General features: G+C 35.1%; 1 protein-coding gene and 2 long non-coding RNA genes across 3 annotated transcripts; 2 read left to right on the forward strand and 1 right to left on the reverse strand.

Annotated features, from left to right (window-relative positions):
* Positions 1–16598: 16598 nt before the first annotated feature.
* Positions 16599–85207, reverse strand: LOC103557831 (serum response factor-binding protein 1). Its single transcript, XM_008530535.2, has 8 exons — positions 85018–85207; positions 71065–71153; positions 69617–69689; positions 38552–38623; positions 24133–24214; positions 22343–23054; positions 21091–21128; positions 16599–17298 (listed from the first exon to the last, which is right to left on the reverse strand). Exons 1-8 carry the CDS (start codon positions 85051–85053, stop codon positions 17114–17116), a joined length of 1287 nt encoding a protein of 428 aa, XP_008528757.2. The 5' UTR covers positions 85054–85207; the 3' UTR covers positions 16599–17113.
* A 32-nt stretch (positions 85208–85239) lies between these two features.
* Positions 85240–105285, forward strand: LOC139075115 (uncharacterized). Its single transcript, XR_011525175.1, has 5 exons — positions 85240–85374; positions 101557–101823; positions 101932–102045; positions 103600–103674; positions 104861–105285. It is a non-coding gene; the product is annotated as an uncharacterized lncRNA (long non-coding RNA).
* A 32642-nt stretch (positions 105286–137927) lies between these two features.
* Positions 137928–139751, forward strand: LOC139075116 (uncharacterized). Its single transcript, XR_011525176.1, has 2 exons — positions 137928–138105; positions 138944–139751. It is a non-coding gene; the product is annotated as an uncharacterized lncRNA (long non-coding RNA).
* The last annotated feature ends 4428 nt before the right edge of the window (positions 139752–144179 follow it).

Genomic DNA, 144179 nt, shown 5'->3' on the forward strand with positions numbered 1-144179 from the left:
ATTAGTGGTTTCTCTACTCCCAGTTCATATTCACTCAGAAACAAAGATTCAAAAAACCCTTAGCCCTGAAGTGCCAGATGAGTACTTAGAGGCATCCTTGTAGGGCTGTTTTCTGTGCCCTCAAAAGGACAAATACAACTGGAACTGGAAAAAGAGAGAGAGGGAATGTAGAATAGGAAGTCAAACTGGAGAGGGAGATGGTCAGACAGGGGGAGGACAAGAACTTTCAGAGGTTCAGGGAGCACTGGGAAAGGTTTTCTGATATTTCACCTATTGATAACCTGCCATTCAACAGTCCAGGACACTTATGGGTCCTCCTGAAGAAAGGGGTAAGGGAACTTGGATGCCTTATATAAAGACAAGAGCATAAACAAGCAAACAAACACATTTACCTTACTGTAACCACAATCACATTGGAACTGAACAAAATCAATGGGGAATTCCTCTATAAATGAGGCAGTGGTAGAACCAAAGTTAATTTCATTTCTTCCTTTCCAGTTAGCTATACCTATCACATTTCTTTTAAACTGCACTGGCTTCGACTTTCAGAATGATGTTAAGTGAAAATGTAATAACAGTATAATAACAGCCAACTATGTCATGTTTCTAACTTCTAATATTTCTCCATTAAATGCAATATTGGCTATTAGTCTAAGATACCCATTTTCATGTTGAGAAATTATCCTTTTATTCATAGATTTTTAAGTGCTTTGCTCAGAAATAGATAGATTAATGAATGTCTTGGTTTTTTATTGGGATGAAAAATATATTTTATTGGTCTTACTGGAGAGATATATTTAATCAAATTCAGTTTCTAAAATTTAATTAACCACGGTAATGCTAGACAACTTTAAAAAATATAGAGAATTTAATTTGCAGTATTGACATTTTCACATCTACGTTTATAAATGATTTGGCCCCTCCCACTCCTCATAGTTATTGTTAGGTTTAGTATCAAGATAATCCAAGCTTCAGAAAAATATGGCAGCATGATATAGTCATTAACAACACAAGCCATCTAAGTTCACATCCCAGCTTCACTGCTTAATGGCTGTGTGACCTTCAACAAGTCACCTGACCGACAGAGATTCGGATGATAGAACAGAATGTAAATTCTATAAACCTTCTTAGGGTAGAAATGGCATCAGTGACAAACATTGAGAAGAGGAGGAAAAGAAAAGCTAAGTTTGCTCCTTCATATTTTTATAGCCTGGGTTAAAATATGCAATTTAAAGCAGATAAATATATCCATCTGCTTATTCTTAGATTTATTAATATAAAGATAAACTCTAAGACAGATAATACTACAAACTAATATTCAGCAGTAAGAGAAAGGATGCTAAGAGGAAAAAGAAATATGTTAATTTAATCATTACCCAGAATATACTGTCTAAAGCAGAGATTTACAAATATAGACCATTGGCTAAATAAAGCATACCAACTATTTATGTAGATAAAGTTTATAGAAATACACCTATTCCCACTTGTTTACATATTGTCTATGGCTGCTTTTGTGCTACAACACCAGAGTCAAGTAGCTGCCAGAGAACCTATGGGCTGTAAAGCCTAGAATATTTACTGTCTTGTTTGTTACATAAAATGTTTGCTGATCTTGTTCTAAAGCAATACAGTATTAAGTATAGTGTATAAAATTACAATTATAAAGATAGACTCTATTAGAAAACACAAATATTTCATATAATAAAAGAATCACTGGCATACACAGAAGTTGTCTAAAAAGAATGACAATGTGACTGACACTTGCCTTCTTATTAGAAACGAAGTCAGAAAACAATGAGATATTTTCATTACTAGTAATGGAAGAAAATAATTATTAGCCAAGACCAGTTACCCTACTTGACTGTCATTTGAGAAGAAGACTAAAATAAAGACATTATTCTGAGAGACAAAAACTAAGAGGGCTTACCACTAACAGATCGTCACTATGCAATGTTGAAAAATATGTACTTAAGAAAGTAGGAAAATGATACCAGAAAGAAGGTTGAAGACAAAGAAACTGGTAAACATGTGAGCAAATCCATGTAAACATTGATTGTATAAAGCAATAATGATAATGCATAATTTGAAGGTAAAATTAAAAGACTGAAATAAAATATTTGGTACAAATGCATGTAAGTTAAAAAAGTGATCAAAAAATTACAAAGTCTATGTATTGTTTGGTAGACTGGTAGAGTTACTGAGAGTAATTTAGATTTTTGTGGGGGGAGGTGAGGAAGATTGGTCCTGAGCTAACAAGTGTTGCCAATTTTCCTCTTTTTGCTTGAGGAAGACTGTCCCTGAGCTAACATCTGTGGTAATCTTCCTCTATTTTGTATACGGGATGCCACCACAGCATGGCTTGATGAGTGGTGTGTAGGTCTGTGCCTGGGATCCAAACCCACAAAACCCAGGCTGCCAAAGTGGACTCCATGAACTTAAACCACTATGCCACTGGGTCAGCCCCAAGATTAATTTAGATTTTAAGAGAATATTCACTTTAAAATTTAAAGGCTAATTACCAAAAGAAGTTCCAAAATAGCAGAAAAGGAAAATTGGGAAAACGTTTGAAACCCAATTGAAAAAAGGTGGAAAAGAAAACCAGTAGCCTAGAAGTCACAATGTATCAGAATGTATGGGGCATGGCTAAAAGAGAGCAGAAAGAAAAAACTGTGTATCTTACTTGGGCAAACCATTAACTAACTAATCCAGAAAGAAAGTATGAAACACAAATACACAAAATAAGACAAAAAGTGAACTAACCTAAATTGGCAGAGATAATTTTAAAAATCAAGAGATTATATTATTTAGCTTTGTAAATAAAACATATCATGGCTAAAATGGTTACTTTTTAAGAAAAATATAAATTGAGTTCAGGTGAAAATGTAAACAGATAATTTAGTATAAAAAAATAGAGAAAGTTGTCAAAATGCATCAGGCAGAAATGTTTTTTCAGAGTTATTACACTAAATCTTTAAAGAACAAAAGAGAAATATCACATAGTCATTTTCATAAATGCTTAAAAGGCATTTGATAAAACTTAGAATCCATTCTTGATTTTTAAAAAAATATACCTCAGTAAGAGGAATAGATCTTAACATAAAACATTTCTATCTAAATCTGAAAGTCACCTTCATACCTAAGGGGGTACTAGAAGCATTCCCACTAACGTCAGGAACAGACAAGGAGATCTACTTTCAGGGCTGTTATTTTACATTGTACTGGAGGTACTAGCCATTCCCATTAGGTAAGAGAAATAGAGTTACAAAAATTGGGAGCAAGCTAAATGATTATTATCTTAAGATGATATAATTTTGAACCTGGAAAAAATGCAAGAAAAACAACAGAGTAAGTATTAAAAGCAGTGAGAATTTTGTGAAGTGGCTGAGAAAATCGTCAGTGGAAGTTCATGGCCTTCACATACCCAACAATAAGCAGTTAGAGGGTTAAAGATCAGACATCACTTATAACATGAACAAAATCAACTATTCTGTTTGGGAAAAAAATCAAACAAAGTTAAAAGACAAATGATAAAATGGAAAACCTTTGCAAATTATGGTAGGCAAAGGGCTTATTTCTGTAACATATGAAGAGCTCCTACAAACCAATAACAAAAAGAGTAAGAGCCCCAAATAAACATGGTCAAAAAACAGGTCATAGAAATGAAAATACAAATGGTTGTGCTGATTGCTCTCACTTTAAATTACAGACAGTAAATTTCAAATGGGCTCCTAATGCTGCCCAGTAATCATACTGTTTCTTATTCCAATTAATCTCATACATTTCCTAGAGGATTAATTCATACCTTCTCCACTATAATCAAACATTGCCTTCTCTCCCATTCTCATTCTTCACTGGTACCACCCAAGTCTAAGCCATCCTATCTCTCACCTGGATTCTTCTATTAGCTTCCTAACTAGTAGCTGCAGTTATTCAACTATATGAGTCATTGATATGATTATTTATTAAAAAAATAACATTTATTCAGTTATTTATAGAATATCTATTCAGAAAGCAAATATTTGAGCACCTCCTGTATACTAAGCACTGTTCAAATTTGGGACATGGTAGAGAAGAAGACAAAGTCTTTGCACTCACAAAGCTTATCTTCCAGATGGGGAAACTGACAACTATATAAACATATATGTCAGGTGATGGAATCATAGTAGAAAAGTCAAGCAAAGAGGGAGGAATAACCAGTTGATGTTTTCTAAGAAGATCAGAGAAACTCTCCTTAGTAAGATGACATGTGAGCAGAGATTTTCAAAACTGAGGGAGGGAGCCTTGCAGTTATTAAAGTGGAGAACACGAATTCAAGCAGTAAAGAAAATAAATTCTAGGCATTAATAATGCAAATTATAGAGCTTACAACTCTTTAAAGATTTGATAGGGCCTGAAACTCTCTCCTTTATCACAGGTGGTGCCCATGATAAAAAGATAAATCAGAGCTAGTTCACACCTATTTCAAACATGAGCTAAACTGGTGGTTGTTGGTATATGTGAAGACCATGAACTTCTGTCCATGACAGAGGAAGCTAAGCTAAACACTGAATATTCATACCATGTTTAGTTTGAAAATAAACACAAATAACCCTCTTCCCTTCATTGACCCTCTAAGTTTTGGCTGACTTTACTGAAAAACATCCTTTTAATTTTATCCTGAAAACAACATGGAGAATGATTTTCTTCCAAAACAAGTTTTCCCTTGAAGAGAAACACATGTTCAAAGTACAAACAACATTCCAGTATCCGACTTAAGGCTACTTAGTTTTTACATGATGATATCATACTTAGGCTACTGAATGTGTTCCTGTACATATAATTTCTTCTACAATTCTGTAATTTAGGTCAGTCATGGAAGCAGACCCATCATTTCATGCAACTAGAAAACAACAAAGAGAACATGTTTCAAATACAAATACCTGCCAGGTTACAAATAATATCTAAGAGTAATCAAAATTAATATCCCAAGATAATATTTAAAAATAAAATTTACATGCTGAATTAGAAAATTTGTTTGTAAAGAAAATACATAAGAATAGCCAAGTAAATTTTAAGAAAAAAAAGACATGAATAAACCAGCTTACTGGGTATCTAAATAAAATACAAAGCTATAATAATTTAAAATGTAATATTGCATCAGAGAAATTGATAAGCGGAAAAGAGACAGAGCCTAGGAACATTCCTGTGATTATATGGTGACATTTCAAATCATTAGAAAAAGGATGACCCAATGACTCAAAAATAGCAGTAGAGCAATATTCATTTTGGAAAAAATAGAATAATTAGATCCCAACCACATATCACAAATGTATTAGAATAGTCCTAGCTGCAGTAACAGATAAACACCCTCAATCTCAGTGACTTAACCAAATACTCATTTCTCGCTTATGTAAATTCAGTAAGTGGTGGGGCAGAGTTCGAGGATCTGCTTCATGAAATCATGCAGACACCCTGGCTGACAGAAACTGCACCATCTTCGAAACCTATCTTGCAAGGTTGCCCAGGGTATTAATATCCAGCTGGAAAACAAGGGCGAAAATGTGGAAGACTGCCTGTAAGTTTTGTGGGGCAGGTGAAAATCAGACAATCATTTTTAGCCATATTCCATTGGCCATTATTTGCCAAATTCAAGGATGCTGGAAAATGTAATTTAGCCAGATACCTAAAGAAAAGAAGAAATAGATTTAGTGAACAGTTAGCCAGTTTTTAACACAATATGTCCTTCTGTTTACCAAGTATCCCACCACACCTAGAGCATACTCCCTCCTTGCCCAGGTGAGACAATCCAAATTCCATCCAGTTATTGCAACCAGCTCGAAGTCCAAGCTCTGAATGATGCGTGGTTCTTTCCATCAGTTCTGAATGTGGTTTCTAGAGGTTCAGTGACACTTGCACTAATAACACAAGTTATGGAAATCTCTCTACTGTCACCAGGCCCAACAGACTATGGTGAAGCAAAGACAGGAGATTTGTAATAAAAATTGCCAACTGGTAAAGGGAAGATGGGAGACACACAGAAGGCACTGGTTTATAGTAGTTATGATGTCCTTCTGGCAGGCACTTGAGGTCCCTCTGATTTGGCAGTGGGGATATTTCCTTGACTTCAGTTTTGCTATCTGGAATGAACTGCTTATTCAATGTTCTTCATAGCTGTGGATCTACCCTTTTGAAGGTTCTCTTTTGTCCATTATCACATTTGAAATAAACGATAGGGATTGTGTCCTTCTTGGGGTCCTTTACAGTTTTTGCAACCCATCTCTTCCCTGAGCAAGTTTCAGAACCCCGACTTTAATGACAGAACATTTCAAGAATGCTGAAGTCCAGCCTTGCAATTTCTTTGGCATTACAAATAAGCAGACTCTTGTTTTTGAAGGAAAGGTATTTACTCAGTTACATATGCTAGCAGCATCTCCAAAATTCTTTCCTAAATATAAGTCTGAAGCCTGCTTTATTTTGTCCCTCCTTTGCCCCTATGCCTTAAAGTTATCATATTTAGGAGGAAATGCCTCATCTTTACCCAAGTCTGTGCTGGAGCCAGAAGCTTAGTGGATCTTTGCACATAATCTCTCATCATTTGGAACTAGAAGATGTGGCTTTTCCATCCTTTTACTTTTTATTTTTTTTCTGCTTGCAAACTAACAAATTATTGCCACATCCCATCTCTTTTTTTCTATCACTTTTATAAATGGAGACAGTAACAATCAACACTCACTACCAACATTCCATTTTCCAACCTCTTTCCCTAGAGCTATATGATCAGTAAGGCTGTGGTCCACCCTCTAAGAACCGCAAATGGCCATTTAAAAAATTGTTTTGTCACTGCATAATATAAATTTCCAGTTTTCTAGCCCTGGATATTAGTTTTCATCTTGATTGTCTGCTGGACCAATGCCAAGTATTTTGGATTTTTGTTACAATAGCTCCTTCTTCTAGCACCAATTTCTGCATCAAAGTAATGATACCTCTTCTATGAAAAAAATCTTAAATTCTCATTGGTTTAACACAATAGACGTTTGTTTGTTGATAAAACTTTAAGTCCAGTTAGCTTAAGTGGAGAAAAGGGTGGATGACTATGGTTCTCAAAGTTATTTAGGTTCCCAGGCTAATGGTTGTTCCTTCAGTTTAAAAAGGGGGTATTCTAATGTCTCCCTGGGAATTGACATCCAGCTGAGGGACAAAAGAAGAGTGGAGGATAGAACAGAATTTTATGGGCCAAACCTGGAAGTGGTTTACATAATTTTTGCCCATATTCCACTAAGCAATTTTTAACTCACATGACCCCAACCTGACTATGAGGTTGAGAAATGTAGATTAAGCTGTGTACTAATTGGTTTGATTAAGCAATTTGCCAATCTCTGCCAGAATACACAGGGGTAAGTTCCAGATAGATTAAAGGCTAAAGGTAAACCTAAACCTATAACGGTACTAGAGGAGACTATAGCAGAATTATTTAGAGATGTCAAGAAATCTACAGGGTATGGGAGTTCCATGGGTCTACATTGGGCACTCAGGAGAAAGACGTAGGACAGAGCAGAGATAAGAGAAAACTTTCCTTGATGGCGCAGGCCTGAAAGAGGAGAGACTACTGATGCAGGGAAGACACAAATACCCACCAGGATCTTTCTTCTTTACTGAGAAAAAAATGCCTTAAGCCAGCGCAAGGTCACTAAACACTGTCAACCAAAGCACAGGTGAAAACTCACTGTGACTTAAGGGAGGGTAAAAGGAAAAAAACCCTTTGCATCCTTGGGAAGGGTCAGGAAGTTATCCTGTGCCCAGACTATTATACAGATCTCCTAACTTGGGGAGGGACAAGAAACTCTCCTAAACGAAATTCACTAAGGGTACAAAAAAGTTTAGCTGCTACAAGCAAGAGCAGCAGGATCACCGAGAAAGCCACAATCCCATGATACAGCCATAGTCCTGTAAGTATGAAAACCACAGAAAGCACGTTAAACATCAAGAGTTCAAAGAATTCTTTCCATGAGTTCTTTTTTGAGGAATCTACTAGAAAACGAACTTCATCAAAACAAAAGATGACTGGGATAACTTTAGCAATTTAGCTTTAATATACTTAATTGCAAATCTAAGATTAAAATTAAGGTGGAGGGGCTGGCCCTGTGGCCGAGAGCTTAAGTTCATGTGCTCCACGTTGGCAGACCAGGTTTCATTGGTTCGGATCCTGGGTGCGGACATGGCTTCGCTCATCAGGCCATGCTGAAGCAGTGTCCTACATAGCACAACCAGAGGCACTCACCACTAGAATCTACAACTATGTAGTGGAGGGCTCTGGGGAGAAGAAGAAGAAGAAGAAGAAGAAGAAAAGAAGATTGGCAATCTTCTTCTCCAATCTCCTCCACCTGCTCAGGTGCCAATCTTTAAAAAAAAAATTAAGGTGGAGACAAGGGTAGAAGAATAATACGTTGTATAACAATGCTCTATGTTATGTGTTGCGTTCCAATAAAGTAAAATAAAGCAACTAAAAATGGGAGGAGAAAGGAGGTGGAGCGAGGAAAGTAGTATAAATTAATTAACTGTGATTTAGGCAACAAATAAATGTTAAGGGATGCCATTAAAAATGGACAATATAGATGTGAATAAAAAAATAAGGGACTAAGGGCATTAAAATATGTACAAGCACAAAGATAATCACTAGAACAGAAATATTAACCTTCCTAAATATCAAACTTAGGAATATCTTTTAAAAAAAGAAAGCACAGCAAACACATTATGAAGAGAAACAGAAAATATAAAAGATATAATAATTACAGCACAAGGTAATCTGACAGAATTGAAAGAAAAACGATTCATCTTATCAAGAAATCTTGAAGGACTTAATTTGCCTATTAAATGGAAGATTTTCAACTTGGCTCATAAAGACCCAACAATATGCTATATTCAAGAGAAACACCTAAAACAGAATGGTTCATAAAGGCTAAAAATTAATGAGATAGTCAAAGGTATTCCAGGCAAATGGAGACACTAAGAAAGCAGACACAGCAACACTGATATCAGATAAAGTAGAAAGCAAACAATAGTAGGGAAATATTTTCTAACTGACTCCAAAGCCATACGCAAAAAGAAAATAAAAGGAAATAAAAAGAACAACTGATACATCAGATTACATACAATAAGCGGCAAACAACATGATAAAAAAGTAAACAACATAAATAAAATCAAAAGACAATGACAAATTGGGAAAAAATATTTGCAATACATATAAAAGATAGAGGGCTAGTATCCTTAATACATAAGTAAATCTTAAAAATTAGGGGAAAAAGACAAAAACAAAAAAACAACTTATCAATAGAAAAGTGGACAAGATGAAAAAAAATTCACAAAATTTGACATAAAAATAGTCCTTAAAAATCAAAAAAAGTACTCAACTATATCCACAAGAGAAATGCATAATAAAACTACATTGAGGTAACATTTCTCACCTATCATTTTGGCAAAACTCAAAATGTAAAACACCATATTCTATTGGAGAGGTTGTGGGGAAATAGGCCTCTCTCATACACTGCAGGTGAAAATACAAATTATTACAACCTTCATGAAGGAAAATTTGGCAGTTTTTAACAAAACTACACATGCATTTACCTTCTGACGTAACATTACTACCTCTAGGAATTGATCCCAAAGACATTCCTCCAACAATATAAACATACATACTGTTGGTTCATATTTTCTTTGCAACATTGTTTGTAGCTGGAAAATAACCTATATGCCCATACACAGATAAATGGTTGAATAAATTGATAGATTTACCCAATGGGGTACTATAAAGGTTTTTTGTTTGTTTTGTTTTAAATGAGGAAGATCTTTACGGACAAATTTTCAGTGACTTCCAGCATAGGTATATATATTTTTTTCTCTAATTTATTTTTATTGTAGTCATAATAGCTTATAACATAGTGAGCTTTCAGTTGTACATTACTGTTTGTCATACACCGTATATATTTTTAAATGAAAAAAACAATGTTCATAAAAGCATCTAGGGAATGCTAATTTTTATGGAAGAAAGAAAATGAGATAAGAAAATATACATATATTTGTTCTGTGCAAATATAAGTACAGGAAGGAGAAACCAGGGACTAGTGAGATTATCTGTTGCAGATGGATGGGAATGAGGTGAAAAAAAAGAAACATTGGAAGGGAGGAGTAGCCATTTCTCAGAGTGTACCATTTTGTGCAGCTCTGACTTATGGAACAATGTTAATGTTTCACATGCATAAAGAAAAAGAAAGAAATAAAATTAGCAAGGATGGAGGAAAAAATCCTTAAAATAAAATACCATCAGAAACATATGAACTAAACTGCATTTCAAATGAAGTACTACATGGACAAGAGAGAAAAAAGCACTAACTTGGGTAACCTTTTTTTTTGTGAGGAAGATTGGCCCTGAGCTAACATCCATTACCAATCTTCCTCTTTTTGCTTGAGGAAGATTGTCCCTGAGCTAACATCTGTGCTAACCTTCTTCTATTTTGTATATGGGATGCCACCACAGCATGGTTTGATGAGTGGTGTGTAGGCCCATGCCCGGGATTCAAACCCGCATATCCCAGGCTGCCAAAGTGGAGTATGCAAACCTAACCACCAAAGCATTGGGCTGGCCTCTAACTCAGGTAAATTTTTATTATTATTTTTAAAATTGAGATAGAATTCACACACAATAATACTCTTTTAAAGTACACAAGTGGATTTTTGTATATTCACAGTTGTGGAACCAACACCGTCATCCAATTCTAGAATACATTCATGAATCCAAAAAGAAATGCCATACTCATTAGCAGTCATTCACTAATACTACCTCTCCCAGTCCCTAGCAATTACTAATGTACTTTTGGTCTCTACAGATTTATCTATTCTGGATATTTCATATGAGTGGGACGATATTTTGTGTTTGGCTTCTTTCTTAGCATGATGTTGTCAAAGTTTATCCATGTTATAGTGTGTTTCGATGCTTCATTCCTTTTTATGATTGAATAATATTCCATTGCATGTATATACCACTTCTGTTTATCTGGTCATTAGTTGATATTTGGGTTGTTTCCTCTTTTTAGCTATTATGTATAATGCTATTATGGGCATTCATGTTCAAGTTTTTGTTGAAACACGTTTGCAATTGTCTTGGAGTATACAGATATGATGGGACATGTGGGGTCATATGAGACTCCCATTATGCCTGTTGGTGCACTTGATGGTACCCACAAATCTTTGAGGATCTGTTAATTTTCCTTCATTCTTTTTTTCCTGTTCCTCAGAGTGGATAATCTCAATTGACCTATCTTTAGGTTCACCAAATCTTTCTTCTGCTTGCTTGAATCTGATGTTGAGCCCTTCTGTTGAAATTTTTGTTTCAAATTTGTACTTTTCAACTCCTAAATTTCTTTTGGTTTCCTCTTTATAATTTCTATCTCATTATTGATATTCTCTATTTGGTGAGACAGTGTTCTCAGACTTTTAGTTCTTTAGGTGTGGTTTCCTTTGGTTCTTTGAACATATTTAAAATATCCTATTTAATGTCTTTGTCAAATAAATCCAAAACCTGGGCCTCCTTGGGAGAGTTTCTATTGATTGCTTTTTTCTTTCTGTCTATGGGTCATAATTTTTCTGTGTATGCTGTATGTTTTGTTGAAAAGTAGACATTTAAAATAATATAATGTTGCAACTCTGGAAATCAAATATTCAGTTGTTCCCAGGGCTTGTTCTTGCTATTTTTGTTGTTGTTGTTTAGTGACTTTTTCAAACTATTTTTGTGAAGCCTTTATTTTTTGTTGTGTATCGCCTTTAAAATCTCTGCTTCATTAGCTTAGTGGTGCACTAATAACTGGACAGTTATTTCATTAAATACCTGAAATAAATATTTCTCTGATTTCACTGATAGGCTATGTGTGTGTGTTGGAGTACACCTTCAACACTTAGTCAGGAAGTTGACAACTCCACCTTAGCCTTCACTTCCTGCTTGTGCAGTCTCAGGATCAGCCAGAGTTGAGTTTAGGGCCTTCTCAGCTCTTTCCTGAACATGTGCCCCTATGCATGTGTGTGACTTCCTCAATCCCCCAAAATATGCCAGAACTTATCAAAGTCCCTAAGGATATTGAATTCTCCAAATTTCCTTTCAAGTTTTTTGATTAACTTCTTGTTTGTCCCAACTGTTATTCATTGCCTCAGGCAGCCATGACGTTAAACAATTACCTCTAATTGTTCTCAAAAAGTGATCTCAGGAAAATGGCTTTGCATACCAGGCAAACTCTTAGTTAAGTCAAATGAAGACAGACCTGCAAGAGGGGTCCTTCCAGTGAACTACCAAACTGGTCAAATAATTACAATTCTCAAGGAAGGTGTCTTTGAAGAAGCTCCAATCCTGTTTGGCTTTCTCCAGTGGCTGTCAAGTTGCTGGTTTTCATAGTGATTGTGGGCTGGATCTGGAGAATGGCGGATCTGGAGAATGGCGGATAATAGGGCAAGTTAAAATGTCACAAAGGTAACTGTTCTTATCAAGATTCAGCCATTTTTCTTGGATAATACTCCCTAGATTGTTGTAAGCCTTTGGTTAATTCCATAGTTCTGAAAAAGGTGATTCTGACAATATGGACACTTTTCTCTTGGTCTTTTCTGGTGAGGATTTCTGGATGTCCTTACTCCATCATTTTTGCTGACATTATCCAAGGTAACTTTCAAACTTAGTTTTAAGACCATAATGCCCTCAAGCTAAAAAAAAAAAAAAAAGACCTCCAAGGATATATTGAAGTTTGGTTCTGTTTTACAGAGGCAGCAGTAAGCAATTCTGAAACTAACTTCTGTGTATTCTAGGGTTGTGAAAATAAGTAAATATACCGTGAATAATGGGAACCATCTTTCTCACTGTTAGAGAAAGGACTTAGATGTCAGAAGGACAGAGAAGACAGCTTGAGGAGGCTCCCACTAGTCAAATTAAGGATAATTTGAATACCAAAATAAACAAGAGACTTGTATTTATGACCATTATAGAATAACAGGGACTAGCTTTGCTCTTCTACATTAAACAACTAGAAAACTGGATAAGATACATGAAGCAATGTTTTCAGACAATGAACAAAAAGCAGTACAGGACAGTAACATCTGAGAAAAAAACAAAGGAGTTGAGTGCTACAAGTGCACCAGTTCACTGCCTGAGGAATTTATGAACTATAATGCAGGGGGAAGGAACCCCAAAATAGCCCAGTGGCCTTATTGAAGAGACAGAGTTCAGAATGTAGATAGGTTAATGTGACTAGAATTTGTGAAGCAAAATACTGGAGGACAGAGGTAGACAGAATAGAATGTGCTCTGGAAATCTAGAGGAGGGTCCCCTCAAGTCTGTGGTAATAGACTGACCTGTGCAATGCATATAAAGAATCTCACAAGGCCAGGGGAAAAAAGTCACTAGAAAGGAGTTAATGGAACAACCCCAAGAGCTTACACAGGCCCAGGTATAGTGTGTGTTCTCATCAGACACAACAGAAAAATTTCCTAGTAAACAAAGCATTAGGTAGAGTTCTTAGAAGGCTAATCCCTCAGTAGTGGGGCCAAATGGGCCCTAGACCAAGGTTCCTCAACCTTAGCACTGTTGACATTTTAGACTTGATAATTCTTTGTTGCATATACTATAGAAGGTTTAGCAGCATCCTTGATCTATATACACTAGATGTAGCATCCCTCTCCCCAGTTGTGACACCCAAAATACCTCCAGACTTTGCCAAATGTCTCCTAGGGGTAAAAAGTGCCCCAAGCTGAGAACCACTGAAGACAAGATCATTACAACAACCATTAATGTTCCATATGTTCAAGGAATTAGAGAAAAATATGAATATGATGAAGAGACAAAGTATTACAACAAAAACAATAAAAATGTTTTGGAGGGTTATGTATAGAAGCAAAATGTATACAAACAATAATAGAAAGGCTGGGAGGAAGGAAATTGAAGTGTACTGTAGTCAGGTACTTACACCATATGTAAAGTGGTATACTACTACTTGAGGTTAGACTTTGATAAATTAAAAATGTGTATTATAAAACTTATAAGCCAATAATAGACAAAATGAAGTAATAAAAAATACTCAATTAATAAAAAATACAAAATAAAAGAGCAATCCATGAGATCATCCCGAAACAAACTTAAAAACTAAATAAATAGGAAAGAAAGGGAAACTCTTCCTCATTATAAAAAGCCAGCTAATAAATGCAGAAACAAGAAGAAATTTTTTTAAAAAGTCACCAGTTACAACTATTATCACAGTAACTGTTTCAGAGAAGCATCATGAATGAATGTTAAAACTAGTCAATGGGGATGGTTAAGTTTACGTGCTTCACTTCGGCGGCCCAGGATTTCACTGGTTCAGGTCCTGGGGGTGGACATGGCACCACTCATCAAGCCACGTTGAGGCAGCACCCCACATAGCACAACCAGAAGGACCTACAACTAGAATATACAACTTTGTACTGGGGGGCTTTAGGGAGAAGAGGAAGAAAGAAGATTGGCAACAGGTGTTAGCTCAGGTGCCAATCTTTAAAAAAAAACAAACAAACCAGTACATGAAAGTTTCAGAACAAGATATTTACATAATCTCAAAGTATCTCTCCACAAGATAATGATTAATTACAAAGAGAAAAACAGTAACTTTCCAGTGGAGAAACTTCATAGCTACCACTTAAAACAAGTAAGCAAAGTTAACATTGCCAGTAATGGGCCATATCAACATCATTTGCCTCCTGATAGTATGCACTGGGATGAATACAACATCCCTTCTGTGACATTCCTACCAAAAGTGCGTAACTTGAATTTAGTAATGGGAACATTAGACAAACCCAGATAAAGGGACAATGCAAAATAAACTGGCCTGTACTTCTGAAAAATATCAGTGTCATAAAATACTCAGACAGACTCAGGAAATTTCCCAACTAAAGGAACATGACAATTGAATATAAGGTGACAACTGAATGCTGCTGAATATTCTGTTGCTGTAAAACGACATTAGGACAACTGAAAAAATCTGAATATTTGATAACTGGATTGTGGTAATACAAGAGAATAGCGAATTACTTTATTTTAAATGAGAGAATATAAACAGGGGAGAGGAGAAAGAAGAAAGAAATGGGGAGAGAAAAGGGTGAGAGGAAGAGAGCAAATGGAGAGGGGGAGGAGAAAGAGGGACAAAGAGAAGAAAAGGAAGAAGAGGAGGAGAAAGACAATGAGGAGGGGAAGGGAGGGAGGATTAAAGCAAAGGATAAAGCAAATGGAGTAAAATGTTAATATTTGGGGAATTTGGGTGAAGGGTATTGTGTACTAAAGATCTTGGCCTTGTCCAAAGCCCTTGGCTTTTTAGAGGCAATCTATGTCATACCTGAAAAAAAGTGTCTTTGTTTAGGGTAGGAGCTGGCTACACTAACAAAGACCAACCATGTGATTTAAAATGGGAGGTTTGAGTCATGTGGTACCATCCATCTGGTGCAATCATGCAGGCAATCCAACAATCATGCTTACATATTGAAGTCACAATAAAAATTCTGGACACTAAAGTTTGAGTGAGCTTGTTAGATTGGCAATACTCTGTGCATACTCATGCCAGGATAGAAACGTGTCCTGAGGACAACAGAAGCTTTGCGTTTAGAACCCTCATAGACTTTGCCCCATGCATCTCTTCCTTTGGCTGGTTGTAATTTGTACCCTTTCCCCAGAATAAACTATAACTGTGAATATAATAGGTTTCAGTGAGTTCTGGGAGTTTTTCTAGCATATTTTTGAACCTGACGGTATCTGGGGAACCCTCCTCCCTTTCCCTCCCCCCTTTCCCTTCCTCCAAACCTGCAGTTACTGTCAGACGTCTTCACTTTTCTTGTAATAATTTTTCATAATTAAAATTAATATAAGTTAATTTCAATTTGACATAACTGAAATTATATCAATAAAAATTTAAAAGAAAAAAGAGGTAGAAAAAAAAAATTTGTACTCAACACAGAAAAAATAATTTTCTTTCTGCATAATCTCTTGAATTTCATTGCTCTAGTTATCTAAATTCTTAAGCTCTTGTAAAAGAAATGATTCTCCAGAGCTTGTGAGTTCCTTCTAACCAGAGGTGTTCCCTGCCATTAACAGCACCAATGCATAGAAAACACGGAATTTAGTTAGAATGATTTAGTTAACTAACAACCTTTAATTTCTCACGGAATAGCGAAAAGTGAAGCACGTGAAAGGGTTTTAAAATCTTGTTTTCCTTTTGAATAACAGTACTAAGTATAAGGTAGTCCTTTCCTCAGCGAGTCATCTCATAACCTCTCTGCTCAGCTCTCAGTGGAATTGCTCTTTCAATCATACCTCCTTCAGAATTGGTTCTTATAAATTCCAAACTATCATTCCTCAAAAAACCTTTCCATAAGAACACGTGGCCAAATAAAGAGATGTTACACATTCTTGATTCAACAGAAATATTTACACGCAGTGAAATAGAGAACGAATTTTTGGTTGTGTTGCTATATTTAAAACAGTATGTTGTCTAAATAACTGAAGTATATTTCAGAAATCCAAAACTGTCCTGGGAAACTAAAACAGTCAAAAAGTACAAGATCACAAATAATTAAAACTATAATAAAAATTAATATTTATTTGTATAATTTACTACTTGTATACCCATAATAAAAGTTAGAATTTTTGTTTTGCTAACAAGAATGACAGCAAATATGATCTATTTTAAACAGCTATTATTTCCTCATATTTTTCCATTATTATTTTAAATATACCTTGGCATTTATTTTCAAGGCAAAGAAATATAGACATAAACCAGTGAAACACACTTCATGATAAGCACAAATAAGAAAATCTGAGATAGCTGTAATTCCAAAATTCTTTTAGAGATAAAGAGAATAGCCTGGCCATATTATTAAAAATCAATTTAAGAATGTATTTGATTTATGGAAGGCTTATACAAGCATAACTTGAACACACTTAAAAAGCAAAATAAAGACGAAAACAAACTTGTTTCTATGACCCTTCCAAAGAGACTTATTCAAATACAAGTTTAAATAATGAGCTGGTTAAAAAAAAATAAAGAAAATAATTTTTAGATGGAAAAGTTCACAAAAATGGTACTAATCAATCATCAAATGTAATTTTTTTCCCCTGAAACACAGCAATTTTAGATTGCTGTTCTTTCCGCCTCCTGCTTGCTTCCCATGAAGGATGAAGAGGCAGCTGTGACTGTTGTTTTGTATTTTGAAGTCCTCTTTGTGTACTCTTATTAAACTGATTCTTGATCTGAGGCTCATGTTGCTGAAAACCTGGGAGGAGAAAGAAAAAAAACAAACTATATACCTAAATAGCATACAAGGGAAATACACTTCATCTTCTGAAATCAGTATTTAAGAAAGAAATTTAGTCTTACTTAAATAGAATACCTCACAATTTAAAATTTACGTCCAACAGGGAACAGTGTGAAGTTGAAATGTACGTGAGACGGCAATTATGGGACACATGCTTTCTAATCCTTGTAAACAGATGTTTTATTGTGTGCCTCCTAATATATGCTACGCTGTCTTACTTACATTGACATTAAGAAAGGCAAAACAACCCAGACAACATGGAAGGCCAAAAAAAAAAAACGCATCTTGTATTTTCAAAGGAATATCATTAGCTGATGACATCTATGAGTGGAGCAGACGTAGCCAGAAAATTCACGTTTTACCAAGACATTGGATCTGACAATGTGGATGGGACAGATTTATTTTTAAAGAGCTATTAACTGATTCCATTCCTTTTTGTTATTGATTGCAAGGTAAATTACTTGTAATGTGTAAGTTGTGATTACAAGGTAAATTACTAAATCTATTCAAATATAAGACAAAGTGCTTTTTAATCATACAGTTACCCACCAGATAGGAGGGTGGCAACTTGCATTTTAGTCCCTACCAGCCTCTTACAGCATGAGGAACCTCAATTGCCTTATTGTGAACAAACTACTATTTGGGGGTGGCATACCAGTCTGAAAAGACATGAATCAATGCATATTTACAGAATTAGAAAGAACAAGGGAGGCAAAAAATTTAATATAGATTTATTAATCAGTCCTAGGGGTGGATAATTTCTCTACTGCAAGTTAGACATCATAGTCAAAAGCCTTTTAAAGATCTCCTTAAAAACCAAATATCATAATGTTAAACAAGTGCACGCAGTTTGGGATAACATTTCCAAAACATCACTGTACACAGATTCAAAATGTCCTGTATTTTGTACAAATCACATGTGCCCTACAAAGCTGTTATAATACTCAGCATGGCTCTAGTAATGAAGGATGAGGAGTTTAAACGGTAAGTGACACTGTTTCATGAAAATTGAGATTTAAATAAGGCTGTATTTCTAAATGAACATGTTTTATATAATTAAGCAAAGTAAACTTGTATCATCAATAAATTGATAAATGAAATATATAAATATATAAGCTGAGCAAAACCAAACAAAAACCTTTTTACTTGGTTAAGTTTACAGTTATCCTATGTTTATGAATATATGGTAAATGAGGCAGATGGTCACGTGTTTGCCAAATCTAGTTTTCTTTTACTGCTAGGTGCAGAATCAGAATGTATTTCTCATCTTGCTACTGTTAGATGAGGCCATGTAACTGAGTTACAGAAAATGGAATGTGAAAAAAAGGTGTGACCATACAAACCTCACATTCAGTCCTCTAGTCTCTCTCTTTCCTAACGAGCAAAGAGAAACAGACCTCCTAGAGGCATAAGATGGAAGGGGACTGCAAGGAGCAGACATACTGTGATGAATGAGAAATACATCACCGAATTTTGGTAGTTATTTGTTACAGCAGATAGTCTACTATGAATAATACTGAAGTGGTACTCTGAAGGCCATTAAATTTGGCATTGGCGGGGCCGGCCGAGTGGTTAAGTTCGCACATTTCGCTTCAGTGGCCCAGGGTTTTGCCAGTTCAGATCGTGGGCGCAGACTTGGCACTGCTCATCAGGCCATGCTGAGGTGGTGTCCCACATGCCACAAACAGAAGGATCCGCAACTAAAAACATACGACTATGTACCAGGGGGCTTTGGGGAGAAAAAGGAAAAATAAAAAAATCTTTAAAAAAAAAAAAATTTTGGCATTGGCTTAGCAGTTTAGTGGCAGGTGGTAAGGAAATGAATATCTGAGGCTGAAAAGTGAGCAATCCTATGTGCTACAGAAACAGGTCAAACTGCTGCCAGTGAAAACTTGGGAAGCAGGCTGCACACCTCTGGAGTCTGCAGCATCAGGTTAAGTGATTGGAAAGAATAAAAAGATTAGTGTACTGATAGGTCTTTGGCAATGTACTACAAAAAAGAGAAGAGTTTAGGGAAAAATCGGCCAGCGCATGGGCAGAAGCTAAAGGGAAGAGAGAGTCCAGATATTTGGGAACCTAAGACTTAGAAAGCCTTTGGATTCCAAACAGTAAGAGATAAGACTGAGACAGATTTTAAGCAGTAAAGGCCCACAGAATTCAGCCCTGGAGCAGAGGAAAGAGTAAAGGTATGGCGTTCTCAACCAAACCCGAGAGTTTCAATGCAGCAGACACTGAATGACAGTGGGGGTGGGAAAAAAACCCATGTAAGGGCTTCTTACATAAAATAAACATAAATAAGACAATTGTGAGAACCAGCTCTAGGAAAGACGTTTTGGTGTGGTAACAAGCTCATGGATGAACTGAGTGAAAACAAAGAGGTCAGAAATCCACTAAGCTTTGGAGGGAATTATATTGTGAAGGGAATCACAAGACTGGGCTGGAAAAAAACCTCTGACTGTTAAGACTTTAAACCATCCTCAGGACCATATAGGTTTATCAGTCACTTGGGGCAATCCCCAAGGAGATCGTACTAAATGTATGCTTCAGATGTGGCCAAGGCACAAAGACCCCCCCAGAGGACAGTCAGGGACCACGGAGAAGAACAATGGGTAAGGAAGTTCCTTTCAGATCCTTCACAATTTTCGCTCAGACATGTTGTGTGCCTCCTATTTTCCCCTTAACTGACTGAGAGTTTTTACTGTGGGTACCTCGTCCCCGCTCTGCCACTAAATACTCGGTATGAGTTGGAGGCAGGCAGTTTGTCTTTTTAGTGCATAAGCCCAAACTCTGAGTAATCACATCCATCAGATCTGATGGAAAGCACTGCATTGTCACTCTGTGATCCTGGGCTTTCAGCTGGATGCAGTGACTGGATGTGACTTTGGGTTGGCTTCCTTGGGAAGGAGGTAAGTGTGTTCTATGTGTGGGAGGAAAAGTGAAATAGGCATCTGGTGACCGACAGGATGGTCAGTGGCAGATGGTTATGTGTTCAAGAAATTCCACTTTCTTTTTCCTTCTAGCCACAGTTAGGCTGCATTTCTTAGCTCTTCTGTGGCTAGATAACATCATGTAATTGAATTCTGGCTAATGAAATGTGATTCAGAACTGATTCCTGCTACTTTCAGGCCTGGCCCACGAACACCTCTTGCAAAATTCTCCATGTACTCTATTTCCTTCTGTTGGTCAAATGGAGAATACTTGGGAACTGGAGGAAGGAGTCAAAAGATGGTAGGAGCCCGATCCTTGAAGGACTGTGAAACATAGGCCCTCGGCCGATTCACAGTGAACTGTGATATGAGTCAGAAATACATTTTTATTATTTTAAGTCAGTGAGAGTATGGGATTATATACAGAGGTGAGCCTACCCAAATATATTAAACTTAATTTGTTACAAATTAATCTGAAAATACTTTTACTACTAACCCAGAAAGTAACATACTTGTTTTGTTACTTAATGTTTAACGGCATGGCATTGACTAAGATAAAACTTACATAATTTACTTAAAGAATGTGTTGATTTAGTTCAAGATAAATTAAATAGACCCAGTATTTCCTGATAAGTTTTGTCTATATCTTTCCCACTGGCAGGACATACGGGAAAAAAAAATTATACTGATAAAAGCTGCTCTGTTTCCATTTCCTCAGTACATAATTCATTCATGCTATTAAGCAACCAGAATTTTTCATCCTTCCACTTTGGCAAAGCGTTACTCAACTGCATATGGAGATCAAGCAGTCAGTAATACGTACCTGGGGTTTTGATTTTCGGAGCCTGTTCTCTATAATTCCTAAAATAAAAACACCATTAGGACTTTTAAAAGATAAATCATCTAACCTTAAGAACGTAGTATAATAAAACTCACTCAAAAGATTATCATACTCCCTCATCCCACCAGCAATCAATAAAAAAAATTATGAAAATCCCAGGTTTTAGCTAAATCAAAGGTTTGTTAGACTCCAATACAGAAGCATGTAGGAATTTTCCTCTCACCATCCTTATAGGACTTCTGGTCATAAAATATCCTATCTTGATTCCCTTGTACCTACTCTTGAGAACTATCTAGACAAAGAATTTCAAAAGTCTTCTCACAGCTGTAATAAGTCACATACAACTCAAGTTAAGATTTATATTTTGTGGGAGAAGGAAGGGATAGTGGTGTTATTTTCAAGAGACAAAAATTGTAGCCTTTTGAGGCAGGTTTAGGAGATATAAGTAATAATTTAATTGTTTTCAAGGTTGAAAGATGGTTGTGTGTCTTTTCTATGCTCTGACTTCTTTGAAAAATTTCAACATAACATTTCTCAAATCTATTAAAAATTATCCCCGGCCTATAAATTACAGAAAAGTAATTTACTGAAGAAAATAGCTGTTAATGAAATTAGCTAACCACGATCTTTACCCTAAAATGTGAAGATATCCCCTTCCAGATTAGAATTACAAATGAAATTAAATTTATCGATTTACAGCAGAACAGCTGTGAAAAGCGGTGGTCCACAGCAGGGAATGAGACAGCAGCATCATCAAATATAAAGCAGTGTGGAGAAACTCAGTATTAGGGCAAGCAGCCTTATAGACTGCAACAAAAAGAATACAATGTTTACAATAACGGCCCTGGGTCATCAAGGAAAAAAACCACTATATTCTTTTCAGAAAGTTCTCTTTAAAGAGTGAGGTCTGTGAGACATTTCTAAAAGCTTTTCATCAAAAGCTAACTCAAAGTTTCAAAACTTTGATAACTGAAGGGATAAAGTTAAATTAGCTAGACAAATTATTTGGCTATAACATCTCATTTTCTGACACTGGATAAGTGTGGCACTACTATACGAGTATTATATTATCTCAATGTAAATGTGAAGAGGGCCAAGTCTAAACACAGGATGTATTATATAAACTAGAGTTATGTATAGGAGATAGTATGCCATTGTTAGGATGTGTAGATATTTCAAATCTCTAAAAAAAGTAAGAACTAATAACTACTTCAGAATAGAAAAATACTCTTACCTTCTAGAGCTTTTAGATCCAGATAAAGAATGGAAAAACACTGATTCAAACTTTCTGGCTTCTGTACTTGGCTTGTTTTTGTCATTTCTTATATCTTGATGAGTTTCAAGTATATCTTCTTCAGGTAACAATTTTTGGGGTTTTTTTTGTTCCTTAACTGAAGAATGACAACCACTTTCCTTCTTTCTTGTCCGTCTGACTTTCCCAATGAAGAAGTCGTCACCACTATCACTATCCTCAGACATGGAAGATTGTTTGTAAAACCTTTCTTCTGTGCTATCATCAAAATCCTCTTTCTCTTCTTCATGTAAATCTTCTCCATCACTGTCACTACCAAGTGAGCTATCAAACTCTTTCTTTTTTTCGGTTTGACTTAACGTGTTCATTTTGGGGTCAGTAGATGTCTTCTGGGGTTCAGAGGGAACGACAGAATCCTTTTCAGAAGGTTTTGATGGGGAATTTGGAATATCCACTACTTTGGGTTCATGTTTCATCTTGACTATTTTTTCTTTTGAATTATTTATTGGTTTCTTTGCCAATATTTTGGCTTCTTTCTCTTTTTGCTCACTGATAATAGTTCCTTTATGCTGTAACTTACTGGCATCATCACTTGAACACAAAGTGTCCTTGGAATGATTTTCTTCTGAAACATTCTTTGATGACTTAACTTCAGCAATATTTTGTCTTGCATCTTTAAAGGCTTTGACAGCAGCTGCAAGAGAAATAGAATATGACTTATTTTAGTATTAAAACAAATACTATAAAATACCACTGTTTCATTACAGTATTTCTAAAATTACTTGAAAATACTTAAGAGGAAAATTGGAATTTATACTAAATATGTATAATGAGTGTGAAGGTACAAAGAAATCTATTGACTTTTTACAAACTAAACTTATAAGAAATGCTCAGAGGTATCCATTTTAAATCTCTAAAATTAAAAGAAAATCTTCCTTTCACATCTTGGCATTATGAAGAATATTAAAAACTTCACTGAATACAAATAAATGAAATGGCAACTTTAATTTCTATAGGAATAATGCATTGATATGATTGTAGGATATTATAAATTGTGTTTTCAGACACAAAAATAAATATCTTCTAATCTGTTACAAAATCATATAATTCTTTCAATACATTTTATAATACACTCATAAAAACTATGTGATTAAGTGGCAACATCAAAAGTAATAATATGAATTATATCAATATTTAGAAAATCAATTGTACTCAATATCACCATAAATATATATGAATATATAACATATATATTCATATATTAAAATTAAGGAAAAAGTACAGATTTAGTTTTTCTTCAGACATCAGATACTTTCCATATTTTCAGGCACCTTCCTACATTTGGAAATACATGAAAGAGGCATTTATAATATACAAGGGAAACGAACCATTATATATTTCCTTTTTCAAAAGGAAAAAGAACCATAAAAATAAATAAATGAATAGCCATTTATTTAAAATCATACACACAAATGCATTTAAGTACATGGTTTAAAAGTCATTTAATGGGGTTGGCCCGGTGACGCAGTTGTTAAGTTCACATGTTCCACTTTGGCAGCACAGGGTTTGCTGGTTCAGATCCTGGGTGCAGACATACGCACCGCTTGGCACACCATGATGTCATAGGTGTCCCACATATAAAGTAGAGGAAGATGGGCACATGGATGTTAGCTCAGGGCCAGTCTTCCTCAGCAAAAAAGGGGAGGATTGGCAGCAGACGTTAACTCAGGGCTAATCTTCCTCAAAAAAAAAAAAAATCATTTATTTCATACCTTTTAGCACATCTATTTTTTTCTTCAGAAGAGGCTGCATTGCTAGTCTGGCAATTGCTCTTTCAGTCGCAGTAGAATCAGGCTGCAAATTGAAACAATAAACACATAGGAATAAAACCTACATGGCACCATTAAGAAGTAAATAAAATAAAATCCATAATAATTTTTAAATATCAGACTCAGGGAACAGGAATTTGTTAACATTCTTATTAGATAAGTCACTTATTAGATAAGTCCACACTAGAGATAAATCAAAATCATGCTGACAAAAATAGTACTGCCCTTGAACAATTAAATTTATTATGTAGTCAGTTTATAAATATTCTGTGGGTACTTAATATCTTTCCAGAATTGTCGTAGGCATCAGGTGTGATATTAAAACACGTGTAATATAGCTCCTGCTTTCAAAGAGCTTAAAAGATCTATTTATGAAGACTAAATTAATATGAAAGAATCAAGTAACACATCAGTACCAAGCTAGGTGATATAACTTATGACTACTGTAATGTTTGAAGTTCCATTTAATAGACACCTAGAAATTATCTAATGCTATATATTTTTATGCTGAATGTCTAATATCACTACTGTATTCTCAGAACGTTCCAGCACAGTGCATGGCTTACAGCCAACACTTTACAAACATTTGTTGATGACTGAATGGGAACAGATTATGTATAATATTTAATGTATTCATGAATTTAGAAAATTAATAATTCAGGCCAAGTGCTTTAAATATCATCTGCAGGCTGACAATGTACAAATTTTTACCTCCAGTTTAACTTGAGCTCCAGACTCATATATCCAACCACCTACTTGACATGTTAAGAGAGAATTCATTGATTTTTCTTTTTAAACCTTCTACTTTGGCCTTTCCTATCTTATTGTATGTAATTTTAATTTTTCTGACTCTTCAGGCCTAAAGCTCTAAGGATTCTTCCATCACATTTCACCTTCCTTCACATCTTGCAATAAATTCTTCAGCAAATCTTGTGGTTCCATCTGCAAAATACATCCAGAACCAGTCACTTCTCACCATTTCTACTCTTAGTATCTTTGACCACATCACCGACACCTCTCACCTAGACCAATGAGATAAGCTCTCACCTATAATAAGCTCATCACTCTCCTCTGCATCATGCTCCCCCACAACCAATTTTCCTTAGAGCAGTCACAGAGAATTTTTGAACTGTAACCAGACCATGCTATTCCCCTATCTGTTCTCCTTTAAGCTTTACTGCCTTCTGAGGCTTAGGCTATTTCACTGCAAGCTCTTCTCGACTCCCAAATATATACATGGCTCTTCATCTCGTTATATTCAGGTGTCTGCTCAAATGTTATCTGAACTAACACAATACTTTCCATCACTCTTCATTTACTTCACCTCACTTAAAATTGCATGCCAGTGCAAATATTTTCATATCTGTGAGGCAGGGACTTTGTCTTCCACACTGCTGAAGATGCCTAGAACAGTAACTGGTAATAGTTGGCATTCAATAAACATTCCATAAAATAAGTGAATAAATTTCACTAGTGTGTGGAAGTAGACCTCCAGCTTCAGATGTCTTTATTTTAAATTTACCCTTCATTGTCAATAGCCCAATATAAGGCTTTCCCCTCTCCCCCAGTAATACAAACATATGAATACCTTAGTAAGAGCAAGATGACAGCAGTTTGCAAACTATTCTGTTTGGAGGATTTATTTAGGTAAGGCCACTCATAGAATAACTCCTTTAAATTCTATCTGGTGCAAATCATGTGCCAGGACCACTTGCTGTCTAAGTACCGTGTCTACCGGGTTGAGGACTATCTCTCCTAAATTCATGTCCAACTAGAAACTCAGACTGTGACTTTATTTGGAAACAGAGTCTTTGCAGATGTAATTAACTAAAAGGAGATCACACTGGATTAGGGTGGGCCCTAAATCTATAAGGAGGACATTTAGATACAGAGGCAGAGAGACAAAGAGGGAAGAAACCTGAGGCAGAAATGTGGACTGATTCTGCCACAAGCCAAGGAAGGCCTAGGATCACCAGAAGATGGAAGTAAGAAAGGGTTCTTTCCTAGAACCTTCTGAGGAAACATAGCCCTATTGGCACCTTGATTTCAGATTTCCAGCCTCCTGAAACATGGGGGAATAAATTTCTGTTATTTTATACCACCCAATTTATGGTACTTTGTTACAGCAGCCTTACAGAAACTAAGCCTTGATTCTGACTCTTAGATGTTGTCTTTGTTCAATTTTCTCCAAGAAATGCAGTCCATTCATTAAGTACAGTGTTAGGTCAATTCTCTGCTTCTTCATTCCCTTGCAGGGTTTACTGATGCAACACAGAACTTCATACTCATTTTATTTACTTCAGAGAGATATGAGAAAATCTGGGAAGGAAGTTTGTTGCTAGTATCCTGAGTCACTCAGTGACAAGCTGGGCTGCTGAAAGTATGAGTCAAAATTGCCCATTTGAGTTTTATAGGAAGCAAATTAAAAAGCTGTAACACAGAACTTCCAATGAAGGACACGCTTTTTCAGACTGAAAAGGCTCAATACAATATATGAAAACAGAGTCACATCAGAATATTAGGGTATACAAGCTTTCAGAGAGAAAAAAACCAAACCACACACAGACACACACAAATTCGGGAATCAGAATTAGAGGTCAAAAGATAAGAGAGTAATGCTTCTAAAATTCTGAAGGAAAATGATTTCCAAACTAGAGAAGAATAAAAGTACTTTTAGACATGCAAGGTATATAAAAGTTTACATCCCTTGAACCTCCCTTGAATCTACTAGCTTCACTAAAATGAGGCAGGATACAACAATGCAACGAATGAGGAAGGCATGGGATATAAGAAACCCCAGGTAAAAGGAATCCCCAGGATGGTGACAGGAGATTTAGATTTAGATTTAGAATACCTGGTGTATTAAATATCTTGAGAGGAGAATTCAATGACTGATGAGGAGTTTGGTGTTACACTAGAGAGAAGACAGAAAACTAACAAAATTAACAATTATAAACTACAGAAAATAGAAATATTACGCAGAAAAGAAAAAGTAATAATCACTCACTGCATGACTCTATCAAAATAACATAACAACTAAATGTTCATCTCATCTAAATTTGACCCAAGTATATTAGGAGGATGGAAGGGATAAGGAGAGTAGATCTATGACACAGGGGCTGGAGAAGGAAAGATATCTAAATCCTTATAGACCAGCAGGAAGTCAAAAGCTAATCCTTAAAATGTACTAATATAAACATAGTGATGTGGGAATAAATTCCACAAGAATCAATGGAAGTTGAAAGTGGGGAAGGACTAATAGACAGCTGTCATTTTCACAAAAAGAATCTTGTAGAAGCATTTGATTCTCAAAACCAGTGGTTGGCAAACTGGCCCAGGACCAGTTCTCACTTGCTGTCTGTTTTAAAATAAAGTTTTATGAGAACATAGCCAAATTTACTTATTTACATACTATCTATGGATGCACTATGTCACAATGTCAAGCAGTTGTGACAGAGACTGTATGGCCTGCAAAGCCTACAATACTTATTATCTCGGCTTTTACAGAAAATGTGCAATTCCTGTTCCAAACTACATGCAAGTAGAATCCTTGGTGGGGTAAACTAAAAAATTAGGAAAAAAGAAAAAAATTTTTTTAGCAGGCTCATGATGTTTAAAAGTTTAATTTAAAACAAAAACACTGCCACAGCAGACTTTTATTGCGAAATCAAGGCAACAGGTTATAGCATTAAATGCACTAAATGTGCTTCTTGAATGGTGACTAATAAGAGATTGTAGCTTAGTAGAAACAATTTGGTATTCAGTGCAGAGACAATATCTTTGATCCTCAGGACTAATTCCAGAACATTTATATGTAAAAACAACCACAATGACAACAAAAACAACTAGTCCTGACAAATGTGATACCCATCCCAGGAACCTGCCCTTCCTTCAGGATACAGGGACAAGAAGATGCTCCAGCAGCAGCCGCTTATCTTTAACTACTTCTTTCAGTATATTTCCTCCCTTGTAGCTACTAAAAATTCACTTCAAAGATAATCCCCAATATATGAAGACCTGCATTTGTAAAACAGATGAATTAGAAAGTAACTGTTCACAAGTTAATTTCACATGTTTTAGATAAGAAGTTCTGGGAATCCTAAATAGATTTTGACTAAATGTATCCACGTATAACTGTTCAAAAACATACCTACTACTGTTCCCAAATCCCAGCTTTGACAACTTGCTAAAAGCTTTAATAAACTGGGTATTTGCCTTTCCAGAGCTAGCTACATCTTTCCATCTTAATTACAAAAAGGTTTTAGAAGAGCCAGTGGTAATACTTGTATACTAGTGTTGACTCTAGGTAAATATTGTTTTGTTAAGAATCATTTTATCATTGAGTTTATTTAGCAATGCTAGTTCTCTGCCCTGGAAGATATCTCAGAGTAACCTGACTTAGTGATTCGACTTAGTAAATTCTCTTAAAAAAAAAAGGGCTCTAGAATAAGATTGAAGGTGTTATTCTTATTCTGTTATGTCTTCCTTTATAATTGGGTTTTTACATTGCAACCTTTGAGGAGGACTTATCTGGGGAGAATACCAGGTTAATAAGAAGTGAGACTGATTCAAAAAAGTCTACTGGATTGCATAATCCCAGGGGTGCCACTCATATTGCAGCTGTCCATATGTAACAGCAGTAAGTTCAAAGAAGGCTTGAGTCTACAAGGTATACAGATATATAAAATTAAGCAGTTGCTAATCAGGTATGATTACTTAACAAGTTAATATGTAGAATTATGTATACCGCAGCTTTAGCTTCTATAATTATATGCAATTTGTGTTTTTAAAGAAAAACAACCATTAATGCTATCAGCAAATAAAAATTATAGTATTCTGTTGAAAGAACTTTGTTGACAGGAGTAATTACTTTTATGTAAGATATAAAATATATTCTCATCCTTAATGCCTCTTAGTTTGGCAGCCAGTATGTGATGACAATGCGGCTGATTCTGGAAATGTAACAGATGTAGACATTTAACTTCCTGTAATCACGCCACATGAGAGAACACATTATATGCCTCAGCGCAAGTTGTGAATAGCTATAAATACAAAATCTAGTTTAAACTATGAGGAAGTATCCACGTCCTCAACAGTGGCTAAGATAAATACTACTCCATAGACAGGAATACAATTCTATTTAAGAGACTATAAGAAGAAGAATGGGTTGAAAATAAATGGCTTCTTGAATTAATGTCAATCCTTTTCAAACTCTTCCAAAACAGTGAAGAGGAAGAAACATTCGTAAACCATTTTATAAGGTTAGCATTACTCTGATACCAAAGCTAGATAAGGACGCTATAAGAAAAGAACACTATAGGCCAATATCCCTGATGAAGATAGATGCAAAAATTCTAGACAAAATTCTAGCAAATTGAATTCAATAGTGCATTGAAAAGATCATACACCATGATTAAGTGGGATTTATCCCTGGGATACAAGGATGGTTCAACCACAAGCAAAATCAATAAACACAAGGCAGCATATTAATAGCATGAGGGATGAAAATCATATGATCCTCTGAATAGATGTGGAAAAAGACAAAATTCAACACCATTTCATGATAAGAGCTCTCAACAAATTGGGCATAAAAGGAACATACTCAACATAACAAAGGCCATATATGACAAACTCATAGCTAACATCATACTTAAAAGTCAGAAACAAGACAAGGGTACATTGCCCACTCTTACCGCTTTTATTCAACACGGTACTAGAAGTTCCAGCCAGAGCAATAAGGCAAGAAAAAGAAATAAAAGACATCAAATTGGAAAGGAAGAAGCAAAATGGTCTCTATTTACAGAAGACAGGATCTTATATATAGAAAACCCTAAAAACTCCACCAAAAAACTGTTAGAATGCATAAAAATTCAGTAAAGTTACCGGACATTAAACCAACATACAAAAATCAGCTGTACATCTATGCAATGACAATAATTTACCTGAAAGAGAAATAAAGAAAACAATCCTATTTACAATACCATCAAGACCAATAAAATACTTAGGAATAAACTGAACCAAGGAGGTGAAAGATCTGTACACTGAAAACTATAAGACTTTGATGAAAGAAATTGAGGGAGACACAAATAAATGGAAAGATGCGTGTTCATGGATCAGCAGAACCACTACTGTTAAAATGGCTATGGCATCCAAAGCCATCTATGGATTCAATGCAATCCCTATCAAAATTCCAATGGCATTTTTCACAGAAATAAGAAAAAAAATCCTAAAATTCAAACAGAACCACAAAGATCCTGAATAGCCAAAGCAATCTTGAGAAAGAAGAATAAAGCTGGAGGCATCATGCTCCCTGATTTCAAACTATACTACAAAGCTATGGTAATCAAAATAGTATGGTACTTGCATAAAAGCAGACACACAGGCCAACGAAATAGAATCGAGAGCCCAGAAATGAGCAAATGCACATACTGTCAACAATGTGACAAGGGAATCAAGAATACTCAATGGGGAAAAGAGAGTCTTTTCAATAAATGGTATTGGGAAAAGTGAATATTCACATGCAACAGAATAAAATTGGATCCTTATCTTACACCACGTACAAAAATTAATTTGAAATGGATGAAGAAGACTTAAATATGAGACCTGAAATTGTAAAACTACTAGAAGAAAACAGGAGAAAAAAACTACTTGACACTGGACTTGGCAATAATGTTTTGGATATGACTTTTGGGTATGACACCAACAGTAAACGCAACAAAAGCAAAAGTAAACATATGGGACCACATAAAACTAAAAAGCTTCTGCAAAGCAAAAGAAAAATAGCAACAAAATAAAAAGGCAACCTATGGAATGGGAGAAAATATTTGCAAACCACGTATCAGATAAGGGGTTAATATCCAAAATATTTAAAGAACTTATACAACTCAATTGCAAAAAACCCCAAATAACTCAACTAAAAAATAGGCAGGGGGCCAGCTCTGTGGCCGAGTGGGTAAGTTTGCATGCTCCACTTTGGCAGCCCAGGGTTTCGCTGCTTTGGATCCTGAGCAGGGACATGGCACCACTCTTCAGGCCATGATGAGGCACCGTCCCACATGCCAAAACTAGAAGGACCCACAACTAAAATATACAACTGTGTACTGGGGGAATTTGGGGAGAGAAAGCAGAAAGGAAAAAAAAAAAGATTGGCAACAGTCGTTAGCTCAGGTGCCAATCTTTAAAAAAAAAAAAATAGGCAGAGGACTTGAACAGATATTTTTCCAAAAAAGACATACAAATGGCAACTGGTACATGAAAAGAAGCTCAACATCACTAATCATCAGGGAAACGCAAATCAAAACCACAATGAGATATCACCTCACACTTGTTAGAATGGCTATCATCAAAAAGACAAGAGCTAACAAGTCTTGGTGAAGATATGGAGAAAAGGGAACCCTGGTGCACTGTTGGTGAGAATGTAAATTGGTACAGCCACTGTGGAAATCAGCATGGAAGTTTTTCAAAAAAGTAAAAACAGAGCTACCATATGACCCAGAAATCCTACTTCTGGATATATATCTGAAGGAAATGAAATTATTGTCTTGAAGAGGCAACATATTGATTGTAGTATTATTCACAATAGCCAAGACATGGAAACATTCTTGTCTGTTGAGGAATGAATGGATAAAGAAAATGTGGTGTATAAATAGATAGTGGAATATTACAGCCATGAGAAAGAAGGAAATCCTTCCATTTGTGACAACATGGATGATCTGGAAGGCATTATGATAACTAAAATCAGTCAGACAGACAAAGATAACTACTGCCTGGCATCACTTATATGTGGAAGCTAAAAAAAAGCCAAACTCATAGAAGTAGAGAGCAGAATGCTGGTTGCCAGGGACTGAGGGGTGGAGGAAATGGGGAGATGTTGGTCAAAGGGCACAAACTTCCAGTTATAAGATGAATAAGTTCTGGGAACCTAATATTCACCATGGTGACTACAGGTGATACCTTATTATATACTTGAAAGTTTCTAAGAGAGTAAATCTTAAATATTCTTACCACACACACAGAAATTATAACTATGTAAGATGATGGATGTCTTAACTAACCTTATTATGGTAATCATTTCACAATAAATACATATATCAAACTACATTGTACACCTTAAATTTATACAATGTTATATGTCAAGTATATCTCAATAAATCTAGAAACAAAAAACACACAAAAATTTTTACCAAAGCATTTATAGTTAATCTATCAGCATCCTTAAGTAAAAAAAAAAAAAAAAGAAAAAAAAACAGAAATGGCTTCTCAAGCTCTCACTTATTTTTATTTAGCTGGAAATCTATCTACCAAAAATGTTGTCCTGTTAGTATGTGCCATACCTACTTTGTAGCACAATGGTATTTGTGTACGAACATTTGAACATGTCCTTACTAGTAGCTTCTAATTTTTATAAACTAGAGATTTTGATAAAGTTGGCTACTCAACAATATTGCCAAACATCTTAGGGAACAAACTATTCCTGTCATACTGAAATATGAAAAATGTCAGAGTTGTTTAAGAATCCTTAACAAAATGTCAAAAAATAATACAGTGCTGAAATATCATAAAAATCCTGTTGAGTGTGTGAGGGTACATAAAACAGTTATCTTTTGTTGGCAAAACAAAACTAAACATGGAGAGGATAAGCCCTGTCATTTTTACATCTAATACAATGACTTCTAAGGGGGACTAAAATGCATTACTGGAATGTTTGACCTGGAAGAGTTCCTTATTAGAGAAATGAGAAAAATAAAAGCCAGAGACGGTAAGTGACCTGCCTGAAGCCATGCAGCTAGTGGCAAGACAACACTAGTGAGAATGCAGAAACGCCTAGAAATTTAAGCCTTTTCCCTTTGCTAAACAGGAATCTTTGCAAATAGAATGCATTGTAGAGAAATTATATATATCTCCTTAGGGTACATTTGATCCTTCAAAATTCCTTATATTTAGTTGCCAGGTGTTATTAATTAATTCATATCTGTTCTTGATCATCTGTTACTGATTTGCAAATCTGAGTAGCTTATAATTTGGGGAGTAGAAAAAATATTCTAATGGGGAAAAACTGTGCAAATGGAAAAACTGTTAATGACATACACATTAATTAAATGCTTTATAAATACTAAGGATTTAATTTTTCATTCTAAAAGACCAATAAAAAATGTTATACATGTAGTTCTTAAAATGTTTGATTTAAAGAAAGTCTTAGTTAAAAATACCAAATTTATAAACTATAGCAATGATTTAAATAAACTTTTTTATTTCTCTTAAGTAAAAAAATACTAAATTTAACATTTAAACCTTTCTGTAATTTCATTCTTAAGAAGGCGATTAGAAATCTTTCACTTAAGTTTTTAAATTCAAATCTTAACAAGAAGTAAAGGGAACACAGACTAAAGATTTTATCTAACAATTAGATTAACAGTCTTGACTTCAAGATTACCTAGCCAGTTAGGAACAAGCTAGAACTCAAAGTCAGGTTTCTGAATTCTGTCTAGTATTCTCAACAAGTTTTCTTCTAAAGTATTTGAGATAACTTTCTCTCATTTTGTGACCCAACTCCAAATCCCCTTCAAATCTTTTTGGAAAGAAATTAAATATAAATGTAAAAAAAGAGGTTTGTGAAGCTAGAGGGCTCAGGTTCACCCCTTGGGCAGTGTTTTGGGTCTCTGCTGCCATTTGAGATGTCTACATTTGGCTTAAGGCACTGGGCGGGGTGTAAGAACTCAGGAGTATTTAATACGTAGGGCAGCCCCTGCTTTGACACTTTAAATCCTTTACCTCTCCTTATTTGTTTCCTGTCCTTCTTCCTTTCTCACTTTCTCTCGCTCTCCTTATATTTACTGATATCTATATTTATTTTTACAGAAACAGGCCTTGTTTACGAAGGCATGGTCTTAAACATGAGGACATGAACACCATCTTTTTGAGGCTCACAACTTTGCTCTAATTTAAAAGGTTAAGACAAATGCACACATAACTAATTTAAGACAGAATCTGATAAACTTCACAGGAGAGAGAGAAAATGTTATGGAGGATAACAGGATTTCAAATACAGTCATACAGCTGAAATTTAAAGAAATTTATTTTGAAGCTTAAAAGGCTAAGTAGTCTCTGTAAACAAAGAGTTTGTACACCTGCGTGAAAAAGTCTTCACAATATTGGGGAGAATGAAGAAAACCATAGCTTTCCTTATTTAAAGGTGACATAGTGTTTGCCATGGAAAATTCTCAGGAAACTGTGGTTTTCACACACCTCCAGTTTCTTCCATTTCAAATAAATTAAATAAAAAAAGAAAAACACCTCATCTTTTAATGGAAAAATTTTATTTTGGCATATGGGTGTTTATTGTGAACAGAAAGTATTTGGTGTTCAATTTTGAAAAGAATTTTAAGAATGTACATGTGAATATAAACAACTGTCTAAAAATGAAAAAGCTCTTTTACATGCAATGTTCCTTCCTTTGAAATGTTGCTTAAAACAAACGGACTAATTCTAAATGCCAGAACTAGTAGAGGTGGAATGCTAGTAGCAATACTTTTAATTTTAAATTGGACTTAATTTCAATTCTAGCTTCTACCTAAAGATATAAACACATTAACATTTGTATCTATTAAAAACATTTAGGGAGATGATAAGAAACAGTCCATTGAGCTGGATCAGAAGAATTGTGGCAAACTAAGGCCTAGAGTCCACATTAAGGGAACAGGAGAAATTTCTGCATTCATTGAACTCACAATCCCTATGATGGCATGATTCTAAAACACAGACTGACATATATGGGACTTATTCTATTCCCTTGTCCTAAACTTTCGTTTTGTAGCAGAGACCTGGGTTAGACCTTGGACCTGCCATTTCCTACTGACTGAATAGAGGTATATTTTTGACCTTTCTGGGCTGGTTGTCTCATCTGTTAAATGGGGTTATCATTATCTTCCCTGAGAAAGCTACATATAAAGCACCTAATGAGTCAGGCAACTGGTAGATGTTAACACATATTAATTTGCTTCCTCTCATCCTGTAGTTTAAAATAACTCTCTTCTGGGGGCCGGCCCGGTGGCGCAGCAGTTAAGTGCACATGTTCTGCTTCTCGGCCCAGGGTTCGCTGGTTGGGATCCCTGGTGCAGATATGTCACCCCTTGGCAAAAGCCATGCTGTGGTAGGCATCCCACGTATAAAGTAGAAGAAGATGGGCATGGATGTTAGCTCAGGGCCAGTCTTCCTCAGCAAAAAGAGGAGGGTTGGCATTAGTTAGCTCAGGGTTAATCTTCCTCAAAAAAAAGTAAAAATAAAATAAAATAACTCTCTTTTGCACATATGAATGCTTTCTACATGAGATCATTATTGTAAGATCAATCGAGATGGAATGTATACGGGAGAATTGTGCAAGCTGTAAGATGTTACACAAATTAATTTGTTCTTCTATTCTGATGGTCAGACAGCCTCAAATGTGCCGAGCTTTACGTAACAGACTTATTTCCTATTTGGTGATTATCCACTGACCTCCCTTCCTAGGACAAACTAAAGAATAATCAGACCTCCTTCTAGGACACTCTGCTGCCTGCCTCATTTTGTTTTTAGATGTTTAATTTATTAACAGATTTTGATATTTTGATACAGAAGAACCTAAACGCAATTGAAGAATATCACAAATCAAATAAAATAGTAACAAAATAGCTTAAATCAAATAGCCTGGGAGGAATATGAGAGGAATATGAAAGGATTCTTAAGCAGAGCAATTTCCCTGGGCTTTATACCCCTCAAGGGTTCCATCAAGAACTCTGATGAAACAAAATTGTTTTCCCTTCCTCCCTCTCTACCTTCTTTTCCTTCATTGTTTGGAGGAAGGTACAAAAAGGGCAGAAATGTAATCAGATTTCACTTGACAATATTTCGGTCAGATCCTAAACTTCCTTTTTCTTTTTCTTTCTTTTTTTTTTTTAAAGATTGGCCCTGAGCTAACATCTGTAGCCCATCTTTTTTCCTCTCCTTCTCCCCAAAACCCCCCACTATATAGCTGTATATTCTTGTTGTAGGTCCTTCTAGTTCTGCTATGTGGGACGCCACCTCACCATGGCTTGATGAGTGGTTCTAGGTCCACACCCAGGATCCAAACCAGCAAAACCCCGGCCGCCAAGGCAGGTACACAAACTTAACCACTCTACCACAGGGCCGGTCCCTAAACTTTCTATATGAATTACTATTATACATCCCATGACTACAAATCTAGTCATATGCAAAATGAATTTACTATTACAAAATAACCATAAGCTAATATATACACTTGTTTCCCCATTTTTAGGATAAATGACATTTCACACCCTGGAAGGCTGAACAGAGGGTTGTAAATGGAAGAAGATACTCTACAAAACTTATTTTACGTACCCTAAAAAACTGATTTGATATACATTACACATACAGTAACTAATATTAACCCTCTAAAGTGAAAACAAACTAGCTGAGAAGATAAAAAAAAAAACCAGACACGGGATATTTTATTTTGGAGAATTTCAAGTTAAAATTAAGGAATAAATATTGCCAAGTTTTAAACTCTTAGAGTTTAAATGGAAACATAGTATTATTAGGGAACTAAAAATAAACTGCTTTTTACTTTTACCACAAATTAAACATTAATGAATTAATTCTAGAATTTAGCTGCAACATAGTTCAAAATATTTATTCTGGTAAAAATCTTAAATTATCATTTTTCTAAACTCTCAAGAGAAAACAAGAATATATTCTGCCATATTTTTATACAATTACCAATATTCCATTTAACATGTCATTATTTTGTCTGAGATACTGACCACACCACAAGTTTAAAACTATAATAGGGCTAAACTTTTTCCCTCTCTTTATGAGTGAATTCTATGAAACACGAATATTTACTGTAGAACTATGCTAGTATAAAACAGGCTGCTGTAAAGTCATGCTTATGACTTTGGTGTTGTTTTTCTGACAAGGATGATGACGACGACAACAAATCTTCCCTCCCCTCAAACAAACAAAAACCTTTCATATTCTGGCCTTCTTAGGATAAAATGCTTTAAAATTTAACATGTCTAAAATCCATCAATTGTAGAGAAGTGTTAGTCTACGTAAATGTAGAATCAGAATATTTTTCCCTTAAGGCTGGAATAGGTAAACTGGCATTGATAGTTGGAGATTTCAACACACCTCTCTTAGTGATCGATAAAACAGGTAGGCAGAAAATCAGTAAAGATTATAAATCACCTGAACAACACTATCAATCAATTTGCCTTAATTGATATTTGTATGACACTGATCCCGAGAGAATATATATGTTTTCAAGTGCACATGAAATATTCACCAAGATAAGTCATACTCTGGACCAGAACCCAAACAACAAAGTTAAAAGAATAAAAATCATAAAAAGTATGCTCATGAGTCATAAAGGAAACAGTAACAAAAAGACACCTGGAAAACTCTCTGTCCAGAAATTAAACAACATAGTTCTAATTAAACTATGGGTCAAATGAAGTTTCAAGGGAAATTTAAAACATTTTGAACTCAAAGAAAATGGAAATACAACATATCAAATTTATGAGATGGAGCTAAATTAGTGCTTAGAGGGAAATTATAGCATTAAATGCTTACATTAGAAAAGAAAGGTCTAAAAGTAGTTAATTTAAGCTTCCAGATTAAGAAACTAGAAAAAGAGCAAAGTAAACACAAATGCAAGAAGAAATAATATAGATAATTAGAGCAAATGTTGATGAAAGTGAAAACAGAAAATCAAGAGAGAAAAATCAATCAATGCAAAATCTGTTTTCATGTGGAACTGTCTTATGCAGCCATCAGCCAAGTGGGTGGAAATGAGAAGGGGAAAGAGCAAGGAAGAAGCAGGAGTGGCAAATCCAAAGAGCAGAAGGTCTAGGTAAAAGTCCTAACCGCGCCAGGTAACAGTGGTACAGCCTTAATCAGCTCATTTCATTCTTCCTGAGCTTTGGTTTCCTCATTTGTAAAAATAATCTTTCACAGGGTGAATGCAGGGATTAAATAAAATATTCATGAAAATTATTTGAAAAGAATAAAAATAAAGATTCTTTGCTCTAACTAGTAAGATTAACAGATTAATTGCTATCTAATACATAAATGCCACATTAAATTCAACACATCTTTAAGGACCTTGAAGGCATGCTATCACAGCAATGTAAAATTCATAAATTACCATAAAAATTCTATTTGGTGCCAATATTGGAACACAAGTGCAGAAAAATCATTATATATTAATAGTAACCGACTTCTTGATTAGTTTGCTCTTCAAGGGAAAAAGTGACAAGATAAAAGTAAGTCAACAATGTATATAAGAAGCTTTTCCCAAAAGAAATACAAACCATTGTAGATATACCTTTTTGCAGATTTTTTCAAAGCTGATATCATCACTAAGAGCAGATTTAGTTACTGTATCAGGTTTTAATTCCTATAGAAGAATAAAAGAAAATAATTTTAGTTATGAGTGTAATTTTAAACTGTCATTATTATTCTGAGTTAAATTTCTTCCCGTGTTTGGCTTTTAAGAAATGAGATATTAAGCAAATTCTTAATTTTTAGAAGAGAATAACTCCTATCACAGTTAAGAAATTATCATGCTATGAAAAAAGCCACAGCAAAATTAATTTAAATGCTAATCTTCTTAAGACAATTATATTCAGATTCTATGGAAGCCACAAAATCTCCAGAATAATGAAAACATTAATTGAAATAAGATTAAAATAATTTAAAATGTTAACTTATGACTTAAGTTTAAAGAAATTATTACTTATTTTAATTTCAGGACTGGCAATTTCATCAATTTATGGAGAAATGTAGAGATTTACAGAAAAATATTTAATTTTGATTCTTGATTATAAAACCTAAGCCACAAAATACTTTTCCATTATGCACAAAATTATTGCCGATTTATTTTAGAAAATTAAAAAACAGAGAAAAGCAGAAAGAATAAGAAGTAAAATTACTGGCAATGTCTACATGACTATAATTTTATCGTATACTCTTCTACATTTTTCTTTCGGAGAATTTAACTTTGATATGCACTCCACTAAGGGAATGAAGAACAACTGTAGATCACACAAAAATGAAATTTTTCTATATTAACACTTAACAAGTTATTCTAATATCCATGAAAAGATACAATTAACATTTGTGCCTTTTTTCACAATATTGTTTAGAAGAAAGCTAAATAAAAAAATCATACAGTTGATTTTAAAACAACATTGACTGACAGTAAAGTAGAAATGTGATATGACAAAAATTGTGCACAATTTAGGTGAAAATGACATTTAAATTATGTTTTAAACAAAAACGGAGCAACAGCAATTTTATAAACTAGCTCTATCATTTAATGACAGGGCAAACGTATTTCCATTTTTTTATTCTTTTACATTGCTGCCCTTATCTAACCAACCTCTTAGTAGCAGACGTTAATATATTTTCGGACTTTCGATCTTTTTAAAAATAAGAATGTGAAGACTATCCTTGTACATACTAGTTTGTGTAATTCCTTTTGAAAAATTACCACATATTCTGTATTAAAGAGCTATAGTGTGCTTTTGAAAAGAGAGCAGAATGGAAAAAATAAAACACTGATAATGATGATCCAAAGTCAAAAAGATTAGAAAGCACTGTTTCTGAAAGTAAAGACTCAATTTCATTTTGTATACACTAATACAATTGCAAAAAATGTGTACGTAAAACAAATCTATAAAACAGTACATAAATAATAGACTCTTATTTTTAAATTTTGTGTGTGTATATATTATATATACATCATATGTGTATATTATATATACACACAAATAAATAAAAATATAAAAAATATAAATATAAATAAATATATATACATTAAAAAAAATTTGTTTCATGACATATTTTGCCTGAAAATGTCTTTGGTGCTTGATGAGCTAATTTGGGAGATGGCCTCCCTGAGGCAGTTTAAAGTTAATAAAACTATTTAAATTATAGTTAACAAACCCAAAGATTTGTCCTGCCTTTTTTAAGATTTGCCCTGCCTTTGTCAACGGCTGGCTACAAGCACCCTTTTCTACCCTGTAAGAAAAAAAAATCATTCTAAAGAGTGAACTGGTTAAATTTTATTGTTAAAATGAACTTAAGCACAGAAGATAATGATGTCTTCTAAATCTCAACTCATCCACATATTTTCTCCAAAACAATAAATTCAACAAGAAATACAAATAAAACCAAACATGAATCATGTCTTCAGCATTATCACGAGATAAGAGGATGCCATCAACCTCAAAATATCTCTAAATAGAGAAACTAACAACATATTCAACAGAGCTCTCACTGCTGCTATAGGCTTGTGAATATGGAGAGCCAGAGAATGGAAGATTAAGATACTGGTAGAAAAAGAGGAGAGTGGAGTGAAAGACATACATGTGACAGACAAAAAGCACTACCAGAAAGCAAAAACTACTACAAAAAGTCAAAATGCTGAACACAAATCTGAGACTTGGTAACTCACAGCACTGGCTACAGAGAAGGGCTTGAAAGTGAGTGGTTCTGAAGGCAGTGGCCTCAACAAGCACTGCTCTGAGAAGAATCAGATAAATAGGGAGTGTGTTCCTACTTTCAGATATAAAGATGAAGATAAGGAAAGAAAGAGAGAGAAATTATGGACCCTACAGAGACAGAAGAAAAGACATGTAACCAATTCCTCCTTATCATCATCCATTAAAAAATTTCACTTCACCATACTGACATATGATGTACCTTGTCTACAAAATGGCTGGGATTAAGGGAAAAAAATCTAATTTATATAAAATTAATGGAAGAAGAAAACAGAAAATGTAAATCAAAACATTTTATCTGATAGATTCTCCACTAAAAAACTAACCATGAAACAAAAGACAATTGTAACATAACCCTCCAAACTGCACTTAGGGAGCCTCAAACAAGCATTTGGGGTTATACTAAAAATATGCAAAGTCAGAAATTAAAACACTAACGGCAGAAATAGGTAAAACACAAAAATGCCCCACAGTTGATAAAGCTTAGGAAATACACTCAAGGAAAAGAAACATCATCTCAGAAAGGGAGAACAGATTCAAAGAAAAATTCAATAAGAGACACTAAAGAAAGTCAAGAAAACGAAACTGAAATAAAGAAAAAAAAAGGATGGAAAGGATGATCCCACATATGTATAACTGGGGTCTCTGACGAAGAAAAACTAAACAATAGAAGAAAACCAATACTTAGAACTATAATTTCAAAAAACTTTCCGGGAAAAAACCACCAAACAAAAAACTTAACAAAAGGGCTTGTTATGTACCTAGCTAAAGTGACCTGGAATGATCAATAATGAAATGATTTTAAGATGTGGATATTATCCTGGATTATCGAGGTAATTCCTGCCTATGTGGCAGGCTCCCAATAAAAACCCTGGGCACCAAGGCTCAAGTGAGCTGCTTGGTTTTGCAAGTGTTGTCACATATCATTGCTGGGAGTGTGTCCATGTGACTATCGTGGGAGAAGTAAACTTACGCCTAGTTTCTTCTAGACTTCCCCCATTTGACTTCTCTTTTTGCTGATTTTAATCTTTAATAAACCATAACTTGAGTATAAAAGCTTTGCTGAGTCCTGTGAATGCTTCTAGTGGATCACCGAGCCTCAGGGTAGTCTTGGGGATCCTTGACCCATTCAATTTTATAGAAGAGGAAAATGATAATCCAAGAAAATTTAAGAGATCCATTCAAGGTATTACAATATGGCTAGGACTAGAATGCCCACATCTTGCTTTGTGCCATATCCTGTTGTTGGTGGTGATAAATTAGACATTGTTTTAATTCCTTCCTAATCACATTAAGTTATCATTGCTCAAGTTTCCTACATTAAAGACAGTCATCCACTAATAACTGGATCCATCAGAATATTCCAGTTCCCTGTTTCACAGTGCCAGATGCTACTGCTTTGCTTATATTCAGAACAGCAAATTTAATTGGAATTAGGTAATCCCAATTTTGTTTATATGGTTATCTCCTTGTCTTTCTTCTCTCCAGAGAATTTTGTTTGAACAATCGAATATACTGACTCAAAACTAGATAACCTGTGTAGTGCTGTCTCTGCTTAAGTGGGGAAAGTATGTTTGCAACCAAATTATTCTGTATCAGGCTGTCTTGTCTGGGTCAAGACAAAAAGTAACTTAGAGGCTGTAACCATGCTGACATTTTTAACTTAATAAAATATAAAACATGTTCGTATTTTCCAAAATGTGAATAAAATTGGAGACGGTGCTTAGATTATGAGGGGTTAATCACCAACACAAGAAATTACAAAATGCCAAGAAAAGTACAGATTCTTGGAGATTCTTTTTGTTCTATTTGGAAATGAGGCAAGAAATGCATTTCTCTGAAATAAAGAATCTGAAATAACTCGTGAGAGAGCTACTGATATCCAAATCTGTATGCTTTTCCACAGATGGGAATCTCATTATGGTTACCTTTCAGTGACAACAAAAACCTTATTTCCTAAATATTGTTCTACTGTTTCCTAAATACAGTTCTACCAGATGGAACTTTAATAAGGTTATACTCTCTCATCATATTGCCAAGGATTTTTCCAAATAAAATCTCTCTGTCTTCCTCCTTCACCTATTCCTCTGTTCTCTATGGCAATTAATGGCATCTCCAGCCTCTGCTGCTTAGGTTAGACAGCTCAGAGTCATCTGACACTGTGTGCTTCTTAGTCATGCTTCTGTCACGCTCCCCTCCCCTTTTTTGCTTTCTCTGCTGCAGTGTCTGTTGAATTTGGTTCCTTCCTCTGGATTACCATGATCTTACCCATAGATTCAGGACTTCATTATAGATTGTGTGGACTACAATAGCCTTACTGAGTTTCCTGTTTCCAGGACCAGTAACTCCAAGACCCATAAGTCACCATCCTAAATATAGAAGGAAGTCAAAGATCCTCATTCGGATACTTAAATTCTTTCATTATCTGGTCTCAATGTATCTTCCTGCTCTAATATCATAATACACTTCTTTTCGGAACCTCATATGTCATCCATTCAGTTTTACCTCTAGAGAATTTCCTGAATAAATTTTCTATTCTCCCATCTCAGAATCTTTGGTACACTGTCTGCTTTTTAAATTTTTTTTTTTTTTTGTGGCATGCCTTTCTCTAACTGGTCACCTATCTTTCTCAATCCCTTTCTCCCCAATCAAAATCTATGTTTCAACTCTTGGTTTCTAAATACCACTAAAATGAAGCAGGGCTTCTTAGAGAAATGGCTGATTACAGATCTGGGTAGGAAAAGCATAATCCCTGCCACACTTTGTTATGCCAGAAAAAGAAGAACTAATTGGGTTCTCTCAAAAAGTCATATAAGCTAGCCTGGAAGGGCCACTAGTGGTCAAATTTGGGTGTCAAAAAGAATAATAATAGCAATGAATCATCATCACGTTGACCATGTAATTTGTTGTTCAAGCCAGGACCCATGTGAGAGTGAAATGAGGCTCTATTAAAAATTATGCTGGGACAAGTGGTGATTACCAGGAGAACCCCAGGGAAATCTGGTCATACGGCCACCCTAATTATAACACTTGCCTATTCTTGCTGTCTCCAAATGCTCTATATTTTCTCCTAAATCCACGTCAAGCAAGCTTTTGTCCCAATTACTCCACCAATCCCATCCTTCTAAGAGTCACTAACGATCTCCATGTCGCTAAATCTAATAAACGGGTCTCAGTATTCCTCTTATTTGACATATCAGTACCATCTGACTCTTCCCTTCCTTGTCCTATCATCAACTTTTAACAAGTTAATTCCTCCTTTCTCCTTAATATACTTTCTTCATTTGACTTACAGGACCCATACTCTTGGTTGCTCTTTCTTAGCCTGCTTTTCTAGTTCTTCCTCTTCTCTTTAGCTTAAGAGCTGTCTAGGATTCTATTCTTGGTGCTCTTCTCTTCACTATTCCCTAATACTTTGTGATTTCAACCAGCCTCATGACTTTAAATATCATGCACATGTCAATAACTTCCAAAAGTCTCTATCTCTAGCCCAAATCTCTCTTCTCCACTCCAGACCTACATCAAGCTGACTATTTCACATCATCTCTCTTAATTCTTTCTAGTCTGCTCTGTTTTTTCCACAGCATAAAATCTACTAATATAATAAATAATTAACTTATTTATTATGCTGTCTTCCCCAATCTTCCTAAAAAATAAATTATAAAAGATCAGGAAACATTTTTTCTCAGACATATCATAAGTGCTTAGTAAAGTACATGGCATTTGGTAAATGCTCAAAAATACTTGTGGAAAGAATGAAAACTGAAGTTATTTTTACTTGTTAGGTATTATAAATTGTTAAACTGAGTATCTCAGTCATCTCAATATTGGGTATAACATAACCCAGACCTGCTAGTAAACAATGTCCCTGTTCAGGAACGATGGCAGACAGTACATTTAATAACTATGTCTTTTATTCAAGTTTCTTATTTTTTAATTTTCTAAATTAAAAACAAAAAAACATGGGGCCAGCCTGGTGGAGTAGTGGTAAAGTTCACATGCTCCACTTCGTCAGACCGAGGTTCATAGGTTTGGATCCCAGGTGCAGACCTACACATCGCTTATCAAGCCATGCTGTGGCAGGTGTCCCACATATAAAATAGAGGAAGATGGGAACAGATGTTAGCTCAAGGCCAATCTTCCCCAGCCAAGAAAAGAGGAGGATCGGCAGTGGATGTTAGCTCAGGGCTAATCTTCCTCACCAAAAACAAAAAAACAAAAAACTCCCAAACCCCCAAAACCCCAGTTAATCTTTACTCTTGTCCATATTGAGATGTGAATCTAAATCGCTATCACACCTGAATCTAAATCGCTATCACACCTAACACAGAACTTCATGTAGGGAAACAAGTAAAATAAAAACTTTGGATTTCTTGATTCTACAAGTATTTCCTTTACAAATTTTTCAAAACGAAAACAATAAAGCAATATAAATTTAAGTCTCCATTCTACAACTTCTTCAGTTACAGTCAGTCACCTTTTAAGACTCAGCTTCTTGCCACAGGAAGCCTTCCTCGAATCCTCGAAGCAGTACTGAGTAGCCCTTCTCCAATACACCTGTCAGTGTTGTATATATTGTAGTGAAACTCTGTTCACATGTCCATCTCTCTCATTAGACTATAAGCTTCTCAAGGGCAAACATCATATTAATTTCCATATTTTTATAAACTAGCAGAGTATTTGGCATATAACGTACAGGTCTAATATATTTTTATTGAGCTGAAATAAAGAGTTTTGGTCATGAGGATGGCTCTGAGATGACATTATAAAAGTGTGTGAACTTTTCTAGCAAAGTACAGGACTACATATTATCAGGTAAAACTTGTTTTTTGAATCCTACAATACTAACTAAAATAACAAGAATGATTTCGGCTTCTGGCCTAAAGTCACAATGCAACATGGACAATGATGGTGGACTGTGTGGTATAGTAGATCTCCAAACGGTCTCTGTTCAGGATCTCTCTGTCATTGAACAGTTTTGGCATAACTTTTCAAAACCGTATGGAAGGCAATGGCTATCTTAAATACCTCATCTGTGCCATTTATATGGAGTACAAGATTACAGAGATTCAAAATCTTAAAAAATACATTGAAAGAGTACTATGCTAGCAACACAGATATTGCATAATTTACTAAATCCCCACAGCAAAGAAGTTAAACAGGAATTATTTCCACTTTTAACATGAATAAACAGACTCAAAGACACACAATTAGTTAATGATACACAAACAGTATCAACCCAACTTGTTAAAAATTTCAGGAAATGACACAAGTGGCTTTATTCTTCTTTGCTTTTGTAATTATACTCTGCTACATCTTAAAAGTTATCAACACATTGCTGATTTTACTTCACAAAACTTACTATTTGAAATTCACATTTTTAAACCTGAAATGAAAAATGAACTAATAACAAAGTCTTAAACATTATTATTAGATGGAGGACAAGGGGAAAAAACTAAAAATTCACAAACAACTTTGATAGAGATTTATCAGTTTTTTTCCCTAAGATTCACCTTAAGCTAATATCTGTTGTCAATCTTCCTCTCTCTCTCTTCAATCTTCCTCTATTTCACATGTGGGTTGCCATCACAGCATGGCTGACGAGTGGTGTAGGTCCACACCTGGGATCTGAACCCATGAACCTAGGCCACTGAAGCAGAGTGAGTTGAACTTAACGACTATGCCACGGGGCCCATCCAAGATTTATTTTAATTTTGATTAGAAAAACTTAATGGTACTTTCCTATAACCTCTTTAAAAATCTATTTATTATAGATGTGTATGTTAATATTTGAAATATGTTACTGAGAACTTTCCATTTTGCAGAAGACAAGGCATTGTGTAAAAAGACAACCAAAAAAATGCAGTTTAATTTTTGAAATAATATGCAAATGATCTGAGATAATAAATAACACAAAGGTAGATGCAATGCAATCAACTGTTTGGTGGTGTAGCTTTCAATGGTAGGAATAATAAAAAGATACCCAAATTACTGGGGGACATTTCTCAAATTGCACAAACCTCCCATCCACTATGATAAATGTCCCCACGAATGAATCTTCATGCATCTATCCCCTGCCTCCCCCAACAAAACTACTGTTTTAGATGTTGGTAAAGATTGTGACAATGATTCACCCTGGTTTTATAAGAGTATGTATGAGGTGGTTGTGAATGCTGCCTTGCTATCAGTTAAAGCCAGAGAAACTTAAAAACAGGAATGCACAAAGTATGCGTAGGGGATTATAATGTTGATGGTAGCATGTAGACAGAAATGTGGATGAGAGATAAAGTTGGCTGGATGAGAGGGGCCAATTGATAAAACTTTTAATACTCATGAGGAATTAGACCCGTTCTGGCAGACAATAGGAAGTTAATTTAGATTCTTGAACAGGAGAATGATATAATAAAACAAAGTAGGTTTACTACTAGGAAATTTTACTAGTGTCAGGTCTTTGCTCGCAGCCAGTTTAAGAATTACTAAATGTCTACAAATAGTACTTTAGTTCCAAGATGACTTTCACGTTTAAAGTTGAATTTTCATACTTTAAAAACTAACCTGAATGCACATTTCAACTATAAATTATTTCCATCGAGATATAATAATTACTGATACGAAAATAATTATAATTTCAGTGAGCAAAAGCTAAAAACATCTTGTATAATTCAATAGTCCAAAGATTTGCATTTCACTTAAAAAGCAGAAGTTAACTGATCAAAAACATTATCAAATAATTTAGTCAAATAGAGCTCCAAAACCTCCTTATCATTATATAGTTCTGTCTCTCACAGTAGAAATACCTTTTAGAAAATACAACAAAATAGCTTGTTTAACCACATGATTAACCATGATCACAACTTTTATGCCAAAAAAAATAAAATCACCCACTTCTGTCATGTTCAAAGAGGCAAGCAGATGATATGAGGTCCAGCAATTACATCAACCTGAAGATTCCCCATAGAATACTTATGCATTTTAAAGAATAAGTCAGAGCAGAAAGTCTTCTAATCATTCTAGAGATTCTCTCCTAGCAAAATAGCTGGGCTTGGGGAGAAAAAGTTTACTATTTTTGAACTGGAATCCAAACATTTGTTTAAAAGGGCATAATTTTGCAGCAAATTTATAAAGATTAAATGAAATACTTAAAACTACTATATTTTTATGTCTTCTCAGGATAACATGTTAAGAATAAAAATAATTAGTGGAAGTGAGGTATACAGGTCTTATTATTATTCAGTATATCAAATAAAAAGAGGACAAAATATAGCTTGATATGACTGTATTATATTCACTTTTATACTCCTAAAATATTTTATCTACATACACTTGGTCGTTTTCCTTGCCCAACCCCAAAGAGTTAAAAAAAAAAGAAAGAAAGAAAACCTCAAACTTAATAAACAATTACATAAGACCATGTCACATTTTTCCCAAACAGTAAATCACCTAGGAAATTCATCAAAAGGCCTTAGGGAAATTATATTAGGTGACTGAGACAGTCTTTCTCTATAATTTTGGAATTATGACTAAGACATAGGGATGTGCTAAAAGGGATATAAGAATGTGTTAAAAGAGAGTGGTCTTAAACTGAAAGAAAAAGTGACAATCTTTTGAAGTCTCAAGGCTGTCAAATTACTTGTCATTACAAGTTCTAATTCCTTCAAAATATTTTCTCTAGAACCTTCACATTTCCAGTAATCTTTTTCAAGGGCACAAATGACAATAAAATCCATATTCATTCCTTAATTCTATTTCCATGTGTTAACACTTTAAAGAGCTTACATTAATTAATACTGTAATCATGTTACATTCAAATTTGTTTAAAATATATGCCAAATTTGGGAAGGAAATAAAAATTTTTTGAAACCTAATCATTGCTGTTAATCCATGGTCCCAAGGAAATCAACTATCTTGGTATTTAGCTTCCAGATATTATTTCTAAATGTTAAATGCACACACAAAATCATTTATGGATAATGAGGCATTTTCTATCTTTACCAAGGCCCAACTATTCTAATTATGTCACATAACAAACAAGTTCTATTTTTCCTTCCAAGAGGCAATGATGATATATTACTTCACTATTATTTTCATATTTCAATTAATAGTGATCATTAAAATTATAATGCAAAAGCACATTTCTCTATAATGGCTAATTATTCTTGATAAAATTATGCACTCAATACTTAAATTGATCATGTTAGTAGAGTATTAAAAACATGGACTATTGATTCAGACAGATACGGATTGAATCCTGGCTTTGCAAAGCTCTAGTAATGTGACTTTGGGCATAGCAATTAACCTTAAAACCCTCAGTTTCTACATTAGTAAAATGGGGCTAAAAAGGAACATTTAACAGCTACTGTGAGGATTAGGGATAAGATATGTAGGCATTAGCATTAGCAAAGAGCCTGGCACAGAGTAGGCACTCAATAATTAATAACTAATATTATTATTAAGTTGTTTATGAGCAGCAATGTTCTTTTTTAAATTTTATTTTTTCAATTGAGATTCATAATAGTTTACATCATTGTGAAATTTCAATTGTACATTATTTCCTGTCTGTCACCACATAGGTGCTCTCTTTCACCTCTTGTGCCCACCCTCTACCCCCCTTCCCCTAGTAACCACTGAACTATTTTCTTTGTTTATGTGTTTGTTTATATTCCACATATAAGTGAGATCATATGGTGTTTGTCTTTCTCAGTCTGGCTTATTTCACTTAGCATAATACCCTCCAGGTCCATGCATGTTGTTGCAAATGGGATGATTTTGTCTGTTTTTATGGCTGAGTAGTATTCCATTGTGTGTGGGTGTATATATATACCACATCTTCTTTATCAAATCATTGGTCAGTGGGCACTTAGATTGTTTCCATGTCTTGGCTATTGTGAATAGCTGAGCAGCAATGTTCTTACATCTGAAGTTGAGTTTTCTAGTGCTACAAGTGCAGTCACGAGCCACATAACGAGGATTTGGTTAACAACAGACTGCATATATGATGGTGGTCCCATAAGATTAGTACCATATAAGCTAGGTGTGTAGTACATTATCCCACCTAAGTTTGTGAAGTACAATCTGATGTTCGTGTAATGATGAAATCTCCTAATGACTATTTCTCAGATGTATCTCTATTGTTAAGCGATGCATGACTGTAATGTGTAAGTCTGGGATGTGAAGTTGTTGCATAAAACAGTATCCTTGCTGAGAGTGATGTCAGCATCATGGCAGAGTGAGTGGTTCCCTTTGTCTCTCCCCTGTGAATTACAATGAAACAGACTTCCATCAACCAACAGAGGATACCCTACACAGCACAACAGGACGCCTAAGAGATCCAGACAGCTATACATCTGAAGGTAGGAGAACTGGATCCCAAGGAAGCAGTGGAACTAGCGGAACAGGCCCTCTCCCTCCCCTGGCAGCAAAGATCCAGGGTGCAGATCCTCATGCAACAGCTCACACGTCTGTCAGTGGAGGTGAGTACAGGCCAACTCCATGTGTGCAAATGCTGGTGGGGTGACAGCTGGTGGCAGCCCCATAAGTGTGAGCAAAAGCCTGCAGAGTGGCAGCAGTGGCCCGCCTTGCGATGGTTGGTGGAGCAGTGGCAGTACCTCCAACACCAACTCCACCAGCAGGGGGGCTGCACATAGGTCCCTGGGTCCCTGCCAATGACAGCAACACTCATGAACCCAGCACCCCTGCCAACAGTGCAACCAGCAGCCCCAGACAACTGGGGAACAGCAGTGCAGGTGGTGCACAGGACAACAGCATCTAAGCCTGCGGAGAGCCCAAAGAGGAACACAAGACCCAGGTGAACCAAAGATCAGGGACCCAGATCAGAACCAAAGTAACCAAAGCCATACTCAAATAAGAAAAGGCGATTATTACCACAAATGTGCTGGTGGAGGGTCAATTCATCAAACACCATGAAAAACTACAGTAACATGGCAAAAAAGAAGGAAAATGACAACTCTCCAGAAAGCAAACATGAAATCACAGAAGACTACACTCTAACTGACAGAGACTTCAAAATAGCTGCCATAAAGAAACTCAACGAGTTACAAGAAAAATCAGAAAGACAGTTCAATGAACTTAGGAATAAAATTAATGAACAGAAGCAATACATCACTAAAGAGACTCAAGCTCTAAACAAAGAACCAAATGGAAATTCTGGATATGAATAACACAATTAATGAGATAGAAAATAATGTAAAAGGCATTAAAAATAGAGTAGACCTTATAGAAGAGAGAATGAGTGAGCTTGATGATAAAAACATAGAAATGATTACAGGGAGGAGGTGGGAGAACTAAGATTTAAAAAAATAAAGAAATTCTTTGAGAACTACTATCTGACTCAATTAGGAAAAGTGACATAAGAATTATGAGTATCACAGGGAGAAGGATGGGAGAAAGAAGCAGAAAGTCTATTCAAAGAAATAATAGCGAAGAACTTCCCAAACTGTGGAAGAAACTGGACATGCAAGTACCTGACACTAATAGAACTCCTAGTTACATCAATCCAAAAAGACCTCTCCAAGGCATATATTAAAGCTGTCAAAAGTCAAAGACACAGAAAAACTATCAGGGGCAGCAAGAGAGAAGAAAATAACATGCAAAGGAACCCCCACCAGGCTTATAGCAGATTCCTCAGCAGAAACCTTACAGGCTAAGAGACAGTGGAATGATATATTCAAAATACAGAAAGACAAAAACTTTCAGCCAACAATACTCTATCCAGCAAAATTATTCTTCAGATATGATGGGGAAATAAGAGCTTTCCCAGACAAACAAAAGCTGAGGGAGTTCACTGCCACTAGACCTGCCCTACAAGAAATGTTGAAGGGAATGCTCTTACCTGAAACAAAAAGGCAAAGGTTTACAATGCTTTGAGCAAGGAGATAAACAGAAAAAATCAGCAAATTGTAGTTCTACATCAGAATAGGTTAGGAAACACTTAATTATAATGTAAAAGATACAGGGAAAGAAAGCATCAAAAATAACTATTAAACAATTCAATTTGGTCACAAATTCACAACACAAAAAAGAATAATTTGTGACAACATAAACATAGAAAGGGAAGAGGAAAGAGATGGAACCTGCATGGGCTAATGGAGATAACAGGCTATCAGAAAAAGGACTATCTCATCCATGAGATCTTTTCTACAAACCTCATGGTAAGAATAAAACAAAAAAATCACAGCAAATCATAAATAATAAATAAAGAGAAAAGTGAGAAAATCACCAAACTGAAATGGGAGACAGAAATACAAGGAAAAAGAAACAACAGAAATATAGAACAACTGGAAAACAAAAGATAAAATGGCAGTGTTAAGCCCTCATACATCAATAATCACTCTAAATGTAAATGGATGGAATTTACCAGTGAAAAGACACAGAGCAGCTGGATGGATTACAAAACAAGACCCAATAATATGCTGCCTTCAGGAAACACATCTCAGCTCTAAAGACAAACACAGGTTCAGAGTAAAAGGATGGAAGATGATACTCCAAGCAAAAGAAAGCAGGTACAGCCATACTTATATGAGACAAAGCAGACTTCAAGATAAAAAAGATAATGAGAGACAAAGAGAGGCAGTATATAATGATAAAAGGGACTTCCACCAAGAAAACATAATACTTATTAATATATATGAACCTAACACAGGAGCACCAAAGTATATAAAGCAACTATTAACAGAACTAAAGGGAGAAACTGACAACAACATAATAATAGTAGGGAACCTTAACACCCCACTTATGTCAATGGATAGATCATCCAGAGGGAAAGTCAATAAGGAAACAGTGAACTTAAATGAAATGCTAGACCAGATGAACTTAATAGATATAAACAGAACATTCCATCCAAAAACAGCAGATTACACATTCTTCTCAAGTGCACATGGAACATTCTCAAAGATAGAACATATGTTGGGAAGCAAGGCAAGCCTCAATAAATGTAAGAGCAGTGAAATCACATCAAGCATTTTTTCCAAACACAATAGTATGAAACTAGAAAACAACTACCAGATAAAGCTGGGAAAGTCACAAATACGTGGAGGCTAAACAACATGCTACTGAATAACTAATGGAACAATGAAGAAATTAAAAAAGAAATAAAAAATAACTGAAGACATCTGAAAATGAAAACACACAACATACAAACATCTATGGGATGCAGCAAAAGTGGTAATAAGAGGGAAATTTATAGCAATACAGGGGTACCTCAAGAAACAAGAAAAATCTCAAATAAACAAACTTGCCCTATACCTAAAAGAACAAGAAAAAGAACAAACAAAGCCCAAAGTCAGTAGAAGGAAGGAAATAATAAAAATTAGAGCAGAAATAAATGAAATAGAAACTAAGAAAACAATAGAAAGGATCAATGAAAGTAAGAGTTGTTTGAGAAGATAAATAAAATTGATAAACCCTTAGCCAGACTCACTAAAAAAAAGAGAAAAGTCTCAAATAAATAAAATAAGAATGAAAGGGGAAAAATTTAAACAGACAGCACAGAAATACAAAGGATTATAACAGAATACTATCAAAAGCTATATGCCAACAGACTTGATAACCTAGAAGAAATGGATAAATTCTTAGAATCATACAACCTCCCAAAACTGAATCAAGAAGAAATAGAGAATCTGAATAGACCAATCACACGTAACGAGATTGAAACAGTAAGCAAAGACCTCCCGAAAAACAAAAGTCCAGGACAAGACGGCTTCTCTGGCGATTTCTACCAAACATTCAAAGAAGATTTAATACCTATCATTCTCAAATTATTCTGAAAAATTGAAGATGACAGGATGCTGCCTAACTCATTTTATGAGGCCAGTATTACCCTGATACCAAAATCAGACAAAGACAGCACAAAAAAGGAAAATTACAGGCCAATACTGCTGATGAATTTAGATGCAAAAACCCTCAACAAAATATTGGCAAACTCAATACAGCAATATATTAAAAGGGTCATACACCACAATTCAGTGGGATTTATACCAGGGATGCAGGGATGGTTTGACATCCGTAAATCAATCAATGTGATACATCATATTCACAAAATGAAGAATAAAAATCACATGATCATCTCAATAGACGCAGAGAAAGCATCTGACAAGATCCAACATCCATTTGTGATAAAAACTCAATAAAATGGGTATGGAAGGAGAGTATCTCAACACAATCAAAGCCATATATAAAAAACTCACAGTCAACATCATACTTAATGGTGAAAAACTGAAAGCCATCCCTCTGAGAACAGGAAGAAGACAAGCGTGCCCACTCTCACCACTCTTATTCAACATAATACTGGAAATTTTGGCCAGAGCAATTAGGCAAGAACAAGAAATAAAAGGGATCCAAATTGGAAAGGAAGAAATAGCACTCTCACTGTTTGCAGACGACGTGATTCTATATATAGAAGAATCCACTAGAAAACTATTAGAAATAATCAATAACTACAGCAAAGTTGCAGAGTACAAAATCAACATACGAAAAACAGTTGCATTTCTATACTCTAATAACAAACTATCAGAAAGAGAAATCGAGAATACAATCTCATTTATAATTATTAGGAAAAAATTAAATACCTAGGAATAAATATAACCAAGGAGATGAAAGACTTATACACTGAAAACTATAAGACATTATTGAAGAAATCAAAGAAGATATAAAGAAATATAAAGACATTACATGCTCATGGATAGAAGACTAAGTAGTTAAAATGTCCATATTATCTAAAGCAATCTTACAGATTCAGTGCAATCCCAATCAGAATTCCAAGGATATTCTCCATGGAAATAGAAGAAAGAATCCTAAAATTTATATGGAACAACAAAAGACCCCAAATAGCCAAAGCAATCCTGAGAAAAAAAGAACAAAGCTGCAAGTATCACATTCCCTGACTTAAAATATACTACAAAGGTATAGTAACCAAAAGCATGGTTCTGGCACAAAAACAGACACACAGATCAATGGAACAGAACTGAAAGCCCAGAAATAAAATCACATATCTGTGGACAGCTTATCTTCAACAAAGGAACCAAGAATATAGAGTGGAGAAGGGAAGTGTTTGCAATAAATGGTGTTGGAAAAACTGAACAGCCATGAGCAAAAGAATGAAGGTAGACAATTATCTTACACCACACACAAAAATTAACTCAAAATGGATTAAAGACTTCAATGTAAGACCTGAAACCTAAAACTCCTAGAAGAAAATATAGGCAGTACAATCTCTGACATTGGTCTTAGCAACATCTTTTCGAATACCATGTCTACTCAGGAAAGGGAAACAGAAAAAATGAACAAATGGGACTACATCAGACCAAAAAGCTTCTGCAAGGCAAAGGAAAGCATGAACAAAATGAAAAGACAACCCATCAACTGGAAGAAAATATTTGCAAATCATGTATCTGACACAGGGTTAATTCACAAAATATATAAAGAACTCATACAACTCAACAAGAAAACAAACTACCTGATCAAAAAATGGGCAGAGGATATGAACAGATAGTCTTCCAAAGAAGATATAGAGATAATCAAAAGGTACTTGAAAAGATGTTCAACATCACTAATCACTAGGGAAATCACTAGAGCAATTCACAATTATAGTGAGATATGTCAAACCCGTCAGAATGTCTACAATTAACAAGACAAGAAATAAGAAATGGTGGAGAGAATGTGGAGAGAAGGGAACCCTCATACACTGCTGGTGGGAATGCAAACTGGTGTAGCCACTAGGGAAAATAGTATGGAGATTTCTCAAAAAATTAAAAATAGAAATACCATCTGATCCAGCTATCCCACTACTGGGTATTTATTCAAAGAACATGAAATCAATAACTCAAAGAAATTTATGCACTCCTATGTTCATTGTAGCATTATTCACAACAGCCAAGATGTGGAAGCAACCCAAGTGCTCATCGACTGATGAATGGATAAAGAAGATGTGGTATATATACATATATACATACACACATAATGGAATACTACTCAGCCATAAAAAAAGATAAAACTGTGCCATTTGCGACAACATGGATGGACCTTGAGGGTATTATGCTAAGCAAAAATAAGCCAGATAGAGAAAGACAAATACCATATGATTTCATTCATATGTGGAAGAGAAACAAATATGTGGATAAGGAGAATAGATTAGTGGTTAAAGGGGCACATGTATATGGTGATGGATAAAAACTAGACTATTGGTAGTGAACAAGATGTAGTGTGCATAGCTGAAATATAATAATGTACACCTGAAATTTACACAAGTCAATATGACCTCAGTAAAAAAAACCAAACAAACCTTGAAAGAATCCAAATGTGCAACAGCAGTAGAATGGATAAAGCACAGTATATTAGGGGCCAGCAGGTTGGCATAATGGTTACGTTCACACAAATTGCTTTGGCGGCCTGGGATTCAGCAGTTCGAATCCCGGGTGTGGACCTAGCACCGCTTATCAAGCCATGCTGTGGCAGGTATCTCACATATAAAATAGAGGAAGATGGGCACAAATGTTAGCTCAGGGTCAGTCTTCCTCAGCAAAAAGAGGATTGGCAGTAGATGTTAGCTCAGGGCTAATCTTCCTCAAAAAAAAAAAAAAAAAGAGTATATTAATAAAATACACTATATAACAATGAAAAAGAACAGACTACTGCTATGCACAAGAACATGGATGAATCTTACAAACACAATGTTGACGAAAAAAGCCACAAAGAATACATAATATATTTAATATACTATTATAATATATAATAGTATATTTATTCCATTTAAATGGAATTCTAAAACAGGCAAAACTAATCAATGTTGTTAGAAGGCAGAATATTGGTTACCATATGAGGAGTGGTAACAGGGTGGGAACATGAGAGGATCGGATGTTGATAATATTTTGTTTCTTAAACTGGGTACTGATTAATCTAGAGTTTTCACTTGGCAAAAATATATCCAGCTGTACACTTCTGATTCACGTATTTTCCTATATATGGTATATGTGAATAAAGTGAATGACAGAAAGAAAAAAAATAGTAAAAAACCCAGTATCCTTGCTATCTAATTGGGATTCAATTAAAGAACATCAAGAAAGTCATATCAATTTGTTAAATCAGTAACATTAATATTCTTTATTAAACTATTTTTCCAGGAAACTTTCGCTGAGTACTAGCTAGAACCAATCTCCTGCTCTTTTGAAATTTTCAAAGCACCTATCATAACTCACACTGTTTTTAAAATGTGGGCAGCAACAGCACCTTTCTCTGATAGTGTAAGATTTGTGCAGAGCACAATGAATCATATGGCATATTACCTTCCATAAAGATAGGTTTAACAAATGTCTCCTTAATGCATGAAAAAATTACATCAGTCATTGCTTCCTATTCAGTTATTTGCCTCCAATCTCTTTTCCCTCTAATCACTCCTCAACTCTCCTTCAGATTTATCTTTCTAGAAAACACATGATTACTCAAAAACCTTTGTTCATCCACATTTCCTAAGAGGCTTTAAATTGTAATCTCACCTAACATTTTAGCCACTATCTTCAACCATTAGTTCTTCCATTCATGCCAAATTCCAGGCAGGACATTAATTCACTGAAGAAATAAATACTTGCCTAATGTCTGCACTATGCCAATTAGTGCACTAAGCATTAGAGACAGAAAGACAATATCCTATCCTCAAAAAAGGAGACATAAAAAGAAATAATTACAGTTCAATGTGCTAAATACTATAAGAGAAATAGAGTACTGAGCAGCCCTTCCAAATCACACCAGGTACTTTCAGACCTGTATGCTTTGGTCTCGCTGTGCTCTATTTACCTAGACTGCTTTTTCCAAAGCAGAATCAAATTTAGTCTTCATGTTCCAACTCAGTGTCCCCCATTTTGTAAGATCTACCCTAAGTCCTATAAGTAATTAAATTAATTGATCCCTTCTCTACGTTCCTATAACTCTTTGATTATAATATTGGTCTCATGTGTATCAAAGACAGAACAGTATGTTCCCTGACAGCAGAAATCTATTCATCTACATACATAGAAAGTTCTAAATTAAAAGGTACTTAACTAACTTGAGCATATAATCGGATTTATATAGCTCTTCTGGAAATTCCTTATCTTTTTTTATTTGTACTTTTCGTTTTTCTTTTCTGGTTGTGAATTTTATGGGTCTTAAGAAACTATGTAATCATTAACAAACTGGGATGCTATCTTAAATTATGACTAACAGAAGAAGAATTGTTATTGATTAACTACAATCAAATCCCACAAGTTCTATTTCAATATAGTAAGTTTCAACAGAAATCTAGAACTAAAAGTGTCAGGATTTCTCACCCAAACTTACCCATGTACAAAATCAATATACCTTGTGAAGGTTTTGGTTAGTTTTTATAGAAGAAAGGGGAAAATAAATGTGAACTATACATTTTCATTATAAATTTCTAAAGAAGCATTTGTTACTTGGAACAATCACTCCCCTTGGGATTATTTTTATTTCTTAGACGACTACACAACTTACATAATTTAGTGGCAGGTTGAGAAAACAGAATAAAATTCTTCATATTCAAGAAAAAACTCCAGAACAATACTGAGTTCTCTTGTTAACACAAAATATTAATTCTTTGAGTAGCCAAAATACTAATATTGGTTATTCTAACATATAGGAAAAAACAAAAAGCATACACGGTTTCCATCATAAAAGAAATCTAACAACATAAGATACACATTCAAGTTAATGAGTATAAATGTTTGAAGATAATTTGTCTACATTTAACTCAAAATTCAGGTGAGCATCCCAGTTGAATAAAAAAGAAAATCCAATTTTCAAGACCAGTTATTTACTCTTCTCATTGCTGCTTTTCTCTAGGGCCCTTTGTCTCCCATTGTGTGTTTCCAACACACACATTTTAATATTTGCCTCTTTTCTCAATCACCACATTATTTCATACTGGAATTATGATAGTAGTATTGGTTGTCCAAATTTTTTGAATTAATAGTTGAAAAGGGCTTTGGATACTTTCACAGTTAGTAAAGATGTTCTGCCAAGGTTGTAAGTTCAAATTTCCAGAATTACAAAACTTGAAAAATTAAATCAAAACAATACAAAAAGAAATAAAAAATATATTCTACAAAAAGGTCCTGTGATACTCCTTTCTTACTTCCTACCCCTAAACTCTGTTTACGTACTCAGCAGCCTTTGAACTAGGCTTATCTAGACTGAAGTTGGATCCAAAAGCAGTTTTTTATTTTAAAATTAGGTGTGTATAATGACTCAGTAAACGGGAATAGCAATTTCATAACTTTTCCTTTGTTTTCAAATAGAAGCAAGCAGATTCAAAAACAGAGGAGGGACACCACTTTTATTTGCCATAACTGGTCTTATTTAAAAGATAAAAATATTTTAAGGCTACCATAGACTTGATATATCTTTATATCAACATAGCTTAAAATGAAAATCATGACCCCTATATATTAACAATGCAACACTGCTAAGGGTTTCAGGAATCTGACCTATTCAAAATACTGGCTTAAAGCTGTAGAAACTACATGCCAGAAAGCAAATTGGAATTCCAATGTGATGATCTGTTTCTAAATGCTGTTTCATAAGTGTGAAGAGAATAGTATACACTGATCTTTCAAAATACCATTATTACTTCCTGTTTATCATCTCAAATGTCATAAGTCCAGTACAACAGGATATTAAATCAGGGCATCTTGCTCTGCCTTTAGAAGCAATAAAAGTTCTGCCTTTTGGAAAATTAACTTAGAAGGTAAATGGCCTTAGATCACAGGCTAAGGTGACTGTGAAATGAAGAGCCTATTCACTCTTCTGTTGCTGATACCTAACACTAAAAACAAAAGCAACAAAAATTACTCTGTACTTACAGACTCTTCTTTGTAACAGTTCAGAAGTATTCTACTTATCTAGTGAGACTCCGAGCAACCTCAATATTCTAAATATGGCAATAAAGGTAAGAAATTTTGCAGTCAGCTAGCCAGGCAGCATCCACTATGTACCCCACACTTTACTAGGTTATGGGAACAAAGAGTTGAGTAAAGCAATCTATTTTCTTAAGAGGGTCTCTCTAAGTAGTAGGAATGGCATGAAAGCAGACTGCTATACAATATGAAACTAGAAATATACACAAGTTAAAGAAGCTATACAGAGAAGGTGGTGAATAAGTCTTCTGAGGTCAGAGTGGTAGTGTCAGGGAAAGATTCCTAAGCAAGTAACATAAGAATTATGTGTTAAAGTAAAGAGTAAAGCTTTGTTCAGGTAAGAGAGATGTATAAAAAGCCTAATTAAAAGAAAGGTGGCATAAAATAGATGGATATGTTTGGGGTTCAGTATAGCTGGCACAAAAAGTGGGGGTGGCTGTAGAAGATAGAGGAGGAGTAGAAAGGTAGTGAAAATACAGATCACAAAGGGCCTTGTATGCCATGCAGGGGAGAATCTTGATCAGATAGATCTGCATTTTAGAAAGGTCACTGGTTACAGTGCAGAACAGGATTTGAAGGGGGTAACACTAGAGGCAGGAAGTCCACGTGAGAAATAGCAAGAACTTAAACTAAAAGTGGTTACATATTTAGGAGTTAGAAATAATAGATTTGGAAAAGGATAAGACTTGGGAGTAGGAGGTAGCAGGGAATTCAAAACGATTCCCCGATTTCTGGCTTAGGAAACTAGATGAATAATAGTGTCAAAACAAAATCAGGAACCGAAGAGAAGAACATGTGATTAGAGAGTGGGTGGTGAGGTACAAAATCTTTTGGATCAATCTATTGAAATACCTGCTCATCCATCTTCTCCTTTCTATCTTATAATACATTTCCCTGTCCCTTACCCTAATGCCACAGATGACTAAACCAGTAATGGACATATAACCCAAGATGGGCCAAGAACCTGAGCCAGTGTGGGTTCTTCCCTTGAACAGAGGGCATAAGGATTTTGGAGCTGAGGTTGCCATTGTAAGGTGGCCAGAGGCACACCTAAGGAATAAAAGCCCTCTGGAGAGTCAGAGAGAACGGGAGGGAGAAGGAGAGTGGGCAGAGTAGGGGGAAGATGAGGAAAAGCAGAGACAAGCACAAAATGGAGGGAAAAGGGGTAAGGAAGAAACCCACAAACAGAACTACCTGAGCTTCTGAGAGCTCTCCAGATCCTGATTCTAATACCTGGTGAGGTTAAACTGCAATTCTTACCCTTAGGCTTCACAAGAAACCCCACAATCCTAACAAAAGCCCTTTCTAGCTTAGCTCAGTGACTCATGTAAAATGTTGAGTTTCGGGTGCATCTGAAAACACCTAAGTGGAGCGGAATATAAGAGCGCAGATGTTACAGGAAAGATTTACATCAGAGAGGGACTTTTATAAGATGTCCACAATAGTGATAGTAGTTAAACTTGTAGGTAGTCATGTTAGAGAATGTAGTGTTAAGAAGATAAAGAAAGGACTTAGGGGGAACACCAGCATATAAGTATCAGAGTCAACCCTCTTCAAGGAAACTAATGAACAGGCAGGCAGAAGCTAAACTGAGTGGCTTGCTGAGGGAACGAGAAGCGAGGAGGTCAAGATCACAGTGACTGTATACTATTAGGAGTAAAGACACTATTCTAATAGGGGAAAAGAAGAAACGGGGTGGGGGCTGGGCAGGGTCGTTAAAGGATGATGATGGGTGCTAAGGCACAAACTATAGAAGCTTACTGGCTGAGGAACATCCAGATAGGGGCGGAGTTTGAAGCTGTAAGTGAAATAAGGCATAAGAAATAAAGGAGGCAAAAGAAACAAATACAGCACATTAAGAGGGATTGGCCCTGAATAGAAGAAAAAAACGGCAACTTTTCCCCTGAGACCAATAAGAAGTAATAACTATGAGTCTGGGGTTATTTTGCAAAGAAACAAAGCCCTATAATAAATTTCAGAGAGGTTTACCATATGTCATTCTTTAAATACCAAAATGTATCTGTTTCTTTATTAACGGGAAGGAAGATTATCATATCCCAAAAAAATTTATCATAAAAGGTTAAATGTTTAAAGGGTAAACATCTAGAAAAGGCCTTAGTCTACCAAGGCTATAAAATAAACACGGAGTTGCTGATTTAGTAAATTAAGTATTTAAGTGGTATAAGTAGTATAATGACATGTAAAAACACGTCAACCACTGCTTTGTAATTAAAAGATAAATTCCAATTATTACACTATTTTAAAATTGAAATGCTATTTCAGTATGAAGCTAAAAAGTTTACTCTTTTGCTTCTAATTGAGTCAGGTAGTAAAGGTAAGAAATTCTAAACTAATTTAGATAAAAGAATAGGACATGGGAGCAAGAAATGACTTTTTAAAAGATAACCTATTCAATCAACCTTCATTTTATGGATGAAGCAACTGAAGCCTATAGAGGTCCAAGTTTATAACCTTAATTATACCTCAAACTCTAGGACTTAGAACCCAGTTTTTAGTTTTTAATTCACACTCATTCTGCTTTTTTGTTTGTTTTCTTCTGGCCTACAGGCAGAGATGTTTAGATGGAAATATTTTATATGTTCTAATGAAAAAGTAGGCAGAAGCATCTAAAGAAAAACACTACTCTGTTCCAACTGCTCTGAAGACTCTTGCAAACAATTAACCTCGTTCATAATTACAGCCACATAGCTGAATTTTTTAAACTGTCAAGAACTAAAACAGCTTTACTCAATTTTAAAACTATTAGCAGGTACTCTCTTATTACCTTTGCGGATTAACAATATCCTTCATTCCTTCCACAATATTCAGAAAGCACAAGTTTGTCTCTAATTTCTAAACAAAGATTTCTCTCATCTTCACCTTCAATTAAATTCTGATTCTTTAGAAGTATGGTACAAAGATTAACTTTAATATGATTACAAATCATTGTAAAAAATTAAATAGCAACACACATTAAGATTTTCAAAACTCTTAGGATATAAAAACATACTACTGACACACACATGCACACACACTCCTATGATGCCAATATAACAATCTACGCTTTCTACAACACTTTTGCTATAATAAATATTATGTTAAGAAGAAAGTTTTCCAATCCACAGTGCTTTAAGATTTTTAAAAATCTCTTCCTGAATACAAATCTTGTTCATAAGAGTGATACATTTCCATTTATATGTAAAAACATTATATATATGTAAAATAAATGAGAATAACTCATTAAGGTAGATATCTATTCTCCTATCTTATTTTATTCTCTACATTTAATTTTATAATCTGTAATTTAGTGATTTCTAAAAAATTTTTAAAGGATTAAACCAAGCACAGTGTTTAATGTTTCAGTATTACAATGTGTCTATGAATATTCTCATCTATCCTTCTGCATTCAGAAGTATTTTTGTAAAATATATTCTTAAAAGTGGAAATACTTGGTCAATAATTTTAACACAATGCCAAATGTCTGTCTTGAAAGGGTATATCACTTTTTATGCCCACTAACAGTGAAGAAGACTGCCTATTCATGTAGTGACATTCTTTCCAACAAAAGATATTCTTCTGATTCACCTTAGCACAGCAGCCATTAAATTTTACACTGCTCAGTCTATTGATGATTTACCTATTATATAAGTTACCTATTTAATAAAGCACCCACCAGAAGAGATATTACCAGTAACTACTGTAAAAGGAAAGCAAACAAAGAGAGAAAAGAGAAGTAAGCAAAAATATGATGGGGCAAGTAGAAATAAATGAAAAACATTAAATAATCATGCAGATGGAACCGTTCTCATTGGTACCTATACTGTCTAAACTCTTCTGTAGTAGTGCATTATTTGTCTCCCTCTTGGTAAAAATACTATGCTAAACTGACAGTTTTTATTGGGGATCTTTAAAGTTATCTAAAAGTTTCAAGAAATTATTACTTGATTTCTTTAATGCATTAGAGAAAAATAAATAAAAAATATAGAGTTATGAAAGGGAATTATAGGTCATAGTAGTGATTGTTGAAGATCTTGTGGCCATGAGAGACCATGATGTAGGTACGCTCAAAGCCCATGGGAAGTAACTGAGAAAGAGAAACATTATGCCTTTTCCATACCTGGACCACTCTGGAGCTTCTCGGTTTCATACCCAAAGGAAGAAAATGCAACTGTGGAAACAACTTCAGACTTTCAAGATTTAAACATCTTTTTACAGATAAGAAACAGGATGGGAAAGGAGAAGGCATGCTTAGGATGACATGAGCAAGAACAAAAACCATTTTGGTTCCATCAGCACAGTTCTGCAAGTAGGCTAAACCACAGAAGAACTATAACTTGAAAAATTCATCAATAATTATGATCTAATGAATGGGTTTACACTTTGAAAATAATATTGCTAATTTTGAAAACAAGAACATCAATAAAACACCTTGTTTACCATTCCTTTCTTGAAACAGTCTTTCCACTCAGTTTCCTAGATACCCTCTTGCTTCTCTTTTTCCTTCACTGGCTACACTTTCTCAGTCTCTTTTACTTATTCCATCTCCCTAAGACCTAAATTTACAGTGTCTTGGGGTGCTCAGGCCTGTTTTCTTAGCTATTTATGGTTACTTTCAACTTTGGCTACATCCATTTCTGGGTATGACAGTCTAAGATACTAACAGATAACATAATTAGTCGTAGCCCCACCCCTCCCCCCAAAACCAAAAACATAAAACCTGGACATACTGCAAAAGCCCCACCTGGAGGTAACGGAGAGTAAACAAAAGAAGACAGACTCTGATGGGGAGTTCTAAGCTTACTAGGAGTAAAGATGGGAAGCTATCCAAATTAAGTTATCACCTCTGCAGACAGTAGCCTAAGCTAACTGCAGTCTGCAGGTTCAGGTGCAGGGGAAGAGGAACCTGTGGAAGACTGAAGCCAGGATACCTTTACCACTGAGAGAGCAGGTGTAACCCAGAAGGGAAAGAACCATACGGGGGATCCCTAAACCTGAATCACTCATGAAAGGAACAGATTCAAAGCAGCTCAAGAAACGACAAAAGATCTGACCTGAGGCTGGAGCTAGTGTGCAAGAAACATAGTTGAACTTAAAGCCGAACCTAACCTGCTATATCAACCCCTCACTGGAGAAAAATAACCAAACCCAGAATCTCTACTAATCTTCATAATGTCCAGGGTACAATCCAAAATTACTCAACATATGAAGCACCAAGAAATACAAACATTTTTCTCTCTACAGACAAAAATGGCTGTTCTCACATCCTCAATGATATAAGAAAAATAAATAAATTTCCTCCTGCTGAATTAAAATCTTATGAGAGAAATAAAAAAATCTGAGCAGAGAAATAGAAACAACAAAAAAGTGTTAACTGATTCAGCCATATTTCACCCATAGTTGCTGGGTGAAAGACCACAGGATGCACATAGTCTCAAAGTTATCATTTCACAGATCACTTAATAATTGCAAACAGAAAAAGGTGCTTTAAAACAGAGAAATTTGGTGGACAACATCTAAACCAAGTGATGTAACTCAGCATCACTAGTAAAGAGACAAATAAGGGTGTGATACAATGTATTATTATTATACTGTTTACAATTACAATTTTTTGTAACTATAGAAAAAATACAGTTTTTCTACAGGTTTGAAATATCTTCCAAAAATTGGAAGAAAACACAAAACAAAAGGGAAAAAAAGCCAAAAGGAAGACTATTATAAATCCGAGGGAAGAATTAAAGCAGCTGTCCTGGGATCCATTTCCTTCCTTTACCAGGTGGCAACTCAGGCAACTTGTTAATCTGCTGATAACTGGTCCTGCCAGTAAATAGGCTGATGATTTTCCTTAGGAGGAAAGTCCTTATCTGAAGAATACTCTTAGCAGGATGTCCCTTGTTAAGGATGCTTACAGTAAACAAAGCCAGGATCTATGGGTTTATGAGGCATGGCACACTGGAGAATATCATGGAAACTACACAACCTTGGGGTACAGAAAGGGGGAGTTTCAAAATCTAAATGCTCTCTGCTATGATGTAGGAACTAGACGTCTTCATTTAGAGAACTCATCTACTCTGGGCCAGAAAGTGCATGTCTGATGCAGAAAGGAAGGACCCATGGAATCATGAAGCATCCCAGATGTCTCCTTGCTTTACCGGTACCTCTGACTCCATGTATCCTTGAAATTATTAGTAAAGCTGGATTCTAGGCAAAAGCTCTAATATGTGAGTCTGATTTGATAATATGAGTCTTTGTACTGGCTTAAAAATAAAAGGTGAGACTGTCAAAAATAATTAGAATCTTAGATTAACAATACTATTAATATTATTACTTTAGTAGATTGAGTTAAATATTACTTTGACACAAATAATTAACAGTATTCTTACAAGATAAATGAGGCGTCTTTTACTCTACGGAAAATTTCTTTTTAAGCATTCATAAGAAAAAACTTACCAAAATTCACAGTATGTGAAATTACAGAGAAATATCTCAATGAATTTTTAAAAAAGCATATACAACCAAAAATATCACAAAGTTCTAATTAATATATGAATATACATGATGATAAACCTGTAACCCAAGGGGTATGTGCACCCTAGAACACTTCTCCATTGAAATAAGATTCTGCCTACTTTACAGAGTTGTGGTGAAGCTCAAACGATATGATATAGTTATTATATTATTTTGATGATGTATTATTTTACTTGGTTTCACATAATATCTCTACAGATCATAATCTACAACATTTTTCCTACTTGTGATCCACTAAGGACAACAACTTAGAAACAGGCCATGAAGGAGCCTGAGATAAGGCAATCCTAATAGCTGATGCAAGCTCAAAGACTGCTTTTAATAACACAAACCTGAGCATGTAAAAATAGGAGAAGAATGAACAAAAGGAGAAAGAGTTTTAAAATAGAGAAGTAAAGGGTAGCAGGCAGAGCAAGTTCTCACAGAAGAATACGTAAGTTCTCATTTTATAGGAATATTCAGCATAGGGAAAAGTAACGGCTTAAGAAAAGAGAAATTAAAAAGAAAAAGGCAGATATAGGTAACTCGGTATGTTTAGCTATGAGGAATTAAAGAATCTGAAAACATGTTGCACATCTTTGGGCCTTTTTTTCCTAAAGGGCAAGTATCATGTTCATTATATTATCTCATCCAATCTCTAGAATAGAGTACAGATATATTTCAGAAGTTCTCACCTTACTGAAGCAGTAAAGTGGCTAACACCATTAGCTGTATAACCAGTTATGAAGTCCACCATCTAACAACTATTTGACCTTAGGTAAATTGCTTAACTTCTCTAATCCTCAGTTTCCTATTCTGTAAAATAGGGAAACCAATGATAACTACCACATGAGACAGTGAATATAAAACACACATGATAGGTCCTGGTACAGAGTAAATACTCCATAAAAGCTAGTTATTACTTTTATTATTGAGGAAGGGATTTCTTGTATATTTTGATGAATTTCACTGTATTCCTTTATTTACCATCTCTTTCTCTAGCCAAAAAACTTAACGGATCTGTAAAAGTTGATAAGTTACTTTAATTTCCAAAGAAAAAGAAACTGTTTCAGAAGCCAGTATTTATTGTAATATCAAAGTTAAAAGTATGACAACTATCAAAAAAGGCAGCAAAAACTTAGTATTCATGCATTACAGTCTATAAAATTAGAACCTATGATTTTATAGTATCGTAAAGATCAGGTCATTTTTTTTCTTGGCCAGAAAAAACACACTCCCATTTCTAAAAATATCTCAGGTTTTCTTCTTGAGGAAGTCATCTTGCAACAAAATACCCTATTATCATAGAAAGCAAGTATAGGACAGTATGTCATGAACAAGACTATAAAAATGTAGTGGTATATGAGCCACGAAAAAACTCATCTGGAAAAATGAGTAAGCAGAGGTTTTTCTCCAAATTTAAATTAATTTAATTTAAAGTGAGTTTTCTTTTTGTGATGATTTCTTTGATACTCCCATGTACATAATAAATACTTCCTTAAGAAATTACAAATGACCTTTCAATTAAAAACAATGCTCATATATTTGCTTCTTTTAGAAAAGTAGGCCAGTTTTGTAAAAGAACCAGGAATGAGGAATACAGTTTGACATGTAAGAAAAGCAAACATACAGTCTTACTCTTTTGTCCTGGTTGTTATATTTAAATTTAATCCAGTTTTTAAAAAGCATTACAAAAGAAGCTGAAGTCAGAGCATCTGATGCAGAACACCCTAACCACTGCCACGAATTCAAGCAACATATATATTATTAATTTATGAAGTCAAGGAATACACAGACTATGAATTTTAGCTTTCTGTGAGGCAACAATTCCATAGCGGTCTTATATAATCACAAGAAAAAAATAGAAAAGAAAAAACTATAGTCGTGACACAGTAGTCTCGTAAACCTATGAACTTTATCACTGAGTCTAATTTCCTATTGCTAATGAGGTTTAAGAACAACAGAAATCAAGCTTCACATATAGTTCAAATAGGACAACTCTTCTTTCTAATTAACTAAACTAAATTCATTACTGAGAGTTAAAGAAGAAAAGTATTCTAAAGATTAGTGAATATCTTTGTTCTTAAACTCTTCATACATTGTACATAGGCTTACGATATATAATGTATCCTTCCCATGGTAAAATAAAATCAGCAACTATATAGTAGTTCAAAGCCTCTGAATAATTTAGGACTACAAAAATGACTATTCAAAAGAAATTACAGGGAGAAATTTAGGTAAGGAATGTAATTTAGTAAGGGCCTTGGTTAAGGGAAAGTGAAAGAGACAAAGAGATAAACTATAACTTCCTATCTTAGTGTTATCCTCAAAATCAAACCTCTTAAGATTTTATTTCTCATGGGAACTTAATGAAAAGAACAAAAAGTATTATGAAAAAGCTTAAATGATGTGTAACCAAAGTGACACAAATGACAATTAGGAGCCAAATATAGAGTATTTTGACTCAATGATTGGATAAAACTTTGAGAAAGAACAGATATATCAAATAGACCCCATGAATTTTGCAATCCTGGGGAAAAAAATACCCCATAAAAAACAAACTTCACACCAAAGAAGAATCACGTCTTATATCTATTTCTATTCAGATTAATTGTTATACCTTTGTCTTATAAAACACTTCACTAACCCTTCAAAATGAAAAAGTAGTGAGAAGCTTTGATAATATAACTCAATTAAAATTTTTTAGAGAATTCTCTTGCTTTATCTATCTCAAAACTTGGAAGTTAGACCAAAATGTAATAGTCAAACATACATGCAAAATGACCCTGAAATTAAGATAATTGCTGGTACCAAATGTTGTTTTTAAGTTCTGCAATAAAACAGTCTCCCAGACATTTAATAGTATGTCATTTGGTAAATGAAAGTTTCCACAAAGTAAGAGCAGTGAGAAGACCTAAAAATTATGCTAGTGAAGAGTCTGGCTGAAAGAAACAAAAATACAGATCATTTTAGTCCAACACTAATTTTATTTCAAGTTACTACAGAGCTAAATAAAATGCTGACACCACCACACAAAAATTTATTGAGTTGGCAATAGGCAAAGCATGATGTCAGCCACCCAATATCACCATCCACGTTACCAAACAGTGTGAGCACTTTTATTCTCGAACTTAAATTAGACTTCATGCCTAAAGTTACAGTAAAAATAAAAACCATAGGCTTAAGGAATTATTAAACATAGATGAGTTTAGTTGGGCATAGTTTTGACTCAAATTAGTCTAGGACTTTAACAAATTCGGAAAAAACATGGAAAAATGCAACCTCAAATGTATTACAATTTTCTAAACGCGCTACATTCTTCACCAAATAGACTCATACAAATAAGTCTTAGTCACTTGCAATAATATTCAAACAAATAACACCACACACACACACACACAAAATGCAGGCTGACGGGAGACACAGAAACACACATATACACACAAGCACACAAGCCGTTACCTTCATGGCATGGATTTCTTCAAGCAATCTTTGTGCTCGTCTTTGGTTTTTTAACAGTGCATCTTCAGTCCCCCTGTGAAAAATACATTACAGTATGTAGCCAGGAAAAGCATTTATTTTAGACTCATATTATAATGAAAAGTCTCTTCATTTCTTTTGGAAAAGCATAATAAATCTCTAACAAACAATCCATTGCCCCCCACCCAACAAATACCCAGATTCCATCAACAAACCCAAGTTTTTGGCAAAGCAAGCATAATCCTGGCATTATATTAATGACTCTTACCACTGACAGTTTGCCTTCTAAAGCCTTACTCAGAAAGCCAAATAGTACTTTTTAATCAATCGATTAATAGTACACTGTATTTAATGGAACGGAAGTTTTACAAGCTACAATTAAAAGTTGGATATAATTTTATTAAACAAAAATTTGTTCTCTGGAATTAAAGAAAATCATAGACATTAAATATCTGATTATACCAGAGAAGAGGGCTATCTTCTGAAACATTTACTAAGAAAAGAACAAGAAATTAATCAGGAACAAAACACATTTGAAGACTGTTAAGTATTCACGCTTAAAGCAAAAGAACTATAAATAACATACTTTTTCTGTAACACCAATAAAACTGAAAATACAAAATACTATTTTTTTAAAACAATTGGGATGAACACAATGTGTTGATAGACACTTCCACAAGGTACTGGAGATTTCAAGTTAATTAGTAATTCAAGGAATAAAGTGATATAAAATCTTCTAATTAATTCAAGGTATTACTAGATTTGTTAAACTATACAGGCATACCACATAGATATTGTGGGTTCAGTTGCAGACCACCGGAACAAAGCGAGTCTCACAATAAAGCAAGGCACGAATTTTTTGGTTTCCCAGTGCATATAAAAGTTAATGTTTACACTATACTGTAGTCTATTAAGTGTATGACAGCATTATGTCTAAAAAAATAATGTGTATAACTTAATTAGAAATACTTTATTGTTAAAAAATGCTAATCATCATTGGAGCTAAAGTCACAATCTTTTTGCTGGTGGAGGGTCTTGTAAAAACATAGTATTTGCAAAGCGCAATAAAGCGAAACACAATATGATGAAGTATGCCTCTTTCAACATCCTAAAATAACTTCTAATAACATGAAACTCATACATAACCACAAAGAACTTTCATTCTGATAAGGCCAAAAGGAGATTTTTGAAAAAACAGCAAAATAATTCATCAAGTATTGTAGAAAGTATAGTTCAAACCATGTAAGGACATGCTGACACAGCACATTTTATCTCACTTAGATTCTCCCAAAATATAAAACAAAGTGCTGTATGTATGAGTAAGATATTTAATTATTCCTCTAGGTCTCACCTTCAAACTTTGTAAATACTGAACAAAAACAACTTTTAACATTTTATTAGTCACAGGACCATTACTTTAAATGACTAACTTTTTGGACTTCAGTCTGCCAACACTCCTGACAAGTTTTCGGATCACCAAAACTCGGATTCTCTTCACTTCTTTTCTCATCTTCACAACCTTTGAGGAATAAAGCCAAAATTAGAAAGGCTCTTAATTCAAGAAGAAACATACTTTACTTTGAGTCTCAATATTATGGATACATCTACCACTTTAACCAAATTTTTGTTTATATTCACAGTTTGATGAAACCAAACTTCTTCGATAATCAGTGAAGGAATAAGTCAACGATCTAAAAATGGATGAGGACTTAAGAGAAACAAGTTATGATTTTTAAAAGTCACAGCATTGCCAGTGATTAATATTTCAATATTACACTTATATCCTACTGGGCTTCAATCATAATAAACCGTGAGTTCCCTGAGATTAGAGACCATCATACTCATCTTTGTAACCTTGAGATTTAAAACAGTCTCACCCATCATGATAGGAATTTATTGAATGAGTGCTTGTATTAACAAAAGCAAATGTGTGAAAGTGATTATAGTTTACTTATTTATGGAGGACCCCTTACATTTATTTTCAGTCACAAATTATTTCAAGCATAACTTTAAAAGATATGCCAAAAACACAATGGCCCATTATGTGCATGTGAATGCCCACACGCGCACACATACACACACGTGCACACACAAAGACAAGCTTTAAATCATACCATTAAAGAGCAATACTGAACTCTCAGAACAAAAACATGGAAGTACTTGCCAAGAGATGGAAATATTCTAATGAGAAAGAACTACATGTTATAATAGTACCTAGTATAATAGGACGCTGTCATTTCATTTTACTAATTTTTTTGTCGAGGTAACAGTGGTTTACAACATTATATAAATTTCAAGTGCATATCACTATATTTCAGCTTCTGTATAGACTACATCATGTTCACCACCAAGAGTCTAGGTTCCACCCATCACTGTACAAATGACCCCCTAGTAACCACCAATTCGTTCTCTATATCTATGTTTGTTTGTTATTGCTGTTTTTTATCTTCCACGTATGAGTAAAATCACATGCTATTTGTCTTTCTCTGTCTGACTCATTTTGTTTAGTGTAATACTCTCAAGGTCCATCCACATTGTCACAAATGGCAAGATTTCATCTGTTTTTCACAGCCGAGCAGTATTCCATTGTATATATATATATATACATCTTCATCTACTCATCAATCAAGGGGCATTTAGGTTGTTTCCAAGTCTTGGCTATTGTGAATAATGCTGCAATGAACATAGGAGTGCATATGTCTTTTTGAATTAGTGTTTTTGTGTTCTTTGAATACCCAGAAGTGGAATAGCTGGATCATATGGTAGTCCCACTGTTAATTTTTTAAGGAATCTCCATACTGTTTTCCATAGTGGCTGAACCAATGTACATTCCTACCAGCAGTGTACAAGGGTTCTCTTTTCTCCACATACTCCCCAACACTTATTTCTTGTCTGTTTAACAACAGCCATTCAGACAGGCATGAGGTGATGTTTCACTGTGGTTTTGGTTTGCGTTTCCTTAATAATTAGTGATCTAATTATCTTTTCATATGCCTGTTGGCCACTGGTATATCTTCTTTGGAAAAATGTTCAGATTCTCTATTTTTTAATAGGGTTGTTTGATTTTTGGTGTTTAGCTGTATGAATTCTTTATATATTGTGGGTATTAACCCTTTATTGGATATATGATTTGCATATAACTTCTCCCAATCAATAGGTTGTTTTTTCGTTTTGTTGATGGTTTCCTTTGCTGTGCAGAAGCTTTTCAGCTTGAAGTAGTCCCATTTATTTTTTCGTTTCCCTTGCCTGAGAAGATATATCCAAAAAGATGTTGCTAAGACCAATGTTGAAGAGTGTACTGCCTACGTTTTCATTCAGGAGTTTTATGTGTTAAGTCTTACATTCAAGTCCTTAATCTATTTTGAGTTAATTTTGTGTATAGTGAAGACAGTGGTCTTCTTTCACTCTTTTGCATGTGACTCCAGTTTTCCCCAACACCATTCAGTGAAGAGACTTTCCTTTCTCCATTGTGTTTCTTGGTTCCTTTGTCAGAAATCAGCTGCCCATAAATGTGTGGGTGTATTTCTGGGCTCTCAATTCTGTTTCACTGACCTGTGCGTCTGTTTTTCTGCCAGTTCCATGCTGTTTTCATTACTATAGCTTTGCAGTATACTTTGATATCAAGGAGTGCGATACTTCCAGCTTTGTTCTTTTTCTGAGAATTGCTTTCACTATGCGAGGTCTTTTGTTCTTCCATATTAATTTTAGGAAGTTTGAAGATTAAAGGCCTTTCTTTTGTTTTTCAGTAGGTGGCGCCATAGGGTTAGTTTTAGGTTTCTCTTACCTGTGCAGCCTCTGGCTATATTTGAGGCTCTGCACATTCCACCCTCCACCACCTCTATTCAAGGTGTCCTCGGTACTCACATCTGTCACCCGTGCCTCTGGGGATCACTGATGCTTTGCTGCACCTTGTGGTCAAAGGCACTGCTGTGGCTAGAATGTTAGAGTTCTGTGCAGGCCTCTGCTGCTCCTACCAGGCTCTGAGCTGCGGCCGGGCCCAGGATCACGGGGCTCCACCTCCATAGCGGCTCTGCTCCCTGTGACTGCAGAAGCTGCAGTGGCTGGCTGACTAGAGTTGCACAGGCATGTCGGCTGACGCGTACTGGGTTCTCCGAGGCTGAGGGCAGCTGGGTCAGCTGCTGCAACCAGGGGTTCAGGGACCTGGGAACTGCCTCTGCTGTTCCTGTTTAGCCTCTTCAATGTGCTCCAATCCACCTACCTTCATAATGGATCTCTGCATTATGTGCAGCTCTCTGGCATCCTGGTGTGTTGGGTGATGTCGTGTTCGTTGTGTTATGCATGTTTCACTTGCAACAGATTGAAGGGGAGAGACAAAGGGCCCTTGTTATGACACCATGATTATGATGTCTCTCACTCTAAGTTTATGTTTTGTCTATCATTATTAGGAGTCATACATCTTATAATTCCTCCTGTAATGTCATTCTTCTCCTTCTCCACTTTAGGACCTACATACAATTCAGTTCAGATATAATCTTTCCTATGAAACTTTCAATGACTTCTTCATTTAGAGATAACCACTCCATCCTTGGGTTCCCACTATACTTTGTAGATAGCATGTATCTCACTGTACTGTCTCTAATTGCTCATGTATCTGTCTTCTTCTATAGTCTGTGAGCTCCCAGAGAGCAGGGGCCTTGCAATACTTATGTAGTGTCTTCTGTGCCTTGCAAGAGTGCCTGGCACACACAATCCCTCAAATTCTTTTTGCCAAAATACCTTTCTTCAAGCCTTCTGCATTTGGCCATAACAGCTTCTCTTACCCTCCATCAATATCACCCACTCCCTTATTCGCTAAAGATATGGTAACCAACTTAGAATTTCTCTCCATCCTAAGTTTTGCCATCATTCTGGGTGATGTAGATGTCCACTTAAATAATCCATCTGATCTGATTGGATAAAGAAGATGTGGTATATATACACAATGGAATACTACTCAGCCATAAAAAAAGACAAAATTGGCCCATTCACAGCAACGTGGATGGACCTCGAGGGTATTATGTTAAGCGAAATAAGCCAGTCAGAGAAAGATGAACTCTATATGACTCTACTCATAGGTGGAAGTTAGTATATTGATAAGGAGATCTGATCGGTGGTTACCAGGGAAAAGGGGGGGTGGGGGTAGGGCACAAAGGGGGAAGTGGTGTACCCACAACATGACTAACAAAAATGTACAACTGAAATCTCACAAGGTTGTAATCTATCACAACATTAATAAAAACAACAACAACAACAACAACAAAATAATCCATCTGATATCATATCCTCACTTTTTTTTCTTGTTCTTTAGGTGAGGAAGATTGGTCCTCAGCTAACATCTCTTGCCCATCTCCCTCTTTTTGCTTAAGGGAAGACTGTTGCTGAGCTAACATCTGTACCAATCTTCCTCTATTTTGTATGTGGGATGCTGCCATACTTTGGCTTGATGAGCGGTGTGTAGGTCCATGCCCAGGATTTGAACTGGTAAACCCTGGGCCACTGAAGCAGAGCGCACAAACTTAACCACTATGCCACTGGGCGGCCTCAATATCCTCACTTCCTGGCTTCTTTTTTTCTAATTACCTAATCTATTCCATCTCAGCTACCCACTTCCATGGTCACAGCACAGTCCTTGTCATTAATCATTAACTATTCCATTTCTAAAACCAATAATTCAAATACTTCACATTGAGCCCACAACTTCTATCAGCTTGCTTGTTCAACTCCACCCACTACAATCATCTTTGACTTCACTGGGACCACCAGTTCACTGACCCCTATATTTTCTCTCAATTAGTCCCTTCCTTTTAATCTTCCTCCTTTGATTCTGTTTTAGTACAGGGTGAACACTTGCCAGTGCCTTAAACTCCCCTATCCTTCTGGTTAGCAAGCCCTCTAGTTAACCCTGAATGAAAACAACATTCTGAGTTCTTTATTACAGCACCCCAACAGCCAGGAAAGTCTTGAGACATTCTATCTACTACAAATTTATCATAACTAATCTCAAGAGGGTCCCTACACTTCCTAGCAATCCTACCCATTAATTTTTGGTCAATTCACCCTATAATGACTATTTTAAACCTTGGTCTGCTTTCCTCAAACATCTGACCTCTTCTTCTTCCTTTCTCTTTTTCAATTTCATGGAGAAAATAAACATCACATGGGAACCACCACCTTTCTACCAATAGGAATGCAAATGTACTTGAATTACCCATCCTCCTCTATTAATAAAGTTACAATATAAGAAATATCCTTACACATTTCTGAGGTTAATCTTTCAATTGTGTTTTGCATCCCATCCTTTTCTGCCTTCCTAGAACCCTTCCCATAGACTATTCCTTTACTCCAGCATTGTCAGTCTCTTAAACGGATGTTTCTCATTGGTTTTAAATCATGTTTGAGTCATTTTCACTGAAGATAAGACAAACAAAACATTCTTACTTCAAAGTTCACTCGGAGCACTCTCTCTCTTCAACCGCCTTAGAGCCATGCTTTTAGAGATGCTCATACCCACTATCTCCATTTATGCATGCCACACAATCCCAGTTTGATTTCTATTCCTATCACTCCACTAAAAGTGGTCAAAAAGAACACCAATTATTTCTAAATAATTGAATCCAACAGGAATTTTTCAGACATCATTTCACTTGAAATTCCAGCAGCATTTGACACTGTTGACTACTTCCTCCTTCTTGAAACACTTTTCCCTTGGCTTCCATGACAGAAAACTCTCTTGGTTTTCCTCCTTCCTACCTAGCCACACCACCTTGGTCTTCTTTAAAGGCTCAACCATCTCTAATCAGCCATGAAATGTTAGAGTTTAAGAGACAGTCCTAGGCCAGCTCTTCTTTTCACAATATACTTTTTAGTTCTAAGTGATGTGTGTATATTATTTTATACACACATTTTATAGTGCATGTGTGTATATTATCTTATGTGTGTGTATTATTTTAATTTTCCACCTAAATAAAGATGACTAAAAAATTTCTAGCTTCAGCTGAGATCTTTTAGCTCCAGATCAAAACGTGTAACTGACTACTTGACATTTCCTTTTGGTGTGCTTAAAATCACCTCCAACTCACACCTGAACTCATATTCTTCACACTTGAACTCATATTCTTCACCTCCAACTGGATTCCTTTTTTGGTGTTTCATATTTCAGGGAACGGAACAATCATTTCATATATAATCCTAGGCCTTGACATAGCTTTCTTTTCTAAATCCCTCACAATAATCTGTTCCCAAGTCCTCCTAATTATCTTTCGAATTGTACCACTCTTTTGCTATCTTGACCTCCTAGCTCTGTTGGCAGAGTTACTGGTAACTGGTTTCTCTACAACCATTCTTGCCCCTCTCCCATCAGTTATACACAACTCAGTCAGAATACACTTTTTAACACACAGATGTGACGTCACATCTTTACTTAACTCTCTTCAGTGGTTTCCAGTCGCTCTTAGGATGGCCACTGGGGCCATCTTTTAGTCCTTCATCTTCACCATGCTCACCACTACCACCAAGTCTTTACATCTGCAGTTTCCTCTGGTAGGAATGCTCTTTCTCCACATATTAGCTTGGTAAGATCTTCTCATCCTTCTGATTTTGGCTCAATTGTCATTTCTCAGTAAAGTCTTTTCTGGCTTCCCTGAGAGAGTCAAAATTCTCCTTTATAAGCACGTAGCCTGCTTCTAGAACTTATCATGACTATTATTTTAAGTTTAATACTTAACTTTTAAGCTGATTATGTTTAATATGTCTATCTCTTAGGAGGTTATAAATTCCATGAACGTGAAGTATCTGGTTTTACTCAACATTGCATCTTAAAACCTAACATAGTGGGGGCTGGCCCAGTGGCATAGTGGTTAAGTTCATGTGCTCCACTCTGCTGGCCTGAGGTTCACCTGTTCAGATTCTAGGCATAGACCTAGACACCACTCATCAAGCCATGCTGTCATGGCATCTCACATAGAAGAACTAGAAGGACCTATAACTAGTACATACAACTATGTACTGGGGCTTTGGGGAGAAAACCAAAAAAAGAGAGAAAGATTGGCAACAGAGGGCCAATCTTCCTCAACAACAATGAAAAAGGATGTTTGCCTTAAAAAAACCCCAAAAACCTAACCTAGTGGATGGCATACAGTAAGTATTCAATAAATACCTGTTAAATAAATGACCAGAAAGGTAGCAATACTCACTTGTTCATTCAGTTTCAAATACATAATATATTAACAGAATGCAGAGTAATCAGGTTTCTTTTCCACTAATTATTTTAACCTCTTTGGAATTTATTTCAAAGTTAGATCCATTTAGGAAAAAACCATACTTGCATAAATGAAAAGCTATTTCATAAGCAGAACAGGGGTTTATGATATATTTTTTAAAAGTTGTCATTCATAAAATAAATTAATAGCAAAAGATAAATTATGCATTAAAACATATTAACAAATGTTTCTAAATGCTATATCCTGCTAGTGCGTGAGATGATTATATACTGTTTGCTAACTCCTGTTAACCAAACTTAACTAATAAACTGCAGTGGGCAGAGTTGGTCCTCAGTTACATTCCAATCATGGGAAAGCTAGACTCCAATTTTAAAATTCCCATTTAAGAAGTACTATGTTTGTCATTACTGCATAAGGGAATTTTAAAAGCAAAGGGAATGCTTTGCATATTTAGTTTCATGCCAATGCCAAAAAATGCTTTTCCAGCTTATTAACTTTTTCAGTATTTATGTACATGTAGTAGGAAAATTTGATAAGTTTAGTACATTAAAAAAATAAGTATATTCACTTCATGTAAAAATGAAATTATAATTTTATTTTTCTCACAGGTGCCCGCCCCAAGCACTTAACTTACTCCAAGCATTTGTTTTTGCAAAACTGATGAACAGCTACCAACAATATTCTTTTAGTTAGGATTTAAAAGGTTGCCAATTCATTTGTCACCCAGGAATTATGAAGTTGGTTGAAAGATTAAACCAGATGTCAACAAATAGGCCCAAAACACCCAATACTGTCAAAAGGCCAATGTACTACTTAAGGGCAATACACTTCAGTAAATTCTCCAACCAAAAGCAAACAGAACTATTATTGTTAGAAATGTGAAAAGAGTAAGAGATTGTTTGGGAGGAAAAGAAGGACAAAAAAAATAAAGTGAGCAAGGAGAAAATACAGGCATAATAATGAAAACAATATGTGCTGACAAAAAAAAAACGAAATGAAAGAGAAGTGGAAGGAAAGAGTGTGAAGACAGAAATTGAAGGACAAGTAAGTAGGTCACCACCATCAAGACTGACAAGCACAAGCTAGGTGTTTCCAAGCAGCAAAAGAATGCATTTAAATAAACCTATGAGAGCAAAAGAAGAAGAGTTGAGATTTACACAAACTCACACACACAAACAATACATGTGCCGAAATTGAGGTGTCACCTAGAATTTAGGCATACAGATGCCCTCAGCCAGCCCGCTAAAACCTGAATAAAGTAATATAACCTGGATCATCTCTTGGGTAGACAACACAAAAATATGACTGTAAATAAACTAAGGGGAAAGCTAATATACAGTACTTGCTTGGAAAAAGACCATGTGAACAAATGGGGAAGAGTCAACATAAACACAGGAAAGGGAACTCCAAGGAGCAAAAGCTGGCAGTGTCCAACTCAAAGAGATTCCAAAGAAGTGTTCCCCAGATAAGAGAATTGAGAAATTCAATTTGCACTGGAATAACTCAATTATGGGGATAGATGTATCATAGCCCAACCCTGAATCTTGCAAGTAAAATCCTTTTCTGTGGTTCTACATTCCCAGCAGTCAATGTAGATTAGTAGACAGGAAAAGAATGTTTTACTATGTGAACATTACTATCTATGTTAGATATATTTCTTAATAAATGAGCTTTCTCATTTATAGAGTCACTTATATAAGCTATGGTTAATGTGAATTTGCTTTTGAGAGAATAAGCTATACTTTTATGGTGACAAGGATAACAAGTTTCTGATCTACAAAGCTGAGAGCAAACTGTGGTCCACAGACAAAAGTAAATGCAACTTTGAACTGACTCTTAGTTGGCTATCTATTAGCCAGTTAACTAGCCATTCTCTTTTGGTAATGCACTGACTTTGCCACGCATTTGAAATAATCTGTAAGAAAACCCCATGGTTATTAGAAAACAATTATTCCAAGAGCTAGTATCGTTCTAGGAGAGCTTGCAGTGTTAAGAAAAATCTGAGTATATCTGTGTTTCTTAGAATACATTAAAACTTTTGGTTATTCATTACTCATCTATCATATTGGCAAACACAAAAGAATATGACAACACATTCTGTTCATGAGTCTGTGAGGAAACAGGCACTCTCATACATTACTGGAAGGAATGCAAATGGTATACTCCTTCTGGAGGAAACTTGGCAATACTGAAGAAAAATCCTACTTCTAGAAATCTATCCAGAAGACATACCTCCAACAATAGGAGAAGGCTACGCACAAGACTATTTATTGCAGCATTCTCACAAGATGTTGCATAAGAGATAAAATATGGTATACAAATAAAGCATAAGCAATGCAGTACTTTAAATCAATGCAGGAGATCTGCATGTATTATCATGGATAAACCTTGAAAGTAATGCTTGGTGAAAAAGGTAACTTTTAGAATGATGTGTGTGGTTTGATACTGCATTTATACAGTATGATACCACACATCCAAAGGTTAAAAATATACAATACTATACACTGGGTATAAACATGCGTATATATGTTATTAAAATTATGAAAAATAGGGATGAGAAAATAACACACTGAAAGAGTAACAATTATTTATGAGGTGGAAAAGAAGGTGGGTTAAGCATTACAATATGGCAAAATATTGACATTTGCTAAATACAGGAAGTAAGTTATAAGGACATTTGTTATATCATTTTCCATATATTTGAACTAATTTATAGTTAAGAAAATTAAATGTAGTTTTATATGAAGGACTTCTAATTTGGCCATTTGGATGATAACTTATTGTTAAATTATACTTCGATGATTTCTGATGAGTAACAATTTAAAAATTCTAGAGTGCTTGGTGATTATCTACAACTTAACCATTATTGAGCATATGCTGCCACCTAGCAAAACTTTACCGAACAGTTTAACAACCAATCAGAAAATGATTCTCTTCTTATGGATGGACCCTGATTTTACTAATTTCAGTAAAAATTATTAAAAAGTACTACACACTCAATTATGAAAAAGGAGCCTTGCAACTTCAAAAGCACATTCAAACATAGTTCTGGACATTTTTATCTTTTACAATACGTGGAGGCAAATCATTTCGTTCTCTGGTACTTCAGTTTCTACCTTTACTATTTTATAAGAAATGGAAAGCAATTTTCTAATGGGCTTCTAGGTAATTTGCTATCAAGAATAATGCTGGTGGGGCTGGCCCCGTGGCCGAGTGGTTGGGTTCGTGCGCTCCACTGCAGGCGGCCCAGTGTTTCGTTGGTTCGGGTCCTGGGCGCGGACATGGCACTGCTCATTAAGCCACGCTGAGGCGGCGTCCCGCATGCCACAGCTGGAGGGACCCACAGCAGAGAATATACAACTATGTACTGGGGGGCTTTGGGGAGAAAAAGGAAAAAATAAAATCTTAAAAAAAAAAAAAATTTACAAAAAGAATAATGCTGGTATTACATGAAAGCACTTCGTCCTTCTATGAAATTAAAGAACCCAATCAAATTGTTCCACCTCCTAATTCTGATTTTATCACTGCTGCCCAAACAAAGAGGTGACTGGAGCAAACTCAGCTCTAGTTTTGCAAATTCTTTACTCACTAAATGCTATGGCACTTATTTTCAATTGTGCATCCTTTCTTTGGTTTTAATGGAAAAGGAGGAAAAAAGTCTACATTTAGGAGCTTTCCCCCTCTCATTTGAACATTAGGTGACTCAAGCTGAGCTACGCATACTTTCATCTGCCCAACAAATATTTACTTATTATTACCTATAGACAAGGTACTATGCTAGTGGTTAGGGAAGTTGTTATAAGTGAGTTAAATCTTCTCACTTCAAAGTCCACATAAAGTACTGGTGATGATAAAACATGCTACAAATAATCATAAAATGAAGTAAAAAGTAATGGTTTATTAAAGAAAAAGGTAAAATTTTATATTACTTCAGAAGAATAAACAGATTTTAAGAACCTAGAGTCAGGAAGTGTTCTATAAATGTCAGCTTTTATCCTTGGGAAATTTTTGAAAAGAACAGAATTATTAAGGGTAGAAGACAGTGAGGTTAGCATAACAGATGCCTCTGCAGGCAGGCTTTTATATTCACAAAAGACATTTTGGGAAATGAAATATACTGTAAATTAGATAGCCACATAACTTTTTAAAAGAAAAAGCTATTGGGGCCAGCCAGTGGCGCAGCAGTTAAGTGTGCACATTCCGCTTCTCGGCTGCCCGGGGTTCACTGGTGTGGATTCCGGGTGCGGACATAGCACCGCTTGGCAAAAGCCATGCTATGGTAGGTATTCTATGTATAAAATAGAGGAAGATGGGCACGGTTGCTAGCTCAGGGCCAGTCTTCCTCAGCAAAAAGAGGAAGATTGGCAGTAGTTAGCTCAGGGCTAATCTTCCTCAAAAAAAAAAAGAAAAAGCTATAATTAAAAATTACACACAGATATGAGTACCAATATCCCAAAGATAATACCAGAAATTTATAAACGTTGTTGAATCTGATGAAACCTATGGACTCTTTTCCCCCCAGAGACAGACATACAATCACCAATTTATACATAATTTCAGGAAGTTATAGGACCTCTGAAATACGTTCCTGAATCTCAGTTAAGGAGAGCTAATTTAAGTTATTAAGGATGCTATTAATGTTATTAAGTTATTAATGATGCCTCAAGTTATTCACTCAACAGATAGGTACTGAGCATATGATAGTGAGCAAAAACGTACAGTTACGTGGATGGAATAAGAAATCTCTCACTCTCACATTCACATACACGCACACTAAGCAACTGTTACAACTGCTAAAAAGGAGAAGTAAATGGTGCTACAAGAGCATGTGCAAAGGATCTGTAGTGTGCTATGCTAGCTAGGGGAGGAAGGCCAGGGCAGCTGAATGAAGTACAAAGACTGTGGGGGGAGTGGTACAACAGAAGGTGGAGACATTGGCCTTGTTTAGACTGGTCTTTACCAAAAGCAACAGAAAGCCACCAAAAAGGTTTTAAGCAACGGAGTCACGTGATTAGATTCATGTTTTGAAGACAGCATGCTCACTGCACTATGGAGATTAGAGGGAGAGAAGAGTCAAGGTGAGTAGTTGGGAGGCCAGTACAGTAGTTTCAGTAGGAGAGAGAACTTGGACTAGGAAAGGGGTAGTAATGGAAAGATCTGAAAGATAATAGTGAATTTGAACTCTTTTTCAGATAGATTTCTTCCTTGGAGAAGTCATTAATTAATTTATTTTACCAATTTTCTGAGATTGTTTCTCTTAATTTCCATGAGCTATTTTATAGTAATGACAGCCATTTATCTGTCATATCTGCTGTATTTTTTTCTGATTGGTTGTCCTTTCTTTCCTTTGGGTTGTTTTTTAATTTCTATGTAGACAAATCTATATTTGTTTTTCTCTTTGTAGTTTTTCTCCCCTTAATTTTAAATTAAAACATCTTCCATCATCTCCACTTTTCCCCCCACCTTCATATTAAAACATCTAAGATTTACTTTAGTGTGGGATATGAATACTTCCTAATTTGATAAATTCATTCAGTCACCCAACAAACATTTATGCAGCAAATATGTTGTAGGTGACAGACATTTACACAGAGAGAAACAGGTAAACAAGTGTTTCTAGAGCAGAAAGCATTCTGGTTGGACAAATAGACACCTAGCCCAGACTGAGGTGAATCAATGAAGACTTCCTAAAGCTCAACTTCTAAGTGTTTTGAGGAGGCCTGGAAATTAGCTAAGTGGAAAAAGAAAGAGCCTTGAATGAAGATGCCCTAATGTCATTTACTAGTCTCAAAGTAATTTCAAAATTGAACAGGTAGCTCACTAATAGTTCCAGTGAATTCCCCAATGCGTCACCAGCACAAGCTTAACCTATGTTTATGAATATAACCTAAATGCCTTCAGAGTTCCCCTCTTTATCTTGTACTCCACTGACAAGTGAAATCCAGACGTATTAACCTGGCAGTACAGCAGTAATAAATTTCAGTTTTATTTTCTACTTCATCCCATAAATTCTCATCAATGGAGAGGTATCTATCCCCACGGATCCAAGGGGTTTCCTACTACCATCTCTTCTCTGCTTATACCGGTCCCTTTATTTAGAATGCCTTCTTCCCTTCACTGAACCCCTGACTGCAATTCCTGTGTAAGATCCTTGAAGACCAAGAACAAATATCACTCACTTCATTTTGCCTTCTATGGAAACTTCTCTGCACTAGTTGCTTCCTGGGCATTATTCTGTATCCTAGATGGGTGTTGCTTACCGTTCCCTACCTGACTACATGTTGCTTGAAAATAAAAAGTCTCTCTTACACACCTGTGTAATATTAACAGTGACTTGCTCATAGCAGATACATATCCACTGAATAAAGAGGATAAAGAACTTCCTTTGCTGTAGCTGTGAGGTCCTCATTTGATCCTTGCTTTTCCAGATTACTTTAAGTTTTCAGATGATTTATGACTTCCTTGAATAGAAGCAGAAACTGGACATGGGATATTGGCAGAAATGGTAGCCTGGCGACACCGACATGTTATGGTGGAGGTGATGAAGGCAAAGACCTGACTTACGACCGGAATCAGAGAGAACGAGAGATGCGAACTGGGAACAAGTATAAACAGCTCTTTCTTAAAGTTCTGCTGTAAATGGAAGGGGAGAAATGGGACAGAAGCTGAAGGAATAAGGTACATCCTTATAAACGATACGGTCTCATTCAAGATGAACAATCTCTTAGGAGAAGCTACAGCTCTCAAGCCCTCCCCTTCACTTTCAGCACTCAACAAAAGGCAAACAGGGAGTAAGGAGAGTTTATTAATTGTCGGGCACTGTGCAAACAGTTGATAAATGCCAGTTAATTTAATTTTCATAACAATCTTGTGAGGAAGGTACTACCATGAGCTTCGTTTTACATACGACGACAGTAAACAAAGAGATTAAATGATCTTTGCGAAGTCCCACTGATAAAAATTCACGAGGCCTGAGGCCAGAGACGGGTCTCTTGCTCGCCGCGCTCCGAGTCCCGGGAAGACAGCCCGGGCCCATCAAAAAGCTCCTTCCGCCGCACTCCCCGTCCTCGCCCCCGGCAGGACCACGCGCCCAGCAGAGACGCAGAAAAGCCGTTCCGACGGCCCTAAAAGGCACCCCACAGTTTCCCAGACCTCGCCGCTCACCTCGTTATTGAGGTTCAGGGTCCCGGCCTGAGCCATGGCAGGTCTAGGAAGAGGATCCGCAACTGCCGGCACGTGAGCTGCGTCCTCCAGATCGCGGCTGCGTCGCCACTCCCTTCTACGGCAGCCTCTTCGACCCAAAACCCTCCCGCCGTGCGCGCCACACCGGCTCTCCGAGGGGAAGAACGGAACTGAGGGGAAAACTTCCGGAGCAGAGTGCGATGCGCCGGAATTGCGCGTTCCTATGGAAACCAGGCACCGGCGGGTGCTCCACGGGGCGCTCTGCAAGTTGTTGCCACGTTTAAAAGTTTTTCAGGATGCTGGCGTTATTATATTCTTCTGCAGACGAGACCTGGCTTTGTAAGGACCTTGGTTTTTGTGTCCCGGGTGGATGGGAGGCGTGTGAAAAAGCTTTTAAGTAGGATCACTTGGGTGACCAATTTTTGACCCGAATTTTTAATGTAGTGTTTGTAAAGATTCCGCCGCTTCTAACAAGCACGCCTTATTAGATACAGTTTTTTGTTCCAGCTCACCTTATAGCTGGACGTGGACATATTTTTATGACCCCGTAAAAAGATTTAAATTTAGCTAATGAACGTTTAAAGCAAAACGAGGATGCTCATTTGCTGCTGCCTGTGTGAAGGGCTGTTTTGAAGTATTAACCTGCAGGTGAAGGAGACTTGAGGGAATGAGTCTGAATTAGATAATATATTAATTAATCATTAACACCTGGTAGTACTGAGCGTTAAAATGTGTCAAGTGCTGGGGCAAACGCTTTGCATGAATTATCTCCAAAATATTCACAGAAATCCAATGAGATAGAAATTATTATACTTATTTTATAGAGGTGGAAGCTGATTTTCTAGGAGCCAAGTGTCTTACCCAGAGTTTCCCAGCAGAGGGCGACCCTTGCTACAGGACTCCAGGGCTGGTTACATAATCCCGGGGTAGGGGGCAGTGCGAAATGAAAATGCAGGACCCCTCATTCAAAAAGTAGGAAAAAGTTTCGTCTTTTCTTCCATGGTGTCTCTTTACCTGTCATGTGTTTTTAATTTGGCATTTAGTGTGATGCTCCCTCAAGCACATGGGTGCTGGTGGGACTATGCAGACCCTGACAGGTGCTTGGGACTCAGGGAGGGGTGCATGTGCTGGAACAATACGACAGCAGTTGCTGGGCAGTGGCAGGAAAGTGGGGAACCAGGGGAACCTGTCTAAGAGGATGTGGGAGGCAGGACCACACATGACCTGTGACTTAGCTCTTGGCATATGTTTCATTGTCCTACTGGGCTTCACTTACAAAACTCAAGTTCATAGATAAAATTATTAAGAATTTCAAGACTGTGATAAAAGACCATTTAAGCCAGGCCCACTTCTGAGCCTCTGTGCAAGAAGATGGCTCTGTCCAGAGCCCATGCTATTAACTTGCAATTCTGTACTCCACTTACAGTAACTCAGACTTGTATTTGGATTGGTATTCTTTTAGTTTAACGTGTGATTTGGGCACAAACAGATTAACGGCTGACTTCCTATTTGACTAGTGTTGCATAAAGGTAGTTTTGCCGTTAATAAATCACATGCTGTAATCTTCTCCTCGTTTAAGCTGAGCTCTTGGAATATGGGAGCTTTTTCAACCCAGGTGGGTAGTAGGCACTCCACACATAAATACATAGGAAAAGACATCTTAAAGATAAATGTAGAGCTTTATGGAAAATGTGTCTTCTAATTTTAAAGAAAAGTGTTGTTATGGTTCATAATGCTTCAGAAGATGTATTCTTAATATGAAGTTTGTCTGTAGCTCTTTAAAGACGTTAGTGTTTTCTCTTCACCATCCCTCTTGTCCTCCAATATCTCATTTATCTAGCCACCACAGTTTCCTTAGGCTGAGCATTTGTTTTCTACCTTTTCTTGGCCCAAGCTCTCTCCTTTGCCTATGATGCTTCCCCTGCCAGATCCGCTTTCTTCAGTGCTACCCTTCAAGACCAGGTCAAATTCCATCCATTCTTTTTAAGAATCCTTTCCATAGTCCCCAACAGAAGTTAATTATTCTCAGCAGCAGTTCATTCTTATATTATTTACAGTAGTCTACTTTAATTTGGAATTTATTGTGTACCCTCTGTTCTTTTACACTATAAGCTCTCAGCAACCTTAGATGTTTATTTTTAAATCAACTGGCAGTTTTTCATTGTCCTTGATATATCATGAACATGTCAATTCATCTCCCCTTTTTGATGCTAAAATCTCAAAAATTATTTTGATTCTTTACAGAGACGATTGTACTAACCTGCTCTCATTAAGTAACACACAGTTCTCCTGGTAATAATGCTGTATGTGTGTTAATCAGCTACCACTTTCTCTAGAAAGCAACACTTTCTCCTTTTATTCCTGAAGGGCTGATCTTCATCATTTAAATGCTGTCAGATATGTGAAACAACAAAACTATTATCATTAAAAGCAACTAGTTTGAGACCTTTTTCTTCTTTATTATAGTGTTCCAATTAGTGGAAGTAAGGATCCACAAGTGTGTACAATGGGACTCAAGTTTTCCAATTTCAGGTTTCTCAAATCCCACTGGTTATTCATCTGCTCAGGCTGCCATAACAAAATACTACAGATTTGGTGGATTAAACATCAGAAATTTATTTTCTTACAGTTCTAGAAGCTAGAAATCCAAGATCAAGGTGCCCTCAGGGTTGTTTCTGGTGAGGGTTCTCTTTCTGGCTTGCAGACGCAGCCTTCTTGTTGTGTCCTCACATGGCCTTTCCAATATGCACACCTAGAGAGAGACTTCTCTGGTCTCTCTTCCTATTCTTATAAGGATACCAATTGTATTGGGTTAGAGCTCAACTCTTGTGACCTTATTATATCTTAATTACCTCCCTAAAGACTTTATCTCCAAATACCATCATGTTGAGGGTGAGAGCTTCAATATATGGATTTTGGAGGAACAGAATTCAGTCTATAATACCTCTTTTCTTTGAGAAAAGAAAATTACCTCAAAAGTAATCTTTTCCTATATAACATGCCTGATGATTGTCATTTCTATCATTTTGCACATTCAAAAATTGTAGTCATACGTTTCTAGATTACAACTAAACTCATGGATGTTTAGCAGTCAGAATAGAATTGAGAAATAGACCTATACATATGGACAACTAATTTTCAACAAAGTTTCAAAGCCAATTCAGTGAGGGAAGAGCAGTCTTTTCAAAAATTGTGTTGAGGGGCCAGCCCAGTAGTGTAGTGGTTAAGTTTGCACACTCCACTTTGGCGGCCTCAAGTTCGAGGGTTTGGATCCCAGGCACTGATGTAGCACTGCTCATCAAACCATGCTGTGGTGGCATCTGACATAAAATAGAGGAAGATTGGCACAGATGTTAGCTCAGGGCCAATCTTCATGACACACACACACACACACACACAAAACTGTGCTGAAATAATTGGATATCCATATGAAAAAAAAATTGACCCATATCTCACACCAAATACAAAAACAACTTGAAATGTATCATACACCTAAATGTAAAACTTGAAACTTCCAGGGGGCTGGCCTGGTTGTGTAGTGGTTAAGTTCACGTGCTCTGCTTCGGTGGCCCAGGGTTAGCCAGTTCAGATCCTGGGCACGGACCTATGCACCCCTTATCAAGCTATCTTGATTTTACTGATGGTATCACATTGTATACATATGTCAAAACATATCAGACTGTACACTTTAATTATGTGAAGTTTATTGTGTGTCAATTATACCTTAATAAAGCTGTTAAATAAATACACTTGCCATTGAAGTAACAATTCTACTTCTAGAAAAATATGTACAGTTATATTGGTACAAATTAATGTTGCATATACAAGGATATTCATTATTAACTGCTTGTAATAACAAAAGATTTGAGGCAACCTGCCAATCAACACATAACTAATTAAGTTAATAGGTCCATTAAGAAGAATAATCAGCTCTTTATTTATGGAATGGAAGGTTCTTTATAATATATTGTTTAATGAGTAAAGCAAGTGGCATTACACTATGGGATGCTATTATTTGTGTGTGTTTGGAGGAATGATATGTAGATACACACATTACATTTATTTGATTGTATAACATCTTTGTTCCCCGGAGGGGAAGTCAGTGGCTAAGGAACATAGGTAAAGTCTTTCTACCATGTACTTTTTTGTATCTGTTAAATTTTGTACTACGTGCTAGTATAAACTTTTAAAACAAGTAAAATTTAAAATATATTCTAATGGTTCTGTTGCAATTTTGAATGGTATATGTTCTCTCATTTTTGCCTATATTGGCTGGTAGTGCCAGTATAGAGATGAGCTATGAATTTTTTTTTTTTTGGTATATTTGTTATGCCATCCTTATCTAAGTGTTTTGTTCTTTTTGAGGGAGGAGAATTTTCTAGGTATACAATCATATTATCAGAAAGAATTACATCTATTTTCAGTGTACTAATTATTTTATTTTATTATTAAATTTTCTAGAACTTCTGAAATAATGATAAGTAGTAACAGTCATAGTGAGTATCCTTTGCTAGTTCCTGATTTTAATGGGAATGGCTTTAACATTCAACCATTTGAAATGATATTTGGTGTTTGTTATGGTGAATAGTTTAATAAAATTCAAGTAGTTTTATTCTATTTTTCTAGCCATTACTTTATGAGTAGAAATGGTTGTTGAATTTTATCATTTGCCCTTTCAATTTCTGTTGCTTTGATATATTGTTTTCCACTTTAAACATTTTCCCCACATAGGTTCTAGTTTTATTGTAGCTGTTAGAAAGTTATGGACTCTAGCCTTAGGCCCACCTGTCTGAGGACCCCAACAGTAGGCCCAGTTGTCTATGGACTCCACCAGCTGTTCTACCCACAGACCCCACCAGCCATCCTGCCTGTGGATGCTGCAAATTGGCCTACCCAGAATCTATGGCTAGGCTGACTGGTGAATGACTTTTCATGCTGAAGCGAGTCTATAAAGTCTACCGGAGGTGACTGCCTCTTCAAATGTGCAGATGAAAAGGCATGGCTACTAGGATCATGAAAAATCAGGGGGACATGACACTATCAAAGGAATAAAATAAAGCTTGAGTAACTGACCCTAAAGAATTGGAAATCTATGACCTGCCTGACAAAGAATTCAAAATAATCATCTTGAAGAAGCTCAGTGAGCTAAGAGAGAATAGAGCTACAAAAGCAAATGAAATCAGGAAAACAATACATGAACAAAATGAGAAATTCAACGTCTTTTCATGATAAAAACTCTCAACAAATTGGGTATAGAAGGAATGTACCTCAACATAACAAAGGCCATATATGACAAGCTCACAGCTCACATCATACTCAATGGTGAAATGTTGAAAGCTTTTCCTCTAATGTCAGAAACAAGACAAAGATGCTTACTCTCACCACTCTTATTAAACATAGTACTGGAAGTCCTAGCCAGAGTAATTTGGCAAGAAAAAGAAATAAAAGGCATCCAGATTGGAAAAGAAAAAATATAATTATCTCTTTTCAAATGACATGACGTTATATGTGGAAAACTCTAAAGACTCCACACACACAAAAACCCTGTTTGAACTAATATACACATTTAGTAAAGTTGCAGGATAAAAAAATCAGCAAACAAAAATCAATTGTGTTTCTATACACTTACCATGAACTATCTAAAAATGAAATTAAAAAAACAATCCCAATTACAATAGCATCAGAAAGAATAAAATACTTAAAAATAGATGTAACCAAGTAGATGAAAAACTTATACCCTGAAAACTATAAAACACTGATGGAAGAAATTAAAGCAGACACAAATAAATGGAAGCACATCCCATATTCATGGATTGGAAAAATTAATATTGTTAAAATGTTTATACTACTCAAAAGCGATGTATAGGATCAATGCATTCCCTATCAAAATCTCAAAGACATTTTAAACAGAAATAGAAAAAAAAATCCTAAAATGCAAATAAAACCTTAAAAGATCCCAAATAACTAAAACAATTTTAAACAAGGAAATTAAAGCTGGAAGAGTCACACTGCTGATTTCAAAATATATTACAAAGCTACAGTAATCACAACAGTATGGTAATGGCATGAAAGCAGACATATATACAAACGGAAGAGAATAAATAGTTCAGAAATAACCCATACATATGAGGACAACTGATATTCCACAAGGATGCCAGGAATACACATCAGGGAAAAGATAGTCTCTTCAATAATGGTGGTGTACAAACTGGTTATCTACATGCAAAAGAATTAAATTGGATCCTTATCTTACACCATATACAAAAATCAACTCAAAATGCATTAAATGTTTAAATGTAAGATTTAAATTAATGTAATATAATAATGTAATAAAGGTAAAATATATAAGGAACACATACAACTCAATAGCAAAAAGACAACCCAAGTAAAAAATGGGCAAAGGACCATAATAGACGTTTCTCCAAAGAAGCCAGCAAATAGCCAACAAGTATATGAAAGTGTTCAACATCAGTAATTATCTAGGAAACACAAATTCAAACCACAATGAGATATCACCTCACATCTGTTAGGATGCCTATAATCAGAAAACAAAAGATAGCAATATTAGTGATGATGTGGAGGAAAGGAAACCCTTGTACACTGTTTGTGGGAATGTAAATTGAAGCAGCCACTATGGACAAAAGTGTGGAAGTTCTTTAAAAAATTAAAAATAGGATACCATATGATTCAGCAATCTCACTTCTGGGTATATATCTAAAGGAATCAAAATCAGGATCTTGAAGAGATATCTGCATTTCCTATGTTCATTTCAGTGTTATTCACGATGTCCAAGACATGGAAGCAACCTAAATGTCCATTGAGGGAAGATTGGATAAAGAAAATGTGATATACACAAACAATAGAATATTATTCAGCCTTAAAAAAGAAGGAAATCCTGCCATTTGTGACAGTATGGATGAAACTGGAGGACATTGTGCTGAGTGAAATAAGCCAAGCACAGGAGGACTAATGCTACATGATACCACTTATATTAGGATTCTAAAGCAGTCAAACTCATAGAAACAAAGAGGAGAATGATGGTTGCCAGAGGCTGGAAGGAGAGGAAAATAGGGAGGTATTAGTTAAAGGGTACAAAGTTTCAGTTATACAAGATGAATAAGTCCCAGATATCTATTGTACAGCATCGTGTCTATAGTTAAGAATACTGTATACTTCAAAATTTGCTAAGAGGATAGATTAAGTGTTTTTATCATTAAAATAATAAAGAGGCAGGAGGAAACGTTTGGAGATGATAGATATGCTAGCGGCACAGATTGTGGTGATGGTTTCACAGTGTATACTTATCTGCAAAGTCATCAAGTTGTATATGTTAATTATGTACAGCTTTCTATATCATATTCAGTAAAATGGTTTTAAAAAAGAGAAAGTTATGGGCTAGTACTAACAAGGTGATTTTAATGCTATACCTTTCTCTTACTTGAATGAGTAGGTAAAAAAGAAGTTATTATTGGGGATCCTGTCATTTTTTTAAGCATGTCATTTACAATCTTTAGTACGTGCAGTGTTATTACTGATTCACCTCTCAACAGATTGCAACACAAGTGAGTGTTTCATTTTCGGCTAAGAACCGCTGCAGTGTTTTTCAGTTATTCTGGCTCTGCGTTTTCAATCCTTTATCCCCTGGGTGGCAGTGTTGTTCTCCAAAAATTTCACATTACCATTGAAACTTGGGATGTTAAAGAAAACAATCTAAATGAAAGGCTCTTGATGGCATTTTCTGAGTTAGAAGGAAAATAGATGGATCTATCAGGTTTTGAATTTCTTTAATGCTTAAGATTAACCCCTCAGATTTCAATTTTTGATTTGAAGTGAACTACTAAGCAGTAATAAACCCTCTAAGTGAAGCACTAATGGATTTATTTAAGATTCAATGCTTTACATATATAACATACTAAAGAGTGTAACTAATTACTATATAGGAGACAGGTGATTGGCAAGTCACTGGGCTAATGTGTTTACTAAATCAATCCTCTAACAGATTATTTTGCCTGTTTCATTTGAATTTTTATGTAGTGTTTTGATTAGATTTGTTACTTTATATCTCTAGAAAATCTTAAAACAAGTTTCCATTGTAGGAATTTTAGATCTTAAAAATTTGAAATAGCTAGTTAATGTTATATAGCCGAGTTATACAAACTCTGAAGGGATGGGGCTGACAGTCATTTAGCAATTTAGTGTTGGCTAAGAATTTTGGCTCTGGAATCAGACTATGACATCAAATTCTAATTCTCTCTCTTAATAGCTTCGTGCCCTTGGGAAAATTATGTAAGCTCTCTGTGACAAGTTTCCTTTACTTATAAAATGGCAATGATAGTCACCCTCATAGGATTGTTGTGATGATTAAATGAAAACACAGTGTGGAGTTCTTGATGAATATTTACCTCTCGATAATTTAAACTGCTGTTATTTTCCATTATCTCATTGGATCTTGACAGTAACTGTGAGATAGACATGGTACGTATGAGGGGTTCGTGTCTTCTGAATAGCAAATATGCCCAAGGTCATAGAGGTAATAAGAGGGCAACCCAAGTCTCTTGGATAAAATCACTAGTGGCAGTTTTATAACAACTCTATGATATGAATGTATAAATTACATTAATGATTTATAACCACTGTGCCATTCTTTCCCATTCACCTAATTATTTATTGATTTTTCAGTAACTAGTGAACTGATGCACTTTATAAACTATAATTCCCTTCATATATATGATTTATTTCATTCCATTATTTACCAGTTATCCCAAGATAGGTTCAAGATTATGCAATAAAGCCTATACTAATTTAAAGCTAAGTTCAGAAAACATTATTAAAGCCCAAGTCAGACTCAACTTCAATACAGTGATTGGCTTTGATAAATTTTAATCAACATTTTTGAGCATCGATTTTGCAAAGTGTTGTGCTAGTTTCAGTAGCAGATAAAAAAAAAATGGTTAAAACATTGTCTTTGTCCACATTCATCATGGATTTACAGAGTAGTAACTTCAATAATTCTAACATCAAGACGAACTGTATTAAGTGCTACAGAAAGAGTATTGTAGGGAAGCAAGAGAGCACTTTGATTAGAAGTCTTCCTAGAAGAGGAGGGTTTTGAGTTCTATTTTGAAAGAAGGGTGGCACTTCAATAGGTAGCTGTAGAATAGGAAGCGAATTCCCAGCAGAGGAAATTATGTAAATAAAAGCAACGTAGTATAAGACACTCTATTTCATAAATAAAGTGCCTAAAGAATTTTTCATAAACTCTTCAACTTTCCAAAAACATTGTTAGACATGGAAATTAAAAACTTTTAAATTTCTTAAATATATTTCCCACACACACACCTTTTAAAAATTATAGTTCTCTTGGGCCTGCCTCGTGGTGTACTGGTTAAGTTCCACACTCTGCTTTAGTGGCCAGGGGTTCGTCAGTTCAGATCCTGGGCATGGACATACACAGTGCTCATCAAGCCACTCTGTGGTGGCCTCCCACATAAAGTAGAAGGAGACTGGCACAGATGTTAGCTCAGGGACAATCTTTCTTACACAAACAAAAAAGATAGTTCACTTAAATTATTGAAATTTTTAAAAAATGAAGCAAAATCTTCTGATACAAAAATCAAACTTCATGAATCTAGTAGACTGGGAGAAGCAAGTTTCAAAATACCTGGGAATTTATGGATTCGTAAATGAGTAATATTTAAAGGAAATTTTGCTGAAGTTATATTTAAATATAAAGATGGAAATTTGGGATAGAATGAAGTGAATGATGTAAAAGCCTGTTCAGAGAAACATTTTTAATTTGAACATGACCATCAATGAGCAAGAAATTCGTAGCAGACTTCTGGGTCACTTGTCCACGGAGACCAGGAAAGAGATAAGATGTATAGCCTGGGGTGTTAAATTTAGCAGGTCATTTAGCCTCTCCTTGAAGGAATTCAATGCCTTTTCTCTGGTAAGAATTAGGGTTAGAGAAAGAAGCCCCATTATTTTTTCAACTCAAATAATGTCCATGTTTCTTATCATTCAGCCATTTTCTCTGATATTTGCAGAAGAAAAACTTCTGTAGTTGTTACTAGTATTATAGAAATCTATGAATAATTTTATGGTGAAAATATTGTAGTGGAAATATTCTTGACTGAAGAGCCATTCCACGCTACTAGCATATATCCTGAAGAAACAGAGACATGGGTAGTATGAAAATTTTTGGAATTTATTGTGAATAGGATTATAATGAATCTCTGCCAAATTTATTCTAATGTTTAAGAGTTTTTTCACTGGTTGCATATGTGTTGCTTCATGTGAAAGAAATATCAATGTTAGAATTAATTAAAGGTGTTCAACTATAAGTGAAGAGAAATTGACAAATCTGATTATACTATCTAGTAAACATGAATATGTGAATAAGATCAATTGTTGATGAAGTTTGTGACAAATATACAGATGTTCAAGCTTAAACACAAAAAGAATAATGTTATTATTGAATGCTGTGACAGAGCAATATGTAGGAATAAATTTCCGCCTTTTAATGAACATATTAATATAACTAAAAAGTATTGTTCCATTACTTTTAAAATATTTTTATATTCTAGAATTTAATTCTTTTAGCTTTAAAATTTTTTTACTGCATGATTTTATATACAAAGTTCAATAAAATATTATTTCACTGGCCTGCCAGGTGGCACAGGGGTTAAGTTTGTATGTTCCGATTCAGTGGCCCAGGGTTTGCTGGTTTGGATCCTGGGCGCAGACCTATGCACTACTTGTCAAGCCATGCTGTGGCAGATGTCCCACATTTAAAGTAGAGGAAGATGGCCACGGATGTTAGCTCAGGGCCAGTCTTCTTCAGGAAAAAAAAAAAAAATAAGAGGAGAATTGGCAGCAGATGTTAGCTCAGGGTTAATCTTCCTCAAAAAAAAAAAATTTCATTGTATGCCTTCTTTTCTGGCCATTATTCTTCTTTCTTTTTATAGCTATGTCTGAAAACTTTTTTGTGTAGAGGATGGTAGTATTAAAAATGATTTGTTCTGGATGTACAACAGGTTCCGTCACTGGTATACTAATATCGCAGAGGTCCTTAAAGTTGATATGTCTGCAACTGAACTCACTATTTGCTCTTGAGGCAGTGATATTAAACAAACAAACAAGAACTCCTAATCTCAGTAAAGGGAATTATCAACCACACCATCACTTTGACTTCTTCCTTCATTCAACTCCTGCTCCCACAGAACTAGCCAATAAAAAAATTATTTAGACTTTCCTTCTTTCAACTCTCTCCTGAATCTCCTTATTTCTATCCCCACAGCTGGTGCTTTCAATTAGGCCCTTCTCATTTCTCTCCTGGATTCTGTAGTAGCCTTCCAAGTTATCTTCCTGTCTTCACTTAGCACTGTGCATCTATTCTTCACATTGCCAGGGAATTTTTTAGATACGTCTAATCATCTCATTCCCTCCATAAAATCTTTCACTGGTTTTTCATTGCTTTCAGGATAAAAACTAAACTTCTTATGGTGTATCAGACTCTTCATGATCTGGTCCTTGCTGTCATCTCCAGGTGTACTACTTGCTAAAACTTTACAGTTATAAAACATACTAAAAACTTTGTATTTCCTTTGACATTTCCTGTTGAATTGTAGAGGTGGATTCTTGACCTGAAATACTTCTTTAACATCCCACTCCTCACACTTGCCCAGGGGCCCATTTATCAACTTCCATTTTTAGCCTTAGTCTGTATTATTCAATGTGAGGTCATTTTCCGCCTCAGAAGTTGGGGTGATCTCAGGTTTGAGTTAGTCAGACGCCTCAGTTCATAGCACACTTTCATCATTGGTTAGTGCAAGTTTCCTTTCTTATTTTACTTATGTATTCCTTTACCCACTCCTGTTTCCCACCCTCCACCCTGATAAGGAACAGTTCTATTGTATTTGATATGTATTTTTTTGAGGGGGCAGGTGTTTTTACAAAATATGTATTACCTAATTATGTTTAAAATTTTACACTGTTATGTTTTAAGGGTTATTTTACTACGTAACTGTAATCTCATGCTTCTAATTGTTGCCTGGTGTACAGTTTTCATTTTACCTACCTACTGTCCTAATGGTTGATGGCTATCCTTGACATCATAAATAACATTGAACATCCTCATACATGGTCACTTATGGATCTTTGTGAGAACATTTTTGTGGCACATATATCAGTATATGCTGGTATATGTTTATCAACTTGCTTTCTGTAAAAAAAGTATTCATATGTGTATATACATATGTAAATATATATATGTTTATTAATATGTGTATGTTTATTATAAATTTTCTTGGTATAGAAGACATATAGCACACAATTTACAAATAATACTAAAATATACAATTTAGTCAAGTTGTATTGTAATAGAGCCAGTTGATTCTCACAGAATGCTTTCATTGATTTTTGCTGAACTCTCGTATCCCTGGCCAAACTATGGTTTCAAGTGATGAATGAGTATAGTTCTGACATGAATATTGGTTGGTATTTTTCATTTATGTTAATGAGTAGATGAAGGTGAAAATCATGAAGACATATGTTGAAACTTCATTTGTTCATAAATGACAAGAGAAACTTCTTTGCTGAATTGCATAATGGTTTTTGAATACTGGAAGAACATTGTACTATTTACAAAGAATGAATATAGACATAGTAAACATTTAAATTTAATCTGCATTGTTAACATTTTCTCTTCCTTCACTATCCTAAGTCTAGAGTCAATCAATAAAACAATAAATCAAGACCTGATATATGGCATTTGATGTTATCCATGGTATAAATACTCCCACCATTACCTATTTCAAGCTGCCAAAGAGCTATCACTAAGCAGACAGATCAAAAGAGATGTGCAATAGCACTCTATTTTATAGAATCTACTGTACAGGTCAAACAGTCATAACCTCGAGACCATAGATAATATGATGTAGTAAAAAATTAGAAAGAGATGAGTTTTGAGTATCAATTACTTTGTTTCTAATATAATTTATTTAATTATAAGTTTATATAAGTTAACTTTTAATAATGGCTGTGTTTTGCAACAGATTATCTTCTTGGTTTTTCTTCTTTTGGTGTATATTTACTCTTTGAGGGAATCTCATATACTCTTAATGTTTCAACTTCTTAAATTATGCTCTGTGAAATACTTCACAGTGACAGGTCTAGCTAGAAAAATCTATAATCAAATACATTTAAAATTTTTTGTATGATTCATAGTGTAAAGTAACATTCATGAAGTAAAGTAAATCTTATGATAGTTCTGAAGTAGAGAACCCTCTCAACCATGTTTAAACTAGTCCTTTCCAATCTTATTGGAGCACAGATCACATCATGGTGCATTTATTTAATCTACTGAAACTGTGTATACTAGTTTGGGAAATATTGGCATAAAAGTCGATAACTTCCAATATATATATCCAGTCCTTCCTTTTATCTGCACTCCCAAACTGAATTTCCAGCTGTCTCTTATATGCCCAGAGGCACTTCAAGATTTTAATTGTCTAATATTTGGCCCATTCTACATCAATGACTTCAAGCCAAAGATCACTGAAGCACACTTATAGTTAAACAAATTTAGCTTATTACTGGTTGCAGTGAGAGAGAATGCACAGCATACTGAAATGTAGGGTGTCTCACTAAGAGGATGTTAGAAAGATCTTAGTATAGAATTTGGGTTTAGTTTGAGTAATTTTGGAAAGGATCTAAGGAAGCAGAGGTGAGCTCTAGGTTGGGTGCTATCAGAGAGCAGAGGGCAAATCTATGATTGGGTATCTCAATAAATTGCATGTATAGGAAGGCCAATTAGTGTGAGGATGAAGCTGTAAATGGTAAAGAAGCAGCAGTCACTCATTTTAGCTGAGGAAGGGGAATGTTTGGTATTTTCTGGGTTTTACAATGATCATCTTTTTGTCTTATTTAGTCACGGTCTCAGAGTTACCTTGTTTGACGTTGATGTTTAGTGAAATTGTTTATGTTCAAGAGCAGAACAACATGGCTTAGCTGTGAGCATCAAACTGACTTGTAATAAACATTGAGGCCTAACTGTGTGTAACAGACCAGGTCCAATATTAGGAACTGCTTTTTTAATTCCTTAGATCTTTTTACAATACTTGCTCTTTGTTCTGTCTTATTTACTGGCGTGACCTTAGTCATCCAAACAAGAAACATTTGGTTAACTTCAATCACTCATCTCTCTTATTTCTGACATTTTAGTATTAGTTACCAATTCCCATCGTAAGTATCCATGAAATGTCTTTCAAATTCATTCCTGCTTCTCTTGTCTCACTACCTAGATTCAGGCCCTCATTATCTCTTACCTAAACCATTGCAATTGCCAGCAAACCGATCTTCCTGATTTCCTAGTTTTACAGCCAACCATGTTATCTTCTCACTGTTATCAAAACTTTCTTCCCAAAACATAAATGGGATCAGATCATTCTTCCATTTTACAACCTTTAATGGCTTACTTTATCTATACATTTTGTTATGCAATGTATAAGCACCTACTCTGCCATTTAAGGTCCTTGACAATTTCGTGCATCTTAACTTCACCGTCTCACTTGATACCAGTCCTAACAGTCACCATACATGGTCTATGCTCCCAAATTCATTCAATAAATATTCATTGAAAGTCTTTATTATGTGCTTCCACTGGGTCATGTTATTTTCCTTAAATAAATTTTAAAATTATATAGCCATTAGTGTGCTTATTTAATATCTGCCTCCTTATTAAACTCTAAACTCAGTGTTACCAGTTACCACATCTAGTTTTGCTCATTATTTTATTCTCCAGCATCTAGCAAAATATCCAGGCTGTTAAGCAGTCTATGTGAAATTTGTGCCCTCATGTTAAGTAACAGATGTGGAGTGGGATTGAGTACCTGGTTAAATTCAGAATGTATTGAATAGGAAACAGCAAAGTCAGACTTTCTTAATATTCAAGACTATTACTAATAGTAGAAGATGAATAAAAAGCTGCTTTTGTGTGACCATGAAGTCAGATTGAGCAATGGAGTAAATGAATCCTCATAAAAATGCAGAATTTAGCTAATATAAAATGATTCTTGGTTAAATTCGCTTTTTGACTCAACATTACATAGATCTGAGAATAAGAATTCTAAATTGATGTGCTGAGACCTTTCCAAGAATGAGGAAGCTAAAATTTGATGAATAACTAGATGCTTCCAAGAGAATATTTAAGTAGATTTAAAATCCATGGAATAGGAATCAGAATGCTTCCATATCTAGTACAAATATTAAAACCTATTAGCTCTGTACAGGCCCTGGGTAAGTCACTTCATCTTCCTGAACCTCAGGATCCTCACCTGTGAAACTAGGGTAGTGGATGGATGGTCTACATAGACTATCTTATTCCACAAGATAAAAAGTATAGCAGGTCCCCACCCCTGCCCCCAAATGCCTTAGAAGTCTATTTCAGATTTCTTGCATGAAGAAGTGGTGAGTATCCACTTACCATCATTATTTTCTATTTAATCTAAAAGAAATATTTTTCAAGGATAGTTTAAAACGTTCTCTACTTTCCATTTCTGCATCTCCTGTTTAAAATACCAAATCTGGTCCAATGAAATGTCAAAGTAGGTCTTTGAGGGGTTCAGCATGCATTTAGTTAGCTCCTGGGTCACTAACCTCTTTTTGCTCATTATTGCCTGCCTCCATAACTTATCTCTAATTGGTTCACTTTTTTTTATCCTTTGAAAAATTGATTGCTGAGCTTTTTAGTTCCAGACTCTCTCCTTTAGTGTACAATATCCTACGTTGACAATTCTATAATAACTGTGACAGAGACTGAGAGTTTCTTCCATTACCTGTTTTCTTCATCTGATATTGTACAAGAATCACGATTTTTTAAGCTGGGACAGCTAAAACTATGACTTACCAAGAATACAGATTATTTTAGCCTCCTTTATAGATAGGTTGGTCACCTTACTAATTTTTTACAAAGAGATATAAATGAAAGTGGTCGGTGCAAGTTATGTTTAAGTGAATGTGCCTCCTTACCCTTCCTCCTTCCTATTTGCTGGAATGTTGACATAATGGCAGAAGCTCCAGTAATATTTAAAAACATACAGATGAAGGTCACAGAAAGTAATGGTAAAGTAAAAATTTTGAAGGAGTTTTGGTCCTTGATTACTTCATTGAATTGTCATACCAAGTCTAGGCTTTTCCTTGAGTGAAAAGGAATAAAAACCAAAACTTGTGTATTTGGGCTACTGTAAATATGGGTTCTCTGTATTATTAGAGTGAACCTAATTTTCTCTAATATAATGATAATGGTAATCATGTTAAAAAAATTTTCAGTTGATTTACCTACTCATTTTTCACTTTCCTTCTCATACAATTATCTGTCTATCCCAAAGAACGCAATGCAGTGTGGCAGGATAATATTATAGAACATGAAACTTACATAATATAAAATAAGAATATCTTTCTCCTTTCCTTATCCCCTCCAATACTTTCACCTGAATCCTGAGAGCTTCTTCTCTTCCCCAGATAAAAGGACAAGAATCAGTCAGAGCAGAGCATAAAGGCTACAGAAAGTATTAAGAAAATAAACAAAGAAAAAAAGGAGGAGAAGAAAAATAGCCACTGGCTAATGCAGAATTCAGAAATCTTAGAATACACACATGCAATGTTAATTTTCTTGCTTGGATGAACTGGTTAGAGTGTGTGGGCCAAAGAGAAGGAATTGAAAGAACCATGAGGCAAAAGAGAATGTGCTGGAGAAACTAAGAGCCTTTGCCAAAGTTTCAGAAAACTGTGAGTTTCTTGTTTAGCAAAAACCAGTTTTTGCCCATATAGTGTTAGGTCCCAATTAAAACTTGTCTATGTCAGTCTCACAACTCCATCCAATACATCTTCTTAAAGGCGATCCTCTCTCTGATGACCAAGGACAGTTGTAAGCCTCTACAAATGGATAGTGAGAGACTTGGACACTGAGGTTTGATTTTTATGTGAAACGGAACCTTGCATCTATTCAAGGTAGGACAAATGAAAACATTTCAAAATCACACATGGAATAGTGGAACTATTTTGAAGTTTAAAAATATACAAACAATATGTTGTAGGATAAAATTAGAAAATAAATGAGGCAAAGGGAAAAGAAAGGCAGGAAAATAAGATCGAAGCAGGACGAAGTTTAGTATACAAAATGGATGCCACAAGGTCCTATGCTTTTTTAAGGGATAAGCCATAGGTTAAACTCCAAAATTATAGTGCTAATTTATAGGGACAAATAGGGTAATTTTGATGCTGAAATTGTCCATAACTTAAAATATGTCTGGTTTATAAGTATAATTAATGCTGATACTAAGATGACAGAGAAACACCTCAACTAGGTCCTTCTCCCTGAAACTATCATGTCATGAAAGATTTTCTCAACATCTTTATAGCAAACACAGTCATTTTTCTTGTTATTTACTGTGTGTCTGTCCTTAAAAGGGTGCTTATATTTTTGTGTTCTGTAGCTGGAGGGCATTCTGGGTTTTGATTCACCAAAGTGTTGTTTCAAGATATTAAAGATCAAGTTAATAAAAAGAGGAGGGGGGAGTTCATCTCCCAGCCTTGAGAGACTAACAGGGTCTGGGCTTACTTCCTGCTATAAACAACTAGAAAACTGAATAAAATGTATGGAGTTTCATATGTAATTCATATATAATTTTCATACATTGGACAACAGGCAGCACAGTGTTGTAATCCCTGAAAGAAAGCAAATAAATGAATATAGACCTATTTAAGGTGGTTTTCTATGCTTTCAGTGTCAATATTGATTATACTGCTTCTAAACAATGAGCCATATTTTATGTTATGAATATTTTGTTTTAAAATTTATTTTATTATTGTATTATTTTAAGCACTAAAATCACACTTAAATACCATGGTGTCATTTAATTTGTCCTCTAGCTTCTATATTTCTTATGAATTGCTACTTTGATCTGGAGGCTAAGTAGCATTCTGATTTTTAAAAAATAAAAACGCTTCATTGGTAATATTGTGTGCATCCATGAGAAGGCATGAACATTTGCCTCCTTCTGTGACATCAGTACCTATTACGATCATTGTCTAACTCCATGAATTTCTTGATGGTTCCAAAATGGTGATATTTTAATTTCATCATTTGTTCATTTAAGAGTTGTCCTACTCATATAAAGAGGAACTTTTCCTTTTCAACGATTTGGTTATCTTGGGAGTACAGTCACATTAGGAGACAGGATAAACACTTGATAGCCTTTATCAGTTTTAAAACTGAATTAGTTTCCTAACATGCTTGAAACATTGACTAAGGAGTTTTTTTCTTTTTAATGCTTGTTTTAGAAAATAAGTACTAACTTTGGGAAAAAAAACGTACCTCATTGGGGTCTTAATTCAACTCAGTCAACCAGTTGGTCAGGGAATAAGAAAAGCTAGATTATAGTATTTCCTGTAGCTACCAGAAGTTACATATCGGCTACTCAACTACTTTCTTCCTCTCTTTTCCTAGATTCATTTCAAACAAATTGAAATGTTACCACTCCTTAATAGCTTTCTTTTTTCTAGGAGAAAAATAAACTGACAGGAACAAGAATCCTAAAGAAAAAACAGGGTAGGCAGAGGGGTATGGATCATCTAGAGGTGAGTATGGATTCACAGACCAATCAGGTTGTGGGGGAGGCTGTAGCTGTGCTGCAGTTTCATCAGGCAGGTTGATTTCCCAGAGTGAACCAGATAGAAAGATCCAGAGAGGGAGAAGCAACCGTGTTTTAGGACACAGCAAAGGTAAAAAAGAAGAAAATCAAACTCTGTTACTAAGTTCAAGAAGTGATTGCTAGGCTGAAACTAGAGGTAAAGGAAAGAATATTAGAGGCTGTGTAGACCCTAAGCTGAAGAGAAGATCAAGTCAACGGTGAAGTCAAAGGGTCTAAGATCATTGCTTTAAATAAGTTTGAGAATCCAGGGGTCATTTTTGTTGAGCCATTTACACAAGACTTGAACAGAAACATGTGGAAGGAAGAAATTCTTAAAATGCTGAAGTGCTCAGTCCTTAATTTATTCTGGGGTGACCTAATATGTTTCAGATTTTGGGAAGGTGGTTGATTATGTGTGTTTGATTATCTGCTGATTTAAATGCTATGTATATCTTTATCTCTTTATCAGAATAGAACTCAGTTTTAAATGGAGTTGCTCCAGTTTTTATTATTTGGATGATTAAAAAACTGTTAATTCTAATAGTGCTTAAATTAAACAATCATGAATAGTAACCTCTTGTCAGAGATCCTAGATGGAAGGTTAACAATTGCTTGACAACATCATCATCCTGCCTTGTTAAAACCTACCTTCTTTATTTTCAATGTTGAGATTTAGCAGCGCTAAAGCAGGGCTACGACCAACCTATAAATAAGATACTAGAATTCTTACAGTTGCCTCAGTTTTATTATATTGGTTGTTGCTAAAAGAGGATTATATCTTACTTGGTGTATGACCAGTCATCCAAGTAAGAAACATTAACAATTAAATAAATAAATAAACCCCAACCCCCACAAATGAAAATTCAACAGAGGTGAAAGGAGCAATGGTATAGTGTTCCACCAATGGAGACAGATCAGCAAGGTTGAACAGGTAGAACAAAACTAAATAATTAGAAATCATGAAAAAATTTTAAAAGAAATTGTATTTCATGTGAGAATGCTGCATGGGTCTTTACTGCTGATAGTATGTTGAATCTAAGTAATGACAGAAGTAGTTTAAGAAATGTCAATTTTATTAGAATTTTGACAATGTTCTAGCATTAAATGATTTTATTTTATGTTCATCCATGTAGAATACTCTATCTAAACAGAAGTGAGAAAAATGAACTCATGAACTTGGCAGAATGACGAATCACCCATACACAACAATTTCATCTCAAAAAACAAAAGCCCGAAGCTAGTTTTAGATTTAGATTTTACCTTATAATTAAGATTTTTGCAAGATAGCTTCCACAACAATGTAAAGAAATGGTCTTTTTCTGTGGGATTTGTGACTTTTTTTTCAATTTTCAGAAAGTGAACTTTAAATTTTTGTATTGTCATATTTAACACAAGAAAACCTGATAATATTAATATTTTTAAATGTAGGAGTTGATTATAATGTATGGTTGTATATTCTTAATGGAAAGTGATCTCTACATTGATCGACTGATCAGAGAAATTTTATGCCCTAAGTGTACTGGAACATGATACCAAAAATAAAGGTGCATTTATGAAATGATTCTGAATTTTTTTTAAGAAACAGGGTTTCCTATGGTCATGCATATTTAATTTATTTAGTAGAGTTGGTCTTTTATTCATTGGCTTTACACTGAAGTTTTCAGAATAGTACCGCTCTGGTGCTGTAGTTAAAAAAATTAGTCATTCACTAAAAAATTAGTCACATTACTGCTGTGGAACAAAGAAGCCATGGGAGTTCCTAGTTAACGCAAGCAAAGGTATTGGAGTAACATTAAGCTTTGTTTGACCCAACTCTTTAGCTATTTTAAGAAAGAAAAGCTTTAGCTTCTAGTTTTGATGACTCCATCTTGTATCAATGTACTTTAGAGTAATAGGCTTATAATTACAATGTTATGGCTTTTAAAAGTATTAATAAATCAAAAATCTTGAGATGATATATCAGAACTGGAGTAGTTCCTCTTATCCATGGGGGAAATGTTCCAAAACTCCCAGTGGATGCCAGAAACCACAGATATTACCTAAGTCTAAATATACTGTTTTTTCCTATACATACATACTCGTGATAAAGTTTAATGTATAAATTAGGCACAGGAAGAAATTAATAACAATAACTAATAATAAAGTTGGCTTTGGGGCCATTATTAAGTAAAATAAGTGTTACTTGAACACAAGTACTGTGATACTATGACAGTTGATCTGATAACAGAGATGGCTACTAATTGACTAAGGAGTGGGTAGCATATACAGTGTGGATACGCTTGGCAAGTGGATGATTCACATCCTGGGCAAGTTGGAGTAGGATGATGCAAGATTTCATCATACTACTCATAATGGTGTACAATTTAAAACTTATGAATTGTTTATTTCTGGAAATTTCCATTGAATATTTTCAGACCAACTTGACCGAGGGTAACTGAAATCATAGAAAGTGAAACCATGGATAAGGGGGGAGCTATACACTCTTTTCTAGTTATTTGCATATTTTAATTTATTATTGAATACTACATTTTTTTCAAGTGAGAATGTCTTATATTGTATTAATCCTGTAAATCTCTCCTGATTTCCATGCTTCCCTTCTGCTAATTTGCATTCTTTGATTGTAATGTTTGGGCTAGCAGTAGACAGGCAGAGAATAATTAGATTTTAGTTCAATATTTAAAACTGCTAAAAGCTTTTTAGCAATCCACACTCATTCCCTGATTCTATAACCCAAATAGTTACCATACTAGTTCACATTTGGATTCAACCTCATGTTACAAAAGCAACTCGTTATATTTCTCCTAACCCAAGCCCTCTCAACTTCCACTAAATTCTTTCAACTTCCATTACTTCTTGTGTAGTGATTGGCTCCATGATCATCCCAGAAACCTGAGATTGTCATGAATTTTTTCCTGTCTCTTGCTTTTTGCATCAATTGCTGTAGCCTGTTGGTCCTTTTTTTTCCTAAATACTTCTCATATCTCTCCTTGCTTCCCCATCCCTACTGCCACATTTCTAGCTCAGGCATTAAACATCTGTCACCTGCCCTGGAACAATCATCTTAGCTGGCCTTTCTGCTTCTAGAATGACACCATCCTGTTGAAGCTCCATACTGCATCCAGAGTAATCTTTGTAACAAGGACGTGTGATCATATCGCTTACTTCCATACACTTCTTCACTGGTTCCCCATTGCTTACAGGGTAGATTTTAAATCTTGTCACATGGCGTATAATACCCTGCCTCTCTCTGCAGCTTCAACCATTAGGACTCCCATGCTTTCATTTTATACACCACAAATACTCAACTACTTGTAATCCCTGGCACACCCCACTGTCACAAGACTCTGAGCCTTTGCTCAGCCTTTTCACACTGCTTGGAAATTGCTTCCCCACCAGTCTATCTGATAAATATCTGCTCTTTCTGCATGCTTTTGTAAGATACCCACAAATCCTTCTTCTCTTCCATCATTCAGAACTTCATCACTCTAGTTGATCTCTGAGGCCATCAGGACTATTCCCAACACGCCTTTGATTTCTGTGTATTTTATTCCCCACTTGAAGCCCTGGACTCTCAAGCCCGTAAGACTTGTGTTTGACCTCATCTGACTCCATTTTTTAGCCGTATTCCCAATTTCATTCCCTAAACTCTGCTAGTGCACTCTTTGGAACTTGTGACTTGTTCTTATTAAAATATCTTATACCTTCAACTTCTTCGTTAAACATTTCTTTTACCTTCATGTTCTAATAAGACTTGGTTGTACATTGATCACACTGTTTTTCATGTAACTTTCTCAGGTAGTGGCTTTGTTTTTTCTCCTATGACCCTTGTGCCTCTGAGCCTGAAATTGGAATAAATGCTCTTTTTCTTTCTCTCTGTTATGTCCAGAACATAGTCCCTCCCTCCTTCCAAAAAGCCTCCAGTGTTAAAGCTTCTGCCGTTAGATTATGTCATTCGCTATTATTGTTTCTGTTAACTACACACAGGCCAATCTCTCTATTCCTTGAATATTTACGTACTGGTTCACTATCACTTTCTCTAGCACAGCAAATAGAAAATTTTGATGGTTTTGATATTCATATAGATTCAAGTAGATGAGTCTTGCAGTTCCCCGCTCTGGTTTCCCAACTCCTTGACTTCCCTTTATTTACCCTATTTTTTCACACTAAAATGGCCAACCACTCTCATTTTCTTACTCTAAACTAGCCATAATCAACAGCTGCACTCCTCTCTCCATAATTTCAATTGTAAGTATCCTGCTTTCCTTTCCTTTCCAGCATTTTATTACATAAAAAGTTTTCAAACATATGGGGAAAAGTTGAAAGAATTTTACAATAAACACCTGTATATTGACCACCAAGATTCTGTCATTAACATTTTACTGTATTTGCTTTACGACGTTATCTATCTATCTACCCCTCTCTCCATCATTAATCCATCTTATTTTAGGTGCCTTTGAAAGTAAATTGCAGACATCAGTAAACTTCTCCTTTATTACCTCAGATTGAATATCATTATCTACAGTTTAATATTTGTTTACAATAATAGTAATTCTGTCTCTCACACATGCACGTAATTATTTGTGTCCTGCTTTATCACCGGATTGTGATCTCGTTGAGAACATCTCCATGATCCACTTATGTTTTTATCCCTAGTGGCTAGCACAGGAGCATTTAGTAGGTAATAAATAAATGCTAGTTGAATGCATGTAGGTCTCTTCTCACAGTAATATTAATCTAGTTAGTTAAGATAATAAGATAAATCCCGCTGGATCACTCAAATCCAGAATTAAGTTACTTTGACAAATCTGGCAGGAAACATTCCCAGGATGTGGGGACACTTAGCCTGCGTTCATAGACAAGTCACACTTTTTCTTGAAATGCTTTTCTCACATTTCATTGCATCCTACAGAAGTGATAAAATTGAAAGTTATTGCATGAGCAAAAGGCATAATGCTTAACTGGTTTCTTCAGAAAGTCATGCTTATTGCTGTCGTTACATTTATTTTCTATTATGGCTAAGTAGAGGCTAATATTTTTATTATTAGTTTAGTATGCCTAGAATAATTATGGTTATAGTCTCTTAATATAGAATTACTTCTAGAGTACATTTTACCTTTGAGCTTAGTTAAGCAAAATTGTATCTTATATAGCAGAAAAATACCATTAAGGAATAAAATGTTCATGTCAAATCTTATTAGGTTACATGGATCAGACATTTAATAAACTGGATACAACCTGACTTGGCATTTAGACATCTGTATTGATTTTCCATGGTTGCCTACAGTATAAGTTATACTAATGCCATCATCTTAATAAGAAAATTAGAACTGTGTAATATACTATACTCCCAACAATGTAATTGGATAATTTATCCCTCTTCCTAAGAGAATCAGTGAGCATACTTACTGAACAGATGCAAAGAAAGAGAAATGTGTGAGATGCTCTGACAGGATGATGCCATCCACAATACTAAACAAGAAGCATGTGTCATAAATGTGAACCTTATATAATAGAATAACACCTTTTAAAACACAAGTGTGATAATAAAACCATCTGCTTCATAATGAGCTTGCAAAGTACATCTGGTGTTGCTATATTGTCTTACCAAATTGTTCCTAAATGCATTTTAAAAACATAAAGTGAATACAGATAGTTTATAGGTTGAGAGACTAAATGTCCAGATGGCTTCCTTTAGTACTTTTACTAATTTCATCGTTGTATTTCTTAATTAAGCTCTCTCAGTAAGCATGTAACTGTTAAAAACACATTGATTAAATAAGTGTTTGAAGGACTCAGATAAGTAGTGTTTTCAATTTGGTTGTGTAAGTTGAGTACAGTTTTACTTCTACTTAGTTATTCCTTTCCAATAAAATAAATGAAAAGACAACATCACTAGAGTCCTTATTTCAATCATAATAACATGTACAATATGACTATACTGTTAGAGGAAATAGCAAAGCTCAAAATGGTAAATTAATGTAGAGCAGACAGTGGGTTATGACTAAAAGGCACTTAAAAACTTAGTCTAAATTCAGAAGACACCCTTAATGTTAATTGTTTTTGACATCAGATAATTTACTATGTCTTTAGTAAGTAACATTTGAGTTGGGAATAATTATTTTCTGGTTCATCAATATTTCACAGGCAAAGTTCTTCTCTATACTAGTTGGGGAAAAACTGCAAAGAATTTACGCGTGCTAGAAGGTTATTTTAATAATCATATGGACGACTCTTTTCGTTATAACCTTTCTCTTGTGAGAGTTGAACTGTTTCCTTAGTTAGGATTTACTTTTGCATGTGTGTGTCTCTCCTGTCAATATATTTGTTTTCAGTAAACTCTCATTCCTTTCGCCGTCCTGGCAGGAGAGGAAGGAGTCTTTCTGTTAGAATAGTTTACCAACTCTTAAAATCAACATTTAAAAATATTTAATTTCTTATCTGGCGTTGATGACAATGTGAGCAAAAGGCCAGTGCTCTTGGTAGGTGTGTAATACTCTAATATTCTAGTCATTGTTAGAGAAATGTAATGATATGTGTTAAAATGTAAAATATTTACGTACTCTGATTTAGCAATCTTATTTTGAGAACTGTAGGTACACTTTGCAAATGTACACAGACATATTTACAATATACTCTTATTCATTGATAGTATTCCTTGTACTCTAATTGTGAAAACTTGGAAACGAAAAATTGTTGGTAATAAGGGACAAGTTAAATAAATTATGTTCTGTATGCTCATCTTTTTGTTAAAAGGAACCCAAAGCTATTAAATGCTTTAAATGCTTAAAAACAAAGAAAAATATAAAACAAACACAAAACGCAGTTAAAATGATTCTGTACGCTTTTTAAAATCTAATTTGTTTTCTTACTTTGGATTTGGATCATAGGAGACTTCTTTCTATGTTACATAGTTCAATTATACTTAAATATTGTATGACCAGCATGCGTTACTATTATAAACTGACAAATAATAAAGATAATGAACTATTTCAATGGTTGCAATGAATACTTGGAGTGACTTCAATTCCTTTATCTCCCTTACTCCTACATGCAACAATTGTTAACCCTTTCATTTCATCTACTTTTGAAATCTTTCTCATCCTTTGCTATTTTAAAATCCAACCCTTCTCATAACACACCTGTTACCCTTTCAATGCTAATGTAAGAGTCGACATAATTGCACTATTTTTTTTTAGGGTAACTATTTTTACTCTGATTTCCGTTGAACATTTCTTTCTGAAAATTTATTTTGCATTCAGAATAATTTGCTTCCTGTATAGAATCAACAGACATGGTGTTGGTGGTCTTATTTTTAATCACTTCCGCAATGTAGTTAATCCAGCACATCCTAGGCTTTTAACCCCCTTGCCCTAGAAGTGTCTGCTGTGAAAACTGTAGAATTAATTTGTCGTACAATTAAATGCCATTAGATTGATAACACAGACACTCACACTCTCACAGACACAATTAAAAAATAAAAGCTAAGAGACTGTGAAAAACATTGAAATAAAAAACAGTGCAGGATTTAAGCAGTATATATACTTCTTATCTCTAAGAAAATTCCAGTTGAATTCACCATCACTAGCTATAGACAGTAGAGGCCTTGACATCTATAGCTTCACAAATGAGTATCCTAAAGTTCTTTAAGGAAAAGTATGGAGCAAATGCAATTAGAATTAGAGCTTTTAAGAGTCAGAATGGATTTTGGTAATATAAGAATACTAACTTCCACTTTCTATTTTAGGTAAGGTCTAAACTAATAGGTAAAGTAATAAATATATAGTATTATTTCAAAAACTTTGAAGATAAGCACTTGGATAAGTAAGAATAATTATATAACCAGCCCAAATAAGATGATAGAAAAGAAAATGAGGAGGGAGAAATTGAAAGTATTAAAATTTCCTATTTCTTGATAGTGAGTGGCAGTGGTAGTAAATGGCCACTTTCTAAAGACATGTGGAATTAAATATATATTATAAAGTTGTATTTATAATGGAAAGTATATGGCTAAAAACAGGATGATAAACTTCTAAGTTATTAAGACAAAAACATATTCACTTTCTATATATTCTAAATTATTATGACAAAACACTTAAAGTCACTTGATTTCAATGATAAAGCATCCTCAGAAAGAATTACTCCAGCAAAAGAAAAATGGATGAGGTAATAGTGTAATTCAGAAATCGGTAGGGAGAAAATAAATTAGGAAACTTATTGCTAACTCTAAGTATAGAATGTTTAAAATGCTTAAAAACAATTTGAAATGAAAATCCCAATCTATATCAACATGGGAGATTGAGGGACCAGAGCAAGTAGAGAGAAAGAATAAGAGAGAAATACCATATTAATGTTCTTGTCCTGTTGGAATGAAGTCCATATTAATGAACTCTAGATATAATAAAAAAAATGAAGTGATAAAAATTTACTAATGACCAGAAGAAAACAGTAGAGTGTATGATTTAAAACCAATAGAGGAAAAAAGAACAAAAAAACACAAGCCCCCCCCCCCACCAAAATAAAAAGATACAGAAGAAAAAGCAAGAAGTAGAGTGAAAACAAAACAACAAAATGAAATAGTGGAGAGAAATACAAACATATTGGTAACTGCAGTAAAAGTGAATATGGTAAATGCACCTATTAAAAGAAACAGGTGCTCAAATTAATTGTTTTTTTTTCCTGAGGAAGATTATCCCTGACCTAACATCTGTGCCAGTCTTTCTCCACTTTGTATGTGAGTCGCTGTCACAGCATGGTTGTTGAGTGGTATAGGTCCATACCCAGTATCCGAACCCTTGAACCCAGGCTGCTGAAGCGCAGTGTGCCGAACTTAAGCACTACACCACAGGGCTGGCCCCTCAAATTAATTTAAACACGTTTAAATCTAGGTAAATGCTTGTAATAAGAGATGTTATATATATGTTCATTATAACATTGAATAAGCAGAGGAAAATGGAAGCATGTTTCCCAGTAATAAGAACAATTCGTCGTGAAGAACAAGAAGATGTAATAATTGGAACTTTTATGTGCCTAACAAATTTGCTTGAAATTTATTAGACAATCTGAGAAATATAAAATCTACAATCATAGTGGGAGGTTTTAATATCCATCACTCAGAAAGGACAGATTAAGGGGCCCAGTGGCATAGTGGTTAAATTCGTGTGCTCCACTCTGGTGTCGCGGGCTTTGCTGGTTCAGATACTGGGTGAAGACCCACACACTGCTTATCAAGACTAATGAAAGTTACAACCTCAAATACTAAGGTTGATCTAATAGAATTATATGAATTTTCTATTGCTGAAATATAGAATACAGATTTCTTTCAAACAAAGTCTTTTTCAAAATTTTTTATGTTTAGGCCTTGGAGTGAATCTTAACAAAGAGCAAAAATTGTTTTCCTGCAGGTCACATTTCCTGATCTCAGTACACTATAATTAAATGTCACGAGATAAAAAAGTTGCACAACTAGAAAATAAAAACCCACTTCTAAATAACGTTTGTGTTCAAGAGGAAATACAAATGGTAATTATTAGCTGTTCATAATTTAACAAGAATATGTGCATCACATATCAAAACTTGTGGTTGTGGCTAAAACAGTACACTCAAAAAATTTAGGACTTAAATACTTATAAAACTAATGAAAACATTGTAAACAAATGAACTTTAATTTAAGAGATGAAAAATAAAAAAAATAAATAAAAAATAAAAACAACATACCTCCATCCAATTTAGAAGAAATTAATTACTGAAATTAATGAAAAAGAAATATTAGAAATAAAGTACAGATAAACAAAAATATCAGAAGATTTTATCAATGAATCTAATATTATTTCTTTGAAAATAACAATAAAAAGAACCTTTGGTAAAAATCATCAAGAAGAAAGCAGAAAGCATAAATAACTTTAGGTAATTATTGCCTGTATTGCTACCAGGTAGTAATACAGAGGTGATGGCAAGCTTTATGGAAATAAATTAGAACACTTAGAGAAAATGGCAAATTTATAAGGCCATATATATAACCAAGATTCCTGAAGAAAAAATTAAAATAAGTAGACAAATGAACTGTTAGTATGTATCGGAGAATTTGTCAAATTGGAAAAACATGAGGCCAACATGCAAAAATTAATCGCTTTTCCTTACCTCAACCATAACCATTTAGAAACTGTTGAGTAGAAAAAGGAAGTTGAAGTATCAGTTCAACAGTGTTTCTTTTTATGTAAACACTTTCCCCCAATTAAAAGATAATACTCTTTTTCTACTGCTACCTCTATATGTAGGTAAACATATTACATAAAAAAATTATCTGAATGATTTCATGCTAAACTAATATTAGTGGTTATTCTGGAATAAGAAAGGGGGCTAGGATTGTGGGTGGTGTTGTCATTTTAAACATTACAAATAAGACTGTAAGTAGTCTAATCTATAAGATAAAAGCAAAGGTCTTATCTGTAATTTTAAAAATTTTTAAATTTTTTAGTAGAAAAAATAGACAAAGTAGATTGTTTTCCTTTTTTTTGCTTTCACAATTAAACATCAAGTGAAAAGGTAAAGACACAAAAAGCAAAAAAATTAGTAAAAATTAGTAATACTCTGCTGGGAGATTGTTTTATTAGGAGAATGTAATGAAATGCTGAGTCCTCCATTGCAGTTTGCCTGTAACAAAGTGAGCTGCCTGCTCACATTGTAAATCAACATTGACTGAGGCAAACTGGGATGTATGACCACCATAATTATGTTAATATGGAGCTCTAAATGCTAGCAGATCATTCTAGTGGAGGTCAGTAGGTATCAATGATATTTCCCAGTCTAAATAAATAGCTTCAAGCTGCAGAACAATAGAAAGGTTTTAGAGAAAAAGCAGAGACACAGTATAGGGGCCACGTGCTTTTCATTTTTAAGACCAATTACTTGTACTGGTTTTGCTCTCAAAGGTTGCAGTTTCAAATTGAGAACCCTCAGCAAGTAGTCAGAAGGTTGTGCTTTTATTATGTGCTTGTCCCCTCTGATGTTAGAACCTTGGTTTGCTTTTATACAGTCTATTTGAATTGTACCCAGCACAAGTTGGATCTTTATGAATGAATCAGGGTTCTTTATCCCTGAGCTCATGATCAAACTCACCATTTCAGTTTGAAATTGTTCATTCAAAAGACTTTTGAGTTTTCCCTGTGTTTAAGTCACTCACTCTCTTAGAAGTTTTGACAGGAGATATAGTCACTACTTTCAAAGAACTAAAGAACTAAAATTCTTTAAGAATAGTGATTTTGGGAGACTTCATTATGAAGGTGACTTGTCAGTTGGCTGAAATTTTTGACACGTGGGGTTTTGAGGATATCCAAAATGTAGACCACAAAGAAAGGCACAAAAGCAGGATTTCAAGAAAGAGGAGATAGGAAAAGAAATGAATATAAATTGAGTACTTTTTACCAAGCACTATGCTAGGCACTGTCCATACGTGTTTTATTTAACCCCCACAGCATGTATGTGAGGTAAGTCAGCTCAGTTCATATGTTTCACAACTACATACTCTTTTCTTTTTCTTGTAATTCTAAATTCGAGTTCCTGGTTGGGACTTGGTGGTAGGACAATTAACCTATAATAGAGAGTCCTTAGAACAAAGAAATGGGAGAAAAGACTGAATATCTTTAAGATCAACTTTTGGCATTTTTATCATCAAGCTAAAGAACTTGAATTTTAGTCTAGAGATTTTGTAATCACATCAGTAACATCTTCTATTCTTGCCAAAGTACTAAGCAATTAGGGTCCATAAGGGAAAGGTAATAGAGCGGGAGAAGGGAGAGTAAAAGGATCTCATTAAGGTCCTCAAATGTCCACTGAGATATTTCTTTGACATTTCATATGTATCCCCAGGTATCAAATATGTTCTCTGAAGCTATCTGGATCAAGGATCTCTCTCTACTTTTACAGAGAATAAAGGACAGTGATAAATTGTAGGGGAGGAAGACAATTTGACAGTCTTCTTCTGCTAAAGGTTAGGTGTGAAAGATTAACTACATGCTTTATTTATTCATTATGTATATCTTTCTCACTTGCAAAAATGAAAGCACGTAAACTTGATATAGGCTTAAGGGGTAGAAGAGTTAGAAAGAATAAATTATTTGAGAATCAGCAGGTTGTGTGGTTAAACTACAGCAATGACAACCTCGTATTGGTAATATTTCCGTCTTCCATGAAGACTGGTTGCTGCTAGGGATATTGGATACCATAAATGTGCCATATGCATATTTTCCAATACTATGTAGAGGACAGAAGGAGGAAACTTAGATTGTATAGCAACATAGATATCAAGAAATATAATTTGAATAGAAAGAGTAAGAAATAGAAGACTTATTGAACACCATCATTTTAAATTATAAGTTATGGTCACATATAACACTATTACATATGCAACTAACACCTGGATGTTTGGCGAAGGGGAAAAATTAATGGGTCTTGGAATAACTGATGGAGCAGATATAACAAGAAATACAATACCAAAGAGGCTTGAAAGGGCTGGTGATCATGATAGTTATGATCAGTATACTATAAACAATCAAATTTAGCCAGGAAGAAACAAACAAAAAAAGAAACAGAAAGAGAGAGAGGAAAGGAAGACTGGAATGAAGGAAAGAAAGAAAGAAGGAAGGAAGAAAGGAAGGGAGGAAGGAAATGAGGAAGGGAGGAAGGAATGAAAGCATGGAAAGGGCAGACTGAAAGAACCATGTAGAAGGAGGAATAAATATTTATCAATAAAATATCGGAATGGTAAGAATGAGTATCAGTCCAAACTCTACTTTCATAAATTGAAGACAGATAGAATTTTTGTCTTTAGTTCCTCCCACTGCTCCACTTCTGGTGGATAGTGGAGAGGGAGATCGAGGTGGTGGATTTCTGATGATGACTGTTGTTTCGTGTACATGTTGTGTATCTATAGCAATTAGCCTTAGTGACTTTGCCAATCCCATTGCTGTATTAAAGCTGTATACATTTTAGTCTCACCGGGGCGTAAATCTGATTAATCTGACAAGCCAACTAGAGTACCTGAGGCTCAGCTTTCTAATTTGCCTCTCAACTACTGTCTGTCACAATTTTTATGACAAAGCCTTTTAAAGTATAATATGTTGTTTTTGGATTATTTCCATGAAATAATTTTCAGTCAACATTGACCATTAACAAGAGTTGGCCAATTCTGTAATTCTCCTATCGATTTTACTGCATATCTTCCTATAATTTTTCTCACCAAAGCATCATTTACATACAGTAAATTATACAAATTTTATGTGTAGAATTATATATGTGTTACTTGCTTCGGAATTATGATACTGTTGACCTTTGGAATTGAAATACTTGTGTTTAGAATACTCTAATGTAGTCTATGTTTACTTTACATTTCCAGCATTTATAATTTTGCATTTTTTCTAAAAATAGTAGCTCAAGGTGGAAGTTTATGCCAAATAAAAACAAAAGAAATAATTCATGTTTTATTTAAAGAATTTTATTTTTAAGAATTAATTTTATTTAATTTCCTTTTACTGAATAAAAAAGCCACAAATTCACACAACTTGAGGGAGCTCAGAGTGTACAAAATTTAAAACTTTACATAATCTGATTTACAGAAATTCTGCCACATTCTCCTTTGCACCTATTAAGTGGAACCTGCTATTCCTCACATCCTTATTACCATGTAGCCTCAGGAATGGAATCTTCTTTACTCTCAGCTTTGTTTCGCTTTACATGGTTCCTAATATTTCTGGCTCAAATAAATTGCTGGAAAGCCTTTTAAGAAGCACTTACAAATCTTTTCAGGCATTTTGTATTTATTGTCCTTACAAAGTAAAGCACATATTTGAGTGGAAGAAAAAAATCTATAAATATTATACATTATTTAAAATGCAGCACATTTTATTTCTTGGCTCAGTTTGTAACAGTTAATGCTTATAATGTCACATTGAATAAAACATTATCTTTGAGATGTCTGAAGATACTATCCTCTAAAATGGAACCAAATTATTCTTTTTTTAACTTCAACAATAACTATGAATTAGTTATAGTAACTTAGGTTGGCTTAATTTTGATGCTGCTTTTGAGACTATAGTCAACTTTCAGTTTTTTAAAAATTATATTACTGTTTTTCAAACTGAAGTAATTCTTGTAGAATTTTTGTAACTTTTGCCTTGTCCTTGTACCACCCCTCCTGTTATTTAGTTAATATTTTTTGTTAAAAAAAGACTCCCTTAAAAAGAAAACAAAACCTAAATACTGTTTTAGCCTTGCCCGTATAATAGTATCACAGTTTTGATGTATATGTAATATGCTTTGATATATATTCAATAAACATATTACCATTAAAATTAAAAATGTTTGTTTACTAACTAAACTATACCAAGTACTCAATGTGAGGTGTGCCACATTGTGGAAATGACTCTATTATATTGTGCATTGTTATGTTATGAGGGAATGAGGTTGTTTGGACATATCTCCAGCCTCTGAGTACAGTGCTGTACAGTCTTGGTGTCTGGCAATCCTGGGGTTACTAAAACTGGGTAAAAGGATCAACCGGTTGGAATCAAAAGTTTCAGGGTATGAAAGCCTTAGACAAATATAAATAATCTTCTTTAAATTTCTGTTTTAAAAAATGGTGTCTTACATTAAAATATAAATTAAGATACTGTGGTCTGGACAAATGGGGGATGGTCTCACAAAAATGTATATTATCTCTGTGGAAATCCTGAATGCAAAATCTTGCCTGTTTACAGTAGTGGCATATTTAACTATTTGTGGGCAGAAATAAGAATCAAAAAGAAAGCAGATAAAACTTCTCAAAATGGGAAAAACAGCCATCTATGATATTAAGTGAACCATAGACCATCATGGGGTGTTCATGAAAGCCAGATGTTTCATGGTGCTTCTTAATTTTTCATCTCTGTGGATGTGGAAAGAGTTGGGTAAGTGTAGCTATTGTACAAATAACTGATGTTGTATTCTCTGATATGTTCTAAATACGTAGCTAGGTAGAATTTGAAAGTCCTCAGGAGGATAATTGAAAATACTTTTGTTGTAAAGCAGTCTTTAAAAAAATATCTGTAAATTAGAGAGTTGAGGGAAGCCCATAGGAAAGGTATATGATTTAAGAGATTTATGATGTATTGGACATCATCAAACTTAGACAATATTATGCTGAACCATGTAATGTTTCAAACTTGTTAAAGTTTTCACTGAGACTTGATCTTATGAGTATGAGATTTTCCTTTCTGGTCTAAATAATATATTAGTGTCTATATTTAGAAAGTAATATTTAGTAATTATTAGGCACATATGTTTTAACAAAACATCTATTTCTGTAGAATGAGCTGAATAGAAAGACTTGCTCTGATCTTTAGTACAGGATGATAATGAATCTGATATAAATTGATAATGGTAATACTGTGATAAGATCAAGATTTAACAGCCGTTTTGCTCAATAAAGTAACCTTCTTCTTTCTGCATTTCAGGAATTTTATTTTCCTCTTTATAGTCTAATTTACAATAAAATAAAATGAATATTTTATGAACAACAGTAGTCATTCAAGTGAGATTTTGAATGGTATGCTCACGTTCTTTATTCAAGCAGTGTAAGTTTGTGGCTGAGAGGGTGAGTTCAGGAATCAGACATTTGGTTGTGTATCTTCTCTCTTGTTTCCTCCCTGTTCCTTTTGGGAATTTATAAGATCCACCTAACTTTTACAACCATTGTCATCATAAAGCTTGCTGCTTTGATAAAGAAGAAAAAAAATTTAGAGTCTCAAATTTTCAGCTTTTCTTTTTCTTCCATTTATAACCATTGTCAAAAACACAATAGCATCTTGTTAACATGCTCTTGGTTTCCAGATAAATGTAGTTTTGAGATATTGGAAACAGTGCAATTTAGGCTTAGAACGTGAAGCATATTATCTTCCAATTGCAAAATATAGAGAAATGATAAAAACAAACAAACATCAATATGAATGGTATGCCTTATTTGTTGTGGTAAAGTTCCAACAAATAGCAAATATCTGAAATCTTCTTAGTAAGAGGTTTCTTTTTAGGCTTCAAATAAGATATACTTGATTTTACTACATTGATGGTAAAGAAAACTTGAAATGGTATTATACTAAAATGTTTTAAAACTAAAAATTTAGTGATGTTAGCATTGGCATTTTTCTGTTATATAATATTAAACATTTTTATCAATAAAACAATGAAAATTTATTTATATGAAACAATGTGCCTCCTAAACTCCTCTTAAATTATGCTCTTGTACATTGTTCATATATTATTCACAACTCAATTATAAAAACACTGTGATGGTGATGATGTTCATTCTTTAACTTCTTTAATCATCAAAAGAAAGCATTTACAGTGAATTGACTACAAATAGCATGATCATGTTTATATAAATATGTGCATTTTGATTAAGCTGATCTAAGGACCACACAAATGACAGACTTTGCATGTAGTCCTCTTTTCGTTGGAAGGGATGAAGCTGGAATTCTTTCCTTCACTTACATTTTGTATTTTAACAAGACCAAACATTATTCCAGAAGTTTTTATATCTGTAGAATAATATTTAGCAAATATGCCATTTACTTGTGAAAAAACACCAATATCAGAACAGAACCTGTTTTTTTAATTCATTCTTCCATCCATCTATTCATCCATGCATCTGTTAATTAATTTATTGAGCTCCTAATGTGCACAAGCATTGTGTTAAGTAATAAGAATAGCATTAGGAGTAAGACACAGTCCATTCATTCAAAGAGCTCTTAGTCCAAGAGAAGAGATGTATAGATCAGCAAGAGCAGTAATGATGTACTTTGATAAGAGTTATGCAAGAAACATGTCCAGGATGCTATGGGAGCACAGGGAGGGGGCACTAGAGCAGTCTGAGAGGCTTTTAGGAGGAGGTGATGAGTGAGTGTGGGCTACATAAAAATTTAACCAGGCAATCAACAGGAGGCAAGAACATTTTCAACACATACAAAAGTGTGAAGGCAAGAGAAAATGTGATATGACCAAAGAAAAAAAAGGTTCCCTCTCAAAGCGTAGAGATGGATAGATGAATAGGCATGGCAGCTGAAGTTCAGAGAGGTTAAATATTTTGATCAAGCTCGTAAAGCTAGTTAATGGCAGAGAAAGAACTAGAATAAAGGTTTTGTTTGTTTATTTTGACAACTACCTTAGGACAAGGAGTCTTTAATTCAGTTTCTGCTTGTGGATTTCAAATCCCACAGCTCCAAGGAGTATAGCAACTTCACTGAGTTCACATGTGCAGTATGCTTGCCACATCTTTGTTCAGTTTTTGGTATTGCTTCCTTTAAACTCTTCTCACCAACATCCATTTTTATTTATTTATTTTTATTTTATTTATTTACTTTTTTCCGAGGAAGATCAGTCTTGAGCTAACATCTGCCACCAATCCTCCTCTTTTTGCTGAGGAAGATTGTCCCTGAGCTAATATCCTTGCCCATCTTCCTCTATTTTATATGCAAGACACCTGCCACGGCGTGGCTTTATAAGCAGTGCATAGGTCTGTGTCCAGGGTCTAAACCAGTGAACCCCGGCCGCTGAAGTGGAGCACAAGAAATTAACGACTGTGCCATCAGGTGGGCCCCACCAACATCCATTTTTCAGTGAAACATAATCTAAATAAGACTAAGCCTCAACTCGGCTGAGGGTCTAACGTGGCCCATTTATATTGGGATGGTGAGATAGAGATGGAGTAGAGATAAGGGTAAGGCTAGCTGGTGCTTGGAGCTCTGTGAAGGAACAAGCTAGGTCACAGAGGTTTTGCATATGTTAAAGTGATTTCTGTATCAGGTGTTTCAGCAGTACTCCTGGTAGAGTCAGTGCTACCAATTAAATTAATATTCAATGTTCCGTGGTTCTCACCTTAGACTTCAACAGACCTGGTATGTTGTTAGAAAATTGAAAGAACTGGTGATGCTGTATGACTGACTTGATGTCCTTAAGAAGGAAATTTGATAAGTAATACTGATAGTTTTGACAGAAAATCAGAAGTGAACTAGAGTAGGATATAAAAAGTGTCTTCAAATTCAAGTCACATTAATTTATATTATGAAAGTTCTACAGTGATATATCTAATTTCAATATACATTAATGTACTAAACAGTTATTGAGTGACAGCTATATACCAGGGCTCTGGAGGTACAAAGGTAAAAACCATTTTCTGACTTACAGGAGCTTTTTGTAGAGTGAAGGATGGTCATGATAGTAATGATTACCTTTCTAAAGATCATTCTCCAATAACTAGAAAGCTCAGTTGTGCCTCTCTTTATAATAAACTCCATGGATTTAAAAAACTCTTTGTTTATTGACATACTGTTATACCTGTGAACTTTTTATCAATTCAGAACATATTTATTGAGTACCTATTATATGTGCCAAGTGTTTTGTGAGATGTTAGAGATACTACATGAATAAGATTTAGTTCTTGCTTTCAAGAACCATTCAGTCATGTTTGATACATTATGAAGCCAAATACATGTCAATTTTACAATGTGTTAATAAGTGACTCCAAAGCCTGTCAGAGAAAGGAAGAAAATATTATGCACAGCCTTACTTTCCTCTTCTCTATCCTTTTCTAAACTCTTGAGTGCTTTTTTGGTCTTCTCCTTTAATGTTTGTGTGAGTTCGAATTAGTTTTGTTTAAAGTAGTGCATCGGTTAGGATTCTTGGTGTTTATCAATAGAAACTGACTTTGATTAACATAAGCAAAGAAAAAGAAATTTATAGGAAGGATAATGTATTCCTCATAATGTAAAATGATAGGTCAACAACCTGGATTCAAGAAAGAACAGAAACCCTCTGTAGCTCCACGGATCTCAGTAGCGAGGACTCATAGTTATGTTCTTTGGAAATAACTCAATGCTGTCTGTCTTCTACCTTTATGTGTCTCCACCCAATTCAAATTCCTGGGAGAGAGAATCTGATTGCTCTAACGTGAGTCATGTGCCCATACCTTGGATAAGGGAAGAAGCAGCATGACTTATGGCTCTGCTAGAACCACATGGGATAGAGGAGTGCTTTTCTAAGGGAAGAGTGGGATGCTATTAGTAAAGGCAGGGCAAAAGATTCTGGACAGGTAAGAACAATGTTTCTCAAAGTTCAGAAATGCATGGCCTCTTTTAATGAAAAAGAAATGATCACACCCCTCCTCAATGTAGTTTAAAATATTTTTATTAATCATTTTCAATATTTTAAAATATTTAAACATTTTATGCTTATTAATAAATAGACTACCCCCTTTTATAAGGTTGTTGAGTGGGGAAGAATAGAAAAATGATGAGTTGTCTTTGTTTCTTGGTTTAAAACAACATGAAAAATTATATGTCCATGTAATAGTACAGAAAGACTGTGTTTCTCTCGTCCTGCCCAGTGGTACTATCAACCAGTAGCTGGAGGTGGAGAGTAGTTCCCCATAATAGCCATACAACCCTCCCCCTGATAATCTCCAGAAAATCTCACCATTCAAATGCAAACAAAACTAAAAGAGAACAAAATTTTATTTTAAAACATTGCCTTACTGTGACAGATGATGTTGTTTGCTGAAACTGAATCATTGCTCAAAATATAAATATGAAACCAGCTGCTACAAGACACATTCTTTTAAGGTTGGCATTCCTATACTACCATATGCTCAGGGATAACTCAAAATTTCCTTCACTTTTCTTCATTGAAACAGTTTCATAACCATTATTTTGAGAGTGTTCAGTGATATCCATCTAACCTTCATTTGGCATGAAAACATTGTTTGTGTATTAAGTCCACATCTGTACTTTTGCCATTAGCTTCAACACAGTGAACTGTTTGGTTTCAATGTGATAGTAAAGGCAAATGCAACAGGTGCTCAAATGATGAAGCTGCACTCAAGTATACAGCAGGTATCCAGAATGTGTTTATGTATAAAATTTTAGATTATTATCAAAATAAACACATCAAATTCTAAAAAAACTATCTTGAATAGAACTCATAGATCCTAATTGGGAAACACTGCTTTGGGCAATCTTGTTGTAGAGACACATGAAATATGGAAGGAGCAGAAAGATAATCACCATGGGCAGGACAGGCGCTACGTCTCTGATCAGCTCCCCTCTCTCTCCCTGACTTAAATTTGGTTCAGCAGTAGTTAGTGAATGCACACAGCACCAATTAAGTTTCCTTTTCTCTTACGAAAGTTTTTATTATGTAGATAGGAATGAGAGAAACCAGGCATTTTATAAGATGATCTACTATATAATATTTATTAATGCAGATTGAGAAAGCACTGCTTCTCCAAATAAAAGAAGCAGACTTTCATTCACTCATAAGAGAAGATAGTCATCATGAGCTTTTACCTGTAGTAGATGCTGTTTCACACTTGGATAATACTCAAACAATTGTTAATAAAACTTATTTTAAATTTGAACTTTGTCTAAATTAGCATTTTGACCCAAGGTAATAGATCACCCAGTTCCTTATTAGTAAATATTCTATCCGCTTTACAAGTTTGTTGGATTGAGAGAGTATGAAAAATGGTGGACTCCAAAGGAAATGAAATCAATATTTTGAAGAAATATCTGGACACTCATGTTCATTGCAGCATTATTCACAACACTCAAGATATGGATACAACCTAAATGTCCTTCAAAAGATGAATGGATAAAGAAAACGTGGTATTTATACACAATGGAATATTATTAAGCCATAAACAAGAAGGAAATCCTGTCATCGCTTGTGACAGCCAGATAAACCAGGACGGTATTATGATAAGTGAAATAAGCCAGATAGAGAAAGACAAACACTGTATGATATCACTTATATGTATAATTTAAAAAAAAAGCAGGTTTCATAGAAACAGAATAGAATGGTGGTTGTGAGAGGTTGAGGGGGAAGGGGAAATGAGGAAATGTAGGTCAAACAATACAAACTTCCAGTTATAATAAGAAGACGTTCTGAGGATCTAATGTACATTATGGTGACTAATAGTTATACTTGCAAGTTGATGAGAGTAGATCTTAAGTATTCTCACCACACAAAAAAAGAGTTAACTATGTGCGATGATGGATGTGTTAATTATCCTGATCTTAGTAATCATTCCACAATGTATATCAAATCACCACATTGTCCACTTTAAATATATACAATTATTTTTGTCAATTATTCTTCAATAAGGCTGGAGAAAAAATAAAAATGATTGCCTATTTTTTTCTTCTAAAGCAACATGAAAAATTGTCCCTAACTACAGTAATACAAGGATTTTCTTGACCTGACCAGTGGTGCCATCAGTTGTTGTTGGTGCAGTAGGTAGTATGTTCCCATAATCTACATCAATTTCCATCCAACCTACTCCAAATGGACTTAGAGCTTATATAAAAATAGCAAAGTTATTATGAAATTGTACCTGCGGGACGAGTCCCCTGGCTACACTCAATCATATTGCCTTATTTCCATGCAGAAATTTGGGAGCTGCTTGGAAATTCTAGAGCTGCTGACATTCTGTCATCTCTCAAGAAAAGCTGGTTGAATGGATTTGACATGGGGAGACCCACAGATTTAGCAAATATTTCATGTTGCTGAAAAAATTTGGCCTTTTAACATTCTGATATGTTTCTATGTGAAGAAGTCTAATACATGTACATGGAGAAAAGAGAATTTAATAGACTTTGAAAGGAATTTGAACTGCACAAATGTGAAATAAACTGTATTTGTAGGGTAAACACAATAAACATAAAAATGAATTTATTTAGAGGTGATAGGTTCAGAGTTTAAGACCTTCACCTTAATGAAATGGCAGAAAATGTAAACTTCATTTATTTTTACTTAGACGAGAATTTATACTGATTATCCGAAGTCAGAACTAATAATCCCAATCTGCCAAAGGTCAGTTTTTACATGTGGATTTTACGGTGTGAAAAAAAGCATTCGTGTAATGATTTTTCTACTCACCTAGATTAAACAAACACTTACTGAACGCTAACTGCACAGTTCTGTGTAAGGTGCTGTCAGGGAGACAAAGGTGAATAAAGCAAAAAGGCCGCATATAAGACTCATACACACATCACCATGACACGTTACCACAGGGAACATTCCGTTGGAGAACTGCTCTAGCATAGGAACAGAAAAGTGGCACATAGGTGGGAAGAAGAGGGAAGGACTGCTGTGTTCCCAGGTGCTAGAAATACAGAGAAAAATGTAGCTACCAGTACTCGCTTTCATGGCGCTTGCTTTCTTGTGGTAGAAACAGAATTATACAAGAAGTTATGCAAATATTTAATTACTCATACATTCTATGAGCCCTAAGAAGGAGAAACATGGAGGTTAGAAGAGTATGAAACAGAGGGCCTAACCTGTTCTTGGTTTTCAACTGAGACTTTTCTGGGGAGATGGAATCTGATCAGAGACCTGAAGGAGGCTTGGTGGAACTGGCAAGGAATTCATTTATGGCATTGATGAGAAGGCTGACCTCATGAAGAGAAGCATCTTGGGTGGTGGATACAGTGGATTCGGCAAGAGAAGAAGGAGTTTGCAGAACAGTTCCTGGAGAACTATCTAATTGTTTGAGTCATAGCATGTTTTGAAGGAGAGCAATGGGAAAAAGTATGGAGAAGCAGGGGTCAGATCAGAGAATGGACTTGAATGCCTTTCTTGAATAATTACCTAAGCGCTTGTACTTTATTTGGTAGGCTTTCAGGAATTGTTGAAGCGATTTGAGCAGGGAGTATAATCAGAAGGAGGACATGGAAAGATTACTCTCTCAGGAATGTACACAGTGCGTTTGCGCAGAGAGGAATCAGAGTCAGAGAAGTCGCAGTGGAGCGTGTTGCTGGCCCTGAGAGCAGTCTGAATGAGAGTAACTCCAGTGGCAGTGGAAGGAGGGCTAGGATTAGATGTAAGGGTGAATGAAGTGGCATAGGTGACTTCAAGCCTTTGAATTTGGATGGTTGTTTGGTGCCGGTGTCAGGATCAGGGGACACAGACACAAAAAGAGTAAATTTTTGCCTAGACGTGAATGAGGTCTACAAACTTCAGCTACTAAATGCTTATTTTTAAAGGAAACAGTAACATCTAATAGGTAGATATGATAGGGAAATTTGTGTGACAAATTTCATTTATTATAAATGTAGAAAAAACTCTAGTTTTTTTCTGCAAATGTGTTTATTTGAATGTGGAATATAAATTATCTTTGTCTAGAAATCGTGTTAATTTTTTAAGCTTTTTCCTTTTCCTTTTTATTTTTTTGTTTTTTAATACTGTTGAAACTCTAGGGTTGTTAAAGAGGTAGGGAAGAAACATGTTGAAAAGGCAGTTTATATGGTAATTCGTGCCACTTAGCCAGCAGCCTAATGGCTATCCTCTGGGGAGAGGCTTGGCAACTGGTCAATAGTGTGAGTCAAAGGGCCAGGCTGGAGCCAGGTAACTTGGCTGTCTCTTTAAGGAGGCATCTGCATGCGCATTTACAGTGGCTTATTTATTCTCTTTCCAGAAGCTTGATTTGTAATTCCAATCAATTTCTGAGTGTTTATCTAATTCGTTTAAAAAGAAAAAAGGATCAACTAATCCCACTTTTGCCTAGAATAATCAGCCAGATTGAACCAATTCCAGCCCTCCTTAAGAAATTATTTTGCACTTATACAATTTAAGAAGAATGTCTTGCTAGTCCACAATTGCTTTTTATTTGCTCATTCTTGGAAGTCTTATTCTGCTTACCCTGAAGTGTGGAGTCAATATGTTCATTCAATCTGCGTTCACATTTTATCTTCAATTGTGGAAGTTGCATAGTGAATTGACTCTTAGGATATTGGATGGGAGAATGTATTGCTGGGCAGTTCTAGGCATAGTCCTAAAGCTAGTCCAGAAAATACACTTGATTCTGATCTTTTGGGAAAGCGAAGAGTGAATGGTTTAAAGTAGAGGAAAGGTGGGTATTTTCTCATTTCCAGTATGCTTATGTGTCTCTCCCCTAGAAGAATAAATGACCTTAGCTTTAGCTTAGAGCAACTTCCGGAGCTCACTTGGGGTGGTTATGGGGGGCTATGTAATCAGAGATGCCCTCTCAGATACTTAGGAGTACATCTTCTGAATCTTTCAAAAAAAAAAAAGTATAACTGCTATAGTTAATTGAAATTTTGGAGTCAGTTTTATACTGACAATAAACCTGCTTTCTAATTGAGATTTCCATACTGTCATGTGTTGACAATGGTAGAAAGACAACCAGCTTAATAAGACAGACCATGTGTGTTTTTGTCTTTGCTATTTTTCCATTTTGAAGATGACACAGATGAAGTTGTGTATAATTTGAATAGAATAGGACAAGTTAAAAAGAAAAGTTGTTCAATCCTTGTTATGCATGAAATTGAACCTATGTCTCTCCTCTTGCCTCTGACGCACTTATTTACCCTTTCTGTGAACTGAGTGTCATGATCACTCTTCACTTGACTGAGGACACACATTTGTGAAAATTTATTTTAAAGGCAACGTTTGGCAGAAAGAGTTTTCCTTCCATAAAAATACTTCAAACACTCCTGATGAAAAATATTTAAAAGGAGAGGCTCAAAATATGAAACCTCGAGAAGAATTTCTGCAGATTGAAAATCTGCTGAAAGATCATTTGGCAGAAAGCATAGTAACATTAAGCAATTTTCAGAGATTGGGAGTTGAAATGAGACTTGGATAAAACTAAAATGATGTATTCATTCAACAGGGGACAAAGAAGATAGGTATAAACTCCACATATCTCCAAGCATTGGATTTTGGTTTATTTTGCTCTCTGTATTGTGGTGTGGGAAGGGATTTTATTTTGCTATTGGATATTCAATAAGAAAATGGGTTTCTCTAAAATGCAGGCAGATCTTGATGAAAGAATGTGCTCAATTTGGTTTAATATAGCGACTATGTGAAGCTCTGAAGCTTTGACAATATTTTATCATATCTGATCAAAATACACTTTCTCTCTGATGTCCTATAGTTGTAAACACTTTAAAGACATGTAATCTAGGGTGAAAGACTGAAAAAATTGTTAGGTTTTAACTTTTGTTTTGCATTGTAAATATCCTGGGGAAACTGCGCAGAGAAATGTGTTCGTAGTGTCCCCTACGATGTTGTGTATTGTGCTGTTATGGCCCAGGAATTTCATAAATACTTTCTTGTATAATCAGAAAGATCAAAATAGAAAATCACCTGGAAAACTGGTTTAAAATTTCCTTATCTCCCTTGAAAAATGGATGCTTGAATTTAGCAGAATTCAAATAAAAAGATACTGGAATGTTTTTATTTTTATGTATTTCATTCCTTTCACTGGTGCATCTTAATCTTGAGACAATTTTTCTACTCTGCAATTCAGAAAATGGCATGGGAAGGGTTCTTTATGGAGACAAATCTCCACTAAGTCTTGCCAAGTAATAGATTAAAAATGACATTATGTTTGAAAGCTCATATAGGGTATGTGGCCACAACCCAATAACAGTTAAGGTTATAAAATAATATATCCACACGTATATAAGGTGCTAATAAATGTACGAAATAATTCACTACTTTTAAAGTTTACAGTTCCTAATCTGTCTCTTGAAAAGCAAGCCTTATTCTAAAGAAACGTGGTCTTCCTGCTGTGCGCACATAATTAGCAGTAACGGGAATTAGACATGCACATGTAGTGCAAGCTTATCCTTGCTTTAAGTTGGGCTTGTCAAGTGGGGATAGAAAACGAGATGTGCTGTTAATGCTTCAGTGCATTGTGGACATATGGCAGGCTTTTAGCAAAGGGGCACCCTGGGAGGATATTTTCTTATTCTGCCTACATGGCATTAAGACTCACAGCACCCTTTCTCTCCTAATGTCTAATAGAGGGTACTAAGAAAAACAAGTGGCTGAATTTATGACCTGAGAGAGGGTCCCCATTCAACATGAATTATGTTTAATATGAACCTTCATAATTGAAGGTTATTTAATGCATTTTCAATCTATGGTATTCTTGTACTCTGTCCTAAACTTTTCTAGAAAAGACTATAATCTCAAAAACAAAAACAAAAATCACCTGTTACAGAAAGATTGGGGACTGTAGGATGGAGGAGAGCATGGGTCTAACATTTTTTGAGAATCTACTATGAGTTCAGCCATGTTTTAATGTTATTTTTTTAAATCTTTACCATACACTTTTGAGGTAGGAATTATTCCAAGTTCATAAACGAGTAAACAAGATGGTTTTGTACCTAGCCAATAATCACAAAACTAGTGAATGACAAAGTTATGATTAAATCCCAAATCTGTGGGACCATGCTTTTGTCACTACCAGTATTGCTCAAAGGTCTTCATTCACCCTTGCCTTCTGCATATCCTGGACAGGAGGTATTCAGTTAAAAGCCTTCAAACTCTATACAATGATTCTCTCATCCTGTTACAAAATACACTACCTGTGAAAAATCACACCCTCCAATTATACAGTTATTAATTGACTTTCAGTTTTCTCCAAAATTCTGAGAGGATTTTGGATCATGTTCAGTATCTATTCTTTGCAAATCCTACTATTATCCTGAATGATTTCAGTGTCCACATGCATAATCATCCAACTTCCTCACCTCAAGTATTTCCAAGCTTCTTAACATCGATATTTTTTATGTTCTCTACACTTTGGTATACTAATACTCCTGGACATTATCATCACCCAGAACTGCTCTATCTCTAAAATAAATACTGACAGGACCATGACAGAGGAGGCTAGTTACCTATCTCCAACATTCTTTCTCCCTTCACCTTAAGGATATAACTCATGATTTAAAGAAAACATGACTATCTAGGAAAAAAATACATATTTTGCAGCTTCTCTTACAGTTAGTCTTAGCCAAATGTTTAAGTTCTGATCAATAAGTCATAAGCAAAAGTTTGTATAAAGCTGTCCTTAAAGGGAGTTGAGGGAAGAGATGCCCTGTTTCCTACTTCTTGTTGGCTTCACAGCAAATGTGATGCCTGGAGCTCCAGGAGCCATTTTGGACCATGAGAAGGAAAGCCTGAGCTGAAGATAAATGGATACTTGTTCCCTGATTCTGTGGACTGCTCTATCAGCTCTGGACTATCTATTTCTAGACTTATTTTAAATGAGACAAAGAAAGATGGTATTATTTTATTTCTTCAAATTCAGCCAAACCTAAACCTGATATCTTACCTCTCAGATTCAGTATCAAGTTGTCCATTACCTCACACTTCAACAGCTCTCTTCTGATATCCATTCTTTTTCTAGTTAGGCTGGCACCCACAGTTAACCATAGGAACAACTCTTTCCCCAACACTGTACCTACTACTTCCTAGAAAAATGGAAGAATACCATCCTAGACTTAATCCAGCAATCTAGGACTGCATAAATTTTCTAGAATATACCATATATTTGCACATATTTTTCCTTTGTCTAAGATGCCAGCCTTTCCTTGACTTTTTGGAAAATCCTGGGCTCTTAAATATCGTATCTCTGATTATATCTTTATCAGATAATGACATGTCAACCCAGACTCAGATCCAGGAAGGTTCCTCAATTGGACACCACATCCTCCTGGCCCAGGACACTTAGATGTTCATTTTGTCTGGCTTACTGATTTTCAAATTTATTTTTCCTGGGTCTTCTATTTTCAACCAGTCTGACATTTCTAAGGTGTCAGCTAAATAACCTGGGAGTTTAGTTGATGCTAATGCAAGAGAGGTATATATATCTTCTAGGATTTTTGGAAGAAGAGTTGTGGTGGTAGGAGAACATCGAGGGATCTTTCAAATATAATGTTGAATATTTATATTTAAAGCTGACAGACTTTTGTCTTCTTTGTCGCTAAGAAATTGAAATGTTTCAAATGGCCTATCGAAATATGGCTGCCAACTTCAAAAATGCCTATGTCCACTCTTTATCTCAATTTTGTTGTTCGTAATGTCAGGTTATTCCCACCTAGTTGGAAGGAAAAAAATTTTAATTTTGCGTAATATTAAAATATATGCCACAGTATTAATGAAGACAGAATTCTCATCAAAAGTATTTATTATCCAATATTTATGAAACCTCTGGTTTAAAAAGCTGTAAAACAAGATTGGGGCAGAGTCTTTGCAAGCTATGCAAAATCTCTACAGTTTTGATATCTACGATACTATATCAGAATAAGTGGTGTTTCAACGAATGGTATATACGTAAGGAAATTCTGCCTGGATTTTCATGTTATTTATAGAATCCTCAGAAAATTTGGCAACAGTTAAATTTCTGAGACTCAAATGAATCTCTTAAGCACTAGACTCATTTCTATAATAATTTTTATTTCATTTATTTCTCTTCCAGTTTCTCCACCATCAAGGATTATTAAAGGCTGGTTATGCTTACTACAGACTATAGAAGATTCCCCAGATAAGATATGATTTCATTAATCATTACTAATGATTAAGATATAGTACTTTTATACCTAGAAATATTAGCATTTAACAAAATACAGTTTAGATCACATTTTTTACAGATGAGAGATATGAAGACATAAGGAGGTTACAGAATTGCCTAAGGTCACGTTTTTTGCTAGTGTCAAAGATGGCACTGAAATCCAGATCTTTTTGATTCCTTATAATCACGAGATGTAGGTTTTTTTCCTATTATTCATATGGATTAAAGGCATTTAAAAGAAAATGAAATAACTCTAAGGGCGAGTATTGTGGAGGATGACCACAAAGGAGCAGGCACTATTTAGAAGCACTGAGAATTGGTCAAAACCAATGAAGATATAAAAAAGATTTTGCTTACATGTTTAAGTTGCCATTTTTTTGCTTTAAAAATTTTAGGTAGTCAAACTAATTTTCTAGTCAAGTCACATTTGTTCTTTTTTCTCCATAAAAGTAATGTAGTCATATTTGAAGTTTTACATATTTCATTGAAATTGTTGACTAAAAACTATAATACCGTTATCATGACAACTTTCAATGATCCACTCTAAAAAGGAAAGATGGTAAACGACAAAAGATGCTTAAGAAACATTTTCATGAAGATATTACTTGAATATTATTAAAAATACCTTTTCATGTGCATTAATTTTTACATTAAAATATTATCGAAAATCAGAAATAATATTTTTTCAGAAATAATATTTTTTCTGTTAAACTGTATATGAATTTATGATAAATTGCTGTTTTTAATACATGGTCTATTTTAACTACTGAACTATTGTTCAAAACCCCAGTGAAAAATAGTTATGTTGTAAACTATTTAGATATACTAAAATATCAAAGTGAGCATTATAAAATACTCTCACTACAGAAGAGTTTGAAATATTGTCTAAGGTATGCTTAAATTTGCCAATGCAGTGTGCAAAGAAAACAGTCAGATAGTTTAGCCTATAATTGAAATCAGTATTCAGTTTGATTTTGTTTAGTAGTTGCCCATTAAAAGAGTGTATTTTGATTTTATTTAAATAAATATTAGATATTGAATGATTAAATAAACGTATGAGATATTTTATACATCATTTAAATAATTTAATAGAAGGGAACGAAAATTATTCCCCTCCTTTATTTTCATCTTCCCATAAACTCATTATATACTAAGCATCTTTTCAAAATATGTGAAAGGAAAGAATCTCTCACAATATAATAAAAATTTAATCAGATTCCTTGCAGGGACACTTAGAGACAATTGCTATACACTGTAATCACTTTCTTCAGTCTCGATCCTTGAGGTGTGTATGAGGTAACATTATTAATGTTCTTTGTCTTTTGGGAGGTATGTGTAATTATTCTGTGCCTCATAAGTGTACAACTATATGCTCAACACTTGAATGAGAATTGCCCTTGCCTTGTCTGCACAATGTACTAAAAGAGAGTCAAATCCCCTTTCTGAACTTCAGTGACCCATTCCTTGCCATGTATTATTCATTTTAAGTAAGTTAATGTCATTGAGAGACAGAGTTCCTGCCTTGTATGATAAAAGATTTTAAGTGAGGTGCAGTTAATTACTTACTATTCATGCCCTGGTGTGCTTTTCCATACGGCCTTTTTCAGCATGTGAGTGACAAGAAGTCATCAGGGTAAAGTCATAAGCAGAACTTTCTATATTAAAACTTTAATGTATCAGTGCCTGCAGCACTAGTTAATTCCAGTTTTCTAGTTACAGAACCTGAGCAAATAATTTAGCATCTAGTGCTTCTCAATGTGCTTACTTTAGTTCAACTTCTGTCTTAAATCAAACACAGAATTATCTCCCAAGTGCTTCAGTTGCATGTGTCAGTGACCTCGAAAGGAAAGTTTTATTAGCGGAATGCCTGTGCCTCATGGGAAACATACTAAAACTTTTAAACCACAGCTGTGGGTCTAGTTCTGGAGTGATGAAAATCCAAAATATGCATAATGGAAAGAACATTATAACATTTATTTTAGTTTTCTTGGTTTATAGAAAAGAAAACAAAATGCTCCTTTTTTTTTTTCCAGTTATGAAGGTGTGCTTTAAAAAGTTCCTTGATTGACAAACACTTGCTTTGATACAAGCCTTGTCAGTCAATACATGTAATGATTACTGGAACTAAAGAATAAAGACTATGAGCCATTCAGCTCTAGAATATCTATATGAGAGAAGGTTGGGGCCAGCAATTTTGCTGGGTGCATGGGTTGTGACTTGGCATCAAACAGCTCTTGTATAGAAGCCCATTGTTTTTATTTCAGTGGTCTGTTCATTTGGGAGTGGTCTTGAGTGCTACTGGAAATAGGGTCTAAAGCTTCTCCTATACTAGGCCTTGGTACTGCCACTTCATATTAAAATATTAGACATAGAAAGGACTTCAAAATTGTTCCAGAGTAACTCTTTAATTTTATAGTTGAGAAAACTGAGGGCTAGAAGTTAGAGTGAGTCAGTCAAGGTTACAGTTTAATTCTTTATGCTTTAAAATATCTCTTAATTTTAAAATAAATTGTTTACATGCATGCATCACTCGCTATTCCTAAATAGGTATCAAAAAAGCACAATCATAGCACTATTTTTATTTTTCCTTATCAGACTATTGGAAATGCTTTCTCTACACTGGGTGTAAGAATATTATTACCAAGGAAACTGGTAGCAACATAACGTGTTTGTAAAGCAGAAATTTGATATAGTTTAAACACAAATGTGAGACGTATTTTAGTTTCATAATCTTCATATTATGTATTAGGGAAGTTGATTTGCCATGCAAAAGGGAATTTGTGTTTGGAAAAAGATTTTCACCAGTACTACGTTTGTCATATATTTTTATGATGCTTAGTGATAGCATTTTTTTCTTAAATAAAAAAGGATACTTAGCTATAATTTTATTCACCTTACACTTTAGTCATAATTTTATTTAAAAAATTGATATTTGCATATTGTCATGTTTGAAAGAGATGTTTGACAGAAGGTAGGAAAAAAAGAGAAAGAAATTCAGCATTTTACTAATGAAGTAAAACTTGCCAAGAAATCAAGGCCAAGCCCAATTTAGTTGTGATTAAATAGCAATTATAATTTTAGAGCTATTAAGACAACAGTGTGAACTGATTTGGTTTCAACTCAATTCCAAGGAGGGACAGACGCACATTGTGTCAACAGATGCAGTCTCTACACTGAATAATGCTCTGGAGTGGGAATCCGGAGAGCTGAGTCCATGTTCACCTTTATGAGTAATTTTGCAGAGCTCCTATTTTGTACCATAAAATTCCAATCTATGGCTGTTATTACAATTCTTGCCTTTTTCTTGTAGAGAAATTTTGATGGTCAATGAACTCTATAAGAGCGTGCTCAGTAAATTGAAACAATGCTCTGCATGTTTTAATGCATTTGACTGCTGAGAATACAGTCAAGAACTGAAAAACGTCTGCCGTCAATGGATGTTGTAACACTTCAGTAGTTTGGCACAGCTGAGTAGCTGTTACATGGGTTAAAATTGCTAGTTTTTCAAAGACTAAAGACTTAATCCAGTATCTTTCACTAAAGCTCTTTCTTCTCTTTCTCTTACTCCTTTACGTGTTTTCTCTGTGCAAATCTCTCTTTCCTCATTCTCAGCTATCACCCAATGCTTGATATCTCATAAGTCTCTCAGCAGGCTAACCTCTCGGCTAAGCTTCAAGCTCTATTTCTACCCGCCAATTGGATCTTTCCAAATGGCTGTCCCAAAAGCACCTCAAACCAACAAAATCTTCAAACCAGCTTTGTTATCTTTCTCAACGAATACTACTCTTTTTTCACCCAGGAGCTCATTACTCATGCTAGGAAATTTAGAATTGCTTTTACCAAGTTCTCTTTGCACATAGCCCATGGTCAAGACATTTGTAAGTCCCAGATCTCAAGTGTGTTTGGAAGCAACCATCCACCCTTTGTCTGCATCACTGACACCCTTGTTTAGGTCCTTGTTGACTGTGTTAGAGTAATGCTATAGAACAGACTGGGGAGGTTGTGGAGAGAACGAGGGCTTTGGTGCCTTACAGGCCTGCATGTCTGAAGACTCAGCTCTGCCTCTTACTAGTTATATTTGTTTGGGTAGATTACTTAAACGTGTTGATCTTTAGTTTATTCAATGTATAATGGCAAATAGTTATTTTACAAGCTTGCTTTAAAGATTAGAAAATATATATATTGAATATACATATATTTATAAAGTTCCTAGCACAGTGCCTGATACATCATAGGATTTTAATAACTACAGTGATAGCCTTACAGTACACTCACTGACTTTAAACGAATCTAGCTGTTACAGTTATCTGTTTGACCTTTAGCTTGAGTAGCCTTTATAATGCTGCCCAAGTTCTTTTTAAATCTTATGTCTAGTCAAGTCTCTCTCAAGCTTCAAAACATCAGAAGCTCTGATCGCCTGAAGTTTTGTGGAATTTGAGATCCTTACTAATCTACAACCTAACCTGCAAAGTTCTGGGTTCACTCTCCACTGCTCTCAGAAGACAGGTGCCCACCATTGGAGTACATCAGGCACCTCCATGTCCCTTGATCTTGTTTGTTCTGCTTTTTCCTGACTGACTTGCCTTTCTCCATTCTCCATTTTCCTTCATAACAAAACTTGAGGTGTTGAAGCCTTCCCTGACTCCCACTTCTTGTCGTATGTAGAAGGAATTACTTCCTTCTCTGGAAACCCTTTGTCATTTTTTCACACAGCTAATTATAGTAGTTAACTTTTGTTCATTTTTATCATGTTATTGAGACTCTTACAAGAATTTTACATGTATGAATTTATGGACACTTTATGAGAAGGCGCTATTATTATCTACATTTTAAAGATGAGAAACTCAAGCACGGAGTGGTTAAGGAAATTTGCATAAGATCAACCAGTGGTGGAGTCAGGCATTGACCCAGGCAGTCTGGCTTCTGTGCCTATGCCACTATCCACTTAGTTTCTTGTTGCCTCTCAATGGTATTTAACACTGGATGGACTGTCATGTGCCCCAGTCATATCCGTGAGTTAAGGGAAGACCCTAGTCCCATGTTGTACACAGATTAGTTTGGCAGTAACATATGTTATTAGGGACAGAATGTGAGCCCTTTAGGACTATGCAAGTAATAGTTATTTGCAAATTATTTTCATTGTTAAAGTACTTTTGAAAGGGTAATTATCCATAATACTGTACAATCAACTTATATTGCTTAGGGAGTGATTATTCATTTTTGTGACTTGCTCTTTTGTCGTTTACTGACTTCACCTCTGGCCCATCATTCCTGCTTTTTGCTATTTCTCTGCTCATTAGCATGTCCAATAGAAGAAGAGAGAGGAGATGAATTCTAATCATTCAGTTTTTCCTCCTTGTTGGCTGCTAGAGTAAGGAAAGGTTAAACTATTGGACAGCATAATGCTTGAGGCTATAGGGTGAAATTTTATGCACACATACTTATTTTCCATTATTACCAATAACCAAAAATCATCTAAAATTTAAGAGCCGTGTGTTAGTATTTACTATGTGCTAGGTTTTGTGAACTGCATTCATTTCTGTTTTAAGAGCCAGGAAGGGTAAGTTTTATCTTATATATTCAATTTTTTAATATAGACTCAATTTGAGAAATCTCGTGAAATAATTTTTGCCAGTGTGCATTAATTAACTTAGCAGTGTACATAAATACACCTGTATAAAGACTCTGGCTTTAGGAACCTTTGTTCATTTCTCATTGGCTGAATACATCCAAATTCCTTGCTTTGACATTTACAGCCTTCCCCTGTCTTATTTCTACATTATGCTTTAATTGCAGGTTCCAATATCTTCCCCATGAGTATCCTCTGGCCACACTGAAGTGGTTCCCGAACATATCATATACATTTGCCCTAGGACTTCATCATGCCTGGTGTACTCTCCAGCCTTCCTCTCTGTTGTGAACTTCCTTCTGCTTTTGAAGCCTAACCAAGCAGCAAGATCTCAAGGGAAGCGTGTCTGGGGAACTACCTTGTTCCTGGCTTATTCCCCTACTATGAACTCCTGCCTTGCTTGTTATTTTTATTGCTCACATGTAGTCTTGATATTTATCTCCTTTTATGCCTGTTCTATTTCACTTACTGGTTTTATATAATAATGATAATACAAACTGCCATTTATTGAGCATTTTCCCAAAGTTAGGCACTATACTAAAGTTTTAACAAACTTCATTTCATTGACGATTCACAACAACACTAGGAGGTAGGCAAGGAAGTACCAGAGGCTCAGAGAGGTTAGGACACTTGCCTAAATTTCATAGCTTGTGAGTGGTAGAGCTCTGCTTTTTATTATGATTCTCTTTGAGACCAGAGATCATGTCTCCAGTCTCATGTCTTTTTCTGAGTATTATTGTGAAGCATCAATGAGATAAAGCTTGTAGCAACTACGTGCACAAAGGGGATCCCAAGCATCCATGGATAATCATACCATTTCTTAAGGAACAAATAGAAAGTACATGAGGTAAGAGGAATAAAAACACTAAGTTGATACTTCTTTATTTGCATAAAGTATTCTTCTAATTACGTAGCACCCCAAATAACAATTTGTTGATGGAGAAATGATATGAGAATACCATACTTTTGTAACTTATTGGTAACTATATAATAGTAAGTAGGAAAGGCACATTTTCTAACATCATAATTAGGTGGTCATCTAGATCAGCACCATATTACAGAAAAACTAGTTTTTGAAAATTTTAAATCACCGTATTGATTGTATTATTTCCCAATTACTTACATCATCAATGAATCATTTTGTAATGCGCTTTTTTTCCCTGTTGCCTTCCAGGTTTTGAGAATGTTCAGCTTGAAAGATATTATTTTCCAGTCTTCATTAATATCTTCAACAATCTGCACTGTCTCAATTAATGGGGAGTAACTTGTAAAAAGCTGGCCAATTACTTAAGAACTGTCTCTAAATTTAGCATACTTAGCTATGTTTAGACTTTCTTTACCTAATTGTTATGCTTCCTGACTTCAACTAATATTATTCACTTTTTAAGGTACAGACCAGCAACTGTAGAAGTAAAATCTGTGTAAGCTTTAATGCTGATTTTAAAGTTACAGCCATTTTTAAGATGTCTACTAAAATAACATTTTTCTCTCGTGTAACATAGTGATTTATGACACCTTTCTTTTTCTTGACAGGCAAGCTAGAATATTTTCAGTTTATCTAGTATATGTGTAATAAAAATCTATTCACGTCTCTGTGGGTAGGCACAGCCAAAGCATGAAATAGTGCTGAGTGTCAGCAGTCAGCAGCGCTGCTTCTGTTCATAAAGATCCTGGAGAAAAATTTGACTCAAAGAGCAGGGGCTGGGGTTCTCTTTCTAGTCTCTTCTGAAATCTACCAAGCCATTTTTATTGTTACATTTAAAATCTTGTCAAAAAGTTAAACGCTTAGTTATCTTAACATGGATTCCAAGCAATCTTTGCACTGTGGGAAGTTTTACATAGTTATTATTAAATTTAAAATCTCTCAACTTTGTGAGTTTGGTCCAGGAGATGTGTTTTTACAGTGTTTGTTTACTTAAAAAAACATATCTTTCATTTTTAAATCATTTATAAAAATACAAATAAACTCTATGAGCATTTTTTTGAAGAATTGTTTTTAAAAGGTAATTACCTTAATTTATATTTTATATAAAGAAATTAAATTGATGTATTTCATTTTGGTTTTAGATTGTTCAATGAGCTGGGGTCCATGTCGTCTAGTTATACTATGGTTTATATGTCTTTTCAATGCCCTCCTCTTCCCTTCATGCAAAAGACTCCTCTGTATTCAGGGAAGATTTATGCAGTGAAGACAAGGTTTTCATTTTCACTACGTCCTCTGCCTTCACTTGGCTGATTTGATCTGTATGATCTTTTCAAAACCCTAGCTTCGTGGTCCTTTTATCTTCTTCAATTCAAGAACCTTAGAAATCTGCTAAATTTCAGCAATTCCCACTCCGCATTTGAAACTAGTCATCATCTGGAACCTCTCAATTTCGTAGATCTCATGTCTTTGATCTGAAACTTTTGTTCTTTTATTTCTGTCATGGAACCTGTTCTTTTCCTTCCCTTGACCATCAGTGGCTTCATTGCCTTACTATTCTCCAGTCTTCCAACCATTTCTAGATTTCACCTGTCTCTTTATTCAACCTGGAGTCTTCTAGTCACCATATCATATCCTCCCACCCTTAAACTTTTGGTATTCCTGCTTCATCAATACCCAACCTTGGAGACATCCACACATTTGATTTGCTTGCACTTGCTCTCTAGTCTTACTTTGTGGTACAAAGCCACATAACTTGATAAATTATCTCTAGCAGAAACCCTATAATTTCCAAATAGAAAGGAATATTGGAAAATGAATGGAGAATTGAAAATGTATGATTTTTTTCAGGGAAGGGTGAGTAGTTCAGCTTGATGGGCTTGGTGGGGAATGAAGGAGAATGTAACTGGAAAGGTAAATTAGACCTGGGTCATGTCAGGGTCTAAAATATCATGCTAAGGAGTTTAAACTCATCCTATAGGTAGTAGGAAGTAATTGAGAAAAATTGAAATGGATGAACGATATTCTGAGAGCTGCATTTTTAGAAACAAAATGTTGGCAACAGTGTGGAAGATTATTGGCATGTGAAGAATAATTGAAGGCCATCAGATTACTTTGGAGGCTATTGAGATTATGCAATCATGAGACATTATGGCCTAAACTGGGCAGCTAAAAGAGGAATGAAGAACTGATTCTCCTTCACTGTGTTCTTCAGCGAACAAGTATCTTTCATAACTTTCATAATGGTTGTGACGCTTTAGGAGACCTTCAGAAAAATCTCTGGGCTCTTTAACAAGATGACATGTCAATTCATCATTCTTATGGGAAACAAATGAGTTTACCAAATTGACTATTTTTCCTGAGTAAAGCTTGGTGTATATCTCTCCACAGATGGAATTATTATACATACTGCAACAAGGGGAAGTAATATGTAATGCTTGCAAAATTTCTTTGAGAAATATTTCTTTGTGTAGAAATTACACCAGCTTGCTGTTTAATTTCTATCAAAGAAGAGAAATGGTCTTTCCCCTCAGTGCTCCAAATAAAGTAAGACTATTGAACCTGCCTAAAATGATTTAAGAAGGATATAATTGAATTGTCACCAAAATCATACAGTCTCTGCCAGGGAGGTAACAAAAATGTTTGGAAATACTTTCTACTATTAAAGCAGCCACTAAGCTTGACCATAGATCTTGGCTGAGGGTTGTTGGCAGACCTCTTTGTGTTGCCCTTATGACCTCAGTGAGCTAGGTGAGTTGAAGGTCCTAGATAACTCTGATTGAGAACTCACAACTTTGGTAGCAGGATGGAAGCAGCAAGAATAGAGTCTAAATATCCCTTGGCAATGCCTTGGATAGGAAATAAAGGTATAGCATAAATTCTTTTGGCTTGTTTCCTCTCTATCATTTGGTACTCTGAAATTTCCAACTCATTGTAAAAAAATGTTATAAAGTCTGAGATGAAAAGAAGAGACATTTCTAATTTTGTCAGATACTGTAAGATTTCTTATAGTCAAGTATTTTTTTTCCCCTAATTTAAGATGATTTGTTGTCTGCACTGGTAGAATAAAAGTAGCTAGAACCTTTCAAATGGTAGCCTCTCTTGAAAAGATTAACAATAAATCAAAATTATATTCTGACTCAAGTTCCTTGCTACATAACCCTTATTTTATATTTTTCTGTCATTTTGAAGATTTTAGGAGAGTATATAAATACACTTTTTTGTTTAGTTAGCCATCATGGAGCAAAAATTCAATTATTAATTTTTAATAAAGCCCATGAAGCAGACATTTACTAATTTAGTCTGATCTAATTAGAATGACTTTTTACATAAAACTTTGTTGTTCTCTTATTGTAGTTCTCCTTTTCTGCTTTCTATTAAGGTTGGTGAATACTTGCTTTATGCTTCCCAGCCTCCTGCTATGTCAGCTTTTGCAATGAGTTTCTCATTTTTAGATCAGTGCAGCCTCTATACAGTATTAGCATGTTTGTCTCATTTAATAGGATCAAAATATTTTTATGTGAAATCTGTCTCAATAGTACAACTCCCAGCCCAGGTGAAAAAGAATTTTTATTAATATCTTAAGTCACTTGAACTTGTGTCAACATGGTCATGTAGCTATTGACAGGGCATCTTTTAAACTTTGTTTTATTCAATAACACTGCATCAAGTACTCACATTTCAACTTTTTTGTTAGGGACTTGAAATACAAAGAGAGGGAAAATGAAGTCCTGGTTGTCTAGTAGGGGCAATATTTAATTAGGAATTGAAAATTCATTTAATTTTTCTAAAATAGAATCTTTGATTCTTTTCTTGATTAGTTCCATGTTGTATGACACTAAGCACTTATTTTGTATGGACGTTAGCATGATAGAAATACAATATTTAATTTTTAACTTATGAGTTGTGTGGAAAATAAAGCAGTTTATCTGAGAAGGGAGAGAAATGAATTCCGATAGCTTTCAGTATTCCAGAGCTTTCACTCCTTGTCACACAAATACAAAACCATATCAAAATGGCTTTATATATATCCTTTTGGTCAAAGCCATTCTAGCATTATCACTAGGGAAAGAAGGAATATGAAAAGAAGGATGTATGTCTTTATGTGTAACAACAAATCCAACTGTAGAATGTATGAAATCCTTGGTATTAAACATGTCATGATAAGATCTACTGGGAAAAAGGGAAATATCTGTTGAAATTTTTCTAGATTTCAATTAATGAGAGTGGGAATCAGCTTGATTCAATGGTTGAATTGACGCCAAAGAATATGAACTATAGTCACAGCTTAGCTCACTTTGGGTTTTGATGCTTCACATTTTTCATGTCAGTAATTTCCATGGATGTCTTGCGTTTCTACATGTCTTATGAACAAAGGCACTTTCTGCCTTATCTTAGACTATCTGTTTAAGGATATTTGTATAGTAAATAGCCTTGGAAGAGAAGAACAATGTCTAGCTCCAGAGCAAAGGGCAGGTTGGTTTACTCTTCACTCTGATAAAGTAATGTCTACCTCTGGGGCAAAGGTTAAGCAGGCTTACTGCTCATTACAAGAGATTTGGGTTTCCTAAGCTCAAGAGTTCCTTTCCTGCAATGCACCCCACTGTATGTACAGGTATCACCTGGCCCCCTTTTCAGTGACCCATGGAAACTGGGGTTCAGAGACCTGGAGCAAAAATGATGATATTCTGGCTACTGCTGATGCTGTTAGCAAAAAATTGCAGGCTAACTTGTAAGCCTGCAAGTAAGGTAAAAATCTCCGACCCTTCACAGTTCTCGGCAAATGCAAGAGGTTAGAACTGATTTCATATTATAGAACCAAATGACGCTAAAATGTGGACCCTCCATAATTATTTATCAGTGGCATGATACCAAATTCTTTCTATCTTTTTTTCCAAAAGTCATCCAACTTTATTACTATTATTATTATAAATGTGACAAAAACAAGGATAATAATTTGAATGCTCCAGGTAGAAATATTCCCCCAAGGAATATTATAATAGGATAATTGCATGTTGATTTTTTGTTTGTTTGTTTTTTCATAGGCATCTGAGCTAACATCTGTTGCCAATCTTTTTTTTCTGTTGTCTTGTTTTTGTTTGTTTGTTTATTTCTTCTTCTCTCCTAAGCCCCCCACTACATAGTTGTATATTCTAGTTGTAGGTCCTTTTGGCTCTGCTATGTGGGATGCAGCCTCAGAATGGCTTGATGAGCAGTGCTAGGTTCATGCCAGTGATCTGAACCTGTGAACCCTAGGCCGCCGAAGTGGAGCGCGCCAACTCAAACACTATGCTACCAGGCGGGCCCCTGGCATGTCGTATTCTCATTTTCATTTGTCTCCAGGTATTTTTTTATTCCTCCTTTGATTTCTTCATTGATCCAATCTTTGTTCAGTAATGTTTTGTTTAATCCTCACATATTTGTGGCTTTTCTGATTTTCTTCCTGTAGTTGATTTTTAGTTTCATATCGTTGTGGTCAGAAAAGATGCTTGGTAT

Source organism: Equus przewalskii, chromosome 13 (genome assembly GCF_037783145.1).
Source record: "Equus przewalskii isolate Varuska chromosome 13, EquPr2, whole genome shotgun sequence".
Classification (NCBI taxonomy): domain Eukaryota; kingdom Metazoa; phylum Chordata; class Mammalia; order Perissodactyla; family Equidae; genus Equus; species Equus przewalskii.

Coding starts and splice junctions, on each gene's coding strand:
- LOC103557831 (XM_008530535.2), bottom strand. CDS start 85,053: ATGGCTCAGGCCGGGACCCTGAACCTCAATAACGAG. Junction 24,215..38,551: donor TTGAAAAAATCTGCAAAAAG/GTATATCTACAA, acceptor TTCAATTTGCAG/CCTGATTCTACTGCGACTGA. Junction 23,055..24,132: donor AAAAATAGATGTGCTAAAAG/GTATGAAATAAA, acceptor TTTCTCTTGCAG/CTGCTGTCAAAGCCTTTAAA.